Here is a 144,179-nt window from a genome sequence, read left to right on the forward strand (position 1 = left end):
GTTCTTAATGTTTCCTTCTGGGAAAGTTGTCAGGTTGCTGATGTGACAGAAAGAGAGCAGTCCCTGCTAATTCGGTGGCTGCCCATAACCCAAGAGCTGGAAAAGCAAGATAGACAGACAGACAGTCATAGGGTTTCTTCCCAGGCTATTCCAGCTAGTCAAACGCTTCTGGGAGATTGTTGCTTCCCACTGAAGCATCCTTGCTCTTAGCCCACTGTGATATTGAGTAACACTGGTATAATATTTCTTTATACAATGCTTGCTTATTGAAGAAATTTTGAATAAGGTCTGGGGAACAAATTGCTTAATGATGGCCAAAATCTTCCAAGCCCTCAAAAATGTATGTCCAAATTGACAATCTGCAAAGCAGCCACCTTGACTTTACAAGAAGCAAAGTCAAGCTTAAATCTTTCTTATCACCTAATCTTAGAGGCAGGTTATGCAACAGCCAGAGGAAGAGGAGAAATTGAATGCCCATGCATGGGCAACCTAACCTGTAAGCTAATAAATGAGCAGCATATTTTTTTTATCTGTTGACTGAAGTGAGAGATGGAAAGTGAGAGCCAAGTAGCAGCTATTATAGCATTGTGCACATGACATTGAATTTCAGGGTCAGTTATTTCCATTATAAACCCCATTTTTCAGGGCTTATACATTGGCTGCCTTAAATCATATCTAGCTGAAACTGGCATGCAACTTTTGAGGACAGCAATAGGAGATTTTCCCCCTTTCTTTCATTAAAAAAAATGCTTATATCACTTAACCTATTTGCCTTTTAATGCTGTGAAAATCTTTTTAGTCATTACAGACACTCCAGGGGAGCAAAATGGTTCTAAGACATAGGAAAGTACCAGAATTTTTAATGCAGTGTATCCTGGACTCTAGGAAAACTGAGGCTATGAATTCAAAATTTGCAGCTCAAGTCAACTCTGCACTTGTTAAGGTGGTGTCAAGCTGTGTCTTCAGCCTTATAGACAGATGAAAAAAACCATTTTTCGCTACTGTTTGTCTCTGATATGAAATGTAGTTAGTGAGCTACCTGACTGAAGAAGCATAGCGGTGTCTTTAATGCTGAGATCAGTAGAACTCAGATCCCTGCGTTGCTGTGCTACAGGGAAAACAAGAGATGACTATATTCTTTTCTTAGGTCTACGAGAATGTAGATGCAACACCTAGCAAGGGAAGAGCAGGGGGGGAAATAAAGAAAGAAAAAAAAAAAAGGAAAAAGCACCGTTTGCATGAAATGTGGCATATAAAAACTCAGACAATTTATTCCAGGCCTCTGTGGAGGAGGAAGGACAGGGAAAGTGCAATTACAGTCACAACTCCCAAGTGCAGGTACTTTTGAGAGTGAATATCTCTTCCTCTGCTCTTTCCTGATGGTTCTGCTGCAAACACCAGCTCACTGAACTGCATCAGAGGCTTCTTGAAGCTGCCACAGCCTCCTCCACACATGACACCCCTTCCAGGTAACAGGTATATAGTGGACACTGTAAGTGTCCCCCAGTCCAACAGGTGGGGGCTGTCTCCTCATACCCTGATCGTCACATAGCCTCCACTTTTCTAAGTGATGAATGAAGACTCCTTTAGTACATCAGAGACAAATTCAGAAAGTGTTTATAACACCCGGGCTGTCTAGCTGTTTTTTCACCTATTGGAAGAAATTTCTGAACAATACAGTGGCAAGACACATACTATGACCTACAGGAGGCTTAGGTTTTGAGTGAGTGTCACAGTACTGTGTTTACTGGCAGATTAAAAAACATCTTATGAAACTCACAGTTTGAACACCAATTGCCTTAAAGTCATCTGAATCTACAGCTCCCATGAGAATGAGATACTATGAAATGGGGTGGAAAAGGATCTCATTTCTTTATTGTTGCTAATCTTCTGATTTTGCCTTTCCAGGAGGGAAGATTAGACCCTTGCTGGCTAATCTGCACAGCCATTGACTTGAGTCATCCTCAAGCTTCCTCTCTATCTCAGTGCATACTTAACATATTTTCCTGCTCCAACAAGAAGCAATAGGGAACCTTCATCTCAGACTGTGCAACAGAAGCAAGTCTCTTAAAGAGCCCATACAGGGGAAGACAAGTGATATCTTATTCACATCAGGGATTTGACCCAAGATCTCTTGCCCTCAGATTACTATCATAAGAGTCAGACTTCAGACTATTTAGAATTAGGACAGCTGCAACATTTCCTGCTGGAGATGGGTCACAATACACAATATAACTATGCATTAATTGAACCCGTGAGCAAATAGGTTAGCATGACTTCTTAACCTTGTAACTGAGATCCTCACCTGGGAATTTAACTAGTTATGTTGAATTATTGTGTCAGCAGGAAAGGCTGGGAGGAGTTGACCTAGGATATGCTGCAACTAGAGGGTAAGAGGATGCTTTTGGTAAGTCAGAACGATACTCTTGGTTTCGTAGCCTCAAAATTAAAGTCCTTGTGGAGTGAACATTCTGATTGTCCTACTCTGGGTAGTAATATGATGCCACATCAGTTTTTCCCCTTTTTGTAACTCTAGTCCTTTGTTTTATTCACTTTTTAAAAAATTGCTTGAGGATGGAAAGTTTCATTTTCAGTCAAAGGAGATATGTTATCAGTACAGTGGGGTTTTGTTGTTGTTGTTGTTGTTGTTGTTGTTGTTGTTTGGGTGTTTTTTGTTTTTGTTTTTTTTTATTTTTTTTTTTTAGTTTTGGGTTTGTTTGGTTTTTTTTGAGAAAGGGGAAAAAAAAGGAGGAGGAAAATGTATCAGTCCAGTTATTGATTTTAGTCAACAATACATACCTTTATATTCTTAGGAATATTTTCACACTTCCACTTGGAAGATAAAATCTATTCTCCAGCTTCAGGCATTGTGCAATCATTTTGCCTATTTTGATTAGAATAATAATTGCAGTGACTTGGGTTAGGTTTCTGCTGAGCTTTAAGTGATTTCATTGGGGTTTACTGACAATCAGCGTTTTGATTCTTTTACAACAGAAGATTGCAATTTCTGTCAGGATGGATATATTTTATTTTTATGAAAGAAAAAAAACCCAAAACAACCCTGGCAGCTTTTGAGGGAGAGAAAAAAATGGTAGTTGGCGATTCTGTATATGTGTAAAAACTGGCATATAAGTAACTTATATCAGGTAGAAGTATAATACAGAACAGACCTGTAATCTTAGTTTATACAGCTATACACATATTGTATAAGAGACCCCATCTGAGTTCCCTGGGGGAATCTAGACAAACAATTAGAGGTAAACACAAAAAACATCCCCAAGGAAAAACATAATAATAAACAAGTATTTTCTATAATAAAGAACTATATTAAAAAAAAGAAAGTTGAGCATTGTATAATAAAAACACAGAACCCAAGGCAAAAAAGATGCAGTCAATCTTCCAAACCATCTTTATGAGGTTTAAGGGAGAATTGGTGATTTCATGTGAGACCTTACAAAGCGACGTACATATAGTCTCATTATACAGCACTGTCTGGGCAATAATGTCAGAGGTAGGGAGAGAGCAGATACAAAGACTATCATTTGGCTTGTCATACATAACTAATAAAGCAGAACTGGAGACTAGTTGTCACGGCTTGTTCATATGGGGCCAATTTCTGGCAACCGCTGACTATGGGCACCTGCCAATAACCCCAGGCAGAGCAGTGAGAGCAGGCATCTTCTCCTGGCTCTCCAAGCTGGAGCGGCTGTGATGTTAACCCACAGTGACATGCCAAAGAAGAACAGCCCAAGACATTGCTGAGACCTGCCAAGTTGCTTTCCCCATCTCCCTCATATGTGTGTATATCTCTCAGCAAACAGCAGCCTTAATCCACTTTTCAGGTTTGCTCTGAAGACATTTGCTGCCTCCTCTGTACAAAATGATCCAAGTGAATCGTGGTGAGCATGCATCCAAGGGAAATTCCTGAATTAGAAAGCTTAGTAGTGAACTGCATTTTCTTCATGTTAATTTTAATAATTAGAGCAACCATCAATATCACTAGACGAGCCTGAGCAGAACTTAACCAGAAACTTTTTCTTACGCTAGTCTACCAAAAGAAAAGAGCAGCTGCAAAAATGGCTTAACAGTTCCAAGTTCTTGTTTTACAGCTGTGGGTGACACTGTAGTCCTTATAAGCAAAATACCCTCTGAGATTGATGGGTATGTCTGCCCTAGGAGTGCAGAAACAAGCCAGTGAATTTCATATTTAGTAGGCCTCAAGTCTGACACATTTTGTAATTGCAGGGGAAATGGATCCATCAGATAACTCTCTAAATTACATAGCCAACAAACTATAATTTCAGGACTCTAGGATTTTTAATCATAATAAAAAGTATACTGAGTGGCCATGTGTATTATTAATTCACAGATAGAACTAGATGGAAGACACAACATTCAGTTGTAATCTGTTTATGGAGGCAGTCAGGCAATTGTACCAGACAAGGGAACTAATTTTGCAGAGTAAGATTTAGTGGTCAGCCATGGTACCCTCTTTTATCATTAAGCCTATAAAATTCAGTAGTCTGAAATCTATCTAGTGTAACAAACACACTATTCGGATACCTGTGGCATTATTTTGGGTTCCAAACCCTGCAGCCATGAGCTACAGAAGTATTGTGTGATTGAATAACCTCTTAAAGAACTGGTCCCTAAAGTAGGCTGAGAAAAACTATCAATATTTTTAGTTCATCACTTTCCCCTCTAATGACAATTTCCGAAAGTTATTCAGGCTGCTTCTTGCCTAACTGGTTATCTATTCCAACCCATACAGATATTTTTCAGAAATGTTGTTACATACCATCCCCATAAAACATACAGCATGTGTAGCATATACATACTGTAATTAAAAAGAGACACTCATGTTGATAAAAAGACAGTTGTTCCCACATAAGTGTAAAGACTGTCTTCTCTACCAATTAAGCATCAGCAGAATATGGGCTTTAATAGTCCTCTTGGGGAACTTGTCTTTTGTATCTATGATAAATACATGATTATAAGGACAAATTATATGAGCAGCAATAATTTCCTAGTAATGTGATCATTAAAAGCCTTCACAACTGCAATACATCAATATTAATTGGGGACAGATGATCATTTTACTGACATGTTCAAACCATTATCCATATTTTAGTACTTCATGAATACCTGAATAGCCTTAATGATGTGATTTTTTTAGGATTCTTTCTTCAGTGGTCCTAACATTATTGTTTATCTAAAAATTATGAAAAAAAGGAAAAGGTAATTAATTACAAGCACTGCACAAAGCAGTGCAGGTAGTTGTGGGCTAAAGATAGGCAAGATTCAGCAAAATTTTGGTTTCTTTTCAGATATGAGAACAATTTATCACAACTATTGTGGAAAACCAGCAGAACAAACCTTGCCTGCTGGGCCTGGGTCACGTTAAGTCCGTGGTAAACATTTGCCGACATGGAGAACACCGTCACTCACAGTTGAGGGTAAGTAGTCTACTGCAGCAACCTGCTGAATCATATTGCTTAATAACATTCATCACCCTGCCTGTCTGCTTCAGAGACCATTCCTCATGCGGGCAATGAACACCGATTCTCTGTTTGCGTAGGTCTGTCCTTTTACTTCCATCCCCTGTGACAGTGGGCTGGCAAAGAATTTTGTTACTTACCATGGATAGGCTGTTGAAAAAGCCACACTAACTTATAGATAACATGTTTGCAAGAAGAATGATAAACCTTATGTGATAATCTGAAAGCTGAAGTGAAATGACAGAATATAACTGCAGATTACATTTTGTGTCTGAAAGGATATTATAAACCCATAACTACTTCTTATGGAGATGTGAATGTCAAGGTGTTAGCCAGTAAAGTGTCTGATCCATTCCATGATATCATAACTGCTGATTTCTCTTCCACTATAGACTCATGTCATGATTTGATACAAATGAAAGATTATCCTGATTCTGTGCGGTTATCTATAAACATAGAATAAAGATGTAAATACAATAACTAAGGCTTATGAATAAATATATAAATTATGTTTTGCATAAGGGTAACTGGACACATTAATCACATTTACACACTCATTAAAAAGTATTGAAGAGTTCATTTTCACTACAGTTGTGATGACACCAGGTGTCATCATTAGGGCTGCTATCAAGAACATTTGTGTTGCCTAAGCAGAAGTTAGTAGCTATAAAAAAGCAACTTTTGCAATCTAGACTGGACTGTGATCATACTGATTCTTAGTGCTCTCCTTCCGGTAGCCATGACTGTCAAGGTGAGTTACCCTGACATAAAAATAATGACAAGAGCTAACAAAAACATACCTACAAGCTCATGTGCATAATTACATACATACTAACTTGCAATATTAGAAAAGCCCCTACATTAATGTGCTGCTACAGCAATGAATATTCAACTGTGAAACCCGTGTAATGTGGCTGTTTAACTCTGAATTGCAAAATAGTGTATCTTCAGAATGGGACATTTATATACATAAGCCAAGTATTATTTTAGCATTAAGATTTCACAGTTAAATTTTAATTAACATTCTTTACAGTTAAAAATAAGTCTAGAATTCACACACCAAAGTTAAAAATCTTTTTCTTACTGTGCTATATTCATTCTTCGCAGAGGACATCACAGGGTGACACTCTAGGATTATGATTAAATCTGTGGCTCTAGCTATTGGGTGTGGGCAAGAGGAGAATTGTCCAAATAGTATAGAAAAGAAAATCAGTTGAGATTAGCACTAAGTTAAAATGGTGGGTTTCTCTACAGATTAAATGCAAAGATTGGTTTTCATTTTAAGAGTAACTATTTTGGTGTTATTTTCAACTTTGACATAAAATGCAGGCAAAGGGATCTCTGAACTCTATTTAATTTGTTCATCTTGGGCCTGGAATACCTTGGTTCGGTTTCTTCCCCTACTTGAGGATTCTTGAATCCACCGCTCTCATCAAAGTCTTTTAATGGGCAGGCTATTAGGCATTGCAAAATCCCATCCTTTATCTTTCCCTGTGATGCTGTTTCATTTTTTAGAAATATTTTTATAAAAAAAAAAGTTTCCTTTGTTTAGTGACTGGGACATTTCCCTATCATTTAAATAGGTTGGATGAAGTGGAAAAGAACCAGGACAGCCAGAGATACACACCTCCAGAGTCTGTGAGAGATACATGTCTCTGGAGTGTGATAAAGCCATTCATGTGGGAAAGAGGAGTTCTTGGTCCAACAGCAACAGCTGCACTATTTATTTAATCTGCCTCTTTTAACTAATTGTCTCACACCTCTGCTAGGAGTTTGAACATATGATTTATCTGGTTTTGAAAATTATGCTCTTTTTGTATGTGGGAAACATAATAAGTGCTTTTTGTTATCTTTTGTATACAGTGCATTAACTGGATAATAATTTGTGGTCAAAATGTGTAAATGGTATATCAGAGGTCTAAACTGGTGTTTTTTAGAGTAATGGAGCTATTTTATTAAAAAAGAATATGTGATTTCTCCACCATTAGGAGCATTAGTGTATTGGGTATTTACTATGGAAGAATATTTCTACTTTTTTATTCCATTAATTGCGAAGATGTCAAGAGCTACAAAAGTATGAATGTAGCCTGATATTATTCATACAAGATGCACTGATATTAAACCATTTAAGTAATTACATGTGCTGAAGAAAGAACAAAAATGCCAGATGATAGAAAACACTGGCTCCACGAGCTTAATATATCCATAACATAATTGGGTGTGAAACTAGAACCTCAGAATAAGTTCTCATGGTACACATTCAGCAGGATGGCAAAACTTCTTATTACTTAGTTCTCAGTTGTTATCAAGTGGTGTTAGAAAGAGTTGAGTCTTGCACGTGTAATAAAACACAACATTCAGCTTTGCCATCTGATCTTTTCTTTGTGAAAGCAGAGGACATGAATTGTGTGCTTGATTTTTTTACATCTATGGGACGTACAAGTGAGAATATGGAGAAAATAATTTTGCAATTAATGAAAACCTTGCTCGATTTAATCTTCAGACTGGAGAATCTAACTGTGGCATCAGATTTATCTTTTTCTTTATTCTCCAATTTCCATGACATAAATGCAGTTCATTTCTCAGGAAATCAATAATAGACTAACTTTCCTGGGATAAATTGGACATCTCTAGAACATCCTGTCCCCTCCTTCTCTCTCTTATATTCCAATTTGGTGGTAGGAGGTACACTCCAACCATCACAAATACTGCTCAATATGGTGAGCTCACAAGTTGTGGTCTGTTAGTGGACACCAAGACAAACCTGTTAGCTGCTAAACCATGTAGCTCTGTAGGCAGCAGACAGTTATTTTTGTTTTGCCAAAAATAAAATGGAGGGAAAGAGTGAGTGATCAAACTCAACATAATTCTAATAGTTATGATGGCATGGTATCACCTCTGGAGCTGGTGATGACTTGCCATTGTCCAAATTTCTCAGCTTCTATTCCTCCTACCACACTCTCATTGAACTGAAATTTGGAGAGAGTGAGGCTTTTTAGATTTCTCATCACATGGTGACCCAAGACAAAAAAGAACAAACAAAAACGCAACCACCAAACAAAAAAAACACCCCAACAAACTACTAACATTTTTTTAATTGCAAGAAGTAAAGAAAAATAGTTTTGCAGTATTTTGGATATAATGCTTTCCTAATTAAAACTACAATCCAATACCATAAACGTAGTGTCTATCACTTACCTACTTTTTCCAGATTCTAAATCTGTATGAATGCAAACAATTTAAAAATAAAACACCTTTAGGGATCAAAAGGATGTTGCTTCTGTAGAAGTTCTCATAAGGAGCACACGTACTGCATGTTGCTAGGATTATTTGAAAACTGCATGTGTCCTCCTCTCAATCTGAAAGTATGAAATACTTCAGAAAAGAGCTCTTCCACCATGGATGTCTCTATGGGATACAGCCATAGCTACTAGTTCCTGGTAAGACAAATAGCTGCCTCCCGTGTCAATCAGAATGTAATTATATTCAGTACTATTGTAATTTGTTTCTCCCAGGATAGTTGCATGTTTGGCTGCTACTGTGCACACATCACTTGTTAATAATGATAAGTTCATGTGGAGTGTGGTGTCAACAGTTTGATCTTGAATAGCTAGACTAGGAGCTAAAAGCAATGAGCAGTTAACATTGGAGGGGTTTAGATGTCTGCTTTGCTCTGCAATACACGTGCTGCCCAGAGGGACCCAGCTGCAGAGCCATCCCGCTCAGTTATGCTGAAGTCTCTGGAAGGAAGCTGCTGTTACTTCAGGGCAGCCATATCTGCTCCAAATCACACTGTGCTGCTTAGATGCCGTCCCAACTTGCCTTTATGGCTTCATTGCCTTTCTATCCTCTTCTCTACTTTCTGGTCCTGGCTACCTAGGAGTCTTCCGGTTTTCCAGTCTGAAAGAGTGACAGAAAACTTTGTTATAACAGTGTGTTGAGAAGACTGCTAGAGAAGTCCTGTTCTAAATTCCTAAGCAAGCAGTATTCCTCCAGTTGCCAGCCTGGTAGTCTGTTCTGAAAGATGGCATGGCAGTGCCAGGCACAACCAGGCTGTTAAATTTCATATCTCTTACCAAAATTTCAGGTAAGTGTCAGGTTCTTGAAGAGGATTGCAAGGAATTCCAGGCAGCTATATAAACTCAGAGGCAAAAAAAAAGGAACATTATGTAATACATTTCCCTTGCACAAATACACTATACTACACCAAATACTCAAGGATCTTCCCACTGAGGATCTCTGAACTGGAATGACACCCTGGCAAACCAGGCTGCAGCATCACTGGGGGAAGTCTCCTGGCGACCCCTGCAGAGTGTGCAGCAGTGAGTCAGAATGAGAATGGAAGAGTTTTAGAGAGAACAAACCAGCGGCTTTCTTCCACTAAGCATCAAGATATGACATCTCTTACTCTCCATTTCAATATCTCCATGAGTAAAATTGGAATAATGCACAATTCCAAAAAAAATGTGAAGGCTGTGAGAATACCCTTCTTATGGCTTCTACACTTCATGCTGCAATATTTTTTTTTTCCCTGATCAGTGGTCTTACCCTTATTAGTCACACTATGTTTTTCATTATTCAACTGAAGTCTTATGAAGATATGATTCAAAATGAACACTTAGTGATTATTTTTTTTAAACTAATGTGAAAGGTGAAAGGGAGAGGTTCCCATTTTACAGTTAGCATGAAGAAAAATCCCTGTTATTCTCAGAATCGGAAGTATGTCTAACTTCACCACAGCTGCAAATCACTTGCACAGAAATTGGCAAGTGGACAGGCAGGATGCCTGCAGTCTTTCTAAATGGTAACTTGTTAACCAAGTCACTACCTCACCTTTTTGGCATTGTGTTGAATATTTATAAAAATTTTAAATGTATTAGAAAAGTTTAATTTCACAACCTAGGACTGTTGTCACATTACCTTTCTTTTAAAAAATCCATATTGCTAAACATTCATTTCTGCAGTATGACCATGCTTTCATTCTTAGTATTATATTCTGGTGTCTACTGTTCTCCAAAATACTTTCATTTTTCTTTTTACATAGGGTATGCCTCCACTGTTCTGAAACATTGATTATGTACACTTACCTTTCATAGCTCAGAAGTAACAGGTCTACTTGAGGCTGGAAGTATTTGCCTTTAGGCAACCAGTTCTGTAGACTTTTTCACGTGATTTTCAAGAAATATATTCATATATATATACACATGGATTTATACACACAGAGGCACATACGTATAAGTATAAATATAACTTTATACATACCCATACCTGATTAAAAGGGTTGGCCTAGCTGAAAAATAATGCCATTCACAGGACATATATTCCTTCCCATCAAGTAAATAGGGGATACAGAGCTATTGATTTTTTAAATTTTATTTTATTTTATTTATTTTCCACACTACACACTTCCTGAGTGACTGTGTCAGTGAAGACTAGGTTCTTTCAATACTTGTATCTTCTGTCTGTAATGTCGTGTGTAGCTGGAAACTTCTGCACATCACTAATCATTTCTACAAAGCTGAACATGCTCCTGGCCAACTATTGTCCTAGGAATTTTCTTTAGTTTTCACCTACAGAACACTTGACCTCTACTGTGGAAGAGTAAAGTATTTTTATTAACATTGTAGTTAGTCTGGTCAGTAGCTCTGCTCCCTCATTTTGATGCTTTTTCTTCAGTTCTCCAGAGGGGCTTTGATCACTGGCAAAATTGCTCTTTCATGACCTCATTTAATATGCAGACTAAGCTCCACTACCTGGTGCCATGGTTTTCCTTCTCTGAGATTTCCCTAAGGACATCCTCGCCTTTCTGTAAACCTCCTTATGACTCCTTTGTTCTTCAAAATGTAGGCAGTGCTGAAACTCCTAATTCTGCATTTGGAAATGTTCTTTCTGTGATTTTTTTCTTTTTTTTTTTTTCAGTGAGACCCAGGCCAACCCCTTTCCTGTATTTGCGCATATTTGAAATGAGGTTTCACTGGCTGTCTTCCACAGCCACATTCTGAACTCTGGAGCTTCCCAGAACAATTTTCTTCCACTCAGATTTTGCCTCTCTCTTCTTACTCTGGGTCTTTTAATTGTGTATATCTAAATGAAAAACTGTTCCTATACCATATTGTGTGCGGTCTCTTTCTCTCTTGGATGTAATGCATGTTGCTTTATAGTTGCATATATATATTATAGTTTATTCTGTGTGTCTGAACATTTCTGAAATGAATTTCAATCTTCTTCAAAGTTACAACTAGTCTTTTGTCTCTCATGTACTCTGCTGAAGCTGTCTGTCATAACGTGGAGCACAACACTAGCCACACGGAGCATGGCGCAGTTGTGCAAAGCTACTTCCTCATGTCTCCAAAGTCCAAAAGTCATGGTTAGGCTACCAAGCAAGGCTGAACCACTGGGGTTCAGTACACAAGGGCACTGGTATTACCTCAGGCAGCTGTCTTGTGTGTGACCATTGCTCTAGGCAGGCATGCCACATGGCTCAGATTTACTTAACTAATAATTAGTAATGCTATTTTCTCTCATAAAGCAGAAGTTATATGTCCAAAAATATTTACCCTCATATCTGAGGCACTAAGCAAAAGTGTTTTCTTTTCACACACAATGCATAGCCTGTGATACTGAAAATACCCTAGCTGGCAATGTAATCCACAGGTGAGGTATGGATTTTTTACTTGTCTCCCAACAGCACCCCAGCCCCCAAAGACTTAATTATAAAAGATGGAGTAATCTCTAGGAAATGGTAAGTGGATTTTACAAGGTAAAAACTTGACAGTTTTAGGACAAGACAGATAAGAAACTGTAATGTAACAATTTATGGGTCACGTAACATGGAGTGAACTTTCCCAGAGACTCCTACAGGCATTAGCACAATGCAGTTTGCAGGATGCAGCCAGATCCTCAGCAAAGTATGAGCCCACTGATGACTGTCCAGGTCAGGATTTGGTCCATGAAAGACTCCTGCCAGTCAGCCCTACGAAAGAATGCAGAGCTCACAGCGTGAAGATCTTGAGTCTCAGTGAGCCTCAGCATTTTTAAGTGATAGGTAATTTTTCTGAGGGTAGAAAGAAAGCAGCAAGCACCACAGCAGCGCTTTGGTACAGAGTAATATTTAGGCTACATCCCATAAGGTTTTCACGGTGACAGTGAGGCTAGCTGGGGTGCGGGCTGTGGGTCTCCAGAATTAAGATCCTGCAAGACTGCAGTTTGAACTAAAACAGTTCTATGGGCTCTTGCAATCTCTGTACTCTTGGTGGCATGGTCCCAGGGGAGCCATGTAATACCAGCAAGTTACATGTTTGCACCTTTTGGAGGTTACTTCTCGGGACTCTCTGTCAAAAGCAGAATACTAACTCTTTTTATTATACATCCTTCAGGTTCAGCACATGTCAGGGAAAGAACTGCCTTGTACTTGTGAATACATCTGCCTGCAGGTGCAAGACATTTCCAACAACAACAGCAAGTGAAAGAAAAAATGTGTTTCGACCTAGTGCAGTTTCACTAGAAGGGCATAACACTGAAGTGGGAAAATAAGGGTGGGCTGATTCTCCATCACAGAAGTGAGAAGGAGAAAAGCACAGAAAAAAAAAAAAAGAAAACAAACAGGACATTAACCGAGCTGGTTCCTAACAAATATAATGCAATTTATAGTTCACAATCTTTCAAATAGAAAGGATCTTCCTAGATAATAGCTTTGTGGGTTGGTTTTTATTTTTCTTTCTTTGTGATTCTACATCTTCCAGGCTACCCCTTCTTCTAGCTGTCTGTTTTTTCCTTTTGAAACTATTCTACATTATTCCAATAAGGTTCAGAAAACCAAGCAAATAATCACATAGCAAGTCCTGAACTAACCTTAAGGGGTTTAAAAAGAGAGAATGAGTCCATTTCTTTAAAGCAGGCTTTTTTCTTTTTCTTTTTTTTTTGTTCCCCCAAAAGCTACTTCCATTACTATCTTGAAAGCAGTCCCTGAGGATGTGGAATGCCAATCCCACATCAGGAAGAGGCAGGTGAATATATATAGATGTTGGTTTGGTTTCATAAAAAGAATCATGGAAGGCTCTGGCTCTTCAGTAGTTCCAAACCCTTGTCTTCTCACTACATATTTGTCCCCTAAATCTTAATATGCATGAATGTGTAGGGGTAGGAAATCTGATGAATCAGGGAGATCTTCTACATAGACAGTTCTATGCTGTCCACAGTCAACAGATCCACCATAAATTTTCAATGGTCAGGAACATCTGCAGGTGTGGAAGAAAAGGATGGTGAGGGATTCAGGATCAGTGAGCAGCCAAGATTTTTGTAAAGGTAAAAGATTATGTGTGTGTGTATATATATTTTTTTAAATTGTCATTCCTTCACATTTTTAGACAAAGGATAAATTCAAACCTGGAAAAAAAAATTTTTAAAATGTCGTTTTACTTTTTCATGTTCCAGCTAGTGAAAGAAACTGAGTCTAAATCACTCTGAAAAAATAATCAGGTAAAACGTGAAAGGAGGTCATCATCTCTGCAAACCAAAATTAAGCTGTCACAATCAAAGTTAAAACCAATGTGATATCTCTGTAAGATGGCTGATGAATTTTTCAGCCTGTAGTGGCAAATCAAGCTAGCAGAACAATAGTATGTGCCAGGTGTCAACTGAATGAATAGTGCCACATACTTTTATTTCTTTTTTTTTTTTTTTCCCTAAAAGATGCTGGCTAAAAACATTGTTGTCTTCCACAACTCCAGCAACTCTTGCCGAACTGTGCAATATTTTCAGTCTGGCTATCATGCAGAGTTGTTTAATACATTTTACTGGTCTGATTCACGTTGCACTTCCACAAACTGTAATGTCTACATGTCCTGACCTTTGTAACCATGAGGGAGGATTTGATCAGAAGATGGCCAGAGGCTCCTTGCAACCTACATTATTCTGTGATTTGATAGAATTCTGGAGAACAACTACGATAAACTCAATTCTTCTTCCCAGATTCAACAAGTCACACTGGATTCAATGCAGCTAAAGTAATTCTCCTTTGCACCCATGAAATCCTAGTGGGGGAAGGGGGTAAACTATGAAAAGCAAGGTGCTACAAACAGCATGGCTATTTGGAGGTTAGTAACAGTCTAATAATAAATCTAAAAATATAAGCTAGCCTGTATTTTCTCCAAGTTTGTTTAATTTGTCTTCATCTAGACTTCTAATCCATAGTAATAATGCAGTGGGCTATTGCTACCAAAGATGATATGAGGCATATAATGAAGTTTTCATTTTCTGCAAAATCCTTTGTGACATTTTTATGAAGTAAATCTGTGAAAATTCCACTTCAGAAATGATCAGATGCTTGGGATATTATACCAATAGGCATGGAAAAAGCAGCAACAAAATGCTGCAGTAATCCTGTAGAAATATTAGATAATATTTTACTGGTGTACAAATTTTCTTGTAGTCAGCTACCTTTGGCTTTTCCATGTAATATGGGCATATAAATATATTTCAGTTCATCTAAATCCTGTTTCTATTTCTTCCAGTTTTAATTTAGGCAGCTTTAGTGATGCTTTCGTTTATTAACTCTCATGTACGTGGTAGTGGTGTTGTCATATATATGATAAAGTCACTGACAGGAACAATATGCTGTATCAGAAATGCGTTTATATATTTCTTGTCCATTAGCAGTGGGTGATGACAATGAACAAATGCCATTAATTAATAAAGTTAAAGCAGGCCCTGTGTAAATCTCTCTCACCGCATTTGCTTGGAAACAAGTATATTTTTTCACAGTTGCACATAATTTTAATGTAGGATTTTCTGATTTTGTTCAATGGACATGTTTTCAATAACCAGCATTGACAGTAGCAGTGTAACAGGCTATCAGAAACCAGTTGATAATGAGCTCTGACACAGTGAAGATGGAATTTTTGCTTTAAGGTGTGCCATTAAGGTGCGTGAAATTACAAGTGCTGGAATCATGTATGACACTCATAAGATGAAGGAGAAACACTTTTAGCTTTGAGTCACCTGCTGGCCTTTGTAAAATAGTTTTTTAAAGGATAGTGATGTTATAAAAAATAGGAAATGTATTTAAAAAAAATTTAGAGAGCTAGGACAATGCAGTTTATGCTTTAATACCAATGGCATGAATAGTTTAGGGAGGGTTCTACTAGCGTACCACACAGGTGTGCAGAACGTGTGGTGAACTTTAGCCTGAGGAGGTGAGTTTATTATTACTGACACTGCATGCATTTTTCACAGTTTTATGTACATCACATTGAAGAGGTGAGATATATGTAGTACAGATAAGAAACAAGACAAAACATTACTCACTTAAAACAAACCCCACAACTGGTGTCCTATAGTCCTCTGGTGTTGCTTACAGATGTAACTCAGTCCATAAAAGCTACGAACAAAGCGGGTAACCACCAAAAGAAATTATTTAAATACCTGTCTTTTTCAAAAGTAACAGTCCAAAAACATAGGCTACCAACGTGTCAGTGCCTGCAGGATTATGCATGTATACACAGTGATTAAGAATACTGACAAGTCACAACTGCGCTGCATTGAGAAGACAAAAATGTAATTAAAACCAAATATAAAACTACATATAAAATCAATAATAAAAAAAAAGAGACTTCCATTCCAAAAGAAGTTGAAGAGACTACACTAGTACGGAGAGTGATTTTATGAAAGAAGAGCTTTGCGAATGCATGATTTTAGGGAAAAAGGAACTGAGTGACAGACAATTCACAATTAAGAGGCCTGCATTTGTTTTGTGAAAAGAATGAAGGCATGGAGCTGGAATAAAAGACTAGAATTTTGAGGGAAGGGAGGGGAAGGAACACAGAGAGAAAGCTTTCAGGAAAAATTTCAGAGCATTCTGAATGCAAGAATGAACTCAACTAAATCCTTGGAAGTGATACAGGTTAATTTGAGTCTGAAGTGCTAAACAACTGGAACAGAAGAAATGGATAGCTCAGAGCTGTGGTCCTCAGCCTAAAAGTCCCTTTTAAGGCAATAAGGATGCTGAAGAAGGAAGGTGTGACTTCACTGCACACTGTGCAACCCCTCTCCATGGTAAGTTGGAGCCTGTGAGCCCTTAACTATCCGAAGAGACTTAATCCATCTTTCCTCACTCCAAGAGCCTGAACAGCATGGTAGCCATATGCTCTCAACTCCAGTGATGGGAACATGACTTGGAAAGTGCTTTTGACCCTCAGTTTTTGGGATCTTCTAGAAGAGTCCTATGGAGGGTTTTGATTACACTAGCTTTGCAGTGTGACTCAGTAAATGAGCATGGCAGAAACTGGAGAAAGAAGCAACAAAGGAAAAAAATAATAAAACCTGTACTGGGAGACAACAGGTCAAGGATACAGCTACAGGAAATATGTTGATGTCTTAACTCTGATGTGTTGCAGTGTCCCTAGAGAGCGTATTTCTGCCCCACAAGGTAACTGAAATTCAGATTTTTGGTGCAAGATGTGCTGAACATGATAGTGAATTCATATGGCTTTTGCAACAAGGTTAATAGAATTATTGGCACCGTGTCTGAAGAGAAGTAAAAGGATGTGAGGGAGCTTAAAATGGCCTGGAATTGATTCTGATATTGATTCATGGTGAAGGAATTCACATGAGTGATGAGAATTGTTTAGAAATATTTGGCTCGATATATCTGCTGTAAAGTTATGCTATAAATGAAGCAGATGTTAAGAGAAATAAGGTGTAAGGGCACAAGTAGAAAAGAAGTCAGCACACTGCTAAATATAACACACATGCATGCATTCGCTAGAAATGGGAAAACGGGAAAACAGAATACTGTAGAGGCAGGAGATGATAGCTACCTATGTACTAGGACTACAGTGGTAGTACATGCCCCTGTTGAGTGTTGGGATGCATTTGTCTTGGAATTACTGGGTAAAAATACAGCATAGGACCATGCTAATTTCATTTCTGTTTAGTTTCCTTTTCAAAGAACTAGTGGTGATAGATTTTAAGCAGTAATGTTGTATAATATCATACCACAGGTATCAAGTTAAAATTCTCTAGAGAGAGAAATGAGTGTGATGATGGAAAGTCCATGTGAGAGGTTTCCAGTGGGTTTCACTTACCTCTACCAAGGGCTATGTGAATAACAGTTAACTGGTTCATTTGGGACCAGACTGTAGATGCATGTCCTACCCACCAGACAGGGTGTTCTCCCATGTTACTGGGGGAAACTGGTCATTGGCACAAATTACTTGAACAGGCATTGTGAAAGGAAGCACAAGAAGTGTGAGATTGGACCTAGGTCATTCCTTTGAGATACTTAAGACACTCAACTGTTAGTCCTATTCCAGTAGATATTTAAACATTTCATGGAAAATCACCTGGAATTTGTTAGGATGTGTTAGTCAAAGTTCAACCTCATGGAAGCATTGACAAAGAGTTTCAAGGCAGGAGCTGGTTTCCTAAGAACAGCTGAAGAAGGCATACATCTGTTAGTAGTTCTGATATAACTTTTTTTTCTTTTTTTTTTTAAGGGGGAGGTGTGTATTTTTGGCAAAATTACCACTCTCAGAATATGTTTCATCTTTCTTCTTTTCTACTGTATCATACAGAGGGAAGGTGAGGTTGGGTCTGGAGCAGAACTGTTATCACCAGAGGATAGTGGTGTGGTAGAAGGTTTTTTTTATCCACCTAAATATTGGTAGTCTGTGTGGTAGGTGGTGCACAGTTACTCAGGACTCATTTTCCCAGTGCTCCCATGGGATATGAAGAATACCCACAGCAGAAGAGAAGCAACAAAATGTATAAAATGGCTCTATAAAGACAACACAGAACTGGACCATGAAGGCATCCATAACTATCACTGGTTACGTAAGCAGCGTATCTTTGGGAAAATAATTTTGCTGTGGATTTTCACGCAGTGCTGAGAAAAACAAACAAACCAACCAACCAACCAACCAACCAACCAACCAGGCTTTGTTGTTTTGCAGGGAGTTAGTTTTGGGGTAGGTTTTGTTTTTGGTTTTGGTTTTCGTTTTCATTTTGGTTTTGTTTGGTGACTGGTACGTTTAAAAACATCTTGTACACATCAAACTGAAGATGAGAGTATTTTGTTTGTTTAAAAATTTCATTACTGTGTCTTTTTTTAACATGCTCTTTTGAAGAAAGAACATAGAAAGAAAACTAAATATGAGGAGAAAGAAGTGAGGAGAAAAAAGTAGTTGATCTATTTTTTCTCTTTTATTGACCATTTCTTTAATCTTTTGTCAGAATGACTGGCTTACATGAGTTAGGAACTTCATTTAAGGAGAAGCCTTTTTGAGGCAATTTTTACCTTTCCCTTAACTTAGTCTTCATCCTATTTTTATACTGCAAGGACCCTCTTAAAGTACTATCACAAAGTGCAGTTGAGCCAGGGCACTGCAAAAATCATACAATTAACAGTCAAATATGTTCTGTATCTGTAGCAGAGGAATGTTTCCCCTTAATTATTTTTTTTTTCTAGATTAGAGGATTCAATTTCCAGCCTGTGTACTGCTATGATATCCATCCTTTCCCCACTCATAGCTGTTGACTCCAGCACCTGATGTCAGCTTCAGAGGAAAGGCACATCATCAGGCTTTGCTTATAGGAAATGTATTTAAAAAGAACCCCATGGTCTGGACTAGCAATAATATCTCTTCCTTTGTGAAGCTAGGCTAGCAGTGAAATGCTAGTAAGAAATACACAAGAAAAATTGCATCATCTATCGAACTGAAATGTGATGAAATTCCATCAGCTTCCTTTTAGAGTGTGTGTGTGTGTGTGTGTGTGTGTGTGTGTGTGTTACAGCAATGACTGGTATTTCACAGCTAAACCTGACTGTAAAGCATGCAGCTGATTTTAATATTGTAAAATGAGCTTTGTTTGGTGGACAGTGAACAAGCACACACAAACATAATAACATCTCAGAGATGCTTGTAACCCCAAATTTCCTGTCTTACTTAGAGATGATAATAAAAGAAGTATTGTACATTTGGGTTTGATCCTCAGAGAGTATGTCAGGATGACTGAACATGTTAAGAGATCGGAATAATGAAAATATGTATAGTAGCACCATTCCTGACAAATACAGCTATGATTTTGTTTGGCCCATTACTGGAGAGTGGGCAATATGTGTGAGAGAGAAATTGCTAAAATGTGATCTTATTTTGCTCCCATTGCTCTCCTGATCTGTCAAGACTCATGCTCTGATTTGGGGGTTTGCTCAGTTGGCCCTGGTTGCGTATAGCCTCTTGCCGTGGCCTGTGTCTCTCATGCTTCTGACAAGGAGTCTGGGCTGCTTTATATAGGCTCATGGGCCAGTAACAGCACGGCAGCATGGCATAACATTGTAGCCTGCGATGCCCTGTGCCATGTAGTGTGCTCTGGGAGGGACACCCAGCCAGCAGCCAGCTTACACATCAGCATTCAGACAGGTCAGGCAGGTTTCACATAACATCCTGTGTGCCTCATTTCTTCCGAAATGATCCCAATTTTATGTAAAAGAAAATGCCTCTCTGCTGCTTGGAGAGGTCCCCAAGTTGGTTACATGTTCAAAATTTGCACAGCTATTCCTCTCGACTGCACCAGATGTCAAAGTGGCATGAACATAGCCAGCAACCCAAGATGGGCTGGGTAACAGGGGTTTTATGACAGGATGGTAAGTGATAAATTAGTTAGCAACATTACAGTGTAAATGGTAACGGGAATAATTGGGCTTCACAAATGACATCCCATTTAAATGAATGGGTAAAGTTCATGTTTTTCTTACTACTATAGCTGAAATATATGTGACCTCTAAAGGACATGGCACATCATTTATGTGAATAACGAAATAATGACATTAAAATAGCAGGTAAAAATATAGGGGGCATTTTATTATTACAAAAGTTTGGTTTTTCCTTTATATGTATTGGAAAATCTTAACTAAATATAGATCTAGGCCTCATGGTTAATAATGACATAATTTTCCGTAGACTTCAAAGGAGTCAGAAAGATTTTACAAGCTAAGAAGCTAGTGTCCTTAATTTCTGTATTTTCTATTTCTTGTGTTGTTTATTTTCTCCAGTCTGTCTTCTCTTTATGAACAGAAGCCTTAGACAGTTATGTCCATATTTATGCGGATACTCCTTGTTTTATTGTACTTGTTCATTCCCAAGCAGCAGTATAACAGAGGACTCCTACTGAAAGCAAATTTTGTGGCTGTTATGCATGGTTTACAATTGGCAATAATGAGAAAATATGACTCGCTTTAATTAAACAACAATAAATTAGGAGTGATGATTTACTGAGGATAATTCTTCTTTATTAAAAAATGGAGCTTGATATGTGTTGTTCTTTTCATGCATCATCAACTGCTAAGTAGTCAGCCTTACACTTGCATGGTTAGTGTTTGCATAGTGTTGGCTGTAAGGCTGAAAACAACCGGTGATTAAAAACAGTGTCCGCTATGTTTTTGAAGGAGCTAATGGCCCCCTTTGGAGTTGCTAATTGGCAAGTTCTGCAACTCCAGGCTTTTGAGGTATGGTTGCCATGGAAAAATTGCTTTGAAGTTGGCAGTTGTGAATATTTGACCACGATTTTTCCTAGTTTGGAGGCTGGATGAAAAGCACTGTCATCTCTCCCACAGGGTAAAAGATATCTGGAGAAACTGTGCAAAATGATTACCCATCAGAGTGGGCAGAACAGTGGCAGATGATGACAAACAAGGTTTTCCCAATGGATTTCGTTGCCCTGTCTGTTTTGTGTTTGTTTGGAGCTTTTCCTGATTCTGTTTTGGTTGTCTTTGGGTCAGTTTTTTGGTCAGTCTTTGATCCGATTAGAAGATTTGTGGATGAATAAAGGTTAATAACTTCCATTTAACCTAAGCATTTGTAAAGGAAATGCACTGTTCGTCACTGAGAGATAAGTTGACATTCCTGCAGTACAGTGTATAAATATATATATAACAACCTTCTGAAAAGCCTTTTTGAGAATCCACATCATCTACATTGGAAAAGATACAGACCAGCTTGTTCCAGTACCACTAAAATGACTGAGAGGTATTTTTGTAAATTGTTTTTGTTATACCACAACATGAAGGGAAATGATACAGGGCTTAACCCTTCACGCAATCTCGTGTCACAATTTGTGATGTTCTCCAGTGATGCATTAGGTTGCCTACTGTCTGCCTGTCAGATTTTAAAGTAATCTTTTTTTTAAAATCAGTTTTCCAGTTTGCACAAAATTTAAACTGACAGTCATTGACCTTAACCAATGTATGCACTGAATCCGATAAAAACAGAGAAACGGATGTTACATATGAATAGGCAGCTTTTTCTTGTTTTTCTGACTTTTTATTATTTTTTCCTCTATTATTCTCGCAAACCATGAAAGATGTGTTGATATCACTGGGCACTGGTGAATTATCCTCTAACAGCTTTGCTGATATACCTCAGCTATATACTTCAGTTTCCCCTAAACAAAGACTACCCATCATGTTAAATTGTGTGTTGATATGGATACTGGGTATCAATCTGAGTAAAACAAACCTATTTCATATTTTGATTTAAACTTAATTAGGAGAAGCTGTTTCAAGAGGGATGAATAGTTTATTATCTGGAGAGAACTTTATCCATATATCATAAAAATATCTTTTCATGGCACACAGACAATGCGGTTATGATTCTTGTACATGAAGAAGATGAATTTTGAAGAAATCTTTTCCTTACAGTAGTCCCTAAAATACTAACCATGAAAGAAGGATCAAAAAAATAAACATGTTTGGATGACATAAATATAATGTGATGATACACAGGAAGAGCAAGATTTTTTTTCCTTCAGTTATGTAGTCTGACCTGAGACTGGTTAGACTTTCCTAACACCTTTTGTAAAATGAGAGTTTTTGAGGTGAGGACGACTATGCTGAAAATCTGGAGCTAGACGTAATAAGACTGTGTTTGTTCATAAAGAATGAAATTGTTATAAAACTTGAGAGGTGTCTGTTCTTCTCTTGTTTGACGTACACAAGGTTTACTTCTGGGATGAAGACCTAAGTCTTTTTGATATCAGAAGAAAGTACTCAAATGACTACAGTGGGGCATAGATTTTAAGCATATACTGGGATTTTGGTATCTAAAGAAATTAATTTGTCTCTCGCTGATAGATTTTGCTGTCTTCATTGCTCACAGTAAGCTATGCTTTAAGATATTGCAATCCACTTTATATATATTTTAATGTATAATTCTCCCCCCAAAAATGCTGCTTTGTATGCTAAACAGAATCAGGTTTTTTTTCTGTTCTTTTAAGTCACAGGAATAACACTTAGGTGACTTTGTGGCTATTGAAAAACAGTAACTAAAGCCAGGCCTTCCCTACTCTCTAGTCCTGTCCTACTAGCTGAGTGGTTACATTCATCTTACAGGTTCAGAAATGTTAGCATGTTTATATTCTGTCACAGAGCGGATTTATCTAGAGTACTTACAATTCAAATAACTCTATAAACAAGAACAAGTCGACGATTTTTTTAAGGCACTGTTGTAAAATGATCTGAAATTGAATCTGAGATGGTCAGGAATGTTGCAGACCAGTGTGGCATATTGCAGCAAAGAAAAAGAACAGTGTGGGCACATTTACTGTGGAAGATAGTACAGAACAGATGAAAATAACACCGAGGTCATACAGTTTATATACTACTAAGGAAAGAATGAGATAACATATGAAGGAGCTAGAGCCTGATCCTAAAGCTACTAAAGTCAAAGAAAAGTCGTCTTCTCTGTAAGGCAGAAAAGATGACTGAAAAGCAAAAGATCACAGTCCTTGTAGTTACAGGTCCAGAACTCTCTTGGACATGTTTCATATTACATTCGTTGGCATGGGAAAAGCGAAAACTTACTGGTTTTGCAGAGTACCTGTGAAATACCGCTCATTTCTGTGTTTAAGAAAGGGTGAAAATTGCCAGTATTGATGGTAAAAGTAGAATGAGCCAGAGAAAAAATATGTTGCTCCACAGGAAGCAGATTAAGAGGGAAAAATCACCCTATATTTTAGTCTGACAGTAAATATGCTAGATTTAAGCTATAAATAAACTGAAGGTGTCATTCCACTTTACAGCTTCTTCGTTTGTGAAGTCTGCTCAGTATGTCTTTTCTCTACTATAAGGAGGACCATTTCCTCAAATTTCTCACTTAAGCCAATGTAAATATTTGTAATCTGTTTTAAAGGACTTATTTATTTCTTTTTTTTCCTTCTTTTTTTTTTTCCTTCATGTCACTGACTAGATTTGGAGCACAGAGTACCTCTTGCAGCTGCATGACTGATAAAGTGCAATGGCACTGCAGGCATGAACAGACAGGGCACAGCAGGACTCTCCATGTACATCACCCAGTGCTTTATGCTGCAGGTAAGAGACCAATATGGATCAGGAAAATAGGCTTTCCTTTCCTTGTCTTCTCTGAGAATATGCATGTACTCTGACAGGTGGTTTTACTAAAATAGGGCCTCATACATTTGCTTTCATTTAAAACTGAACAGAGGCAAACTGGCCTCTCACCTACTATGTGATGACAGAGCGCTCATCTTGGAGGACCCTTGTATTTATGCCCAGTGAATTTTAAACCTTCCTCCATTCGTACTGGCAAAATATGATCTGAGCACCAAACTGTTTTGGGAAGGACAATTCCTATCTCATGAAGCAGAAAAATAAATATATAAAGAAAATCAATATTAATTAAGAAATTGTATCTCTCCAGTATGATGTACAGGGCTAACTCTGGAAGAGGATGTGGGCTCAGCTTAAAGGTTCATCTCCAAGGGGTGTTCAGTCATTATGGATGATTAAAAACATTCAGAAATGTTGTATGACCAAAACTCGTCCCTTTCCAGGAAATGTCATAATCACTAGACTACAGAATCATACATATGCTTGCAATCTCATTCTGGAATAAAAAAACCCCTTTAATATTTTTATTTTAAGGAAAAAACTTTGACTTGCAGAATGGGAAATTCCCCAACCCTTATTGGTGCATAAGTAGCCTGTACTCACGTAATTGGGTCATTTCCTGTGGTGATGGATATTTGAGAATATTGAAAAAGAGACCACCTTATTTTCTGTTTTAATAAAAACATTACTGTGTTTATAATCCATATAGAAATTCAAAGGATGTGCATGATAACCAAGAATAGGCTCTGAACCATAAATAACAGGTAAACCTACTCACCATCCTGATGTAGGCTTCTCTGCTTTTAATTCCTGTCATGAGGAACATGGTCCAAACTAAATCCCTTTCCAAGTCAAAGTAACTCTCCACAAGCCTAGGAACCATTAGATAACACTTGGGACTAGATGTTTGATGCTTAGCTGTTTCTGCATTCAGTGGTTTTGTTTGCTAAATACCTTTCTTAGTGTAGCTTGGTCATGTAATTTTTTTCTTATTTTTCACTGCCTTTTTTAATCTCTACTTTTTCTTTCCTGCCATAAATCACAGGTGAATCTTGCATGGCTGGTTATTTTTTTTAGTTTTTTTTAGTTTGAAGTATATTTGGGCAAAAATATAGTTTATTATCTTCATGACCATTTATAATTTAAAGTGTTCTTTAAAATATGACTACTTCTATGAGCTTGTTTTATTTCAAATAACATAGTGGATTTGTACACAATAGATATACTTGGCTCTGTGCCTGCAATGCGTTTTGCACAGCTCTTCTTTCTCTTTCTGAACATACCAACAACACAGTTCCACTAAATTCATTAAGGAACGATAGACAACGTTATTCAAGTACAATGCCACATGAGTGCTTTCAAGATGCAATGTTTACTTTCTTTTTCCAACAGTAATTCAAGGCAAGCTGACGAGAATTTAGCGTGCAGGAGAGGGGAGGCCTGCAAGACATCATAAGCGCTATTGATTTTTCTTAAGTGCTAAAGCTTTTAAAGGGATTCCTACAAAGACACACGCTATATGGAACAGGACTCTGTGCTCTGTCAATTTAGCTGGACAGTGAAAGGAAGATACAGACTGGAAAAGCCAAACAAATGGAGAGACCTCTGGGGTTAATAAAAGTGAAGCTAGATTCCTTCCAAATTGCTTTGTAGGCAATTGGAAAGGCATCACAACCATTCAGCTTCCCTTCAGTGGAGTACCTTATGTGGGAGATGTTATCAGTCCCAGGCTTAAAAGGTTGCAGAGAGAGGCAGAGATAGCTTGTAGGTTAAGTTATGCTTCAAAACTCTTCAGACACCAGGGATATGGCAGTTTGCCAGTCACGTTCATAACCTCAGATCAACATCAACCATATGCATGACAAAAATCTCTCTCATAGCGCCAAATTCACAAATAATGTCACAATGCTAAATGATCTGTTTCAACCTTCCATTACATTTGCTGTTCAATTTCTGACAGATTACTGCATGTGGCACTCGGCTTACCATAAAAAGTATACTTTCCCAAGGCCAGTTGCTGAGCAAGAAATCCATCAAGGCTCCTGAAATGCATTTTCAAAGAGGTTAAAGTGATCTGGTGATGTGCTGAATGTGAAGTGTTTTTCTACTTAGAAAACCAAAGTCCAGAAGACAGGAGTTTAAAATTAGGTTAGAAAGTTATTTACAATATATTTATTCTTCCTATACAGGCAAAATCATGTTTTGAGGCTTTTTGTGAATGTTTTGACAATTTGAAATGAAGCATCTATAAATTAAGCTTACTGACCTTTTAACTTCTCATGGGGAAAATACCTATCAGATAGCTAAGCTGAAAATCTGAGGTTTTTGTTCTAAACAATTTACAGGGAGGTTAAAGAGATGCAGCAGCAGCCCAGAAACATAGTGCTTATGTAGCTTACAAACAAATTCTTCATCAGTTGAAAACAAGCCCAGACTTTTGCCTCAAGCATGCTTTAATCTGTATAAGGAAAACAATTTCTTTTTTGGTTTTGCACAGAATTGCAGTACTACGGAAAGAGATATTGGCTGTGTATAAATATACCTTTCTTAACCTCTGAGGGATTAGGGAAGATTTGCATGTAAAGGGAAATCGGGTATTTTCAATAAACCAGTAAACACTAGGAACTCGCACATTACCTGCTTTCATTTTGTTTTCGTGTAACAAGAGCAAAATGAAAAAAAAAAAAAGTTAGCAGTAAAGTTTTCCAGTAAAAGCTAAATGAGAGAAGCAGTGCGTAGGCTAAAGAGACAGTTTGCCACCTGGATTTTTTCCCTTAGCAGTTATGGCATACTGTGGGAGCCATTCCTGAAATCTTCAGACCATAGCCAGGCTATATAAACTCTAAGGGAGAAACAGGTAACTCTCCTAGGCTGACGAAGGGCCATTCACCTAACTTTCAATAGGTAATGGACATAACAATGAGGAACAAGGCCATCAAACCATCAAGGTACTGTGGAACCAACAACATAAATGCGGGGTCCTGGAGCTGGACAGGCTGCACACAGTGAATTGGAAGATGACAACAAGAACAGCACGTATTCAGTAATGAAGGTAAAGGAGAAGGTAAAAGAAAAGTTTATATCCTGGGGTAAATATTGCGATGTGAAATTCCTGCTGATTTTTTGAGAAAATTGACTAAACCTTACAGGGTTAAAAAATATCCTAAGGAAAAAAATTTGAAAGGTACTTCCACATTACAGACAGATCTATTTGTAAATAACCTGAATAACATTGCAAATATTTTGTATTCTCATGTATCGCAGGAAATAGTCTTCAGCTGAGAAAAAAAAATTATGAAGAAAGGCCTCTCTAAGATTCTCCAAACCAAAATAAGCCTGAAATTAACATTCTAATATGACAAATTAGGTTTAACTTGGTCTAGCTTTCTTGTTTCACTAAAAGCTTTGCCAACAAATTTAAACCCTCATTGCTAACATCCTCTGAATTATGGAAGAGTGTATACGCATATCGTTGCACACTTCCCATCTTGGATCTTTCCAATTATCTCAGCTGTACTTTGGCTTTTTGACACACCTACCTTATTTTTCATGGGGAAAAAAATAACGAAATTATTATTAAGAGGGCTCCACTAGAAAGGAGTGCCAATCAAAATGTAACATATTGAAAAGGTCAAATATTTCCCGTTAATACATTCAGGCTCAGAGCTCTCTTTGTTCTTCAGTTTCTTCAATGCTACAATTAATTCAATTAAACTAACTTTAAAGCTAAGAAGCGTTGTCATAGATCATAACCTTTAGAAATCACGGCATTCTTTCTTAGACGTTTACCTTAGTTAGCATATTTTAATGATATCTCAAGGAAGAACTGTTTTAAGTGTTCCTGGCTTCTAAAAAAAAGTGAAATTAATAAATAAGGCAGCCGTCAAAAGCATACAGAAAGATTTAGAGTTATTGTATTTAAAGATCAATACCCATCCATACAGTGAACTGGACAGAGAAAGATAGAGTGATAGGAAAAAATAGAGTAATGGAAAAAACAAAATTACTTCCAGTGAAATTCTTAAATATGTCTCACATCAACACCCCTCTGCACTCTCTCTCGGGAAAGGATGATGGCCATAAGATGGGTTAAGGGAGATAACAGTATTAAAAAAAAGAGATGAAGCATATACTTGAGACTTTGGGTGACTGTTGTATCTGATAAGCTTACCAGCTAACTTCTTAACATTAGGCTGGGTGATCTTCTTTCAAAACAACAGAGGTAAATAAAGTTCGGTCATTCCATCATTTTGAACAATACTGGCGTTGAAATGTGGTACAACAACAGGCACCTAAGAGAGGGTAGAACACACTGTTACATAGGCCACATGCTTATTCTAGTCCTTTTACCCTTACCTAGGTAACTCAGAGAAAGTTAACGTCACTGCGATCTAATCTGCGCAGAGCTACTTACTAAGCTGTGATCTTTAAGACTAGCTTCATACTCTTTTCTCTTTTTGGTCTTATAGAAGGCAGCTACTTCAGGTATAGGTCTCTTGTCTTGTCCACAGATGGACTCTTGTACCTCTTACATGCTTAGACTGTTTGCAGGGCAAATTCCTTTGAATATGCCACTGGTCTTAAAACAAATGTTTTACATTCAGGTGTTTGAAATCAAGAGAAAAACAAACCAGTCTCTAACAACTAACATTCAGAGAAAATCCCACTCCATACTGTATGTGCTAAATTTGAAGGGTCTTCCTTTTTACTTGCTAGACTAGAACCAAAGCAAGTAACATTTTTATAACACACCCACATTTTTCCTGCAACTGTGAGTCTGTAAAACTAGGAATATGTGCCACAACTTTGTATAGAAATGGAGGATAAATTAACTTTCACAGCTAATGTCGTGTTACAGCTATTGATGCTCAGCCTAGCTACTTAGAACTAGTTCAGATGTTTCTGTTCAGGACTGAATTGTATTACACAGGTATAAACTAAAACTGGTTTTCTTTTCCAGTGACTAGTCCTGTTCAAACAGGTCTAGATGTTGACATGCTGAAGATGGAGTGTGGGCTCTAAACCATACTATTGGTTAGGCTTTTGTTTTCAATGTATGAGGAAGGGGCTAAATTTGAGGCTAAACGAAAAAAATAAAAATATAAAAATCTATGCTATGATGCAAGTATAGCATGAATGAGGGAAAGAATATTATGGCCTTCATCTCTGCAGTTTCACAGCATAAATCACAAGACAGAGTCAGTGACACTTCAGAGGAGCAGGAGAAAGGAAACAGCGTGGCAGGGCAGAACTGCTTTTTCAGTAGTCTCCTCCCTAAGTCCACACCTGAAAATTCCCATTTACAAATAATTGCAACATAATGCTGAGTAACCTATGCATAGGGGCATTTGGCTTTGCTAGACGAGGTTTCAAACACAGCCCATAGCTCATACATTATTGTTAGATAATTGCAAATACATAAAAGAAGAAAATTAAATAAACCTTAATTTAAATCCCTGTTGCAGTTCATATTCTAATTAAAAAGTACCTCTACCAGTGAAGTTCTCAATTTTGCTTCCTGGTCAGGACAAACTCTTTGAATATTAAAGCTTCTAAAAAAGTTAAATAACTGCTAGGTGTTTTTATCCTGTACATCCAAGGGGTTATGATCTATCCCACTCCCCCGATGACTTAGTGACCTCCAAATCTGGGAAAAAAAAAAATGCAAACCCTCTCCTTCCCCTGTTATACACAGGTTGGGCTACTGCCAGTACTGCCAGCAACTGAAGGTGGTTACCAGCTCCCCGGCTGGTGCAAGCATTTTTAGCCAGCAAATGCAGTTGCTGCTTTCCTCAGCTCCTGTGAAGGAACTGAGCAATTGGAAACTGACCTGAATTTTTCCAGCATTTTATAATCCCTTTGATCCCTCAAAGGAGATGATAATTTTCAGGCTGAAAAACACTGCTCAAAGAAAAATTCTCTCATATTATTTGCAAAAAGAGCTTGAGAATGACAGTAAAATAACTTTATAAATTGGGGCTCTTCCACATCTCGTTTGACTGTACCCATTACTGACTTGTGCTAAACAAGAAGGGACAATTTAAAACTACGCTTTTCCCACGCCCCTACATTCCACAGAAAGTGTTACCTGAGAGGTTGTGTTCATTTAGGAAGTGCAGGTTTAAAACCACGTGGGTTTTTAGGTTCCCTGTACCAGCCTGGGCCAGTCTTCCCCTGTATGTTGAAATATACAAAAAAAAAAAAAATAAAATCAAAAGTAGTTATTTCTTTCATTAAAGCATTGTTTCATTTTTTAGGTAAAAATTATACCCAGTTGTATATAGTTATATAAATAGCTTTTTCTTTCCATCCTCTATGTCAAAGCCCTTAAAACCCCCGAACAAGAAATCAAATCAAAGCAAAACAAAATCTGGATTATTTGTGTCCATGTTCTCTATTGTTTAGAAGCAAAAGTTTTTCCTGAGCACCTTTTTTTGCTGCAATTACCAGTAAAATTTGTAATTTCCACAAATATACCACTGTTTGTTCAAACACGGCAACTCTGGAAGGCATTAGTTCAAAGATACTGTATTGATTTAAATTGAAATGAATTACCTTTCAGGGAAAATGTATGAACTTCAGTGGAGAGACATGGCAGTGAATATAAATGAAAAAAACATTATTTCACTAGACTACTTTGGCCTCAGTTTGCATTAATTGTTTTCTTTTTTTTTTTTTTTTTGTAAAATAAATTGAATCTCAACCAACACTAGCTTATGACATTGTGTATGTATGAATTTCCACAAGGATGAAATAAAAATGGAGAAATGGAAGATGTATGAAATATGAATCAGATGGCCTTAAGGTCCCTCCTTTCCCCAAGGATTTTACCTACCTACCTTTATTTATTGTCTGAATTAATAGACACTAGAGGAATTTTATTTTATTATTTTGGGGGAGGGAAGAGTAAATCAATTTAAGCACTTAATGGGATTTCTGGTTTAAATAGTCCTCTGAGCAGACTGATTAATGCTTTTTATTTTGTATATCTTCCAAAGCAATACAGCCATGTGATTTTTGTCCCATATTGCTTCTCATACATAATATTTTTATGAGAGTGCCCACTAGAGAATATAGAGTTCATGTCAGAATTTTTCTTTATTTACTAAAATTGTATTTGCATCTTAAACTTGCAAATAAGTCTTGGTGCACCAGAGCTAATAATTTGTATTCTGAAAATCACACAACAACGAGAACAACAAGAACAACTCTCTATATATAAAACCTTTCAGGTAAATATGATTAACCCACAAAGGTGGAATCATTAGAATATATAGACAAACGTGGATTAGTCAAGTAAGATGTTCAATGTTAAAGACTTTCATCAAACTGAAGAAAGGAGCTGACATCTTTTCTATGAGTTAGGTCAGTATTATACAGCCACTGTATTATACTGCCCCTGTATTAAACTGTAAATTAACTTGTAATTTTTGTATCAGTGCATACAAATTCAAACAAACTCCATCTAATATTCCCTCTGTGCTTCTCAGCTACCATTTTGGTAATATTCCAATGCGTCTGAATTCTGCAGTTCCTCTTTAGTCCAGAGAAATCTTATCTTTTATTGATTACATATTGAGATTCCCCAGCTAATCTCTTTTGGAGGCCATCCAAATGAGTGGGCTCAAGCAAGCCTTGAAGCAGGAAAATCTGATGTGACATTGAAGGAAGATGGTGAGTGATCAAAATCATTGCACTGGTTTTGAGGGGCTGGAGGTAGTAGACAGAAGAAAGATCTGACTGTAGGAGAGGTGATGCAGGAGTCATCTCATTAAGTAAATGAGTGAAAAACAAGCTGGTGAAGAAAATGCGCTCACTGGAGACTCTTAAAATGTATACCTTCATACTCATGAACCAGTCATAGTCTGGAAAGGGTTGGAAGCGTACATTTTGACAACAGAGGATTTTAAAGGAAGCCTACTATAGAACAAGTTGAACTTTATTTGAACAAATTGAACTTTATTTGTTACTTTTTATAAGGCTGTGTTGTCATTGAACCAGAACGTGCAATTAAAGTTGTACATATTAACTTCTTACCTCAATCACAAAAATCCTATCCAAAGATAATTATCACACTCTGCGTTTTCCTAATGAGGGCACAGAAGCTGACTGAATAACCCAGATACATTTTAGCACAAGGTAAAAGAGTGTAGTTCAGATGATTTGTTATTGAGCACTGTTTTTCACCTCAGTGTCAGTCCCTTGTATTTGAACTCTACCTCAAGAATGAAATATGATGGTTTGGTTTTTCATTAATGACATTTAATGATACATAGCCTAATGATATATCTGAAATTTAGATTTTAATCCATCGTATGGAACTGGAAGTTCACTAATATATCAAAAAGGTAATATATTCTTAATATTACCTGTTGGTAGTTCCCTATATTGGCTTCTACTCCAACATCTAGAGTATATATCGATATTATTATATTTGCAGGGATCATTTAGCTAGCCACTTGATGTCACCGTACCTCCACAGAAATATTGCTCTTCATGCACTAACGGGGTGCAAATAAGTGGCTAAAATAGAAATGTGCTTGGAATGAATGCTTCTGTCACTAGTCATATGAGCTAGATAGACAATGTACATCATTACATTTATTCTCCTCTGCAGAAAGGCAAAGGGTAGCTATAGAAAAGCTCCTTTTCATGTTTACACTAAAGATTACTTTTACTTAGGCAACTTGCCAAAGAGGATTAGATTGTTTAATAAAGACTGGAAAATATTGCTGAGGAAAGAATACTAGCAAAAACAGTAACACTGCAAGAAAGCGAAAAGCTGAGAGTCTTCTTCAGAAATATTTGTCATTGCTGAGTAACATTTTCCTTTGTTGTTATTAGAGACTGCCAAAGTGTATTTTGGACTTGTCTGGAAAGCTTTGTGTATATGTGAAAGAACCTATGATTTTATGTCCAATGCCATGATTCAGTTCATCAAAAGGATTAAAGCCTTTTAGTATTACAACAAAAGCCAGAACCATAACTTACTTGGAAATTGCACTTGTTAAAAATGTGGCTTTTCAGAAGTGAGATTTTTCTCTGAATAATAGCTGTGCACATTTCTATAGTACTACAGTACTATAGGAGGGTCTGGTTTTATATATACATAAGACCATATATAATTGTAGGGTATGACAATAAACCCGGAATTAGCAAATATCTCAGGAAAAGAATAAACTTACTGAGAAAAAAATATTACAGAATATGGCTTTTTTTTAAACGAAAGCAAAGCTGAGAAATAATTTTCACAGAACAGAATTTAGGTTTAAAAAATGCCATCATTAAAATAAAGATCCAGTAATATTTTTTCTGTGTTGGTCTAAATGAATGAATTGCTGGGGATTGACCTGAGCTGTGTTTTTTGATACTGTCATTTTGCAGAGGGAAAAAATAAGGAACAGATCAGTCCTATTCCACTAGATCTGCTTTTTTTCCTACCTTGTTTTACTGTGGTTATGAACTAGTTCTTCCTTTAAAAATCTCGAAAACAACTCCCTGATAAGAATCCCTCAGACAACATGATTACCTAGATCTTGTAATATCTCACAGGTATAGAATATATCGGGGGTGGGGTAGAATGAAGACCTTAAACTCAACTTAAGAAAAAATGGCACCTTAAGCTTAAGGTATATCTTAAATAGTGAAAATTGTGTACCTAGGCTCCATACAGACAGAGAATGAAAATTTGAGAGGGGAAAGCCAAGATGTATCTGTGATTTATTTTTCCTCAAGTTATCTTCTAAGTCTTGAAAGCTTTCTTAAAAAATTTCCCAGAACACTCATTTGTGTTATTTAAAATACAGAGTTGGGAACAGCTAACCACCGTCTTCATCCTTTTTCCTGAAAAGAGGATCTAACCATCAGGTTATGCAGCTAGGGTTGCTTTAGCCAAAATATCTAATTTAGTAATGAAAGAGGTGCCAGCTTCGAAAGGAGAAGCAGTGAACCTTTTCCAAAGCTGAAACCTCACTTGGTAGCCTGAGCATTTTTCCAGAAATGAGATTTTTAGGTATTTACACACAAAGAATGAAAATGAACCTAGGAGTCCAGGCACTCTAAGTGAGAAATTAAACCACTAAGCCACTGTTTAAATAACTAGCAGAGAGTGAGGAAGGTGGCCTGCCATGTTTCTAATTAAGTAAATTATTGTTGTGAATGATGGGACCTCAAATCTGTCAGATACGTTCAGAAAGTCTATAGGATTGAGGAAGTTGGGAGAAGCAGAAGGAGGGAACCTTGCTTAGGTTTCCCAATAGGACTTTAGCTGCTTGGAAGACTTGGGGTTTAGGAAGTCACACATGGACCCAGAAGCAGAATGTGGGGCAGCTGAAAAGCTTGTGTCTCTAAGGCTTCCAGGCATGCCCCAGGTCAAACGCAAGCTGCTTTAAGGTTTTACATGAAATCCATCTAGTTACACACTACTTAAGCATGTAATCAATTGTTTGATAGAATACGAACATACATATGATAGGATATGAACGCCTGCTTATATGTGGCATAATGCTGCATAGCTCATGACCGCCAGGAAAAAGACTTTTTTTTTTTTGACCGTTATGCATTTTCAGAACTGATTCTTTATCTGGTCTAACTTTGGTTGACCAGAACTGGTCTAATGTTGGTCTAACATTGTTCAATATCATCAGTGTCCTTCATAAGGATTTGTGGAAGAGTGGAATAGTAATTTATGTGGAATACCCAGCTCTTGGGCCTTCATAGACATCTTTGCTGTGTACCTGAGCAGTCCACTTCACTTTGAAAAGTGGTTCTGGTTGGTTGCTCAGCTGCTGAAAGATTATGATAGCTCAGATCTAGATGACTGACTTGGTTGTCGATATGTTATTATCATTCCCTAGTGAGTGAATGAGCAGTCCAAAAGGCAGTCAAACTGATCAAAGTTTAGCATAGAACATGCTAACCTAGATGAAAGTAAATTACTGTAACCATTCACTTGGCATTCTGGTTTCCAGTAGGACCTAACTTCAGCTCCTTCACTTTTTATAAAACTTTAAGGAAGAGCTTGTATCCAAGCTAATGAAAACATGACAGGACAAAAGCTGGCCAAACACAGTTGGACTTACAATAGCAAAATCTAAAAGGACAAAAAGTAATTGATAAAATTGCTTTTCCTGCCCATACCTTCAATTCTGGCTAAAAGCTTTATAGGGTATGCCAGAAATTTTGATGTAGGAAAGAATGGGGTTTGGCACCTTTGACAGTGTAATGGTGCTGACCTCTTTCTTTCTTTCAGTCCTGCATGTTGTTCCATGAACTGTGTGTTAATGACTTGGTGATCTGTGCAGCAAAGACATGGATGCTCTTTCTCAATATTTTCCTTATCATTTCAAAAGCAACTCAGAAAAAAGAAGACATTAATAGCCAGTTAGATTTAAACTGAGAAAAATGGTCTTTCCAAAAGAAATGCATAAGAGAAAATCTAATGGGATGTTTATTATTAGTTTCTATTTAATTATGTTATTTTTTAACTGTCAGAGTCTACCTGAGTCTATTTTACTACTGTGCTTCACCTGTTAATTAAACGTTGCGTTTAATTAACACCAATTAATGAATGGTGTTTAATGAACACCAAACCCAGTTCAGGCTATGCTAAATGCAATGGTTTAATTCTGACTTTCTTATTTTAAAACATGAGACTGATAAAGATGCCTACAAATTAAAAGAGAAGAAAAAGAACGTGTTAAAAACAAACAAAAAAACCCCCAATAATATGTTTTAGATCTTGTTCTTAATAGGCACTATACTTAATAGTCTGTCGGTATTTTCATTTTAAACACTGGTATTGAGGGGCTAATAACTCAATTTAATCAGTGCCTTGTTGAAACTGTAGATCTACTTTCAGTTCAAAGTGTCAAAATGTAATTTTGGGGCAGGTACAAATTAGAAGAAGTTATATGTAAGTTATGAGGTTTTATTTGTTTTATGATTCAAAAGTGCAACTGATGCTCTCCCAGATAAATCATCTTCAGACCCTTTATAAAGGAAAAGTAAATGGCTGTCTTTTACCCTGAAATTGTTATTAAAATAAGGATGAGCAGTGGATACTCTTGCTAACATCCAACTGCCATCTAGCATAAGACAAAGTCAGTTTGAGTCATATCAGTTTCTGCTCAGCTGAGAACTTGCCTTATTTTTTTCTCTTGAGTATTTATGTGATATGGCAGTAACCAATTCTACACATGATATATTTAAGCAATAAAAGCAGAGGAACAGGTTTTTTTCTGAGAATTAACAACCTCCTGGGACCCAATGTTCCACAACCCTGGAAAGGGTCATTAACCCCAATGAAATGTCCAGTGCTGAAGTTGTTTTTATGTTATGTGTGTATTTAGCTGGGGAAAAAAGGGGGGAAGACAGAATGTTTGGAATTTATATTTCTATATGTGACAATATCTTTAGCAAGCCAAGTAAATGATGCTCCTAGAATAAGAAAAATGTCCGCTGCAACTGTTCATCATATTCCAGAAATTTCTGTCAGTGGTATAACGTGATGAAATATATTTGATTATATGGTTCTTGAAATACTTGAGTTAACATGACACTCAGATTAAAAGACTGATAAATAGTTGTGAGGGAAGAGAATAGGCAAGCAAAACTAAATAGGTGATGAAATTACTTGATAACAGAGAAGACAAAGGCAGAAAAAAAACCAACTTCAGGGAGGAGAATAAAATTAGAAGCAGTAAAGATGTTGGAGAACACGAAAAAAATTAAAATCTGACTGCAGCTGTTTTCACATTTTGACGGTTTTCTCTATGGACTTGTATGCAAAAACAGAGGTGCTCTGGACACTGAGATACAGAAGTGACTAATGGACATATTTCAGATTAAGTTTCTTTTTGGATGACTGACTCTATTCCAGCATGATCCATGTTGATAAATTTAATATGTTATTTATTTATTTATTTATTTCCCCCCAAAAGCAGTGTTTTGTCATGGACAAGTAGAAATTCAGCAATTTCTACAAAAAACTGGGACCTACATTAGGCTTCATGGACCATTGAGTTGAAGAGGCTAAGCAGAGTAACAATATGCTTTGTAAAGGGCAGAACACTTATGAGGTATGGTTTTCCTTCTTTCTCTAACTTATACCTCTTCTCCCAGCATCCGATGGGTTTTAGGCATTCAGCCGCTACTTTCTCTCTACATTGGATAACTGTTTTTTAAATTCCAAAAGTACCCAAACTGTTTTTCTAAACAGAAGTTATGCCTTGAATAAAGGATTTAATTTAAATTGTTTTGTTACATTTCTTGACAGAGATCATAGGCAATATTCCAGTACAGAACAACAGGAAGCTACTGTGTTTTTATTAATTAAGTCTCCCTTGGTAGCTATGGGATATTGCTTCACCTATCCAGAACAGATTTAACTTCTTTGACTCTGATATTTGCCTTAGGGCTTTCTTTCAAGTATTACAGAACTTCAAAGCCTAGGAGCTTGGGTCTCCTCTAGTGTTGAAGTGTATCAGATATTGGATGTGAAGTCAAGCTACCCAATCCGAGAGAAAAGCCTGGCCCTAGGTTTTACATTCAGCCTAGGGCTATCTCAAAGTGAAAAAGAAAGCTCTGAGACTAGATTGAGCTGCAACAAAAGCTATTAAAAAAACTGGTAAAATATTATGTTTGATATTCCAAAGTCCAAGTTCTTAACATAAAGCTTGTAAAAGATGCAGTAAGAAAAAAGTTATACAGATGGAAAATGTATTCCTCTCTATATTAGAAACATCATGGGTATTGGAGGTGACTGGTTTTTATGCATTCAATGCAGTACTGTAGCAAACCATATGATAGCATGCATAACATATTTTACAGTCAAATCATTTTATTTCAGCCTCATACAAGGTTATGACCAGCAGTACACATATATACAGCTATAAAAACGTCCTGCAAATAAATTGTAGTTTTAATTTCTATTCATGATAAGAGTAGCATATATTTTACCTAATATATAAAATACTAAGCCTTGGAAACACAATAAAGGATGTTAGAAAAAGATAAGCTGTTCAAAAACCTAGTGGATTTTACGGTTAATCATAAACCACGAATAAGTGCATTCATGTGTATTTCACATTGCTTATTGCTGCCTCGCTAGTGTTATCAGTTAAAGTTTCATATCAGTAAAACCATAAACATAATTCAAAAAGAATTGGCATGAATTTACTGCCACTAATAAAAAAATAAAAAAGCAAAACAGAAAATGCAATTTTCTATGATGTCTCATAGGGCTTATAATTAATTTCAGATAGAAATTGAAATTAAATTACACATTATAGTCAGTAGAGGCTTTTTGGGGAACCCATCAATAGGTCATTTTTCTGAAGGGTATATTTACAATTGCATGTTGATGGAATACATACATTATAATGCAAATGCAAGGAAGAGAGTCTGAGAAAACGTGCCAGAGCCGTGTTCCCCTCACAGTAAAAGTACTCTGACTTTTCTGTATATTCTTGTTCTTTCAGGTATCTCCTTCCTGAAAATATAATGCCAGGTGTGCTAAAGCTCTTGGGAAGATTATAATTACCTTCAATGGTTTTCAGAAGGCCCTGAGATAACAGAGTAGTCTTCTATTAGCAGGTGCAAAAGACTCTTCCCATCTTATTTACACTCATTTTACAGAATAGTTGATAACTTGGGACATAATCAAATATAATTTTTCCTGATTTTACACTTGAACCTAATTCCACTGAGTTGAGTGGAGCAGATCCTGATCTACGCTGCTGTGCAGGAAGTTATCAGAACACGTTTCAAGAAGTTTTTGCAAGGTTTTTTGCTTCTATCTCTACTGCTAATTTTCTTCTAGTTATTCTGACCTTTTTTTTTCACTTTAAAGTTGTGCTATATGTATCTAGCAAAGTATTTAAGTTTATGAGAACACTAAATATGTACTTCTACTTTATTATTTTTAGGAGATGTAAACATGCTTAAAACAATGTTTAAGTTTTCTTTCTAATTAGGAGTGCTTTCTAAGTAAGATTCTTCAGGAAGCCCTTAAATTAGTTCAGCCAAAAGGTTTAGGAAAAGTGTTCAGAACTAAGCTTTTCTGAATTGCAAATTAGGGTCCAAGCATCACAAGCAACTGAGATACTATCGGTCTGCTGCAGTTACTGCTGGGGGAACAGTGTACAGCTTACTCATCCTGGAAATTCTCACTTGGCTACATTTCCACTGGCTTTAGGGAAGGTGACTGCGTGTGCATCAGCCATCTCCAAAATTTGGTCTGTTTTGAGAAATGTTGTATCTACCTGTTTATCTATGTGTGTGTACTTTTATCTTTTGCAGGAGTAGATTTTGAGTCCCACATAATCCCAGAAAAGTTAGTTTTATGGTTCAAAGTCTCCTTGGGCCACGTTCTTCCAGCTCTGCAAATAGGGGCTTGCTTGCTGGCTTGAGGAGGAAGTATAATGCTTTCTAGAAAGGAAGTGGGTTTTTGATGACTAGTTTAATCCCTCAGTTTGGAAGAAGTTGGGCCAAATTCACGGCTCTCCCAAGTTTCTGAGGTTCTGAAGAGTTACAGAACTGCTGGTTACTACAGAGCAAGTATCTTTCCTTAGCAGAGAAACCTGAATGGCCCATTCGGCCCGTCTAATTTCCTCACAGTATTCTTTACCAGCAGTTGTCTTCTGCTCTGCATCTCTTCTTCTAGTGTTTTACTGTTTATTTTAATTTTCTCCTCACAAGAATATCATCTTCACTATTTCTGCATAGTACCATTTCTATTACTAACCTAGTCTCCCAGTTTGGAGGTTAGGCTGATGATTAGATTTTGTAAGCAGACACTTCATACTAAACTCTTGTCCAAATTCTGATAGCATGAATCTCTTAGAATGGAATAGTTTAACAAGCATGCGCTCGTACTCGTTAATACAATGTTATTTGAGCATATTCTCATATTTGACCATTTTCTTAGGCTGTGTTAATTTGTGTAGTTTCAATAAATCTAATTCAGTTTACATCTTATGAGTTTTTGACAGCATCTCTTTTTCTAACTTTTTTATACATGCCACTCATTACTAGAGGTGCCAAAGAGGAACATTTGAAGTTAATGTTTTTTTATGGTTTCCAAGAATGGGCAAGCACTTTTTACGTATCGTGCATACTACATTTTCAACATTGACTTCTTTCAGGAATGTTGTAGTGACAAACGCCACTTTCTGACAAATGTCAGAAGTAGGGCTAACAGCACTGAGACTATTACCAATTCGTACATGTAATATTAACATGTAGATAGGACTACAGAACAGCTTTTTCCTTCCTTCTAACAAACATCTACGTAAGGGAAGACTAACTCCCTCCCTTGGGTTTCCTTTTTCTCTGTAACAACTCCAAAACTTTCAGTATTTCATTTTAAGCCATATTTTCTTGATCACTGATCAGTCTTTTGCTATTCTCGTACCATTTTCTGACAGATCCAACATTTTATTCAAATGCAGTCCCAGAGCTGGGCAGACTACTTTTGACCTGTGTGGTGGAAATGTTATGCCATATGTTTTATTGACAAACTCATATTTCACAACCCAGTAGCATGTCAGTCTTTCCAAAAACAACACGGCCATTGTCATTGCCACACTGAGTTTTCAATACATTCCCTCCTTATAGGTCTTTTCTGTACAGCCAGTAATTTTGAGGTGGTGCCCATTCATTATATGCTTATAAAAGGGGAAACTTTTTAAAATTGAGCCACGTTGTTTGTTTTTTTGACTGATTTCTCCAGTCTGTCGTGATCATTTTACACTTGAACCCATCTCCTAGAGGGCCACTACCTTTCCAAAATTGGTGGCATCTGTAAAATGAATATGCCTATTCTCTTCTATTGGTCAGCTCATCAAAAAATTTTAATCATAGAATCATAGGCTCAGAAAAGACATGTTAAGAATTAGTGATATATTATTCCAGTTTGATAATGCACAATATTAAGTGCCCCTTGAGTATGATTTTCCAGATGTTTTTTTAGTACTTTCAGTTTGGTTGTATTTTTTTCTCTTGCTAATGAATACAATCTGCAACAACATCAAAAGCCTTACTTAAGTCAAGATACATAGCACACACTCCTCCACTCTTACAAGCTATCATAGGAACAAACTAGATAGATTTAACATAATTTGCTCTTGATAAATCCGTATTGGTGCATATTCATGTCCTAGGTACCATCTATGTGATTAATTTACTTGAATATTTGTTCCAAATTTTTACTGGAAATTGAAGATGAGAAAAATATAATTCTGATGATCTTACTTTCTTCCTCTAAAATAAAAAAGCCTAGAATTTCAATTTTCCAATCTTTCAGAATTCCTAAGAGCTTTTACATATTCCTCCTTTAGATAATTTTCCCACTTCTCTTAAGTATGTGACATTAAATAGTATAATTTGAAAATATCCAAAATATTCTACATAGGTAGAATAGGTACATTCTACATATTCTTTTTCCTACCTATTTCCACATCTCATTCTTTTTCCCCTTTCTTGGTGTTGACAGTGTGAACTACTGAGAGCTGACCTCTGAAGAAATGTGATTTGTGTTTGATTGACAGTCTAATTTGTTATTGATATTTGCTAGTCAAAACCAATACTTTTAGCCTTGATTAGAATTTTGATCCATGACTTGTACTGATTAAATAAATAGGATCATTGTGCACATGACACTATTTAATGTCAATTTTTGCTACTTAAAATATCAGAATGTTCTCCTAATTTAAACTTACTGAAAGGGGGGAAACCATAACTTTTGGACAAATGCACTTATGTACCTACTTTGGTATGGATCACTTCCGAAACAAGCTTTTGGATATATTCTTTGGGCGCTTAGCTGTCTGAAAAAAATTCTCATGATCTTTTTGAGTTCCAGTAGACATAGAAAGATATTCTCCACTTATCTGCATTTAACACAGTCTTTGCATATTTTATTAAACCACCAGAAAGAGGAATCTCACTGGTCCTCCTAGCGCCTTGAAATATTCTGCACCTGCTTTGGCTGGTACTGCTAGCCAAGATTCAGTGGAGAGTTTTCCATCATTTTTATTCAAGCAGCACATGAAATCTATAAATAATAAAAACTGAGTTAAACCGGAACTTTTTCACCAGTTCTGCAATTCCATTGGAAAATATTTTATTAATCAATTTGCCCTTTATCTTTGAGCGTCTAGTCAGCTTTCTCTTATCCTCTCATTTCTTCTATGTCAAGGTACTGCACCCATGACAATAACATTTTTGAAAAGTACTGGTAACTTTCAGTGAACTCACTGGTCCCACATGTATTTAAGCAGCAGTCCTTCAAAAGAAACCATACTCTGCTTTTGGTAAAAATAATTTCTGCTCTAATAAAGGCTGTTTGATATCTTTTACTGATTTTTCACTGTAATTTATAGTACATCTTTTGAAAATTTAAGTAGGGTAAATTGTACTCCCTTCCTTCCTACAGCAATCAAATTTTCTCTGCAAGCTATTCTAGGGAAACAGTGAAGCATGGCAACTCATCATGAGTTCTTCTGGAACTATACTGACTATTCATTCAGCTCACTGAATGGGAAGATACACCTAGACAGCACATGCAACAGAGCTGCTACAGAGCAGGGGTGGCCCTCTAGAAGTAACAGTCATGCAAATAAAACTGTTCTGGTTTTGGTTAGGTTTCTACAAACTTTTCTAGGTTCTGATAAAACTCAGCCCTGATCCACCCAGAGCAAACCACGGGAACTCTGCTGCTCCCTCTGTCTGGTGCAGGCCAAATTTAAACTTGATAAAACTCGACTGAAGGTAGCAAAACTAAAGCAGAAATTTGTTCCAGTGCTTCCAGTCTCCTTGGCAGAGTGAAACATTTCTCAAATGGCTAATCTATTTGAATTAAATTAGGTGAACCTAACATTCATTTCAAAATCTTTTGTTCCTCCTCTTGTCAGCCTTGCAACACAGAGAGCATAACTCTTGTCTTCTGGGAGCTGTTGTTATCCATGTAATTTAGATCTGCCTAGGTGACTGGTGTTAAGATGCATAAACAAAGCTCAGCTAGACTCGAGATTAAGGAATCAGAGTGCTTCTTTTATCAGTTTTCCTTTTTTCCTTCCTTATTATCTTGTAAAATCTAATTTTAAAGCACCAAATGCAGTAGCTTTTATAATTTCTTGCTTATTCCACAATCTCCACAACCTTTCACTCTAAATTTTATGTATTTTCATAAATTCTCCTTTCCTCTCCTGTTTATGCTTCCGAGTCGTGCACAAAACAGTCTCTCTTCTTCCACTTTGTGTTAAGTCCCTTCAAACACTGAATGTAAAGGTTTCTTCATAACCCTAGCCCCATTTTTTCACTCGGAAAACTGTATGTACTTTGCAGTTGTGACAAGAGGCTTGCTGTGTGCATCACAATTTACTGTAACTTCTTGATATTGGGTTTCAGAGTATTATTATAGAATAAGTTACAGGAGGTTCACAGACTGCTCACAGAAGCAGGTGAGCTGTGGGCAGAAGGTCTCTCCTACTGGTTCTGCCACCAGCATGGTAATCCCCGGCAGAGCAGATTGCTATGTATTCGCCCTAAGCTGCTTGAGGAAGATGCCCTGGAATTAATTTGTCAAAGTCCATTTCTCGATGATAAACGCAAGATTAATACTTCGGGCTTCTGCATACAACAAGTGGGAGGACAGTTTCTGCAATGCTCTGGAGAAATGGTTAATGATGACAAACAAAAACTTAAATGTCACTAAAGCACTATGCAAAGGGTTTTTCAAATGAAGTGGAAATGGTTCTGAGTGAGGAAACTATCTGGAATTAAAGTCTTTAATTTACCTGAGCAATTAATTTAAGCTGTCATAATTAAAACCTAATGCGTTTGAGAAATTACTTTGCTCAGATGGTCATATTTAAAAGTGCTCATACAGCACCAGTTTAAAAGAGGAAAATTTGCTTGAAAAGCTTTAGAGCTAGCCCTTTAGCTGTGACAGACTGGAACAGTCCCATTACTGCCTGTGGAGTTAGCTGGATTTATGCCTGGTGAGGTTAGGACCGACAGTGTCTAACACATCATTTTCCAACACAAAATTGTGAATTGTGGTCCCTGTCTTTTCCCACATTCCTTTTTTTGTACCTGTGCTTTATGATTTCAAAGTGCTATTTATATTAATTGGGTTATGAATCGCTTTTTTCTAAATCAATGCATTCTTGTTACATGCTTTTTAAAATATTTTTCAGGAAAACTGTCATATGCAATTGTTTATCACATCCATCCAAGAGCTAGAAAGACACATCAACGTGGTGACTTGTATGAGTGGAACCATTGTGAATAATTTCTATAGCTACAAAACTAGCATTTGAAAGAGCTAACGTCTGAAATATATTTATGTCCGTATATATTTTAATTACAAATGTTTTAGAAAGAATATTTGCATGTGTTTGCATGTACCTACAGATACAGTTCTGTGTAACAGACAGGGAGAGGAATTTTATTGGCTTATTGATTTTAGCTCCATAGGACTATGTTTACTAAATGGATAGTTCTAATTAACTTGTTTTAGCTATCGCAAGAAAACATTACTTATGGTTGCTAACAAAAATATTTTTCTCTTTATTCACTGAAGTTTAATGTTTTAATTCACTTTCTTTAACATAAAAAAAACCTGGCCCATGGTCCACAAGACACTAAAATGTTTTTAACATTAAAAACACTAGTATACCTTCAAATCTGGTAAAATGTTTTGCTAGAAAAACAGAGCATTTTAAGGACAGTGTAGAATTAGTATGTGTTGTGCTGCCATATCAAAAACGTTAATTGTCATTGTCTCATCTATAGAAACATTAAATGATTATCAAAATAATTTCCCCTCCACCAGCTGCTAGGTCTACACCTCTACCAGTTCAGATGGAACAGAGCAAATCAGGCTGAAGACATCCCCAGATTTTATTTTAAACACTACTAATGCCTCCTTTCTCTTTCCCACACTTTAAGAAATGCAAACAATAGAGACCAGTAATTGTAAAAACAAAACAATAAAAAACCCAGCCCTCCTCTTGTCTGCTGTTATATGCGTGAAATATAACAAAGCATTTTTTTAATGCAAAACTATTTGAAGTTATTGAAGTTAATTTAGGTTCTTCACCGAAAATCAATATAAACATATTGTTCAATAATTTTAGCTGGTCTGATTCCTGTCATTTTAGAGAAAGAACTCTATAATGATAAAAAGCTGTTCCAGGTATGGCGGCATTTCAGGGTGAGATTAGGCTATTAAATGACTAGTTTATTTATACTTAAAAAAGAAAAAGCCCAGATCTTGCATAAATATTTAAACATATGAAATAGCTTTTTCCTTATAATATAATCAAGTGCATGCACTGCATATATATATAGTTTGAAGCAAGCATAATTTAATTTGTATTTTAAATGTCTGAAGTATTCTGTGGTGGGAAATTTCAATATTGGAAACAATGTTACCTCAAGTAGTTTCTTCCAACATTGAAAAACAAAGAACATCTTAGTGACATGGACTGTACTTTTATAAACAAAACATGACAAGTAAATAAAAGGCAAGCCATTTTGCCAGTACAGAAATGATATTGCCATACTATTTACTTTACAAATATCTGCAATCCAAAACAGCATGTGCATGAGAAAGAATAGAAAAAAAAAAACCAGTTAGATGGAAAGAAATAAATTTACATGCTATTTAAATAAAATAGCTATATAATAAAAAAATGTAGTGTCTGGCATATCTCAGGAATATATCAGGTTTTCTTCTTTTTTCCTACAACTATCAAGAAGAATTTTATTATCTTAAGTAAGTTGATCAAATGCTTTTAATGATGTAGCTGTGTCTGAGAATACTGAAATATATGGATAAAAAGATTCTTCTCTAGTCCCTGAAAACCTGACATAAACTAACTTTAGGAATGAAAGTCATGTTTGTATATAACAGCCAGCAGGAGACAGAAAATTGATTAAGTACATATCAGTGCTTCGGTGATTCTTAATCCCGCTCAGCTGAGTTTTAAATGTGTGTGTCTATAGAGAAGAGTCTTTTAAGTGGCTATTTCTTTTGTTTTCTTTTGTTTTGTTTCTCTTTTAACAGACCATTTATCTGACGGATAACTATGTAATTTACAATCTGTGTGTTGTCTGTTTTTTGCCATAGAAAACTCTGCTTCATTGAATTCTCTTGTTCAAACAGCAATTTAATACTTATTCCACTGATTCATAATCAAACATATTTATTTTCATATTTGAGTCCAGTGAAACATTAGACATTCATCCTTCCTATCTCCAGTTCATCAGTAATAAGTTTTGGTCTTAAAGCTATTTCTGTTAATGGTAATTATTTCTTTAAAGTCTCCAGGTATGCTTTGCTACAAAAAAGCTCCTTATCACTGGCAAGTCTTGGAGTTTCCTATTTTTTGAATACACATGTCAAATTGGATTTCTGACCTTGGGAGGAGTCCTCTCTAGCAGAGGCGATCCATTATCTGCTATGAAAAAGAAAGATGTGACCCTGGTCCTCTCCTCACCTACAGGGTAAATTTCTGAGAAGTGTTTCCAGCAAGTCCCTGGGACCATCTTAGCACATAATCGCCAAGTGGTCCAGCTGGCTGGAGGTAAGAAAGCTGCCTCCGCTTGGGTGCCGGCAAGATACTGGGAGATAAGTGCAGGCCAAATTTCTTCCACATGAAAATTCAGGCAAGTATTGTGGGTCATCCCTGGATATCAAACCAGCAAGTGGAGACTGCACGGCACTGCAGGTCAGTGAGTTATGCCAGATTTTAACTGACTTTAGGGGTGCTTTTGGGATTGAGAATCTGAAACAAACCTCAGAGAGGGACTATTCCGTATGACCAATTTCTGTGGTTTCACATTCCTCAAACTTACAGTTTATATATAATTCGATGTAAATGAAAGAGTTTTAAAAAGTCTTGTTTCTTTACTAATTTGCTTCATTACTGTTCAGCCAATAAATGGAGAACAAGACATACACAGATTTTACCTGCCCCTTCCCTCGTACAGTATGGACTACTGCAGAATCTGATGGAAAAGAACATGTCCTTTAGGTTCAGTATTACAATTTCTGACCCTATTCTCAGGTACATTGCAATATTTATTCAAATAACAACCTTTGAGTGATTAGGGAAAAATCTGCAATATGTAATCTGAAGAAACTGGCGGAAGACCTCCTAAGGTTGTAACCATTCTACTGAAATTTCTGTAGTGCTGCATTGCTTGATTAACTTCAACTGTCTAGTTGGATTTGATAACAGAAACAAAGACACTTTTTATTAAATTTTAACTGTTTAAAATCCCTTAAAGAATACCAAACTTCAGACAATTCAGAGGAACTTTCAAAAAATAATAAGAAGAATAATGAAGATCTGTAACTGATCTACTAAATTCCAGAAAATGCTGCTCCAAAAGGTGCTTGCAATCCTCTTCTCTATATTCCTGACTGTAGAATCATCCAAGAAAACAGATTTGGAAAAAACAAATAAACAACCTTTATATTTCAAGTGTAAAAAAATAATTTAATTGAGTATTCAAAAACTGTAATAATTGCACAGATTCAATACCTAGACTTTTCAAATAATTTTTAGCTTTGATGGGCAATTTGAATGAAGTTGTTGACTCCTTATCCTTTAGTGAGATAGTTCATATTATAAACAGTTCATACAGGTCAGGAAATGCTATTACACCTGAGATCAGGCTGTCACATTTCTACCTGGCATTTTGTTAGCTATACCCTTCCATTATGAATCATCTGTGGTATGGGGATGGATATACCAAGCCAGCTCCTGGCTGATCCTAGACTGCGGTCAAGATTTCCTGTCTTATTCCTCTTTGCTGACTTCTTTCACTACTGCACAAACTTTCCATGTTCCCCAAGATGTAGACTGAAAATATCCTACAGTCTAATGGCCTGTTACAGACCTGAGATATTTGGGCCCATCAGTACTAAATGTTACACATATATGGGACTTAATCAGCATCATACAAAATAAGATCTGAAATCACTGGACAAGTTTCTTAAAAGCATTTAGATAGAAATGCAACAGAATATTAAAAAAAATAGCATGATTCTGTAGACTTGGAGGATGTTAAGTGAGAAAAGGAAAAGGAACCTGAATACTTGGACCTATCCAGAGCCTTGAAAAATTTATGCTAATGAATATAGATACCTATTTTCTAGGGAATTTCTAAGGAATTTCTAAGGTCAGGTTATCCATTAAAAAAAAAATTGAATCCTTTTAGCTTCAACCAAAGAATTTATTAAGAGAATTTGGTCTCTTCATGCATCTTATCAGGAAATAATGAGATGTAATGCCTCATAAATTATAAAACAAGTATGGGTTTTGAAGTGGAGTGACATGACTTTTGAAATGCTTGTAAGCTGTCAAATATCCCCCTCATTCTATTCATTTACAAGCAAAAAAAAAAAAAATCTCATACTTCAGGAATCATTTATGAATAGAGCCTGTGTGGAGGCACAGAATTTTGTAGATCGAAGCAAAGGCTAAGGGTCCTGCAGTTCTTAGCTATTAACATCATTTACTTCACCCCTTTAGTCCAAAATTTCCAGATGTTCAGAAACCCTGTCAGACTGCTCAAACCACTTATGTCCTGAACAGATGGCAGAGTTTAATATCCAGTGTGTGCACAGAAATGTGCCAGAGTGCTCCCATCCTGCCACGCACGCCTCGTGCCGCGGGGAACTAGCTGCGTGTCTGTAACGCCCTGGAGCCCCTTGAGCCCCTTCTGTTTCACAGAAGATTATCTGCAGAGTCAGTCTATGATCGGGACATGTCAGATTCACTCTGTAGGTGCTGGCGATTTGCCCCATACAGGTGCAGCAGTTCTGGTATGTCTCTACATGTCATTACGTGCAGGATTTCCCAGAAGTGCAGGGTGGAAGCTGTCAGCACGCAGCCTCCCATCACAGCACGTGGCACTGGGGTTTTGGGCCACTGTTCAGGGCAGGGGTTGTCTGTGCCTTGGTATTTCCACTTTCACCTCTTCTGCTCTGTCTTTGAAAATACAATGCTGAGGACTTTATCCATCTAGTGACAAGTGGATATTTTACTGCCACTATCTCTTGACAGAGTTGTATTAACTGTGAAGGCGTGCCAAGTTTAGAAAATTGAAAGAAAATTCAAAAGCAACCTGATAAATTAATATGGAAGTGAGGGTCATGGATATTATTTAACTTTTATGGACAGTTAAGAATAAATTGTTCTGAACAGAGGTCTGAGTAGAAAGCTAAACTTTCAGCCAGGGTAACAAAAAGAGCCCAGTCAGCTTAAAGAGGCTGTGCTGCAACCAAAGCTGAAATCTGAGGAATACCCTGAGTAGTTTGAAAACTCTAGCCAGTGGTAATGGCTTAAGAGCCTACTGATACCTGGAAAGATAAATATTGGCTTAGGTCAGTTGTGTTTTGACTGTTCCTGCTAAAATGCTTTCAAATGTAATACTGCATTCGTGTCTTGAATAAATGGCTGTATCACACACTGCTCAGTTACCAGTTCAGTTTCCCTGCCCTGGAAAGCTTTCAGGTTTCGGCTGATGAAAAAAGGTAATTTTTGTGGCTATACTGGAGCACACAGCCATGATGATGGATGAGTTGTCCAGGTGTGGCACACACAGATAGCAAGAATGTGTGGAATAGGCACAGTGTGCCTCCTTCTTTATATAGCAGTGTTTATGAAAAGAACCCCAACAATCAACGTGTGTGCTACTTAAAACAAAGAGGCCTACAATGCTAACTCTGGGAGGTGAAGAAAGGCTAAGACGAAAAGTCCTGGCAGTTCAACAGGAGATTAGATTGTCTAAGGTGGAGCTGCATTTTTAACTGTGGTTTCCAAGTCTACAGAAATAATCTTTGTGTGCCTATTTGGTCCAAGTAAACTAAGAAATTATATTTTCAGGGACTCTTTACCAGGATCTATAAGAGAAGCCTGAAGAAAAGGCCAAAACATGTGGTGTTATGTTTATTATACAGACAGAAACTCTTGGCTACTCATTTCTTGTTGAAAATGCTAAATTTGTTTCCATAGACTTTTTCTCAGTATAGGAATTCTAATCACAGAATAACAGAATCACAGGTTGGAAGGGACCTCAGGGATCATCTAGTCCAACCTTTCTAGGAAGAGCACAGTCTAGACAAGGTGGACCAGCACCCTGCCCAGGCGACTCTTGAAGGTGTCCAACGTGGCCGAGTCAATCACTTCCCTGGGGAGATTATTCCAATGGTTGACTGTCCTCAATGTGAAAAATTTCCCTCTCGTGTCCAGTTGGAATCTCCCCAAGAGCAACTTGTGCCCATCCCCCCTTGTCCTCTCCATGTGACTCCGTGTAAAAAGGGAGTCTCCATCTTCTTTGTCGCTGCCCCTTAAGTGCTGGTACACGGTGATGAGATCCCCTCTGAGCCTCCTTTTCTCAAGGCTGAACAAACCCAGTTCTCCCAGCCTATCCTCATAGGGCAGCTTCCTAGTCCTTTGATCATCTTGGTGGCCCTTCTCTGGACCCCTTCCAGCCTGTCCACATCCTTTTTGTATCGCGGGGACCAGAACTGTACACAGAACTCCAGGTGTCGCCTGACAAGCGCTGAGTGGAGTGGGATAATGTTACCTTGATGTTTAAGTAAGACTATTTTAGAAAGAAACCCTCCATGAAACTGTGTTTCTTTTTCAGGTTAATTTCAAGCTACAGTTCAACAGACTATTCAGAACAAGACAGACCATGCTACTAAAATTTCTTGATTAATTTATCTGTATCAATTATAAGCTTACAGTCAGTTATTTGGTTTAACAAATTTCTCTTTTCTGTGCCAGCTTAAGAAACACTAGGAAAAATACCACTTGTAGGCTGTGTGGATGTCTGTACAAGAGTGGGGTTCAATACAGCAGAAATTAAGTGTATGTGATACTATCATCTACAAGTTCAGAAATAATAGTGCACCCATGTGTAATATAGGGCTATTATATATATATTAAAAATATAGTATATATATAATATATATAATATAGCTGTACAGCCCTATGGAGCTGCAAATATTCATAAACCTGAAGTAGTAAACGGGGTTGAAAATGTTTCTGACAGTGAGATATGCAGTTCCCTTGAATGGCACAATCATGCTACTGTTCTCTTCTTGCTACTGTTTGTTCTGTATGTAAATCTCTCATGGTTTAATCCAGCAAGCAGCTAAACACCACACAGCCGTTTGCTCACCCCGCAGTGGGATGGGGAAGAAAATCAGAAAAAAGGTAAAAATTGTGGGTTGAGATAAAGGCAATTTAATAGGACAGAAAAGGAAGGGAAAACAGTAATGGTAAAAGAAAATACAAAACAAGGGAGACCCAATGAAATTGCTCACCACGCACAGACTGATGCCCAGCCAGTTCCCTAGCAGCAGCCGCACCCCACCCAGCCAGTCCCCCCCAGTTTTTTGTTCAGCATGATATCATATGGTATGGAACATCCCTTTGGCCAGTTTGGGTGAGCTGTCCTGGCTGTGCCCCCTCCCAGCTTCTTGTGCACCCCCAGCCTGCTCGCTAGCAGGACAGTATGAGAAGCTGAAAAGTCCCTGACCTTGTGTAAGCGTTGCTCAGCAACAACTAAAACATCAGTGTGGTATCAACGTTATTCTCATTCTAAACCCAAAACCAGCTACTAGAAGGAAAATTAACTCCATCCCACCTGAAACCAAGACAAAATCATACTTGCTTTTCTGCACTCATTAGATGTTCAGCTGGTGTAGGTTCACTACCTTACTAACATATTTGCATGTTACAAGCCCTCACATTTCTGGGCTGTTTTTACCACAGTGGAACTGCTCCTGATGTATACTATATGAAAGATGGCAAAACAAGCGCATCACATGCAACTTACTGTTTTACTAAATTATTTATAATCACATGGCAGTGGATTTTGTGTATTTTTTATTACCCTTTTTCAGAATGTTCCTTTCCGCCATACCATAAGAAAGAAATAAACGTGCAGTTACAAAAAATATTTGCAGTATTTTTGACTCAACAGAACGTGGCTTGCTCATCTGCTAGCAAGACTGTGCTGAGCCTGCAGACAGTCTTTCAGGTAATTTAACAGGAAGAGGAAAGACCTAAATACATGCCTTTACCCCTTTGCTTTCAGAAGTAGTTCAAGCAATATCTGAACCAAGATTTGCTTTAGCGAGTTCCTGTTTGCTTTCTATTCTCTACCTGAAAATTACTATTTAGCTGTACACGTCCCATTGGGTTCTGTTGTCAATGAAGAATGTCATTATAAAGGAAGAGATTCATGCAAGCCAGTGGAAGGAAACAGTCAGATGGCAAAATGCTTTTGAAAGCAGAGATTCAATATATATAAACACAAATAGAAAATATTCCCCTGAAAACCTCCTGGAGTTGGAGGCCAGTCACCTCCTGGACCTGGACTCTTGCAATATTGTAACATCATGGAAAAAAAAAAACAACAAATGAATCACCCACCCCCCAGATCCTGAAACAAAATACAACTTAACACAAAATTGTGTACACAAAGGACATCATATGATTTTAATGTAGGATTTGGAGGACGGAAGTTAAGTCAGACATTAACACATTTTAAGCATTAGGAGGCATTCTGCATGTATAATGAAATGCCGCACGGTATGTGTAGAACAACCATTAGTATGACAAGTTTCAAATATGCCAGCATGATTAATCAACTCTTCCTCTCAAATGATATCTCCCTTCCTCAAGAAAAGATATGGAACTTTTTTTCTTTAAAAAGAAAACTTTTTTTTTTTTCTTTTAGCCATCTGAATTTGGTGTCTAGTGCTTTCATAAATATATGTGTGTGTATGTATGTGCATGTGTATTTATACATATATATAGTTTTTATATATATTTTTACATAGAACTACATTTAATTTCGGCACTTGTTTGTGTTTCCACTAATCAGCCATGCTAATCTAATAATATATGAATAGAAAATGAACTTCAGACTGAAATAAGCTGTAACGTTCTTCTGTTCATCTCTTTAATGGAAGTACTTGATTCTAGTAAGAAACTGAAATGTTAGAGAGGAAGAACAATGTATCAATGTTGTGATTATAATATCTTCTACCATAATAGTCTTTTTTTACGCAAACTTTGTAACATAGAAAAATGCAGCATAGGAAAGGTATTTAAAGATTTAATATTTCTCAGAAGGACCTGACAGCCAGTGAAACTTTGCAGTCATGTTCTAAATTGTGTATATGGCTTCTGCTTCTTAATCCAAAAAGCCCAACTGTGGGATGCAACACATAACTGAATAAGCACAGAAGAAAATGCTTCATGAAGGAAATTAGGAGTGCTGTGGAATTCAGGATGTTACTATAAATGGCTCACACTGTAATCTCAGATTACCAATTCTGTCATTGTCATACCTGTCATTTCCAGCACTGGGTCTACAGAGGAAGTACTATTTTTTTTAAGAAATATCAGTAAATCTGAGTCAGACAGAGGCTTCCTTTCCTGAAGCAAGGGCTGCTTGAGCACTATGGATTATCTGCTAAGCTGAGGGTGCCACCAAGAGTGCATAGGACCTCCCAGGTACGCTCAGCATGGTGCCTCTAGTTGTACATTCCCATGTCCCTGGACTTTGGGATGCCACCAAAGACTGTTCCCCTTACACTGCCCTGGGTCCCTCCAGTGTCCCCACAGAAAACCTATGACACTTTAACTAAAAAATGCCAAACTACCAAGGGCCTAATGAAAGAAAAAGCTCATATTCCTAGAGGTAAAATAATTTTTTTCCATTGTATCTTTTGGAGCTAGGAATATCCCACAATAAAGATTGTCCTTCGCCACTAACCAAAAGAACAGTCCTCTAATATTGCCTTAATTAGAAAAAGCCATTTTGTCACTGTATGTGCATTAAATAACATACTGTTCTGATCACTCAATTGCCATTAAATGGCTGTAATACAGCATAATAGTTCACAGCCACAGACTGGTACTCTGTGTGGCAGCTTGTGCTGCAGCTACTCAATTTATACTTGGCTCCAGACAATGCTATAATCAGTCATTTGCTCCCACAATCACAGAAGCTGACTTCCCTCTCACTAGTGCAGGCTGGGAAGAATAAATTCTTTCTCTCTGGAGATTCAAAATCTGACGTGTTAGTGGTGGTGTGCAAGTGCCAGGATAAAGCCTGGCATTTGTTTATTCCATCTCATATTACTATTACATATGACTTGTTATTTTTATTGTTGTTCTATTGTATATTAATCCTATATGATTACTATGTACTACATCTATTTTTATTACATAGTTTAGATTCCAGTATCCGTTTAGAGACACAGGTAAGTCCTGCTAAGATGAAATAAGAAACAATGCTTCAATTACTAAAATAGGTACTTTAGTTCCTTACAAAAATAATTTCATGGATACATTTCAAGGCCACAGTGCGCAATAAGCTTTCAGGATCTAACCTGCTGCACTTGAGATTTGGTTCTGAATGGTCTTGAGACTTGGTCCTGTGTAGCATATCTGTGCAAAAAGCAACAAACTTAATAAAAGAACCATCCACCTAGGGCTATAGAATACAAAAGTACCACTGGCCCTGGAAGTTTCTGAACTGCAGTTCAGCGAAGACTCTAAAGAGTACTCATGGAAGGTATGGTAACGTCCTGGTCCTCTTATGCTCTTTGTTGCCTCTGTTGCCTATTGCTGTAGACAGGGCACTCTGGCATACCTGGCTCAACTAACCCAGCGTGGCCACCTTTAGTTCTTCTGGCCTTATGATTATGATGATCAGTGACGGTGACTGTTGAGCCAGGTGGTATTACTAACCGGGGATGAGAGGCTGTGTCCCAAAGAGTCAAACGAGAAAGCCATGAGTGAACAGCTGATTTTGCTTCCTGACATTGACAACAGATGTTGGATTTCCTTCCATTTCTGCTTTGTGTTCGACTGTTTTGTTGAAACAAGCAAAAAGGCATCATAGCCTACTCTTAAAGTAAAAAATGTGTCCCCTTGCTTCACCACCAAGGCTGTCTTCTGTAGTAATGCCAGCATAACTAATTGCTTTCCTTTACCTGATGCTTCTCATTCCTGCCTCCACATCTCAAACTGCCAGCCATTCAGCTATGCTAACACTATGTGGCCAAACTAACAAATCTGAGCAGAATAAAAGGTTGAGGTTGGAATCTGCACACTGATCTGTTTTAATCTGTGATTTTCCAAACAGTTATGTTAACCACTGTAGGGTAGAAAAAAAAACCAATCAGAGGCTGTGATTTTGTGAGTCAGTATTGCTGCTAGAGTCAAGCAGGTCATGAAACTGTCACCCAACCCAAAGAATTATGTTGCGTAGTTGGGAAAAGAGGGTAAGCAAAGGAACAAGCAAAGAAACAAGGAAAGTATTTCTGGATTATAAATAAATCCTCTTACCAGGCTAAATTTATCAATTGGTGAAAAAAATAACAGACTCAAATATTCTTCCAAATGCAAGGTGCACCTGATTTCTGCAAACAGCTCACAGCTTATAAAGTACACGCTTATAAACCTGCTTATAACGTACGTACACAACAAACAAAATTCAGGTCCATATTCACAAGCTACTGCTAATTTACAGCAGTTACTTGATTATAAATTCCACTGAGGTCTTTGAGGTTTCACCCCTGCACAAACAAGAGCTGGAGTCCTCTCATATAAGTGCTGATGCGTTTAATGATACTTGCCTTAGTCTTCCTCTCGCTGTGTGTCCCCCTCCCACCCACATGACTGCCGCTGCCTACTAACAGCCTTCTGGGGCTGACGAGCAAAATCGTAGCTTTCCTGCCGTGCACAAGACCTGACTCCAGCCAGCCTTCCAACGGCTATCCAAATAACTATGTGGAACATGGCAAAAGGATACAGCTTCTAGCAAGGACAAACCTATATACAGAGAGAAAAAGCAAGTTTTTCCTTGTACTGAGGACTTGATAACACTTTTAGTACTACTTAACATACAGAATCACTCATCTGTATGCACAGACGACTTATTAAGTCTGTTTCTTTTACTGATAAGCTACCTCTGCACTTGATAATGGTCTAAAAACCTAAGTTACTTGAAAAACAAAAAATTTGTATTAGATCCTGATGGTGACATAACGCACTGTGGAATAATTTAAAAGACCTCTTACCTGTAATGTGCAGGTAACAATGTTTGCATTATAGATGGAGCCAGTATGGATATACTTGTATGAACAGGACGTTGACCCTGATTCAGCAAATTACTTTAGTACATGCGGAATGTAAACCCTATGAGTAACCCCTCTGTAAAACCTTCAAAATTAGATGTACTTAAACTGCTAGTTGAGTCAATCCTTAGAGAATTAAAATTTTTAAATTTTTTTTTTCATGGATGTTTTTCTTATTTAATTATTCCACTTACAGAATGGGATAGTACCCTTTTGGAATGATAATGTTTTAAAAGAAATCTCTCTCATTGCTTCATGATTGCACTGTATAGGTCCCAGCATATTTAGTAAATCAAGGTTAAAATAAAAACTTTTGTTGTTTGCAGAACTACTGCCTGTATTTACCAGGATTTCTGTGTGCCTTTGCTAATGTTATCGAGTAAGTAAATGGAGAGGCATGTGGAACTAAGTTTTCTCTGAGCTGCAGCTCTGAATACCTACTGAATAATTTGTTTAGGCCAGCTTTACTGGCAAGTACTTCTCATTCTCGTCTTCATCCCTAAGGAAAATGGAACTGCTTCCAGTTCAACAAAACCATGTAAGTTACTCCTGTGTTTGCAATTCTTTTCTGGTTTTGTTACAGGAATCCCAAACTTATTATCAGTTTTTCAAAAGCCAGATGTTCCTGGCAAAGAAGCATGTTCTCTGATCCCACAGAGAGTGTGCTGCAGCTGATCGAAGGCATGCTGGGATGTTATAATTTTGTTTTGGCTTGCTTTCCTAGCCAAAAGAACCCTAGGGTCACTAATTGTCCTGATAAACATCTCTTCTGAACCCTGTATTATGAAAGCAAATAATAAATAAGAAATGACCTACCATCGTAAAGCATAAACCAACATGTAACAATGCTACTGCTCGTTAAAAATATCACTTTGGCTCATATCAAATGATTAATCTTTAAATACAGTTATATGACTGCATATAGATAAACAACAAAGGAAGGTATAGATAATTTAGGGAAAAATAGCATTGTTTTTCACTGTAAATAAGTACTTAAAATCTAAAAATGCAAGATTAAACCATTTCCCAAGTAATCCAGTAACTACACACTTGTTTAACATGCCACTTTTCTGAAGGCTTATATCTACAAAATACTTTATTAGATATACATACATTTACACTGTAAAACAGGAATAACAAATAATAATTATCTGTTTTCAAAAAGAAATATGATTTTTCTAAAAAGTAGAAGCACATCTACTATCTAATCAGGGATATACGGTCAGGTGTGTATGTTATGCACATCTATTTAATTTATAATTATAATCCATGGGACTGCTTTCACATTCGTTTTATATTGCTGCAGCTAGAGGTTCAGTCAGGCTAAATATAAGTAAATAGAATTTATGCACATCCAATCTGGGCAATGCCAGATTTTTTCACCAGTGTGAGTATCAAACAGGTTAAGTGTGCCCACTTTTTTGTTTACCACTGTATCACTGGATATGACTCTATCAATTTAAATATTAATGAAAGGAAGAAATAAAATTTATATAGTTAATCATGATGTCACTCTTTTAACAGTCCTATAGATTTGTGAAACTACTACTGTACCTAGACCACACGTAGGCGCCTTAAAGACATGTAAATATTGCAAAATGAGCTGGCCAGCAGGGAAGTTTGAGATGGTTTGCATATCAAGTTAATAATGTCATATCCTGGGCACTTCAAAATCTCAGGGTAGAACTGCTGTCCTACAAATGCCAACTCAATAAATGTAATACTGACCTTCTTCATAAAACACGGCAGCAGAAGTGTGTCGGTGTCGTGAGCGTACCCTGGTGGTGCTCTCCAGTTGTGATTAATACTAAGTCAGGAGCCATAACTCTGATGAGCCTTTAATACAGTAAACCAACAGAAGCAGTTAAGGGCATTGTCTGAGAGAAATGGAGAGGAATTTAATCAAGTTGTTAATATACTTTGACCAGGACTCTCAGGTACTTTTAACTGAGAACATAGTCTTAAAGGAACTGCAACATTTCAGCTCATGGCTCTTAAGAGGCCAGTTACTGTTACAACCCTACTGAAAACAGACAGCAGTACCTTGGTAAGCATCCATCACTTTTTGGATGGAAAAATAATATTTTGCATTCACTTGGGTATTCAGTTTGGGTTACATGTAAGCTATGGTTGTGGTCTGATGAAGGATGGAGGAAAGAAAGGCTGCATTCATGAAGATTAATTTAGTGTAGCAAGGTTGCTTTCCCTTCCTACAGTCAGTAGTCCATGGAGAATTCTGCATGGGACATAGTCAAGCTACAGCCTCCTCCCTATTGTTAAAAAAGATTGTGCAGCTGAACCAAAATCACTACTAAGGATTGTGTAGACAATGCATTGCTGTTAACACTGAAAGCATTGCAATCCTGAAATGTGACAGCACTGCAAATCCACAGCCCTGGCACTCATCCGGATTGCCAACAGTTTATGGACTAAAGTAATAACTGTACTCATTTGTACTTATTAACTAATTGTGCTTGGATTTAATGCCCAAAGGTGAAATATTCACGTATTACTCCACATTGGCCACTGCAAAAGAGCATAGTAGCAAAGAAAAGAATTCAGATCTGTCAGGAACATTGGCACACATTAAAATAGGTGTATGTTGTACATCCAGTTCTTAATCTCCCTTCACTAATTCCATGAGAAAATATACTCGGACACATGCAAAAATAGCCAGCAGTCATTCACTGGTACAGACAATATACAAAAACAGGGCAGTGTTAGAGACACTTTCTATACCTTTTGTTAGAAGATATTATCAATCTCCCTCAGACTGTAAATCAGAAGGGCATTTTAAAGCTGTTCTATTTCTGTTCTCGGGGACATTGTGCTAATTAAAGTGGTACGTCTTAATCAAATTCTTTCATTCTCTTCTCCATTGAACACACTGTTGGTCTACACAGAGTACAAGTGACTCACTTCTTACTAAATACAGACAAATTGTCTCAAAAATATTTTGGCATATTAAACTACAAAAATGTATTGAAGTTAGCAAGTCTCAAAGTCATTGGTAAAATTTCCAGCTAGGATCTCTAGTAAGTTATCTCTATGCAAGGAGCCTCTATGTGATTTCTACAACATTCCAATAATGTTATAAAAAGAGCTATTCTCAATGGATTTTAGAAAATGAGAGGATTAAGTTTGTATGAGTTTTTGCACAGAAAATCTAGTCTATTTAATAAGTAAATCAATCTACACGTCTCTACTTTCAGCGAACCAGGAAGAGAGTCCTTGCATGCTGAAATTTTGCATGTCAACGATATGCCACGGTCCAGTATCTCTGACCAGCTTCTTTTAGATATTCTGCACATGGAGTTTAAAACTGTTGTCCCTTGTCCTGTCACTGAAGGCCTTGGCAAAAAGTCTCTCTCTATCTTCCTTATAAGCCCCTGTTAAGTATTGAAAGGCTGCAGTAAGGTCTCCCTGGAGCCTTCTCCAGGCTGAACAGCCCCAGCTCTCTCAGCCTGTCTTCACAGGAGAGTTGCTCCATCCCTCTGATCACCTTCATGGCCCTCCTCTAGATCCGCTCCACAGGTCCATGTCTGTCTTGTGCTGGGGACCACAGAACTGGACAGTACTCCGGGTGGAGTTTGACAAGAACGGTGTACAGATGGAGAATCACCTCCATTGACCCACTGGCCACATAATCAGACACTTTTATTACTTAGACGGTTACAGCTCCAGAGTAATTTATTTGCCAGGGATGGAATAACAACATATGCATTTTTTTAACTATGGGCCTAACACAGCTAAATCCACAAGATTTTAAACCTTACACTCTTGAGTAATTTTATCTCAGCCTGGCCAAGTTTAGGATTGTTCAGGTGTCTAACTGCACTGAGGGCAAATATTTTCAGTGTGTTTTTTATTTAGTATTTAAAAGCCTGAATAACTCACTAACCAGGCACAGGTCTCACTCTGCATGAGATGTGCTTCATGTTTCTTTCACTGAAGTGTCAGAGAGCAAATGTGAAGATGTAAAGTCACAGAAAATAAAATGGAAAGGCTCAGATAAGTAGAAAATATCTGTAAAGGATACTGACCTGGTTAGCACTTCACCTTGTTTTGTAGAAGGTAAGTGGACTGAATTACTGTACTATGCAAATTTAGTTTATGGCAAAGTTACTTTAGCTCTTCAAAATGCCTACCAGTATTTGTGGGGCAAGCTGGTCACTCAGCTGCCAGTGTCTTGCATAAATTAGGTGGGACTGCTAAGGAAACTCTGAAATACTTCATATTTACAGTCATTTGTTTCTCCCACATTCATTCTTTCATCTGTCAATTTGGCCAGCAACATGGTATGGTGTTTCCTCCTCTCCACCACACAACCCCATGACTCATTCCCCTAATTTCTGTCATATGCATCAAGTAACCTCTTTTTTCTTGTCACAAAATGTGAGTAAGGCTTGGATTTTACATCCTGGTGAAGGTACTTTAATGCTGAGGAGGGTACTTTGGTTTAACCAGTTTCCACATTTTAGTTCCTGAAGAATTATAATGCTGTTGCTTATAGATCTGGGATAGGAAAACTTAACTTTCTTGTCTTTTGAGGTCTGGGTTTTATTTTGAGAAAAAAATAATTCAATGGGCAATTGGAATTCCAAAAAGTGATGACTACATTATGCATCTAATACTCTGCAGTAAAACAATCTCATCCCAAGTCTGTAAGCACTAAAATTAATCCAGAATTAAGGCACTATTATTTACAGAATCGGACAGTCAAAGGTCAGCAACAGACCTGACCTGAACCCTCTGAAATTAAAGATATTAACAGTTTAGGTTTTTTCTGTTAAATTTATTCATAAGATGCTAAAAGTTTAACCTGGAATAAAATTCTCCTTTTTTATCAAAACGGTGTGCCTCACTCTGTACTTTTAAACTAATGTAATACATATACACCCACACCACCCTTAAGTATCTTATCCCTTCCTTAGAAGCCCTTGCTTGTTGAAGAAAAGGAAGGATTTTATGTTTGGTTTTTTCTCATCCTTCTTTCTGAAAAATAAGACCTGAAAAAAACCAACCAAATAAATACTTTATATTATTTTGTTCTTTATTGGAGGAATCCATTAAAAACAATATTAAGACCCTAGCAAGCTACAAGTGTAGGCTATATATATAGTGCAGTAAAGAAGGCCAATGACATCCACCAGTACAAGAAAGACACAGACATACTGGAGAGAGTGCAGCTAATGGCCGCTAAGAACATTAAGGGACTGAAGCATCTCTCCTCTGAGGAAAGGCTGAGAGAGCTGGAGCTGTTTAGCCTGGAGAAGAGAAGGTTCGGGGGGGATGTCATCAATGTATGGAAGTATCTGAAGGGAGGATGCAAGAGAAAGGAGCCAGGCTTTTTCTGGTGGTGTCCAGTGACCTGACCAGGGGCGAAGAAGTGCAGAAGAGTTCTTTTCCATTATGAAATTTGTACTAGTTGCTGTTTTATTTATTTGTGGACAATCGGACAGTAGCAGCCCATTCTAGTGTAAGTAGAATCTTTGATTACTATAATTTTGACTTTGTAGGTATCATTTATTTTTTTGCTGGTAGGCTGAAAATACTGTCAACTGAAATAAGCCTTATACAATTGAGTGGTCCCATAACAAGGAAAGATATTTTTTACACTGATTCTGTAAATCAAGACCCACTAAGCTAGTCCTGCTGACACTTAGACTTTTCATTGATGTACATCCTGACAGAGACCCTTCTTTAAGCTTCATTCAATGTCTAATACTACCATCAGAAAATATTTGGAAACTATTCATAAAGCTATGAGATTTGCCATCACAAAAAATCTTTCCAGTAAGTGTCTTCTCTCATTAAAACAACACCAAAATTCATTCCAAACTAAATTTCCTTCTGCTTATCATAACTGTATCTACACTTATTTATACTGACCTTTTATGTCTCAAACTGAAGCCTAGGCTTTCTTTTATTCTCTGTAATACTGATGTACTATGAAGTCTGTATTTTATGTGTGGTCAGATTTGAGCTGGTCCAATTTAAAGGCTTCTGGAGAGCTTTCAAAAAAATCCCAAAACCTTCAAAGGCTTTGACAGGAAAAGTGGAAACACTTTCACTCAAGAGCTGAAAAGCTCTTCCATTTAAAGACTGATCAGCAATAAGATTTGTTTAAAATATGGCTGATGTGTCCCTACCTTGCAATGGACCCATCATCCTTCTGACTGAGAGCTGAAGAGCAGATTCACACTCATCAATCTTGTTTTCCTAGAGGAAACTGACTGAGGGCTAAATCCACAGGTGGGACAGCTCTCCATCTTTGCTAAAGCATACCAGAGAAGAAAAGTGCAGAACCAGCCAGAATCTGGGAGTGACTCTAATTCAGAGGTAGAAGTTGTCTCATCCAAGGAAGAAACCTCTTGGATTTGATCTCCTCTGATAAACAGCTCTTATATTTTATATTCAACACTTCTGAATTAAACACAGCAGCAGGTCTAGGAGTTTAGGTATCAGAGTCCAAATCTTAAGCACCATTTTAGGCCTGAAAGTCCTTTCTTGTACTAGCTCACGGTACTTTTCTTTGGACAGGAGTAATGACCTGAGAAACAGTTGCTGCAGCAGCAGCACTTTTCTCTAAGTTGCAATTGTGGCTTTGAATCCAGATTTTCAAGATACAGCTAATGGTGAAGAAACATCATTTGTAGTATTTTCCTAATGAAATATACTGGATTCTGCAGTATCCATTGGGCAACTTTTGGTCTTCCCTGAGAAAGGAGGATTTTCAGTTCACACATTTACAGTTGAAGGGAGATGAAGCTTAGCATGACAGGAAGAAATAGCCTGGGACAGTGATGTATGGCCTGTTGAAGCACTGGAAGATAATGGCTTTGTCAACCATGTAAGTATGTCCAAATTCTGCAAGCACTATACCAGTATACAGCTTCTCTAACACAGGTAGTGTCACTTGCTGTAAAACAGGTGTTCACTGAAGTAAGTCTAGACAGAGACATAAATACTTGAGTGATTACACTCTGATAGACATTCTAAGTTTTGATGAATGTTTTCTATTGATGTGTTAGTGAGATAGATGTCTGTGTTGGCTCTAGTATGTGCTGACTTTTCAGTTTCAAATAGTTTTTAATGATTTTTTTTTGGTATGTCAAGCAATATGACACATAAAATCAAAGTACCTGTGAGTGATTTCCTCTCATTTTGCAGTAGGAAAAAGAGTGAAAGTATAGATGAGGTTGGTAACACCAGCAGTTCGTGTTCTGCAAAAAAATGAAAGTACATATAAATAATTGTGGAAATGAATTTTGGATTAAGTTCAGTGACTCCATCAACCATTAAAATGGCATGCAGCATCAGCAGGAATAATTTCTGCTGACTAGACTTCTAAGAAAATAGTAGAGATTCTAGAAACATTTCTTTTAAGATATACCAGGAGTGAAATGAAATTGGTTACTGCTGCCTGTGTAAAACCCTACAATCCGTGCAGAAACAAGAGTGCTTCTGTTTTCAACTACCTTGAATGAATAACGCCATGCAAATATGTTAGTTATGAATGCTTATCTTGCCACTGTCCACATATTTATTATTTTATAGCATTTCAATATTGATTTTGCTTCTTTAGAAGTAACAAACTAGCAGACTGTATTTAAAGTGTATAATTTCTGCAGGAAGGGTTAGACTCTGGCCAAAACGAATTGTATACACATCATCTCTTGATCATGCCTACCCAGGGGTATACAAATTGTTTGCAGATTGGATCCTTATTCTCAACACTGGAACCTGAGACCAACACTAAACATAATGGTATACGTCAAATCTCTACACGGAATTTAAGTTTCCTGAATTACTTGGCCACTTACAGATTTTGGTCCTGTATCTGACTCTATTACCACTAGAAACAAAGACTCACAGCAATAATAATTGTTACTGAAAGCTGCCTTCAATTAAACAGTCTGGTCCCAATTCAAAAGTTTATCCATTTAAAATCAACTTCCACTTCTGCAGTATATCAAAGTGATTAACATGTATCTTGAATTATTTAGGTTTACTAAAGGTGCTTCAAAAAAATGTTAAGGAAAAAAGGCCCATAAATATGTTAAGGCATGAAGTATTTTAAGCAGGATAGGCAACTGAGCCATTAAAGGTGATGTTTCACTAATTATATTTTTATAAAAGTAGATATATTCCCAAGTTCCAGAGTCTTTTAAAAAATAAAGTTTTTCTCTAAAATTTTCATATGTGGTCCAGACTGTGATCACTTGTGGTGATCACAGATGATTTTCACAGTGTGCTTCTATCTGTAGTTGATGGATGCCATTAAATCCTCCATAATAAATTAATTTCCTTCCACCATAGAAATGCATCAGCATGTCCTATCTGCAGAAGCCCTGTTGGTCAGAGGCAAACGGGTAAGGCTCTGGAAGGATTCTGCTCTGAAAAGCAGGAAAGTTTAAAGACTCAGCAATCACTGGTTTTGAAGTGGAGAAATCCTCAGAGTGTCTGTTGGTGTTACATAGTATTATAAGTCCTAAAGTCTGTGAAGACATGAGCTTAAATGCTGTGGGACTCTCAAGTTGCTGGAGACACATCTGTAATCACTGGCATCATCTGGAATGATTTAATGTGCCGCTTGGCCAGTGACTGTGGACCCTGCTGTGGCAGCAGCTGCTCTTTCTTGTTGAACAGATTCTGCAGTCATGCCTAGGGAAAGGTTGATGACGACAGCTCTGTCCCTGCTGCCTGCCTGACCTCATATCTCTGGACTTCCCCTGCCTGACCAATATCAGCACACCTTTACCTCTCCACATCCCCACAGATCTCTTTCCCATCTGCCACCTGTGGCCCATGAGGTCCTGGGCTAGCACATCTTTAAGTCATTGAGAAGACTGGTTGGAGGAGACTGAATGGGAGACTTCAATCATCTTTGATTATCAAAAGCAACTGATGTCACCCAGTAGTGCTGGCATGGATTATGTTGCTGGTGTGGTCAGGTAGAGGAACACCGAGTTCACCACCATGTCAGTTGGATAACACTGACAAAACTGTCCTTATAGCTCTTTATTTTGTACAGTCTATGCATGCTCTGCAAAAGGGAATCAACAGCCCTGAGACCAGAAGAATAAAAGGAGAAAATATGTTAAAAAACCGGGAAAAAAAGCAAAGCCTCAAAGAATATGGCCCCTCATGAGGGCATAGCTTCTCAACAAGGACCAGCATGCTAGCAATGCTCTTAGCATGCTCTAGAGCACTGACCTACAACTCACCTTTCCTCCAGGATATTTTACCCAGAGATTCAAAAGGATATCAAAGGAAGCAAAAAATCCATGAACTCGTGGAAAACTGTAGTCTCCTGATTAGTACAGCATTCTTTGTGTTGTGTTTAGCAATCAAAATAGAAGAATCTCCTCATCAGTTTTATCATTGCCTTCAGACATGACTTGTGTGAGGAATCTACTAAAAATCAAACGGAGCATTTCCATTTTTTCAGCTGGCTGTGGTTAAGGATTAACTCAAAAAATCACTAAAGACAATTTTGACAACTAATAGGTAGTCCTAATGGGCCACACTGGAATACCAAAGCCATTCAGTCCAAGATCTGTTTTTGGAAATGGACCCTCAGACCAGTCTATGACTTGTAAAGCCTTGTGAGATTGCTGTGGATTCCAGTTCTGGGGTTGCAAGTGGGCTTTGCCAACCCTCACCTCCGCTGGAGCCCTTAGGAAGGTATCTGGAGGGAAAACCTCACCTACAATACACAGCTAAGTAGTGGGGGACATGTTCAGAATTTCCTAAGGTGAGGTACCTCATGGCACATCCAGAATCAGGCTTTTAATATGACAGCTTGCCAAGGAAACTTCATGGCTTGGGAACTTCAGGTCCCTATGGGGAAGGTAATATCCAGGAGAAGCAGAAAAGGCTACCTTGTAAACGCAAGCATGCTGTGCGAGCCTTACTATGCACACCAAGGTGAATCCATGTTCCACTGCAATCGTGATAAATGCCAAATCTCTGCTACTGTTTTCATCAATGTATTATATTACTGTAGTCAAAGGGAGAACTAAGACAGACCAGTGTGAACGTTCAGAAGTCCCTGTATGAATGTTTTATCCCAGTATATTCCTATTTCATCCTATCTCCTGCTTATGATAAGTACCAATATACCTCTGAAAAGTTCTTAATTTATAAATACCATCTGCTTAGTACTTAAAAATAAAACAAAACAAAACCCAAACACAATCCTTGACTCCAATAGTTGGTCTATATCTGAACAAGCTTCCTGTATCTCTTGTGCAGATGATCAGCAACCAGTGCCTGCAGCCAAAAAAAGTAATTTGCTAACTCTGCCACAGCAAACAGTCAGCAACAACAGGCAGCAGTAATGGAGATTAGACTAATGCTATTTGATATGACCAATTCTGGTTATTTCACCTGACAGCCATTAGTTATGACATTTGATTATGGTTATTTAGTTATTACAGCTACAGATGGCCCAGTGACTGCAACCCTTACTTGATAACCAGATCAAAAAACACTTCTTTGCCCATAGCCTTTCATCTGTGCAAGCACCTTTAGGAAGTGCTCACCCCGGTTAAGCACATATGAGATAATTAAGGTTCCCTGTTGTCAGGAGAACCCTCCAGGCCCACGTCTGAACAGGGCACCCTATGTGTACCTTAACACAAACCTTGAAGAGTCTCCTTACCATTGACTACTGAGATAACCTAAGGATGTTTTTCCCTCACAATCAACATTATTTACCATTTCTTAAAACTGAGATTAGGGTTTCCCTATTTCCCTGCTTCTCAAGGGCATTCTAAGGACAAATATTTTAGTAATTTTAACATACTGACATATTAATGTATAGAGTATATAAGTGTAGCTGTGAAAAATGAATACACATCCACCTATATATAAATATATAACCAGAATTATATGTATATGTATGGTAATATATACAGAACCATGTACCTGAAACTAGATTTAAGATAACTATTTTCTCAGGATACTGGAATTTGTAGCAATTAATTAGCTATAAAGTTCTCTCATGTTTCACAAAATGTGAGAAATTAAAAGCCAGTATGATCTAGAATTCTAAGGCAAAAGAGACAGAGAGAAGAAAAATGCCATTGGCAGGAACTACATTTTAATTTACTTGATACTATGAGTGAAATCTCTGCTCTAAAAAAAGAAATTCTTTCACAAGAGCTATTTAAATTAAAACATGGCTTGGTCAAGTGTCAGCAACTAAATGAAAAATTAAATGTGGGAGATCTGAGGACAAGGCATTTTCAAGTGATGACATCTAGCTACCTTATCTCTTCTCTGGAGTGATAAAGTCACTCAGCACCTCAAGCTTTCTCAGGCATTACAGAACTTTTCCTTTTGGTGAAGCTTTTCAGCACGGCTACTGTGACGTGCTATCTCCCTTAACCTCGAAACAAAAAAACAAACAAATAAATAAATAAGGATCCAAATGAATTTCTGTCTTAAGTGCAAGTTTCTGTACAATACTAAGCTCAATTAGATCCTTTTTGACCACGCGCATGTGCCGCAAGGAACACAAGTAGTACAGTGACCAATAACAGTGTAAGCAGTGTGGTGCGTGGTGGGATATCTGCAGTTTGGATTTTTACCTTCCTTAACCTGCCACTCATGCATACAAGTACAAACTTTTCTTCATGAAGCAGCATTTGAATGTCTAAAACGTATAAATACAGATATATACAATTCATAACAATTTACATTTGAAAAATGGCTCCCAGTACTCTTGGTATTTAACTTCCACATGTATGCCTACTCATTTTGTAACTTGGCTGTTTTTCTGACAGTCATGTATTTACTCACATTAACACTTCACAGTTTGTTTGTTTTTTTCCTCTCTGTAAAGGAGTTATGAATTGAATGCAAATGTTACATTCTCTTTAAAAGAAAGCAAGGATATTGTTCTTTTGACGCTTTGATCATAGTATTTCTCAGACTGGAGACACACAGCTTTCCATATGTTTAAAAATAGGTGGACAACTTTTATTTAAATGTTATAACTACATGAGGTTAGCATCAGGATATGTCTGATTTCACTTAGTTAATAGAAAGATATGGCAGCATGACTTAAAACCTTTATCAGGAAGAGGTTTTCTCAACAATACTATACAGTACACCATTTTAATGTGTACAGTTCAGTATGCATACCTATCCAGTATGTACTTGGTACTCTAGGTAGCTTACTACAATTACATCTATTTCTCATTGGAATGATCATTAATTAATTTGTGACTATCAGCTACTCATATTTATTTTTATGTAACTGGTTGCAGTATGAATAAAAAATTAAGTTTAATAAATTTGAAAATTTACATAGAAGAGAGGAGCAAAATTAATCTTTAATTAAGGTGAACTTCTGAAGGAAGGAATGTCAAAATGTCTATCTTAGTTTACTCGGAAATCTTAATCTGTGCTCTAAGGCTGCATTTGAGGTCAGTCCATATACTCCACTATGTGTCTTGATACCTCAATCCCCAGTTGTTCAGACTGGTGATATACAGTGAGCTGTGGCTGTTTCCCTTTCATTAAAAATGGGATGTGCTTAGACAGGCCAGGTTGAACATAGCCTAAACATGCATGTCAGAGACTAGGCTGGCACTGCTCAGTCAGAAGAAAGAAACGTTTTATCCCTGTAGAAAATAAATAAATATATTTTATTTTCAACTTCTTTGGCTGCATTTCCTATTTTTACAGTTAACACATGTAGCTATTCAAGTGATAAGAGTTTGAAATCAGTATTTGTACAGTGCCTGCTCAGCACAATAAAATATTGCCCTCAGTTCTTCTGTCAGCAAAAGAAACATGGTAATTGTTAACAGAAACAGCATAATTAATGGCTTTCTTGAATTGCAATGCAAACCAGACATGCCTGTCCCAAATAAGACAGAGGGACAGAGTTCAGGAAGGACTTCCGGGAATAGTTCAGAAAGAAGTTCAGAAGTAAAAAGGACTCAAGCTCTACACCGTGTCTGCCTGAATAGCGACAGCAATGGAGGAAACTTCTGCAGGGATCCTTCACTAGGGAAGAGCCTGCCCTTTCCCCTTCTCCTCCCTTCCTCATCTTCTCTCTAAGTACGAGATGAACAAAAATCATATTAACACAGAAATTTAAAACTTCACTTTCACTTCAATACAGGTCACTGGAGAAAGTTATGCTAACCAGCAGAGCCGTGACAACGTGCCGTGCACATTGCATCGTCAGAGAAGAAGTGAAAAATTGTGTTTACTGCTGAGATAACTTCACACTTATATGAAAACATACATACATGACTGAACTTTGCTTTTGGTCCCATGGTTGTTCCAGACGGTGATAATGTGTGAAAATAATATGATGAAAATTGAGAACGTGAAGGAAGCGGAAAAAGGATGAAACTCATCTGCTTACCCTCCTCCTCACCATCAAAACCTGATTTTAAGTAAATTGTACGGTGACACTCACCAAAATGTGATTTAAGTACAATCTATACTCTGTCATGAACTAGAAACCCTAGCTATTGCCTCTGATTCATACTGAGAAGGGTTTATCATGACTGGCTTTATTTCTTGTGTTCAAATTGGTCATTTCAGGTCCAGCTGCCTTTTCGCTCTCATTTATGCAAAGCAGAGAAGATTTTTCTATGTTTAGCAGTTTATTTAGTATACAAAATTTGAAAAGGTAGCGCAGGACTTCCCTATTGCCTGCCACTAGATGCCATTGACATGTGTTAGTCATATATATAGTGTTCCTGAAGCCATAAGCTTATCACCTTTGCCATTTTCTTTTTTCATTGATGTCATAGTTCGTCCCCAGTTGGCAACTAAACACATGCAGCCGCTCACTCACTCCCCCCACCCCAGTGGGATGGGGGAGAGAATCGGAAGAGCAAAAGCAAGAAAACTTGTGGGTTGAGATAAGAACAGTTTAATAACTAAAATAAAACAGTAATGATAATAACAATAACAGTAACACTAATAATAACACTAATAATAACACTAATAATAATAATAATAATAATAATATAAAAAGAAAAAAAAAGCCAGAAGCAATACAACCACTCACCACCCACTGAACAATGCTTCCGGTCCCTGAGCTGCGATTGCTGCTTCCCCCCGGCCAACTACTCCCAGTTAATATACTGGGCATGACATCATATGATATGGAATACCCCTTTTTCCAGTTTGGATCCGCTCTCTTAGCTGTGCCCCCTCCCCTCCCGGCTTCTTGTGCACCCGGCACAAGACTAGTACAAGCACTACCTAGCAACAACTGAAAAATCAGTGTGCTGTCAACATTTTTGTACTAAGTCCGAAACACAGCACTATACCAGCTATGGTGAAGAAAATCAACTCTATCCCAGCTAAAACCATGACAACTGAATTGAGGCTTCTCTGCAGCACAGTTTAAAGCTAACTGGTTATCTCTCTTTTACTCCAAAATTTCCAGTTTTTCTTTGTAGGGCAGCATCAGGCTATCCAAGCACTGCTGCATCTCACTTTTGCTCCTCAAGACCACCTAAGGTTGTAATTAGAGGCCAGCAACTGCATTGTACACATTTGTCCTAATCAGGTATACCAGAAAAATACAGACAAGATTAGGCCTGAATATCATCCTTTTGGTATCCTGGCTTTGTCAGCGACTTTTACCAAACTGTACCAGGAAAAATATATGTGGAATACATAAAATACTTAGACCTTCTCCCACCTTCCAGCCACCAAAGAACTTCATTGTCATTATTAACCAGTAGTTAGACTGTCTTCAAACTTTACTTCAAACTGCATGCCTGGACTTGTGTCGTGAGCTCTTTAAAGACTATTTGAAAAAAAAAGAAACAAACAACCTGTAAGAAGTGAAACCAGCCTCCTGGTTTCCAACAGAAAGTTTGAAATGGGGAAGTTTACTTCATTTTTTCCCATTCTGTGGACTTCTAATTTAATTGTAGCAAGGCATTTCCCTCTATCCCCAACCTCCCAACTCTGCTGTAGTATTATGGTCCCAGCCAGTCCTTCACTTCAAATGACAAATAGCTTATTTACTCACATTGGGTTTTAAGTATCTCAGTCATCATTTCTCCTTGCTTGAGGATAATCTTTGCATCCAGGAAAGCGCCCTAAACATTCATTTATGGAAGTTCCATTTTGTGGGGTGCTGTCTACATCCTGCCGAAGCTGTCACACACTGAATGATGAACTTAGTAGCTGTAGAAAAAGACAGGAAGATGATCATTACTCTACAGCCTAGCAGTTACCTTCTCTTTCTCGGATAGGACAATCTTTTCAATGAACATTTTGTTCTTTCGTAGCAAATATTCAGGTCTTTTTAATGGAGGTAATGCTCTCTTTATACAGATGAGGAAATGGAAAGGCAGAAAGATTAAAAGCACACTGTAGATCCAAGGCTTAGATGCAGATGCTTGAACTAGCTTTTCCCACTCTCTGAGCTGGCTGAAGTTGAGCCAGCTTTGATCCAAATGGAATTTACACACATTAGTGTGTGGTGGCACCCTAGCAGTGAGTTGCCTATCAGCTTTGCAGAAGGCGGGGGGGCATCTTTGATGTTCTTAATCTCTCTGTCTCTCTCAAACCATATTAGCTTTTTGTTCTTAGTATTTAAAACCTGAATTTCTAATGCTCTATATACAATATGTAGGCAGCAGAGACTGACACCCAAGGGCTGCATGTGCCTGCTCTGATAGATGAATATTATCAATTAATCTGAAATTTTGCTCCATGTTTAAGTATCATAGGGAAAGTTGCACAGTGAGTACAACAGAGAAAGGAGGTGGAAAACTATCAGCCTGAGGAGAGTGTGTTAAGCTGAAGTGTCCTGTTTCCTGAAATCTCTTTTATTATGTTTTGTATATAGCCACTATGAGTAGGCAACAAGCCAAAAGACAGTTGGAAGTGTTGCACAATAGACTCCATTTCTGATATGTGATTTGTTACAGGCTGCAAAGCCAAAAACATTTTGATAGGGTAACTTTTGACATTTATGAAGGTAGATAGAGTTGAAATCTAGCTATGGTAAAAAAGAAAACAGAGAAGTAACATCCCAGAGAAACTTCAATATCAAAGCAGAGTGATGTGACAGGTTTGGGGAGGTCCTACTAAAATTCTCATATTATTTTAAAAACAGGTGAAAATGCATGGGGACTAGTAAGTTAAAAGTGAAGTTTTGAGTCCTTCTCACACATTTTGTTGCTTTCTTTGTATTCAGAACAAACCACATACATACCTTCTAGGTAAAATTTAAGAGACAGGTTCCCAGAAGATACATCCTAGTCTCATTAGTAACCTCCCCTGTCCAAGCTACTGCTAGATGAATCATTTCTTCTGCATATTCAACCAAGGCTACACCCAGGTTACTGCTTGGAAATACATGAGGAAATCAGAGCCCCTTGGAGATTGAATCCTGTCAACTTTTCAACATTTTCCCAACTTTGTAACCACTTCACCTTCTCCTTTGTTCAAATCATATTTGTAGTTTCTCTTCTAATCCTGGTGCAGAGCTGACAATACACAGTAAACTGTTACTCTAGGAATAACAGAAATATTTAAAGCACAATATCAAACTGATCCTCCTCCCTGTTCTCCTCTTCCAGAGGGGCTTACAGTCTTGACCCAGACATCTCAGGTGCCTGGACAGTCTTCAGCCAACAGGGAACTCCAAAGTTCAAGGTTCAGAAGTCCACAGTTAATAGGCAAGACAAGCCTAGTTTCAGTCTAACAAGAAGACAGTGACTACACTGGCCATAATTTCAGACACCTCTCAAATCATCAACGTGTCTGTATAGTCTTTGCAGGCAGTTCCCCCAGTGGCCTCCCTCTGCCTGTACTCTGAAGAAATGCAGGTGTTTCTATTTTCTGGGTCAGAAAGAAGCTCTGCTCACATAAAACTGAGTCTGAGATAATATCCTATGCACTCTAGTACACCTTGTAATTTTGGATTATAATGCTGTTCTTCTGTCTTCCAGAGCAGAAAAGGCTCAGGTCTGGTCAGCTTGAAGTCTAAACAGGATAAGACTGTATCTACCATAAAAATGAAGGTCTTTCAGAGTCATGATATGCCCTTGACAGGGCCAAAGGAGGTGTAGTTCTGGTAGCCCATGCCAAAAGGAAGCAGACTGGGCTGCACAATTTTGTGGCAGTCAGCAAAGAAACATGTCGCAGCCCTGCTTTTCCAGCATGACATGTTGCATGGCTCATGTCATGCTACTCCTCACCTATACAATGCCCAACTCAGAAAGTCTGTAACAACCGTATTGATCACTGGATGTTAAGAGTGAAAAGCACCATTACAAACTCACAGTCTTGACATCCTATAATGGCATCGGCTGTCAAATGAACTGAGGTGGCTCCCACACTATGCTTGCACTAGAAAATATTTGGGGAAAAAACAATTTTAATGTTAAAATTGAGGGAGACGCTCTTTCCCTGTTGAAGCCCTTAAAAATTAGCCATTAGCTTCAATGAAGCCAGAAATTCTCCATTTCTTTCCCTTGTTTTACTTTTGCCCCTCACAAAACTACATTGCCTCACATTGTAGAATTTTTCTATAGAATATTCTGTCTGTTGTTAAGAATGTTTTTGCATGAGGGCAAGAAAAGCAACGACTGCCCTATTTTTGCACTCCAGGATGCTACAATTTCAAGAACACATTTAAAATGAATGGCAATGCAGTGCTGAGCAAAGCTGAAAGGAGTCAAGAAACACTGAACAGGAACACACCTTTGCTCACAGCGATATCACTGGCGCATTTGCATTGACTTCCAGGAAGAAAAAGTTGGTGTTTTACACAATCACATTCATTATACTTATAAACCGTTAATTTTACTTGAAAAGTCAAAAGTGATGTCTCTGCTTTTTGTTTTCTTTTTCTTATGTTTGCTTGGCAATGTAAGAACTACTCTCGGGAAAATTCTGACTCCAGTTAAAAAGCTAACAATGTCCACCCCAAACAATACCTCTCCAAATCTCTTTTTCTCCACATCAAATTCATTTGGTCTAGTATTTCACACTGAGGGATGGATGGCTTAATAGACTATTGGGATACTGATATTATGCAGTACCAGAATGACCGATTTCTATCCCGATTGTTCCCTGATTTCACACCAATCTAACTGACAAAAGAATTGCTTTCACATACACCGCAGCTGATCTACAGCAGCTCTCCACTGTGAATTCTTTTAGCCCATGGCAAATGCAAAATAAATTGAGTTTGCTTAGCCTTCTTTCATGCTAACTTAAATTAAGTTGCATTTGCCACAGGCTAAGAGCACTCATATTTATTGTGGGTCTGCCAGCACACAGTAACTTCTTACCCCACAATAATGTTTGATGTCTCAGGCAGAGAAATTTTAATGTTGCAAGTTCTTACATTAAGCAATGAAATTAATAAACACTTTACAATTTAGTACCAGACCCCATGAAGCAAGGTGGGGAAGAGGAGGCTGGGTAGATCTGAATGTGAAATTCCAACATACTTTTGTGGAAAGGGGATACAGAAGCTAAGCCAGCAAGCTGAAGTCAAATACAAGTCCATTCAATTCATGAATAAAGGGAAAGCAGAGAAAAAGCAGGTCTTGATTTAGAAGTCTTTTCAAAGATGGAGTTTCTTTATTTGGATGCTCAAAGTAAATTTTGGATGATTAACCAGAACTCTTAATGACATACTTTCTGAAAGTTTGGTTGTATCGTCCTTACAGAGAGTACAAATTCAGTGACTGTTTTCTGACTTTACAAATGTAGTCTGACACCTTACAGCACACCTTCATGTATTACCCTCCCGGAGTTCTCTAAAGCCGTTAGGTAATGCTTGACCTCCATGCATTTTAGAACACAACCACCTTCATTTTAAGTTTTGAAATCCAGTAGTATAATTGAAAGCTGTTACAGCAATTTACTAATACTAAAAATACTTTTTAGGAGAGATTTGCAGTCATGAGATTTGATGAAGACTTGTCAAAATCTACCATACTTTTTATATGGGGTAGTTCATTTGGAAGGGACCTACAATGATTACCTAGTCCAACTGTCTGACCACTTCAGGGCTGACCAAAAGATAAAGCATGTTATTCAGAGCATTGTCCAAATGCCTTTTAAACACTGACAGGCTTCGGGTATTGACCACCTCTCTGGGAAGCCTGTTCCAGTGTTTGATCACCCTCTTGGTATAGAAATGTTTCCTAATGTCCAGTCTGAGCCTCCCCTAGCACAGCTTTGAACCATTCCCACATGTTCCATCACTAAATACCAGAAGACAGCAGCACCTCACTCTGCACTTGCCCCCCTCAAGAAGCTGTAGAGAGCGATGAGGTTGCCCCACAGCCTCCTTTTTTCCAAACTAGACAAGACCAAAGTCCTCAGCTGCTTCTCATGGGACATGCCTTCCAGCCCTTTCACCAGCTTTGTTGCCCTCCTCTGAATGCATTCTAGGACCTTCACACCCTTCTTAATTTGTGGGGCCTGGAACTGCACACAGTACTCAAAGTGAGGCTGGTTATACTGTGTTTAATGCACTCCTAAATTATTATTGCTTCCTAAGCAGCACTGAGCTCTGTTCTCTGACAGCAATTTGGCACATGGCATGCTTACTCAATACATAGAAGAACCAGGAGGATGGTGAAAGACCTTAGCTCCCTTTACTCTCCTGAAAAGAGCTCAAAGAATGGTAGACTTTTTTGTTTGTTTCTTATTACCAGGCAACCTTCATATGCCACTGGACTCCCCAGATCTGTGGGCTTTTAATAGCAGTTGGCTACATGCTGTGGGTACATGAATTTCTATTCCCAGTTCTAAAGCCAAAAGCTCAAGAGAATAACTGAATTACCAATGTAAACCTGTAGGAAAAGCATGCACAGTGAAAACTACTTCTGCTCTAACAGCATTGCAGCTTTTGTGCAGCAACTTTTCCTACAGCAAAATTCTGCATTCCAGGGGGTCCAGTTTAAGCATAGACAAATACTAGAACTGATCACAAAAAGAAACAAAGCTATTTTAAAATAAATATTTTTATTTGAAATTGTGTATTTGCATTTTGCTGGTTTCCCTGTGTATGTGTAGCATGAATACATTTTTCCTTTCTTTGAGGAAAATCTGAATTTTGGAGAATGAAAAAAGTGTTTAACTCTTCGGTATAATTTTCAATAATCATTGGGAGAACAACTGTGAAGAAAGTAGATTTTTCCCCCTTTTGCATTTTAATAACACTACTTTCTTTTTAATTTTAAGCACGCAGTTTTATTATCTTTAAGCATGATACAATACCTAGAGATCTATACTTATGTTCTTGCCTACTTAACCACTGTTTAAAAAATAGTTTACAGAAATTTGAAGAGTTCTAAAGTAAGACAGTCAATCTTTCTCAATACTGCTATTGTGAAATGTTACCTTTTGGCTAATCTCTTTTAAATTAGGTGAGAGCAGCTAAGGAGAAAGAAAAGAAATCTCACAGTCTCCCCCAAATGCCTAGTAAAATTGTGTGGTGATATTCAAGCCAGTTAACAGGTTCTTTGCTGAGTGCTTATACTTGTATGTTCTGAATTATGACAGACCACAGGCTTATGTTCACTTACAGAGAAATGGAGCCTTTTACACAGTACTTCTGGGGCTATTCCTGGATTTAACCAGTAGCATCTGCCTGTTGGTGAAACAAGCAGTGTATCCGTGTATGGTTTTTTTAAGGGTAAAATGATGAGACTTAAAGCCTAATCAGTGTGCCTCTAAGATTTCTTCTTTTAATACTGAAAATTTGGTATTGCCTTAGCTGTATATAATTTTGAGTTCCTATTTTGATAAATCCTAAATCAGGATAACACAGGTAAGATCTTTCCAGTGTTGTTTCATCATGCTTGGATTTGCTTTTTAGCACAGCCTATCTGGAATACACAAGGCTCACTTTGCAGCTAGTTTTACTTTTTCACTCAATATCTGTTTGCCAGTGAAGTTTTGAATGTTGAGTTCAAGAGAAGGACCACTGCTTTTAACTCTCACAGAGTCAGTGGGAACTCAGGGTCAATCAGCTCCTTTGCCTGTCAGACTTATTATCATACAGAGGTGGATTTGTTTTCTGATAAAATACTAAAACTGAAGCTCTTCTGTTCCACCAGTGCAAAGAGACCTTCTTAGCCTTCAGGTTATAGCTCCCTATATTTTCAGTGGTATAAAATGGCTCAAGGACCATTAAAACTGATATCCTTCTTAATCCGTAGGTATTTGCTCTGATATCTAAAAAATTCCAGGGTGTCCTGTACAAGTACAGTCCTGTTCACTTTTAAGGGACAATCCCAAGTTGCAAAATTAAAATCTTCACAATTTAAAACTTGTATGTGAGATGGTCATGGCCATCCATGGGACATTCATAAGCATCTTGTGATATACAGAACTGATTTAGGATTTTGCCTAAAGAAGAACAAAAAATCGTTGTTTACGTGTGGCATAGATCAGCACATATTAAGTAGCATGCGCTGATCCTGCATACGTGCAAAATAAATGCATGTTTCTTTTCCTGAAAATATTCTAGTGCACTGGCTACAACAGCCTCTGTCTACAGGCAGTCAGACAGGAGCTGTCTCTGCAGCTGGTCACTCAGAACCTTATTTCACCAGACACCCAGCAAGAGCCTTTATTACACCAGTGGGCCAGCCAGAGCCTTAATTCCCCTGTGGGCTAGATAGAGCTTTATTTCCCTTGGCCAGACAACCAGAGCCTTACTGCCCCTCACAGGACCGCCAGTTTAATTCTACCTGCTGGCCAGCCAGAGGCTACTTAGAGCCCTCTTGAGCCCCATCTGGCCAACCAGAGCCTATGCAGAGCCCTCTTGAACCTCTGCTGGCAAGGCAGAGCCTACTCAGAGCCCTCTTGGACCATGGATGAACAACCAGAGCCTCCTAGAGCCTTCTTGGACCCTGGTTAGCCAGCCAGCACCTACTTAGAGCCCGCTTTGGCCCCAGATAGCCAGTGCCTACTCAGAGTCCTCTTTGACTTATTCCCATCAGCCACAGCCCAGTCAGAGCAATCTTGGACTGCGGACAGTAAGCCAGAACCTCTTTCACCATGGCCAGCCAACCAGCAAGAGCCTTGCTTTTTGTTAGTGCAAATAATTCTGTTGAAAATGTCACAAGCTTTTCTAAAGTCTCTAGTAAATCCTCTGCTCTTACCTTCTCAAAGAATTAACTAATTTACATCTGCTCTGACCTTCTTGAAGAATTAAGTTATTTATTACCAAAGCCAATCAGATTGGTTAGGATCATTTAACCATAATGAATTCATATTGCGTATTATTGCTCACCTTTTTCATCATTTTTCATTTCACATTTTTCATCATTTATGATTCTTTAATTGTTTTATCATTATTATTATTATTAAGCAAATTATAATTTAGTGACTTATAATTGAATTAATTATAAATCTTGTTCTTTATTATAATAATTATTTTTCATTAGTGTATGTTACTGGAACTTCACAACCAACATACAGTATTTGCACCTGATTTTCATACTCCAGTTAGCACTAAGAATCACAGAATCATAGAGTCATTAAGATTGGAAAAAGCCTCTAGGATCGTCAAGTCCAACCGTCAACCTGACACTACTATGTGGGGTAGAGTACTATAATGGACACAAGTTGCTCTTGGGGAGATTCTGATTAGATATGAGAGGGAAATTTTTCACAGTGAGAACAGTCAACCATTGGAATAATCTCCCCAGGAAAGTAGTTGACTCAGCCACATTGGACAGTTTTAAGACTCAGCTGGACAGGTGCTGGGCTATCTTGTCTAGACTGCGCTCTTACCTAGAAAAGTTGGACTAGATGATCCCTGAGGTCCCTTCCAACCTGGGATTCTGGGATTCTGTGATGCCTCCTAAACCATGCCCTGAAGTGCCATGTCTACATGTTTTCTGAACTCCACCGCCTCTCTGGGCAGCCTGTTCCAATGCCTGACCGCTCATCGAGTAAAGAAATTTTTCCTAATATTCAATCTAAATTTCCCCTGACGTAGCTTGAGGCCATTTCCTCTTGTCCTATCACTTGTTACTTGGGAGAAGATACCAACAACCACCTTGCTACAACCTCCTTTCAGATAGTTGTAGAGAGTGATAAGGTCTCCCCTCAGCCTCCTCTTCTCCAGGCTAAACAACCCCAGTCTCTTCAATCTCTCTTCATCAGACTTGCTCTCCAGGCCCTTCACCAGCTTCACTGCTCTCCTCTGGACACTCTCCAGCAGCTCAGTGTCCTTCTTGTAGTGAGGGTCCCAAACCTGCACACAGTACTCGAGGTACGGCCTCACCAGTGCCAAGTACAGGGGGATGATCATTTCCCTACTTCTGCTGGCCACACTATTCCTGATACAAGCCAGGATGCTGTTGGCCTTCTTGGCCACCTGGGCACACTGCTGGCTGTCAACCAACACCCCCAGGTCCTTCTCCATTGGGCAATCATGAATAACCAAAAGGGAGATTAAATAAGTACTTATAAAAAGGACACAGTACACAAAGGATACAGTACAGCCACATCATCCTGCCAGACCCACTTTGCAGGGGTCTCAGGGTTCCCAAGGTCTGAGGCCTCGCAGAGGGATGGGGATTGGAGTTTGAGGTCAGGTCATAATGCTTCTCCTTTTTCCTCACATTCCTCCCCTGTTCCAGCATGTGGTCCCTCCCATGGGATACAGTCCTCGACAGATTTCTCCAATGTGGGTCCGCCAGTGCCCATCCTTCTGCTCTGGTGTGGGGCTGTCCACGGGATGCAGGTGGATATCTGCTCTACTGTAGTTCTCCATGGGCTGCAGGGAAATGCCTGCTCCACCATCGTCATCTCCTGGAAGACCCCTGCTCTGGCACCTGAATTACCTCCTCCTCCTCCCCCTCTGCCCTCAGGACTTTTTTCACTAAGTGTTTCTCTCAGTTTCCCCCCATTCCTCTCCCTGACTGTCCAGCCCTTTGCCCTTTCCTATCCAGGCTCTCCCCGAGGCGCCGCCATCCACTGTGGCCGCGGGGCTCAGCCGTGCCCTGGGGTGGGTGGGCTGGAGCCGGCTGGAACCGGCTGTGTCCGGCCCGGGGCAGCCCCGGCCTCTCCTCACAGAGGCCGCCCTGCAGCCCCTGCCAGCGCCGGGGCACCCACACCCGGTACACAGCAGCTGAACAATGCTCTGCCTGACAGCTCATCTGATTAAAAATCATGAGAATATTTGTGAAATAGGTTTGGGTCTACATTTCCAAATGTATTTATACTGGAGATTATCAAAAGATGGATTCCTTCCTTTATAGTAACAAGGAAGAGCACTTTGCTGCAAAAGAAGTACCACTTAAGCCAATGTGACTATGTCTTGATTAATAAAAGCAATGAAATGTGGCCTTATATTAATTGAACAATTCTCTTGGATAGATGTCCAAAAATATTCTAGATAGTAATCTAGAAAACTCTCCACATTTTTCATTGCCCCTTGCCACAATGCAGAAACCGGCTGTCTACCTTTGGTGACTCTCAAGTATTTATTGCATCTGACAGCAGTTCTCTAAAATGCATACGATCACCTCTTTGGGACACATGCCAGATTAGCAATACCACAAAACTTTACTACATAAGCCTCATGAAGTGTTGTTGGCACTGGTGGCTAAGGTACTTAATTTAATGAGATGGGCTTGCCATTGCTGAAACTGCTGAATGTAGTATTTTCAACAGAGCCAAGGAAAAATCTAATTCATTAGACCTCTGAAGCTGTGTTCAACTATTGTTATTGTGCTGCAAGATCTTGAATATAAATACAAAAGGCCCACAGAAAGTAATATTTCACTCTTTGAATTTTAAGATATTGCTGAAGACCATTTTTGTTTGTTCTCCTGCTGGTGTGTTGTATTATCTTCCTGGCTGCCACAACATAGAATATGATTATACACCTGATGCCTATAAACCAATGGCAAAACACACAATTATTACAGTATGTAACTGTTGTCCTCTGTACTGACAAATTACATCATGCTTTTGCAGTAAGGTGATTTGTCTCTGCTAATATGGAGACTAACACGTCTCTAAGAAAAGCAAAAATATAGCACCATCGTTAATAATCAAGTCTGAAATGGGAAGAAAATTAGATTAGAGCCTTTATGAAAAGTTAACAATCCCCTGGCACATGCTTTTACTTCATTTATTTAATAAGACAATACAGATGTAAAAGAAAATTATGACTAAGACAATGAGGAATTAAAATCTGAAAATTTCTGCTGTTTAATATTGGCCTATCACACTTCTGGTTTAAGATATGGCATTTCTTCAATAAACTGTATAGTATTTCTCAGACAACAAGAAATAAAAATATGTAGCTAGACTGAATTTCAGTAAAAGCTGAAGTATCTTGTAGAGAATTCTGTATCCAGCCCAGTTGTAACTGTCTCAGTTATGATCATACCATGAGCAGCTTTACAGTAGTGTAACTCTACCAGAATAGAGGATGAATTATGTGAACTGTACCTGCAGCTTTTTCAGTTATCTCACATTCCAGTTGGTTATTACTGCATCTGCATTTTATCTTTAGAAAACTGAAGGCCAGAAGTTCAACATCTTGTGTAAGAGAATGCAAGAAGCGCATACCTAGACTGCAGTGAAGTCCAACCTGGAGGCCAGCCTCCTCCCTCTTTAATGCTGGCAAAACTCCCGTTCCTGACCCTCCAATCTCTCTGATCCTGGTTCTTTGCCTCCCTTGCACAAATGTTCCTTATCCTGCCAGACACTGACAGCTCTCTGGAAATCTCAGGAGTGAGGTGCCTCCCAGAAGGTGCCACTAAACTTCAGATTGCTGTACAGCACCTAAATGCTTTAGTTATTAAGACTGATTTTGTTATTAACTGTGGCTGGAGTTTGTTGTTTCTTTTTTAAAGTCTTCAGAAATTACTCTCATTTTCAAAATTGCTTCTGTGCAACTATTACAAGATTCCTATCTCTAAGCTAGATTCTCACTTCTGGCTCAGACTATATGCAGGCTACAGTGTATGCATAAAGTATACCGTACTCTATTTCTTGTCCAGCTAAGATTTTTAGAACAAGGATACATAAAAATAAAAATAAATAATTAATTTCCATGTTTCTGAAATCTTGTTAATGACAACCAATGTCATTACTTGGGCTTGGATATTTTTTTCAGACCAGAAAGTTTAACTTAACACAGGGTATAAGATTGACTGTGGCTGCTGGAAGTGGGACCCTGTAATAGCTTGTCATGCTAGGGTGAACGGCCTTTTTAAAGACTCCTATCAATAACAACCTCATGAATTTACCACTGCTGAATTTGCAAAAGGGCCTGAAGCAGATCCCCCAAAGGACATGCCATGATCTCAGAGATTTCCTGCCGTGTAAGTGTCTTCACTTACTGCTTAGTTGCTTAGAAGTTGGGTCCTACCTGGAAAGACCATTCTTTTCCCATTGTCACTAAAATCAGACGCCTGCCACAGATGCCACAGAGAGCTGTGAATTCTCTTATGACACCACTAGCGAAAATCTCTACAGACAGCATTGCATGGCAAGTTATATGCTTTTTCTCCCTTTTTAAACATTTACATTATGTTGCCTGCTGTGTTGCCTTGAAAACTTAAAAACTTCATGATAATTTTACTTTTCAAAGCACTCAGGCCAAAACCATGTGTGTATATGTACATGCATATCCAAAAATTTTAATCTGGGAACAATATACAGGAAGACTTTCAAATTTTGTTAGATGATGAAACCCCTGATACTCCAATAATATTTATATGCTAACTTTCTCAATACCATACCATAACATTAACAGCTATTAAGCATCTTCCTTGAAATGAGCCTTTGTGATTCATATTCTCTCTCAATTCCTGATTTAAAATATCATTGAGTTTCACTGTAATTTTTGAGATACGCTAAAATGTTCTGCAGCAATTATGAGGGGCCAGAGTTGAACAAACCTACAGAATTTTAATGAGTTTGCAGTGGTAATTATTTTTAATTGCCTTCCATCTCATTAGAGTAGCAGGTGGCAGCTATGTAACCTCACCATGGATGCTGATTGTCTATACGGCCGCATATTTCTCTGCAGACACTAATGAACAGGCATTCGATGTCCAAAGCCTCTGTACTGCTCTACTAACAGCAACTTGTTAGTTCCTTTGAACAACAGGAGTCTGACTCTGACCTCACTCACACTAAAAGCGTGAGCTGCAAAGATACCACTGTGTCATACCGCTTCCAGCATACCTTTTTAAACAACAACATAAAAAGAACATATACATGGGTGAATATATTACATTCTGTTTTCTAGTATGAACTGTTTAAAAGCTTTTACTTTAGAAACAATAAGAATTGTGTCAGTTCCTGGTTCACACAGAAATATAGCAAAAAAGGAATGCTTCAATACACTTCCTTCCCTTCTGCAATAATTCTGTCTTAAAATAATATTATTCATAAAAAGAGTTAATTTCTCATGTGATTGGAGGAGAAAATTTCAAATGGACAGAAAAAAGCAATAACAGCAGAGGTTTGCCCTGTGTGTCTGTAGACTGTTAGAGGAATTCATAAGCTGTTCTTATATTGAGAAAAACAAAACAAACCAAACCAAACAACCTAGCTTTGGTTTAAGAAAGAAACATAACATTGTGAATTTAGCTCCACAGTTACGCAAAAAGATGCAACTCTGTAGGATCAGTACTTTTTAATATATGCAGATTAGAGACATTCTAATAAAAACACTACAGAAAAAATTCTAATCTATAAAAAACCTTTTTTACTACTGGAATAATATAATTGTTACACTCTGTTATTAGGACTGCTTAAGAGTTCTGGCTTCCAGATGCCTGAAATCAAAATTATATCTATTTAAATTATGCAGCATCAATGACAAAGTTCTAGCTCTATGCTAAGCACAGCACAACCTGTGATGAACTACCTGTAAGGTTTGGACATTTTCTCTGCAGGATGAAGCTCTACAACACAAAACCTGTAATGCAGTGTCATTAGGTTCTCTTCCTTCTGTCCAGATAGATATTGACTTATTTATACTTTCTTTTTTTTAAGAAATAAATTCTACAGAACAATTGATCAACTTATTTCCTGTGTCCTTGTTTTCTCACCTTCATCTTGTATCTTCTTCACCTCAGCTGCAGAGTTAGAAAAGGTATGCATTTTACCTGTTTTATATTAATAATAAATACATATCTGCTATTGGTGATCTGCTCACAACTGAGCCTTATAGCCACTGTTTCTTTTAATTAAAATACTTTCTTCCCTTGGCACAAGGCAGTGGATAGCCTAAGGCAACAACATCTCAGAAAACAAATAGTTCCCACCTCAGATATCATTTAGAAAAAATTGATTTTAACGTGACCTGGAGGATTTTCTTAGGCTGTAAACTGATTAACTAAAGCTGGATTCTTTAGCCAAAAATGCCTCCTGTCTCTGAGTTCCAACACCATGACATGATAAAATAACCAATAGCCTTAAAACCCCCTGTAAACTAAGCTTCTGGAAATCAAAGTGTTGCAAGCTGGGTCTGTCCTTGGTATTTGAAAACCTTGGCTTAGAAAACTTTTCTTTTGTATTGAAATTGTACACTTCATTCTGATACTTAAGAAACCTTTTCATTTCTGTATACACTGTTTTTGTCACATCAGTACTACTAGAAAACTATTCAGAGTAAAATTTCTTGTTATTCGACAGTAGTATACGAGATAGAACAGCTACACATGTTCCTTCTTATCCAAAAGGCTAAATGAAGTACTGCAGGTTAGATTGTCTTTCACAGCAACAATTTTTCCACTAATTTCAGTAGAGTTGGAGTAATTAAGAGAAAAGAAGAGGAATAAGTGTGCGAACAGTTGGAGTCAAAGACGGATTAAAGCAAGAAACAGTAAAAATGGATGTTACCTAAAAAATGCAAACAAATTAAACATAATGGTGTCTGTTCTTGATGGAACATGACAGCAGATGACATTCGGTAGGTGTTCTCATAGTCCAGGAGGACAGCCTGCATACTCTGGTCTATTTTTATGACCTACATGATCATATAAATATAATTTATCAAAATCATTCATTCACAAACACGAATCAGGGGTAACTCCAAACACAAAGAAATGTTGCAATGCAATGCGTCAATCAAAAAAAGTAAATCTAGCTAAAAACTATCACACTTTAAATAATATCAATTTTGATATGCATAAGGAGACTTAAAGTCCGCCCTGGAATAGCCTATGAAAGAAGTGTGGAAAATGCAGTAAAGCTTATATGTAAAAGACTGTAGGTGAGTTTGCATTAATCATGGAAGGTTTCATAGTTCAAGCTGTATTCTCTCCTTTGCAAACGCTTGTACTTTTTCTGTTATTACCTTACAATTGTGTCAGGACTTTCTGTATCAGCATAGCCTGAACTCATCAGTAGCTAAGCTTGTTACGGATAATCTTATTTATTCTACCACCTCTCTGCAAGATAATCACATTATGGTTTTCTCAAGGGCTTATCACCTTGAATCCACCCAGGACCTGAAATGCACAGAGAGGGAGAAAGAGATGTACAGATGTATGAACAACTTCGCTAAAGTTCTTTTTTCTTTATGCTTAGAACGATTGTATCAAGACTCAAAATTATTACTGCATATATTAAATCTTTCAGAAGAATAGAATTAATTGGCATAAAAATTAAATATAAATGTTATGAATAACACTTTTGATAAGGAATGAGCATTTACATTTTCTATTAGGAAGTCTAAAATGGAGTATAGTATATTAAAAAAATATTCTTATCTGTAATGCGTTAACGATAATTCCAAAGAGTACAAATATGATTTCTGTAGAAAGATCAAGACAATAATTGCCTTTCAATAAGGCACAATATAAAAGGGATACTTTCCTCCAGCCTTTTAATAATTTTTTAATGGAAAATTGAATTCATTTGTTGAATTACTGAATACTAGACATTGAAAGGAACTTAACAAAGCCCTGGTAGACATTTTGGACAATGCCCAAATATTTGAAGAGGCAGAATTATCTATTATTTCATCACTTGGACTTCTAATTTAGATCGAATTAAATGCTTTTAAGTACTGCACATAAAACAATCTTCCACTGGCCAAGAAATGTATTGTGTTCCTATTTATAGAATCAAATATTATGCAAAGAAGTATATGGATAATCATTATGAATTTATCAGACTTTTTCAAATGCATACCGTATAAAGGTGTCAGAGCTTGTCCCTTAATATGTTCAGGCAATACTTACTTCACAAACCTAGTCCAAATTAATTTTCTTCCAGGGGATACCTAGTATCCATTAGGGCTTCCCTTTTAAGATGGACTTTGACCCTTTCAGTTACTTGAACCGATATGATGACTAAATCAGTAAAATTAAGCAACTGCTCTCTCTCTTTGTTATGTTTACAGAGTAATTTTCCTCTCACTTTTGTTTATTAAGACAATCTTAAATACCTCAATCTAGCTGCCCACAGTTCAACATGTCCATGTTTTTGTAAGCTGCCAGTCAACGGAAGTTCTGTGAAACAGGGGACCGAGTTCTGTCTTCAGAAATAGTGATGCATTATCAGAAATTTGGTGTCCCTGTAGGCAGAACAGGGACAAATAAATGCTAGAAGCTTTTTAATAAATGCTAGAAGCTTTTTATTTGGCTGTAGTCTTGTGTGACTCACACGGGTATTAGTTTGTATTAATAAGTGCCAAATACTTCTTCATTCCCTTGTATGTAACTCCTCCTTAGATAAGCACAAATGTTAGCACACCCTGTGCAGTATGGAAGGTGATTATGTATGAAGTGCTATTTTGAATTTTAAGTGGATCCCTCTGCATGGAGTACAACATGCTGTGCAAACTAAAAAGATTTGAGTGTTTGATTTTGACTTAATTTCTCTTTTCCACAGAGAAGAGTTTTCACTGTTGGGAAAAGAAGGTACTTGCATGTCTTGAATCAGAAACAAAATCAAGTTACAGAATTTTTCAAAAGATTTTTGTGCTTCAGATATAATTCTTTTAAATGGTTATTTTCATAGTGTTCTCTTATGAAAGAGCTCTGCTATGATATATGGCAGAAAAAAACGTACAATAATGAAATAAGATTGTTAGGATTTACTTTTTTCCCTAAACATTTCCAGACATAAAAAAGTATCTAAAAATTCACCATAAAACACATTTATAAAGGTAGAATACTTATTCAATTAAGCTAACATGAATGGGACCAGTAAAACAGTATGTTAGAGTCAACCAGTCAAAGCTATGAGATACAAGTGTAGCCTTAATTCACCCTCCCCGTGCACATGCATTATTAGGTTTTAATTTCATATTTACATTTGCTCATTGTATTTTCCACAGAACCCCCACCTCATTTACAATTTGTTGGAAGGGGTGTAACCACTGGTTAAAGGGGTGGTCTAGGAACCAGTCCTGTTCGTAAGGCAGTTTAATATATCTCCCTGGAAATCCCTACAATAGAATTACACAACATTTAGTTCTCCAAATAACCTTTCTGGATTAGAAAGCAAAGTAGGGCAGATGATGGCTAACTGGCCAGCCAAGCAAATTAGTTTACGTGTTTGCATTGTGTAATCTGATTGTAAACACCTAGAGAAGTGGGGGATGATGATAAAAGGAAAATTGTGGAGACTGGGGACAATACAGAAAATGGAGGCCAGGGAAAATTGGGTGCTTGGTAGAGATCAGGACGATGTGGAAATTTAGGAAGCCTGAGGGCTGCACAGCAGGGGGAACTACCTGGTGTAAGGAAATGAGTACTACCAGACTGAAAGATGGGAGTTATGAGGAAATTGGTAAAGAATATTTTGAATTCTGCTGCTGTATTTTAGCTATGACTCGATTGCTTGTAGATGTTTTAGCTGGATTATTCACTAACTGTGCCATGGACTCAGAGATAACTGCTCATAACTCAGTCCTGCTCAGCATGTTCAGTCCCAAGGGACCAGCAACAGAACTGAGGTGGTGGCCTCAAGCATGGCATGGAGCAGTATTTCTTAACACTGAAGTGTCCTAATTAATTCTTTATGGTCTCTGTGCATCTCAGCTTACTAAAATTATGAAGGGGTTTTTCTTTATTTGGTGGACTCCTGGCCCTTGTTAGCCCAAGCAGGGGAGAGCTGATCCATCATCAAATCTTTACATTTACAACCAGATGCTGAACAGTTTATTGGAGAAAAATGTCGCTGACCCCCCTGCCCCTCCCCTGTGTACAGAAATCAGTGCTCCCACATCCAGGTTACTGAACTTTTAAAATGAGGCTGATGACTTTCATATAGTACACTCTGTGAGAAGAGGAAAAGTTAGCGTCTTTGAGAAGATGGATGTTGGCTTTTCATCATAAGAGATTTCCTTTCTAGACTTCACTACCGAGAAAAGAAAATGGTGGTAAAAAGAGCTAACCTGCTTCTCCAGCTTCTCTCCCTTTTACAGTATCTCACCAATTTTCCTTTATGAACTAGAAAGTCTGAAGTGACTTCGAGGATTTTAAAAGAATCTTCCATATTCTCTGTTTCACTGTTGAAAGCTCTTTTTCCCAGATCTCAACTTTATGCTTAGCAGTAAGAATCTCTGACATAATTCCAGGAAATAAAGTCTATGTTATTATTTTCACCTAGTAACAGTCATAAATCCTACCATACTCTCCACCATGCATCAGACCTCACTGTGACCTCCTGCTGGTCTGATATGACTTGGTGCTATAAAGGCAAACAACCATTAGCATGGCTCAGAGCTAAACTACAGCAATGGTTTCCTTTACTTGGCTCCATGTCTGCTTACTTTGATTTAAACAGACCGGTTAAAACCAAGCAGTGTTTCAGGCCCCTGGTTCTTCTATTTAAGAATGTTGCTTCTTCTAGTCAGTATATCCAATACTTAAGTAGCTTCTTTTAACAACTGATCTGTTGTCTCTTTCTGTGAGAGGGTAAAATCCGCTGCAAATGTAAAAGTTAGTAATATATTGCAGGCAGTTTGCCCTTGTACCAATGTCTGGACTGTTTATTTTGAGTCCAACATTCTCTCAGCTGCCTTTTATTTAGAGGCTATTTCTAATTTTTTCCATACTGTAATCTAAATTAACACAAATATCAAATACTCTCACTCAGTGTATTTTGCTTACATGCTGGTACGATTCTGAAGATAATATAGAAGGCTCAACATAATTAGAAATAAAATGGTCTACTGTCACTTAAACACTTGAGCTAAAAAGAAATTTATAAAATAAGAAGGGTAACTTTGACACACATTTTAATGTATGGTATTCTAGTATTTCAGATTTTTTACCTGAATATACGCTTTTGTATTACAAAGGCCAGAACTTCTGCCAGTGTGAATAATATTAATTCCCATACTGTGGGCATATGATTTATTGGACCTAAAAGTCTATGCTTAAGAATTCAGATGATTCTTTAGCAAAATTCAGAAGGCTTCATTTTTCTTGCTTCCAGTAATAGATGTAGATTTTTTTTTTAAATTTGGCTACGCATGTGGCTGACATGTCTTCTCTGCAAATATACATACTCATCAGTGTTTACAGGAAATCGCAGGGAAGACCAGTTAAAATAAACATCACTATGTTAAACTCCAACTTCTGGCACCCGCTACCAAAAGTATCCATGGAGTATTTCTTTGGCAATCGCAGGAAACAACTGCAGTGGCTGAGCAAGAATACACCAAAGTAAAATCAGTTAGACGCTTCAAATATTTCTGTCCTCTCATGCAGAAAACAGAGATTCCTGGCTCCTTTATGTAAATATTGTCACATAAAAGCAAACAATATGGATCATAGTTTATTCTAGAAGCTGTGAATTTCTAATGGATTCTGTCTAATAGAAAGAAAAATCCTCCTTTGCTTCTCTCTTTCCTTCAGACACCTTTGCATATCAGCTCTAACGCATGTCACATCCAACCTTGTAAGGTTACATACCCAGGTTTCAACATGATCAATCATCCCGCATACTCTTGCAAACTCTGTGTCACCTGAATACCCACTACCTAAATGAAACAAATGAAATTCCCAGGCTGCTGTTAAGGTGGACCTTCCTCTGGGGCTGCCACGTGTACTGGTGGAGTCTGTGTGACTCTCTCGCTTAAGACTGTGGGCTCTTAAGGAAGGAATCGTGCCTTTCCTTCCCATCTTCATACAGAATTTAATACACTATCAATGCTTGATACATAATTAATAGCAGCATTAATTAATTAAATAGCTTGACTCTTTAATTTTGGTATGCTCAATAGATAGATAGAATGCTTTGATTGGTCACCTTGGACAGACGATGAGTGAGTACTGTTTCTACTCTGCATGTTTCCATGATCTGTCAAGACTGCCAACAGTTTTTCTCATCTTCAGAATTGGAAGTGCTTAGAGAAGTGCATTTAATGCTGATCTAGTTGATTCACTATTAAACAAACAGCAGAAAGTATTCCTGTACTAGCATACAAATGAAAAATATCTCCTTTTCATATTTTTAGTCTTAACTGTGCCACACTCTTTCTCAACAATGGAAATTTTGCTTGGTAAACAATCACATTGTTTCTATGTGCCTGTCTGCAAGGTACTCAGGGCATTATTTACTGATACTGCATGGTTTGACTAAAAAGGCAAAAATCAAACCCTATGAAAAAAATCCAAGACAGGTGACTAAGATTTAATATAAGAGATCTCAATAGCCTTCAGTATTTCTTAAATTTCCACCCAGTAGCAGGCTGAAATTTTCACCTAACAGCTAGGTTTTCATGCACATGACTACACGTGTCAAAGCACACCAGCATGAAATATAAGAACGAATCATCCCTCAAGAGCACTATGGCTCAGTGATGGATGCGGAAGAAACCTGAGTGATTTTTGGCTGTGATCCTTGCTGCCTTGGGATAATATTTCACAATCTCTTCTCCCTGGTTCCACTACTCAATGCCTACTTCAGTTACAAAACACTGGTTTAAGGACTATATGTTACTGATCACATCTATGGCATATGACAACATGGCTCTATATGCTCCCCAGGGGTCAGAGGAAACAGTGCATAAATAAATTATTCAACCCTAATAATAAAATATTATCCATATAGCTTTAAAAATATTACAGTAAATGAAAGATCAGCATCTGACAGAATTTGATAACAGGCTCAAAACTAGCTTACGGTCATATTAGGAAAGTGTTTAGTATGCATTAAAGGGTTTACCATCAAGGATTATGCCTTTTTTCTACTTTGATCCACTAGTGGTTTATTGTATTTGAGCTTTTCATTCTCTATGTTTTAGCTGTCTGTTAATCTGCTGCTAAGGTCTACTGGATGACTGGGCTAACAAGACTCAAGGCATTAGCGTGTGAGTTGCTAGCCCACCCAGTGGTGTTTTCGAAGGTGTGTTACACGAGGTTTTAAATATTTTGTCTGTCTTGCAGTTTCTCTGTTAAATATTTTTCTTACTATAGGCAACCAGATAAAGGGAGGTGAAACCGCATCAAGAAGAAATCTTTCACTAGTATTTTTTTAATGATAACTTCACGTTTCACCAGAAACAAGGTGCTCAGAGACATATTTTACTCTGTGAAATTTTTACTTTTTTGACAATCAAGTGTTCTGAACTACCTGGAGAGTTGCAAAAGCTTTTTAGGCTTCATTTCAAAAAAAGGCCAATACAATAAAACTAGAACATAATTCATGTTGCTTATTAAAGACTGTTTATTGAAGGCTGAGAGTTTATTTCTTTATATTGTCAGAGAGAGAAAACTTGAAGACTGAAGAGATCTGCAAACAAACTAATAACAAATTGCAACTCAGACTAAGCCAGAAACATTTGCCATGTTTCAATATTTTTTTTTCAACAAATTCCAGCAAGTCACAACCACTCACTCAAATCATTCAACATCAGTCACTAGGGTATAAAAATATACTAGTCAAAATTTTCTTGACGTCTATTACAGTGGTTCACAGATTGAAGCGGCATCAATGAAAACTACAACCGAAGTCATAATTTGCACAGCCCCCTAGGATAGGTCCTTAACTAGTATAAGCCTACCTAATACTGCTCACCAAAATGGGCACAGGCCAGTTTACAGCTGTGAGAGATCAGGCCACTGACTTCAAAAGACTAAGGAGTTTATTTGGAATTCTGTGATTTGGGGTATTGTTTACAAGCAAGCCTAGCACTTACGAAAAGTACTCTGGTTTGTTCTGTAACTTACTGTTTATCTTCTGCCAGGATGTAAATTTTATATAAAAAGTCTTTAGTACAAAGCCCTAATAGCAAAAATCCATGTATCATTTAGCATGTCTCATTCACAGAGGTAGTGCATTTACTGTATTAAGATAACCTTTTAAGGAATTACCCAATTACAAAAATTGAATGAAGGAAAAACAAATCTCTGGCACTTCAATCTAATTGTAACAGAAAACGTTATGTTAACTGCTGATCCACAGAGAAATCCAAAACCAGCAAGAGGAAAATATTACCACTCAATAAAAGTCCTGGCAACTTCCCACTGAGACCTGAAACACAATATGTACCCATCAAACAATCACTAACTTATTGGATCGTTAGGTAAAAGCCAGAGTCATTTGTAGAGAGTGCTGCTCTCCTTAAAGCTGAAATATATCCTGGTGCAATAAATAAAGCAGGCACAAATAATTCCACATAATGGCAATTATTGGGAATAACAAATATTAGGAAGGAATCTGCTAAACTTTCTTGTTTTCAGCAGATTCACTGTGAAGTTAACTTTTCTTTTTTATTATGCTTAAGAAATTTTACCCATCCAAACAATGTCACTTTTCTACTTTTACAAGCACAGAAACCACAAGGTTTTCATTCCAAGGACATGACATTCAAATCTCTCTCAGTGGAACTGGAAGAATGGAGATGGAGAGTAAAATGACACCTGATAATGCTCTTGCAAATAACTTCTATTTCATAAATGTACAAATAATTGCAATGGTTTTCTCTTCTTTTTTTCTCTCTGTTTTTTTAAGTTGTTCTTTTCAGTCGTGTGTCCCCCATCCCCCCCACTTAAACTACCACTACTACTATTAATCACCCTTCCAGGAAGCCTTCTGACTTTACTCCACTCATATCTTCTGGAGTCCCTTGCCCTTCCCTCCAGTCTCCTTTATAACAACTTAGTACATCACACAACAATTCTGTTTCTACCTCCTTATGTAGCAAATCTTTTCCCATTATTTGTCATCAAATCTCCCTTCCTGAATAATCCCTCAGCTCAGTTTCATGCCCCTCTTCTCATGCCTTTTCTTGCAAGTCTCCTTTACCCTCTCTTCCACCTCTGTCCTTTTCTCCTTGCTGTTCATGACTGGGAGGCGAAGATAACCTCTGCACTGGCCTAAGGAAGATAATCCCTGAAAATCCTCTCCAAAAGAAAACACATATTCCAACAAACCAAACAGAATCTCAATGGAGAGAAAAGTGCCCTTTCCACTTAGACTTACAAATTTTTTTCCTTAAAATTCTTATGAAGTTCCTGCTGGATATTTGCATTAAAAGAAAACTTCATGGTGGAGAAACTGTAAGAACTAGATTATTCAAGAATTGGTGACTGAGAGTGAATGAGGAGGTGTAAAATTACCCCGGCTTCTATAGTGCACCATCTAAGCCAGCTGCTAAAACAGTCATAGATATATTGACAGCTGGGGACGTATGACAGTTTATGCCAGCTAAAGAACTACCCCTGTATTTGGAATGAAAAAAAAACCTATAATCCCACACAAGCCCTATTTGAAGACAATGTCAAATAATGAACTTATTTCCAACAGCATTCACTCATGCAGAGCCAGGAATATAGAAATTTTAGCTGCAAGCAATTAACATTTTGTATATTTTTTTCTTCTCAGAGAACAACCGAATGTGGTGCTGTTACATAGCTCTCATTTAACCACCGTTTTTAACATGTATTTGCGTAGTTTCTTACTTAACAGAATATATGGAATGAAAATACTGCCTTGCATATATTTACTTTCTTTTGATAGCAAAATCTATTTGTTGTTCAACCCTCTAGCACTCGTAAACTCTTTGAAAGCCATAAGGCACCAGTGACACATAAGCTATAACTTTATAGCATTTGTAATTAATTAGACTTGCAGGACTTGGACACCAAAAGAACACGGAAATGTGCAATATTTTAGTTAACTGTCAACTGGACCATCAGTATGCATTAACTGTGGGTATAATTCTGTGCTACTTTATGTTTTGTCTTTTGCACAATGCCCTATTCAACAAAACCCTGTCACTTTGAAATGATGACATACCCACAGTCTTCTTTCACTTAATGTCGGGGAAAATGTGTTCATCATCTCATTCTGGATGAAGAGGTTGATGGGACATGGGGCAGAATGATAGATTACTTGCATAAGAATCCTTTTGTGGGATAATTCTCTTGATCTAAGTTACAGTGGTTGCATTCATGTGCTTAAGAGGAGGTGGGTTTCAGAGAACGGGAAAAGGGGTTTGAGCAAGGTCTCTTCCGTATTTCTGAATCTGGTGGCATGCACAGCTCAGACTCAGAGGCAGCTGGACAGCAATGTAATTTGGATGCAAATTTTTCTTTTTTGACTTATTTTGTTGTTGTTTGGGTCAAGAAATCAAAGAGACCACCACTTGAAATAATCTGGGGAAATACTGATTTAACATCTTTATCCAGAATATGCTAAAAAAATATTTTTTTGTGAAGTATTTGAGGAGATGTTAAGTACACCTGGAGATGCAGAAAATTCAGGATTTTAAGAAAAAACACTGTTTTAAAAAAAAATCTGCTTTCCCACACACAAAATGAAATCCTGCCACTCAGTATTCCTTACATAAAGTTTAAGGGTTTTAACCTGGAATACGATTGTCGGATAACATTGTAATATTATTATCATCAACGTCACAATTTTACTCACTGTTTCAAACAGCTTTTTTGTTGTTACTTAGACAAAATCAACACTGCCTCCTACATTTCAAAGATTAAGCAAGGATGGAAATGTCGGATCTTAAAGGTACCTATTTTTAATGGGCTAAGTGTAGTTTTCAGTCCCATTTCTGCCTGCTTTCACCTCCTTGTTGGGCAGTACTATCTTTATAACGTACTCAGTTACACTGTAAGGGCATTCTCTAGGTGTTTCAGCCTAAAGCCTAGTGGCTTTTGTTTGAAATGTGATAGAAGGTCTGTGTCCCAGCACTTCCTGTAGTTGTTATGGGGTGGCGAGGATGCTCAGCACCCAGCAGAGCTGCATATAAAAAAATTTCTCTGGCATGCCGTGGTTCTGGGTCTCCAGCAAGGAGATCAATAGACAAGAATATTGCAGGATCTTTGTCTTGGGAAAAAGAAAAAAAATCACATAAGCAGAATCAATGGCAATGTAATATGGATGGCATTTCATGTGACCAGGGACAGGAATAAGAACAGTTATATTTATGAAAGAACATAGCCAACTGGATTTTGTTTATTCCTCACGCAAAGCAACATAATTCCCATTTTTACTGTGCAAAGCTATGGTTTTGATAACATTTTCTTCCGCCCCCCCCCCGACAATCCGAAGAAAATTTATCTTCCTTATTGAACACCAGCATGTCAAAATCCCTATAAAATTATGGAATATAAAATACGGATGTAAATTTGTAGTTTAGAAACATCTCACATTCCCAGTACTCTTTCTAGCTCCCCATCTGCAATATAAAGCCAGACTGATCTCTCTAAATCAAAATTGCATTCTTCTGACACTTCATCTCTTTGTCATGTGGTGTCCTCACAATATCTGTGCTACAAAACTCTGATTCTTTATCCATTTACAGCATCACAGGACACACATCAATTTTATACAGGTAACAAGACTAATATATATAGGAAAAAAACTTATAAATCACATTCGTGGAGAGGAAAACCGTGTTCAACACCACAGTCATTTAAAGAAAACCAATTTGTTTTGCAATTTTTTCAGCTGATGTGTAATATTTTGAAATCAGGCTATGTTGGACATATTTATCGTGATGTTGTATATGATGTACAATGCATGCTAACATAGAGCTATGATAGCGTGTCTTTTTCCCTTGAAAGGAAAACAGCCTGGTTATCCTAAAGTGCTGAAATACCTCTAACAACTGTCTTCTTTCCTCTCATTACAAACTTCCTTACATGTTTTGCACCCACCTCATTTTTTTCCTCTTTGCCAACAGACAAAGGGTAAGTAACCTATAATTTTGACAATCGCTTTCCCCCTCCAGTTACCTTCTATGAATTTGTATCCCAGCATCCTTCCTAACTGGGTATAACACCACGAGTGAACAGGTCTCTCCATCACACATTGATCTCTTCCTGCTTTCTGCTATGCAAAGATGAGACAAAGGGTATCAGTGTGAATTACCTCTAGTTATCTCTGTTTAGTGAATTTTAATAATCCAAAAGACATAATAGTACCGAACAATTTTTTTGAGACCTGCTCATTCAGGAAAGTTTTCACCCCTCAAGTATATTTGCTTTTGCCTTTATCATAAAGAAACATATATACCAGATCAAAATGTGCACTGTATCGCCATTCCTTGTATGTTAATGACTTAACTAAATCTGCAGAGATGACTGCAAATTGAAGTTAGCATGTAAAACAAACCATCTTTATTTTCAGAATATTTCAATTAGCTAAACTGTCTCATGTACCCTACTGGTAGTTCTATCTGGATAATGATTCCACAGAAATCAGCATATTTTTTAGAGAAGTCCCTGGACTAAAAATATGGGAATAATAAAAAAAAAACACACCAAACACACCAAAACCACCTTGAGTCTCAGCAGCCAGTCCCAGATGAGAAAACACAGTTCTGTCCCCTTACGTTTTAACAACACCTGATAGACTCGCACCTTGAAACACTTCATTATTCTTTTCAGAAGAAGCCATATCTTTGACTCCATATTCAGTTTGACACCCAGCCTTTCATCCATTATTCCCCTAGGCTTGCCTGCTGAACCACCACAGAAAGATTAAGAGAATATCTTCCCATTCTGGTAATGGCTAGCATAGTATTAGATATAATTCTCAGCAACTATTAAAGGAATATCAGGCTGGGTTTGGGGGTCTGTAAATTCATCTTTTTCATTTCATTGTTTATATGACCTAAGGTACCTGCTGTTTCTACCCCTCTTTCTTTAACAACATTGCTTTGCATGAAAGGATATACGCTTTTTTAATTCCTCTGATACGGCACCTCTGGAAATCCTAGGCTGATGTCAATCAGTAAAATTTGCATTTAAATTCAGTTACTAAGTCCTTTCAGAAGCTCAGGATCCAGCTTGCTGAAGTGAGGCTTCTGATGGTCCAAAGGCTTAACTAAAGGTTCCACTAACATGCAAAAAGTATGCCAGAACATTAATTTTTAGGAGACAAAAAACCATACAGGCTATTGAAAATGGAAATTTTGTTCACACTCAAAGTCAGTTTGCTTTCTGAGTTAATAATGAAATCCCAGATCTGAAGAGCCTTCTGATGTTTTAATTACCCTTTAAATCTTTTTGTATAGCTGTTACATCCTGTGGAGGGGGAATCTGTTTATTTTAATACAGATGCACAGGAAAATAACACATTTAAATAACACACAGTGCTACAGTGTCATAGGGTCTTCTAAGTAATTCTTTACTCTTTTCATGCTAGTCTAATTCTATTGACTTGCAGGTCATTAAAGTGAAATTCACACCAGCGCTCTTGGCCTGCACAGGGCCTATGCATCACTTAAATCCTACTTAACTCTCTGAGTGGGGCTTTGAAACGGTTTATGAGGTGTGCAGTCTTAGGAGCTTTCTAGGCTGGGAGGTGAATGACACAACTAATTTGCTTCACCTCTGCAAATCCATAAAGCAAAGTTACCGTAACCTCACTTGTTGTCTTCCTAGAAATAGGTTCAGCAAAGCTTGGACTCTTGTGCTCTTTCCTGTAGAACTGTACTTGACCTTACTTCTGGAGTCTGGCATGAAACCATAGTTCAAGCTTTATAAAAATTGCTAAAAATTAATACCTAAAAGAGCTACTGGTAATTTTTAAACTTAGTTAAATAGAATCACAAAAACACAGAACGGCAGGGGTTGGAAGGGACCTCTGGAGATCACCTCATCCAACCCCCCAGCTTGAGCAGGCACACCCAGGGCAGGGGGCACAGGAACGCATCCAGGCGGGTTTTGAATGTCTCCAGGGAAGGAGACTCCACAGCCTCCCTGGGCAGCCTGTGCCCCTGCTCTGGCACCCGCACAGGAAAGATGATTTTCCTCATATTCACGTGAGGAACTGTTACCTGAGGTAATTCCTTTGAGTCCTTAGATCTGTCAATGTAGCATGTTATCAGTAAAATCTATCAGGACTGGGCACTTTCTAAATGTGTGTAGCTTTATATATGGTATTTCATGTGGAATTCTCTACAGAAAACAAACATCCACTGAAAACTGAATTTCCACTATTCTTCAGTATTCACTGTCTTTTAAGACGCCTCTAATCACCAGTTTCTATACACACTTAATGTCAAACCACTCTATTTATTTTCATCATTTTTAATGAAATGGCAGCTACAGCAAGAAAGAGAAATTTTCAGAGCTTTTTTCTCAAAATAGGATATTTATCGAGAGAGAGATTAAAAAAGCTAATTTAATTCCTTCTTTTTTTAATCACTGCTACTGGGGATCTGGACCATATCAGGAGGGATTCTGACAGCTTAGTGTTGTTGGGAGAAGGAAGGAGAAAAACCTATCAACAGTGAATGATTGTATTTAAGGTTGACAATGATGAAATAGTAGAGGCTGTGCTACAATTTCTGCTCCTTCATTTGTCTTTGTTGATAAAATGAGCACTGTCAGAGGCTCGAGCTCACAGCAAATTTAACGTGACTCTGTTTATCCCTGCACTGAAAAAGGTTTGCACATGATCAGATGATAAATGCGTGAAGTTATGGGATATCCCTTCCTTCTCTTTAACAGAAACATGCAATTTTCCTACCTTTTTTTTTTTCCTTGAGGGAATGAAGATGGGAAGTAGCTAAACAGAATTTTTTCAAGAAAATATTTCATATAACATCATGACTTATCCAGAAGTAATACAAATGTACACTATAAACAGTCTTTGATTACCATTTTTCTAAAATAGTCTCTGGCCTTGTTAAAAAACCACATTCCTCATTCATTCTTACTTTTCAATAGACTTCCTACTCCACAAGATCTGCTTCTCACCTTGTATTTCAAAGGTCCCTCTTTAAACTATAGGATGAAAGAAGTTTGTTGAGAAAACTGAAAATGATAATTTGAGATGGAGCTAAAATTAGGCGGCCCTGTTGAAATCACACTTATGACTGAACTCAGGACAGTTTCCTCATCATACAACTAGATTTTGCCTTGTGCAAAACCTACTTAGCAAATACCATTCTACACAAAAATATGTCACAGCTAAAAGATAGACACAGAAAGTGTTGAAACACCAACCTATATTCTATAAAACACATATATAAGAGTACATAGGGAATGCTATCAAATTTCATTAACAAAATATGGATGCAAATCTAAAAATACACTAATGATCAGATTTCTACAATATTCTGAAAACCTTCCCTTTCATTGGTTTATGCTGATCAAAGGGTAGCATAAAGTCTCCATGACCTAATATTCAATAATCCAAAATTCACATTTCATACATGCAATGTCATTTTTTCAGAGCATTTTTCAATACCAGAACATGATAAGAATACTGCAGGTATTCTGCAGAACCTTGCATCTGCCCCGCAGCCTAATCCTGGATATTATTTCAGACGGTAACTAGGTTTCCATGTAGTACCCAGTGAAAAGCCTATTTCAGTCCTCTGAACTCAGTGGTTAATGGCTCTTCTCTGCCTTTTGAGAGGGATGCAATGACACAGGATTTAAACTGGGAAAGCTCTTTCATAAAAATGACTTAATATAGACCATTGCTTTTTATGATCGGAATTCCATTACATAATTTATTCACTTTCACAGTTTCATTCTGGGTGGGATTTCTGTAAGAAGTTCTAACTGAGTATGTACAAAGGTACAGGTACGAAAAGAAGAATGAGAAAATGTGCACTACCTTCTTTCTTTTTTCACATTACATTGATTTTAGGGGCAGGGGGATGGGGAGCTAGGGAGTAAAATTCCTGTTTTCAGAAACTTTATTGTTTCTGTCACACAATAAACTGAATATTAACATTTAGAAAACAAGGGACAACAGCAAGGTTTTAGTTGGTCTTGTCCGCCCAGCCTTTGGTTCCTCAAGCAAACTTTTTCTAGGGGTAATCCTTTTCACTAAAATCCTACTCTTTGGATTCAGTAATAATTTTACATTTAGAGGTGCTGCCATTTTTCTACTTTTAAATGCTGATACATGTCTCCTCCAGTGAAACTGATGGAGTACACTTCTTAGTTTTATCCATAGAACACTGAAGGCTCGTTATCTGTCTCTCCTCTTCTCTTCTCTTAGGAGAACTTCAAGAAACCTCTGACAGCTAGTCAAAAGGACTGAAAGTTCACAGAAAATAATTCTGTGTTTATAAGAAGCTCTCAGCGCTGTAAATTGACATGACTTTTCAAAACCCTCCCACAGCACTGCACGCTGCTCGGGCCAGAGACCCGACCCGGGCGGCGGGGGGCGGCGGGGGGCGGCAGAGGCCCGAGTCCCAGCGCCGGGGCTCCCCCGCCCGTTCGCAGACGGGGATGCCGGTAGCTCACAGCCGCCAAACTGGCTGGCTCCTCGTAGGAGCAAGCAAAGCAGCGCCTTCCTGCGGGGCCGGGAGAGGGCCCGCCGCGCCGCTCGGTCCCTGGGCAAACGAGCAGGTCTTGCCCCATCAGTTCCTGCCAGATCCCTTCCTCCTGGGCTGGGGCTTAAGCGCAGCAGCAGCAGCAGCGGCAGCAGCAGCAGCAGCGCACGCATCCCCCACCCCCACCCGTGTGCAGAGCCCTGCCAGAAACGCCGCCGGGCCCCTGTAGCGCAGGAGGCTGCACCTCACCGGTTCTTCAGCTGCCCTTCATGCGGTAGCCACGGGCTGGACGTCCCCGGTGTCAAGGAACGGGTGACCGCGCCTTTTCCGTTTGCAGCCACGCATGTATAAACACCAGTGACACAATCAGTGCTTTCGAGTAAACAACACCTGAAAAATATTAATGGAAACACGGCGTTCCGTTTGCCAGATATCACGTTACCTGTATGCTAATATTACTTAAAAAGAGCACAGAGAAATATTCAGCATAATTAGAGCTCGCCTGTCAGGTTTAAGCTCTACAAGCTACTGCATTTCATTTCCAGCATAATCAAAGGGATTTTTTTTTTTTCCAGGACGAATTTTTGGTACTGCAGACAACTTTTGACTACAGGAGTAGCGTGGTGTTTGAATTTAAAAAGCAAACACGAGGTACAATCTGTGTTAAGCAACATCCTCTAACGAAAATACAAACCGACCAGAACAAACAGCTTCAGGCAAACTAGCAGAGTAAACAACAGAAAGCAAAGAGAACAAGAAAAGACCGGAGAGAGGCTGTGTTGCACTTTCTTTGGAGCTAGAGGTCTTGGAGGGTCTCAGTGACTCCTAGCTCCATCTGTCTAAAGGAAATCGGTTTTTTGCCACTGGCATGAGAACTAAAATTCTGCTGTGGGAGAGATGACGTTCACGGTGCTTTTTAACTCCCTAATTAATTTCTCTCCTGCCAAAGAACGCAGCATCAAAATATTTTAGTACAATAACTAATCTCAGACAGTTTCTCAGTCACTCCTTCGGATTTGATTCCGCAATTTAATCCACTGATACCAGCTCCCGCGCTGCTGACTTCACTAGAGCTCCATGGGTGCAAGAATCATCTCTCATTGATCACTTTGCACAGCCAGGGCTTTCTTCTGTCTAGACTGTGCTGGTGGGGGCGTAACATTCTGCAAAGCAATTTAACTCTTTCCACAAATATGTTAGGTTTTGTCTTATGTTCATATGTGCTTATCTAGTAGAGTACCTGCTAGTTAGATGCTGTCCTGAGGCTCTGAACCATCAATCAGTAGTTCATTATTGATATTCTTTTTTTTTTGCCCAAATAAAATCTCAGCTGAGATAAACATCTTTTTCAAAAGGTGGATTGCCTTGCAAACTACTTGTAAACACATACTGTTAAAACACAACTGTGAGTCAGACTGGATAATTCATGCTTTTCTGTTTCTGTCTGAACACACAGTATGATATGCTACCTTGATTTCCATGAAATTTTGATGTAGAACCATTAACTTTAAAAAACAGAAATCTTGAAACACTACTGAAAAAATCACAGTTGACTACACAAATAATATTTTAACAGAAGTAATGCTATAGCAACATAATTTTGTGTGTATTTGTATTTGTATGTGTAATACTGCAGATAAGGATTCATTGTTCTTTAGTTTCAAAAGACATTCAGCATCTTTTAGAAATACAAGCAATCCTGTAACAAAAGGTTCCATTATTTTCTCCTTTAGGTGTTTTCCTTTCAGATCTAATGATTTTCAGAAATTGTTAGGGTTACCGGGGTCAACAGACAGTGCAAGGGTCCATTAGGTGTGCAAGAAAGCAGAGCTATGAAAAGCAGTCACGGTGAGGAACATAAAAAGCAATTATCCAACAGATGTTGGAATTATTATTAGGTACAGATGTTGTTTTATAAAGCAAGGCATCTGATATAAGGAGAAGCATCCTCAGGCTCTGCACTGGCCAGTCAGGACATTGTTTGTCCCTTTTAGGCTTGTGAAAGCCTAGCTTGTGAAAGCTAAGAAAGCTCAGTGTATGAATACCAAAGACATCTGTTTACAGTCAAAATTCAGAAGGTTTGTGAGAGCAGAGTAGGCTATACCCACTACTTCATCCTACTATTTTCCCCGGACTCTGTAGCCTGGCTTTAGAGCTTGCCAGAGTGATGGTGGTATGTAGTATTCTTCCTTACATCTGCAAATTGTTCTGGCTCTTTCCTATAGCTAGGCATTATTCTTTGTAACTAGACTTATAAATTACTTACCCAGTTGTGGGGTTAGCCTTGGCCGGCTGCCAGACGCCCACCCAGTCACTCTCTCAGCCCCCTCCTCAACAGGATGGTGGCGGGAGGCAGTGTGGGCAATAAGAGTGACAACCTCCTGGGTTGATGTGAAGACAGGGAGACCACTTACCGATTACTGTCACAGGCAAAGCAGACTTGGCTTGAGGAATATCTGTTTAATCTATTGCCAATTACAATAGAGATGGATGAAACAAAGGCAAAACCTAAAACCCCTTCCCCCCCACCCCACAGCTTTCTCTCAGGCTCATCTTCACTACTTCATCGCTGGCGCCTCTGCCTCTCCCCATACTGAGTGGCGCAGGAGGATGGGGAATGGTGGCTGCGTTAAGTCCACAACAGATCCTCTGCCGCTCCTTCCTTCTCACGCTTTTCCCGTGTTCCATCGTGAGGTCCTCCGTGGGTGCAGTGTGGGCACCTGATCCAGAGTGGTCTCTCCAGGGGTTGCAGGGGAAACCCTGCACCGGCATCACGTCCTCCTCCCCCTCTCCCCTCAGGGCTCCAGGGCAGTTTCTCACACTTTCCCCCCATTCCTCTCCCTGACTGTCCAGCCCTTTGCCCTTTCCTACCCAGGCTCTCCCCGAGGCGCTGCCACCCACTGTGGCCGCGGGGCTCAGCCGTGCCCTGGGGTGGGTGGGTTGGAGCCAGCTGGAACCGGCCGTGACTGGCGTGGGGCAGCCCCGGCCTCCCCTCACAGAGGCCGCCCTGCAGCCCCCTGGGCACCGGGTACGTAAGTTCTTGAAGTTCTTCCATTATGTCTAACTGAAAGTGGTCCCAAGCATTTCAGAGATGGTAAATCAAAGTCAAAAAAAGCCTACTTCTCTAGCAGGCTTTTCAATGCAGTCAACTACATCGGTAGGATCACTTTTTTTAAGGTACCAGCTTTAGACATTTCTCAATGCAGACACTGGCTGTTTTCCACACACCATGCTTATGCCTCTGGTGGCTACTAGAGGCGCCTGCAGCTGAACCAAGGAGTTGGATCACGGGCATTTGTGGAGATGAACTGCTTTTCTCCTTCCTCTGAGAGAGAAGTGGCAGCAGTGGCCCTCTTAGTGTCTGCGGTTTGATCTACAGCACAGCCACACCGGCCGCCAGAGCAGCAGAACTGCATAGGGAGGGGCTGCGAGGTGCCCCTCGCAGGGGGTGATGACTGAGAGAAGTGTGCTGCTGCCTTTGGGAGGTGGCAGGGGTTTCTTGAGATGGTTTTGATGTGAAAACCAGTGACCTTTGGAACTCGCAAAGAATTTCAAAAAGAGTTTCCTGAAACTCTTCTTGGCCTAATGCGATAGGCTACAGGGTGACAGGAAGCCATCTGATGGCTCACTGCTGCTACTGGCCCCTCTACCTCTTGCCTTTTGCTCTCCCTGCTCTGGCCACTGCTCACCCCCTACCACCCATCAGAGTTTCTGTGAGCTAATTTGACTTACTGAAGCTTGCAAGAAATACCTACAAATTAGACGGCTTTATTCCACTGAAGAAACAGATCAGTTCATGTAACAATCAAGGGAACAACAGATTATGGAGAAGTGGGGACAGGCCTGCTGTCAGGAACTGAGAGGCATGAAGAGAAGGGAGAGAGCCTCCTCTTCCAGGGACAAGGAGCCATTAGGCTGCCCATGCTGTCCATTGTCCTTACTGTCCATCCCTTCCTTGAGGTGGCAGCTGGGTTTTAAAACACTTACCCATTGCCGCCTTTGTAAACCTATCACTTCATCATTTTGTATATTAGACAAAAATAACGTCCCTGTGTACAGCCACATAAAGAGACCTAAGACCTATCTTCATTCACGAGTTAGATATGACAAGCTGAAAGACCCGAGTTTTACTTGGTCTATTTTGGGAACGCAGTTTCTCTTTTCCTGCTTCGGGAAGTGATGTTTTGTATTGATTTTGTGAAAGCCGAGGTAGCATTTATTCACAAAAGATGACTTGTCAGATAAATCTGAAACCACTGCAACATACTTCCCAGACTGACCTCTTTGGATCTCTACTCACATGTTTATGAACATCGTTCATCCTGGAAATGCTGCCTGTACATTCAGAGAAGTTGAACCCAAGATGCATTGTTTCTCCTGCTTGTGGACTTCCCATCGTTATCACTTTTGCACACACAGAATGCTACTGTATGTCAGGAGACAAGGGGGCATATAAAGACAACAAAGAAACAACATTTTTAGCTTAACAGATGTCCGGTCTATGTAAAAAAAAAGTTAGAAAAATAAAAATAAAGACCAAATTCCAAATTTCTCTCTTCTTTCTTCCTTTGAACATTTGTTATAATTCAAGTGAGATCTTTTTGTGAACTAATTACTACTTTCCCATACAATCCTCCCATGCCAAAATGACAATCGAGGATGGATGAACCCAAAGCAGTCATATTGTTCATGTGCTTTAACTTCAACAGATTTTTTAACATTAGAAATTAAAAATGAGGAGAAAGAAACAGACTTTTTCATTTTTTAAAAATTATCAAAATGTAAGTCTGAGACAGTCCATCCATTCTGAAAATTCATTATTAAGTACTAGATTAATTCTCAGTTAGAACTGAGAAAGCCAATGCATTCCAATCTCTCACTTGAAATTCAAGCTTAATCTTTATTTTTTTTAAATGTTCATCCATTATTCTTCTTTTCACTCATGCTAGCTTTGCAGTGTACTGTAGCTTAAAGTTCCTGATAGCTCTGGAGCTTGAGCACTGAAATGCCACTCAGTAAAGTTTTTTTCCTCTGTTTCAGGCCAGCTGGATGCAGGATGCACCTGAGAAAATTACTATAAAACACTGTATGTCCCAGGAGATTTACAAAGATTGAATAAACTTCAGGTTAACTTTTGAACCAAATTTTTAATCTTTAGAGGATTACCCGTAAGCTATTATTAATGATTCCAGTGACATTGTCATTAATGCATTTCATTACATTTTTAAATAACTTTTGTACCCCAAAATTTACTTCAGTTTTGGGGAATATTGTGATTATCACAGAAGTATATATAGAAGAAAAGGCAGCATGCATTGTTATTTAAAGCTAGCATTTGTTAATAACTGTCAAACAGTGGTATTTCAGACCACAGAATTAGTATTCCCAAGTTTGGAAAATGTAAAATCTGAAATATTGACATTAAATACTCAGATTCTCTCAAAATTTAAATAGAATTCTCTTTCATTCCACATTACTACATTTCTGCACACCATTGGTATTCCAGGTAACCTCTCTCACATGAAAGGTAATGAGACTTTATGTCTGAACCTTTTTGTACTGAAACTGATTTGAACAAGAGAGATCTTCAGTACTTAAGGGTGACTGTTGCATTTAAAATGCTATGTACCAACAAAAAGTGTCTCAGCCTGTGGAATGAAGGTGTATGTAAGACACTGTAGTAATTCTATATTAACCCCTGTATATTTACTGTGTCATTTTGGTAACTTGAACAAGCACAGTTATTTTGTCTGAAAATCTCTCCAGTTACTCTGTTTTGTGATCTACAAAGGAATGAGCGCTTTCTGACTAGGGGGGTTATGCCCATGTATATCACACAGGATATGTACTGTGTTGGTATGTCCAGAGCAGTGAGAAAAAAAAAAGAATCAGTGACGACCTTATTTTCAGGAGAATCTCTGCCAAGGGTATAGAGTGATTTCAATCATAGCTTTCAATATCTGAAGCACAACAGGAGAAACTATGTAACAGACCAAAATGCCTGCGTATTGATCATGTCAAACACTTGAAAACCGCTGCGTTTGAACAATTCTCACCCATACAGCTAGTTAATTAGATCTACAGTTAACCGTGTTTTCAAGCTAAATGACTTCATAACTAGATAATGAGGTAGCTTTGGCTGTGGTTTATCTTCGCTCCTGTTGCTATTGGGAAGACTGGGATCTGAAAGCTGAGTGCTTATCAGGCAGATGAATACAGGATGCAACATAGCCAGTTCAGCTCAGTTCCCAAAGTAGCAGGACTGCATTTGTTCAGTGATTTTCCTCTGGCAGCTTGCAGCAGCGAAAGACAAGCAGCAAGTTCATGTCGTCCTCCCAGAGCAGCAAATGTTTTCAACAACTTTGCTCTAATTTGGATGACAAACCCTCTTGGAAAGCTCTTTTCCTTCCAACATTAAGTGCACTGAAGTAGGGTGATTTTTATCTCCTCAGAGCCACAGCCAAAACACACACACAAAGTTTGTCAGATCGATTATACATGTTTTTAGTCTGTTACACCTGCACAAAGAATTAAAGGAAGGTGCTATTGTACTGTAAAAGAACTAGAGGGTAGCATTGTATAGTCTAGGGAAGCAATCCTAACTAGAATGCTTCACATCTGCCTATGTAGCTGCTGAACTTCAAAGAAATCCATTACAAGCCAATGATTTCCAAGATTTCCATGGCAACCTAATGAAAACAAACACAAGATACAACAGAAAGTTATGCTTGGATGCATCAAAAGAATAATACTAATTATAGAAGCAGCACATCCTCGGAGGGAAATGTTAAACTGTATAAAGAAGAAGCATCTGTCTAGTATGTCTTGTAAAATGCTACATTGTAAGGGGCAAATTCAACAGTCAAACCTGCAGATGTGTGTCTCTGACAGGTGACTTAAGTAAAGCTCATTGTGGTCTCTGAAACATTAAATGGATTCTCTTTGGGAATCTCTCAGGCTCCCGAATGTACTTACCTCCAGATACAATATTCAGCTGGTGTCTCCTGGGGAGAGTGCAATTTGAGCAAAAAAGGTTGATCTTAACACGATTCTTTCTATTTGTACCATCTGATCTCTTCCTCCCTTCATCTCTCTGAGGCTAGCTGCTCTTGCAGGAACAGGAGAAGGAATTGCAAGAATCCAGGCTACATTCTGGGCCAGCAATCCCATTTTGCTTAGCTTTTTATGCAGTTATACCCTGATATATTACAGGAGAACTAGAAGGGTTTCAGAAGATGGAGGTATGTCATTTTAATGCAGAGTGAACCAAGAAATTACATGAGCTTACAAAAAACTTTGGATCCCAAGGACCGTCTCATTATAGGTAGAAGTATACTTCATTAAACGACTGATATAAAAAACAGTTCCAAAGCGTAAAATATATTTTGGAACATTTGGAAGCAGGTAAAGACCTGCATCAAAAATTTTGAATCATCCTATTATTCATCTCAAAGGAAAGAAAAAGGTACAAAACTAAACAAATGTTTGTCATGAGTGAGTTACATATTGGGTTTTTATGCCTTGTGGAGAGATGAACTAGAAAATTTTGAGGCCCAGCTGTTCTAAGGTTATGGTAACCAAGAGTCACTAACTTTATCTTTATCCCAGAACACATCTCATTACAAAACAGTGGTTTAAATGCCAGTCTAACATGGATGGTTTTCAAAATTAATTCAGTCTCAAATGGATATAACAAATTCTTAATCTGTTCTTCTCCAGTATACTGCATTTTGATAGCATCTGAGAAACAGGCTTGATCACCAAGCTATGTCAGATTACCAGCATGCATTAGAGTTAGAATGAAGTTCAGAATATTAAATCCCTATTCATAGCATTCTCCTTTTCATAAATGAATAAATAATAGATTAAAAAGTCAATGCACTTTTGTTCACAAGTCAGGTTTTAAGGCAACTCATACAGACTCAGATTAATTGTCTCATTTTCTGTGTCAAACCAGAAACGTTATTTATTCTCGTAGCTAACATGCAACACACATTTATGATAAATTTTTGGGAAAATATATGTGCCTACATTTTCTGTGCTTTCTTTATGCCCAGCCCCAGTTCAAACAGGTAAAATGATAAACTGCTCATTGCTATTCCAAAGCTCTTTTGTGAAGTATATACAGGAAATAAGATCTGTGATTCAAGAAGCAAGACACATGTTAATTCTTGTACAATGGAGAAATCAATATTAAAATCAGGAGTGCATTGCTTCTGAGGCTGTACTCCGGTGATAACAAAATATTAACTTACTATTCTCAGCCTGGAGCAAAAAACTGAGAGAACATTTGAACTTTAATTAATACACATATAATGTATTTGCAGTTTACAGTCACCGACTCCCTGAGAATGCATACAGTTATGCCATACATCGACCTTCATTCAAACTTTGAGGAAATATTAAATTGAGTTGCAAGCTTTCCAGGGCCAGGACCCTGTCTTACTGTGTGCTTATAAAATGTCTGGCATGCCTGTGGCACCATATAAATAATCATATCAGTACCACAGTAAATGAGGAGGGTCAAAAAACCAACCAAACACCACCACCCCCTAATTCATCAAATCCAATATTTAATCGGATCAGATTTTTTTAGTAGTTTAGCCACTAGTCTTTCTGAGCCCCCTTGCTTTTATCCAACTGAGTGGTCAAGTTTTACTAATCTATATACAGAAAAGGCATACTGCTGGTGCTTGTAGACATCTTGCTTCCATTATCCATCAAAGGGTATGAACCAAAGACCATCTCATTGGTCTCTTTCATTGACAGGACAAATGCTCTGGGCCATGTTCATGACCAGGAAATTTGCGTGCACAACACCATAGACAAAAATGCTAAATCTGTAGCAGTTCAAGCTTCTGATCACACAACTGGATTACAGTTTATCTGAAGATACTGGTGTTGGTATTGCTTAGTTTCATAAATATATGACACTGCATAATCTTGTATGTTCTACAAAGGCATTAATCAAATTTTTTTTTTCATTATTTTTATTACTATCTGTCCTAAGTCACACCTAGTCAAAGAAAATTACAACTATACGCTTAAGTGATCAGTCACTAACAGCTATCACTACATCTGATTTCTGTCTGCTACAGTAGCAACTACAATCTGTCCATAAAATAAAAATAATAAACCAACTTACTGTGAAGAATAAGACAACTAAGATGAATAACTAACTTGTTCAAATCATGATTTGATTGCAGTTACTTGAATAGAAGAGGGAAAAAGGATGAACATTCTTTGAGTGTATTATTCACCACGTATTATTCACTCAGGTTCACTTAATCACCCAACCTCTGTAGGTGCCCAAGGCAACCCTTGAAACCTTTGATTTATTTTTGGTCTCATTTAGAAGCTGTCATATGGTTGCAATGTATTAGTTCCAAACAGCAACAATTTCAGAAATGCACAGAACAGAACTGATTGATTCAGTTACTCTCTACTGGAAGAAGAAAATACCCTAAAATGTGTGAAATCTTTGAAACATGAAAGATTGAACATACCAGAGATAAATTATATTCAAATTGAATTATTTTAAATATTCCTACTGTTGTAGCTCTCTATTTTTTGTTCTGATCTCTTGAATGAGAATTCTTACAATGGAATAAAGTTTTTATTCAACGAAGAGGTGTTTTTCCTCTTCGTTGCTAAGGCTCTGCCCTAAATACTACTTCCAAACTTTTCCTAAAACGAAATAGCAACCCCCTTTCTACAATATGTAGCATATTATCTGTTTGTCCACTCCTCTGTAATCTCCACAGCCTAGTACCTATCTTTTGCAATGCACTCATCAGATGGAATCGCAGACCTGAGCCAAGTCAGTTAGAAATTCAGGGGGTCAGGGGGTACCAATTGGTCTCTGAGAAGCCAGGCTACTAGGTGCAAATTTGCTCAAGCTACAAGGTCAGCACAGCAGATTTGGGTGGTTTGTTTTTTGTTGTTGTTGGGTTTTGTTTTTGTTGTATTTTTTTTTTTCCTGGGCTTTTTTTTTCTTGGGGATTTTATCTTTGGAAAGTTTTATCTAAGTTCCAACCTTTGTCTTTTCCTGTGGGATTCTATACTGGCTGTAACCCTGACTGGGTTAATTCCAGAAATCTCAGTCAAATATTCGACAGCCATGTAAAGATCATATGGATGTGCAATGCAGATCTGTTCCCTAGGCTTCAGCTCTTGTGCAGTGTCTCTAATACATCTGGGAAGCTATGAACAAATTGCATGTGTGTCACAGATGGCTTGCACACGAGCTATAATCCTGATGTGTTTGGAATGGATCAGATAATGTATTAGCACATTGAAATTCAGCAGAGAAATATGGAAAATATCAATTCCATTCCTTCTTTTCCCTCAGTAGATTAAACTAATATATTCAGTTTCCAGGAAAATACCTTTACCTTACACTCTTGTATTGGAAAGGAGGACAGAGAGCAACCCTTTCATCTAGTATGCTAGCTTTTTTAATTGTCCTTTTCTAATGCATTATGTGCAGGATGTAAAGCTGCAGAGAGGTTAAGCTTGCTTCAGATTAGTATCCTTCCCCAGAAGACACTGGAATGATACCATTAATCTAAGGGGATGAAGTCTATACCTGAGGAAAAGGGTTTTACTTTCAAATGGAAGGCTGAAACTGGCAGCATGGACCATCCCCAGGTGGAACTGTTTCATGCTGTATAATGTACCCCAACATCACTTACTCAAGAGAGTAGGATAATCATTTGAGAAGCAAGTTACAAGTATCAGGGGATTCTAGTTTACGTTCCCTGTGAACATTCATGCTACAGAACAAAACAGTGTCAGCTAGAAAAATTTATGGTGGCTGGAGGAGAGTAGCTGGGATGTCAGTGGCCAGGGGAGCACCCCCAGGTGGGAGTGAAAGAAGAGGCAGGTTTAAAACCCCTTTGTCAGAGGGTGGAAGCTAGTTTCACTTCCAGGGCAATCCCAAAGCAAGGTGGAGAGACCACAGGCCTTTTTGTCTCCTTCTGGAGCTTTAGATTTCAGAGGCAGGAAAGGGAAACAGTGGGGTTTTTTGCCCAAAAAAAGCCTAAAATGAGCCTTTTCTGTGCAGAAGAAATATTTTTTTCAGGCTTTTATTTCAAGCAATTGGTAAGAGGAAGGAGAGGTAAATTCTATTTATATTAAACTACGCTGGAATTATTTTTCCAGTGTCTGATTTCAGCTGCCACCCAATGGCTTATTTGCCTAGTCCAGGGGTTTCCTGACTTAGAGTTGAAGAAACTTTGTGAAAATAGATACATAAAATTTAGTTCAGCAGCATGGAATATTGCTGCTTTGACTTCTTCTATGGCCTGGCCCCAACTGTTTTACAACAATTACTGGTATTTTATAAGAACGGAACATAGAACTAACTAAATAATGGAGAAGGGTGTAACATCTGACAAACTGTAAGCTATAGTTATTAGTACAACAAACAGAGCAATAAAGTAGTGGGACACCAAATGCAATAAACCAAAAAGCTGTTCGTATTGGTGCTGAATGTGACATGCATAAGGTCCCTGAGAAAGTTACGTATGTTTTTAAAAATGTCAAACTAGGGACTGTAAGTACTGCACATTACCTTCTGTGAACCACCCTCATCTGGCTGTGGGAAGAGGGGATTAAAGTGACTTCTATTATTCATGACAGACCAGCATAGCAGGTAAGGTGAAGGCAGAGACCTGGTAGCTCAAGCCCAGTCCCCCTGCCTCAAACCAGAAATCTGATTCACTGGTGAACCTTCTGTCCTTGTTTATGCCAGCTCAAACTTGCATAAGTAATTTTACACTCAGTCCATATCATCACCAATAACTACAAAAATGTTCACCCATGACAAATCTCAGACACATCAGCTCACTATGAGATGCATCAAAAAAAAACCCACAATACAATTAAGTAAAGTATGTTTACATGGGGGTCAGAGGGAGCTTGCTTCAGAGGTGAATTTCATGCCACTTCAGGCAAAGAGAAAGTAAATTGGTTGGAACCCACATGTTGGCCAAACCAAGCCCCTTTTGAAGCTTGACCATCTGCAGCAAATGTGAAGATCTGGAGCAAAGCACATTTTAGAACATGGAAAAAAGCCCATAGATTATCAATTAGACATTCTGGCCTATAACATACTTACTTTAATTTTCAGAAAGTAGCATGTGTGATTTTGACAGTAGAATTTTGCCCATATGGTTTAACATTTGGGTGCCTCTAAAGCAGCTTGGAAAGTTTAAACTATTGGCTAATACTTCAGCAACTTTACCTCTCCCTCTCACTGGACCTTTATTTTTGAAAGGTAAGATTTAAGTTGTTCTCCGTTTCATTACTTTGAGAAGATGCATGACACTTGGTTTCCAGGTATGGAAACATACTTGAATAAAAATATGACTGCTGTGATTTCAAGTGATTTCAGTTGTTTCTTAACAAAGAAAATACATTTTTTGGGGCGGGGAGGTGGGTAGGTGAGTCATCATCTAAAAGGAAGCTCATCTTTCTTACCCCAGTATCTGATTTTTTGCCCTTTTCAGTTTTTGGGTGGTTCAGATGAGAAATATCTCCAACTGGACCTGCCACAGTAAATTTTCTAAAACCGTTACGTTAAAACCAAGCCTGCTACACTCATATTTATTCTGCAATGTTGTGCCTTTAGGGACACTGGCACACAATTTTATCTGCAACATTATTTTTCTGGCATTTGTGACAAACTATAAACTACAGGACTGAATTTTTAAATGGAAGCTTTTCTCATTATGAATCAAGTGAAAGTAGGATTCTGCTATTGTAAACTAGCAGCAAACTTGCTCTTAAACCATATTTCTAGTGGCTCTCATTTTGCTGCAAACGTAAATTCAAAAAGATATATGTTTCTTTCATCCCAATGCTACCACTGAATTAAAATATCAGCAATATCCATGAATTAAATGGGCCTCATCAACACTTTTTACAGCAGTTGAGATAGCATTTTATATATTTTGTTTACAAACAGCAATAAATATACTCATGTGTATTGATCTTTATTATCGTTAAGATTTATCAAGCAGCACTTATGCTTCTGGCCTTGCACAAAAGGGAAAAAAATCCCAACCCACAAAAAACCCCCCATGAATCCTCTACATGCTGTTTCTACAATACCACCAATATATTTAAGATGTTGGAGTCCTGCATTTGAGCAAGGCATATATCCAACTATGCATCCTTACATGGGCATAGGTGTGTCTGAGAACAAAGTCAGCATTAAGGTACCACATTATTTGCTAGTGCCAAAGCTCCTGGAAGATGCTATCTGCCTAGCTACATGTATACATCTTTTAAGATTAGACACCAGACTACTGTGAAATGGCCTATCCTTAGGCAGGAGCAAGAAACTAAAGCTGCCCTTTATTTTTTTGTGGCTAGAAGGAAATAACAGAGTGAGAAATTAAGGACTCAGTTCTAAGCTAGGATGAGCTTAGACCATAGGTCTCTTTTCTGAAAGAAGTCAGGACCAAGCTTCAATGAACACGTCCCAGGAGGAGGATGCTCACTGAATGGTACAACACACAGTGCTGACTTGTTACCTCAGAGCTGCATCAAGTCGATGAGACAGCACACAAGCTGGACCTGACACAGGAGTTGTATCAGAACTGTCCATGCACGTACGAGCTGTTCAGAAGACGTGATAGAAGCAAGCCAGATTCAGGATCGCTGCAGTACTTTTGAGAAACAAAATAGATTGTCTACCTACAGATTTAAAGAAGAGCCAAGAAGCAGCCCAAATTGGAATGTAAACGCATAGCCCATCACTCCCCGCCTCCTATCATGTGGAATTTACTGATACCCACCTAGAAGTCTGGGAGAGTTAAATTGAAGATCTATCTAAATGTAAAAAAACGAAAGCCTTCATCCATCACCTGTCATCTGGATAAAGTTACGCCTCAAAAAAGCAGTGGTTTTCAATAAGGCAAAGCTTTGGCTGAAGTATATTTTCCCAGATGTAGTGTAATCCTACTAATTTTAATGGAGCGTGACATTCAAGTAACTGGAGGCAAAGTCTGATCATTAATTTGGGATTAGAAGCACTTTATTCTTACTTTTAAGTATTTTATACCGTGTTTCCTGTCCAAAACATTATACCAGCCCAAATTAAATTGATTCAAGATTAATTTAGTTAAAGTGGTGCAAAACTCCTGTGTAGACACTCTTAAATTGTTTTAAACCTGGAATATCAGCCTAGGTTAAATTGATTCCTCACAAGATTAAGCAAAATCAATATATCATCCATTTTTAACCTGTTTAAGACTATCCACTGAGTAAATTATTTTAAAAACCTAATAATTTAACAACATGTGCTGAGACTAGCATTTATCATGATGATCACTATTGTCTTCTTGTTTCTGGCTAGTTGCCTGTCGGTTACATTTCTTGCACAAAATCCCAACTCTAGTGGAACTAGTAACTTGGATCTTGTACAGAGTCTGTCGTAGTGGGGGTGCTGTCATGGAGAGGGACTCCCAATCACAGTAATTGTTAACATTAAAACAGTGCAAGTCTGCATGCAAGTGTGGCCTTACTTTAAAGCTACAGTCCTAAACACTGGATTTCCTGCATTTCAGATTTTCTGTACAGAAAAGTAGAACTTTCTTTCTGTGTTGAAAAAAGCCTGTTTAGACCAAACAACATTTTCAATTGGTGGGAACAGTAAAATAACTTGCAGTCTTCCTGTCAGGGTATTTAAATTGCTGTCTCTAAACTACAAATCCATACATGGTGAAATTGGAGAGGAAAAAAAAGTGTGACAAGAATCAATATGAGGACTTAAGCTTCTAACGGATTAAAACAGATCGCAAAAATAGGAGAAGCAAAAGTATCACCATTACCAAGTATGTCCAAAGATAATGGAATTAGAAGTAACTAGCAACTTCAAACAGAACATTTTCCCAATTAGGTGGAAGAGAGCATACTGTTTCTTTTAGTTGATTCTCAAGGTCTCATTTCTTGGCAAGTGCAAAACCACACCAGGCAGCATGAACTGTGAAAAGGGATCATGTGAGTTTGACAGCTCCGCTAAAGAGATATAAAATTGCTTTCTGGTTGCCATGTTGTAGCTAATATATGGCACAAGCTTGAGAGGGGGAAAGATAATTAAATTCTTACGATAAAATCTGAATTTGATTTTACTATGGAATAAGTTGTGATTCAATTGCTCTAATCTTTAAAATACCACTGTAAGAAATATGTTATATCTTATTTATTTCATATTTTTGCAATCAAGAAGCCTTTTGAAGATATGTGCCAGTAATTTTGCATATTGAATTAAGAAGCTCTTGTCTTTGATAGCCACATAATATATGAAGGATACTGAATCCTTTTGCAAGACTTCCTCTAGTAAAACATATCTGTCACCATGAAATTCATACCGTCAAAGATTTCTTTCGTGTTAAGATTTTAAAGTGACCAGCAGCTTAAGGAAAAATGGCAGGACAGAAAAATACTAAAGTAACATTTGAAATAGAAAGGTAGCAGGAAATATTTTAGCAGCTTGGTAAATGATGAGGACAAAAGTAGAATTTTCCAGTTAGCCAAATCTGTACTTCTTGTAAACATTGTATTAAGATGCCTCCTGTCATAGTAAAGAGTGATTGATAAAAATGATTCAGGGTCCAGACAGAGATAGTATAGAGCAAAAAACATGGGGGGCGGGGAACAGGCAGAGGGCAGAAATCCTTTTAGATTGACCTTTAACTGATAAATTGATGATGTCCTCATTAGCAGCAACCCTGCTGCTTGCCCTCAATAAAAGATAATGTCCTGCTGTTAACACTATTCCCGTTTCTGTGATTTAACGCTACTATTACAGTGCAGATTCTATTTAAATGGATTAAGGTTTAAATTAAGATAAAATATTGTTGGGTCTGCAGTGTTTGTCTCCGAACCAAGCAGTGTGCTTTCGTTGCCTGTCACTGGAAATCGGCAAGCTACGGGGGCATTTATCAGATGGCATTAGTGCCAAGGTTTTCACCTTTACAATACCAAATTTGTTTAGTATGTTCTCAGTAATATTTCACAGGTAGTTAGTCTGTTTAAGATAAACTTTTTAATGTGTAGTTATACAAGCTATCATCCTCCCTGAGGCAAAAATCTTTCCTAGAATTCCAGTATTATCTTAGTATGCAAAATTTGTGGGGTTCACAATGTAACGAGAGAATGATTCAGATTAACTGTTACATCTAATGTATACTCCATGCAACTTCACGTTTTGCATGGTTATCAGTGCCATCTATAATGCTAAAAATACAGAAAGAGGTGTCATTACTAATCTATGACTTGATTTAGCATGCTTTTGGCGGCTTCTGAAGAATTGTTTTAAACAAAGAAGCCTAAGCCTTTCAGTTTGGTCCCCAGATGTGCTTACTGTTCAGCACTGTACCCTGGGAGTCAATCTATATTTTCAAGATAAATGACCAAAGTTCTATAGAACAAAGATGTTTAGCAATCTCTGTCATTAAACATAATTATAGAGTTATTTTAATTATTTAAATACATGCTGACCCAGCTTCTAGGATCCTTTATTAACAGTATCTCTTAACATACACAAATTGTCTATATTGGTTTAAATCTTCTGATACTGAAATAATGCAAGAACTATCACTACAGAACAGAAAGCAATATTGTCACAGGAAAGAGCAGCATGGTTTTAGAAATCTGATCTTCTATTAACTCAGTGCTCTTTGCTGTTTCCACTGCTGTAAATGATCTACCACGTAACCTACCACTCAGCTTTGATCAAGTGCACGCTGACTAACCTGGTGGATGTAATCTCTTTCCACAAGGCCTATGGTAAATATGGTTTAGAAGTTGAAACCATCCCAAGGACAACCTTCCATCGCAGTGGGGTTCTTTCATATACAAATCTATTTCCAATTCAAGGAAATAAGTATCAAAATATTTTTGCTTCTAGCTAGGTGAAAGCAAATGTACATTGTCCTGATCTCATGAGACCCGGTAGTATAGTCCCTGTGGGCATTAATTGTCAGTCAGTGTGGTCCTTCAGAGCTGCTGGGACCTGGGGTCATGAGTGGGAACCGCAAGGGGGGAGGAAGGAGGCAGGTTTTCCCCCTTGCCCTGCCCCACTCACTGTGGGGCAGCAGGGAGCTGGAGGTGGGAGACAGGGGAAGAGGCACAGCACCAGCATCTTCCCTCAATAGAGCAGGGCTGAACACAGGCAGCAGCAAACCCCTGCCCATGACCATACAGTGCTGAGAGAGGCCAGAGCAGCCGCCCCCAGGATTGGGTTGAGCATGGGCTCCTCAGGTCCTAGGCCTCTCCAAACGGGGGACTCCCGCTCCCCTCAGCTTTCTGCATGTGCCAGTGGAAAGAGCAAGTGATCTCCACTCTTTCTCTCCAGGCTTACTTTCTACAGCTTTATGAGCCCTCAGTCCCTCTGGTAATCAGCTCTCACATGTGCCCTTTCTCTTTCACTGTGCTAAACAGGGCTTTAATAAAAAAAATTTGGCTGTTTCACCTGGATTCTTTTCAGGAGAAAAATAAAATTCACACACATAATTGCAAGAAGCAGCTGTCGCTTTAGAGACCGGTATGCAAGCAACATAAGGCGTGACTTGAATAACAATGTCCAAAAGACTTGAATAATGTGAAATTATTCAAAGCAAACTTACAAATGGAACTCATTTCATTTGAGAAGTTCAGGGCGTTTGCCTCTTACTGTAAATTAGTTTAAGTAATATCTCTGCTTTCTTCCAGTGGCTCGTATCTGACAGTAGAATAAATTCCATCTCTCTTACCCTGGCAAAAGCAGACAATTTGCTAGAAGCACTGTGACAAGATTTTACAGGATTCATAATCCCATATCCAAAGTTTCTGGAACTTTGTTGAACTCCATTTTACCACTTTCTCAGGAGTGTCATATCCACATTAAATGGTCCAGTACTGCTACTAGATGTGGAATAAATTTGTGAGGAGAAATGCTAGCACCACAGGACAGATTGTTGAAAACCTGAAGCTCGGAATCTGCAAAAACGTAATTATTCAAAGTTATCATTGAACAGTTCTGCTTTAGTTTTGCAGTTGTTTTTATGAACTTTAAGTGTACTTAGATGGTGGCAGAATTATGTGAAATATTTTATCTTTATGTAATGTCATAGACATGAGATTTTTTTTAAAAAAAACATTTATTCATGCTGATCACAGCTCTTAGAACTGCATATTCCACATGCATATTCGCACTTAAAAAGACAAAAGTATTTCTATGCAACATGCTGAACTTTAACTAGTGTATACCTTATTTTCCTTAAACTGCCCATTATTTACATATATATATATATATATATATATAAAATTGGGGGAAATAATTAAAGTTGATTGTTTAATAAGATGCTCCTTGAAAAGATAATTCAGTGGGTTAAAAATGTACTTACAATTATTCAGCTATACACATGTGATTTCTTTCACACTGTATTTAACAGTAGGAGGTTATTTTATAATTTTATGAACTTAGCAGTAGTAAGAAAAAAATCTCTTTAAATTAATAGTGTAATTACTACTTATGTCCTATTTCTGTAGTTATCCTTGTTAATTTTGTTCACAAAAAAATCCTTAAAAAATTCAAATGTTTTGAAGTTATACCTTTATAGAAGGAACACAACTGTACGGACAGAAGAACTGAAATGCAATATAAATGTCAAATACTATTAAAAGTTAGAAATGTAAAAGGTTGTGTAAAACAACTTTTCAGTGTTAAAGTGAAGCCTAAGGGAACATTTTAGGGTTTGGGTTTTTTTTGGTTGGTTTTGTTTTTGTTTTTGTTTTTGTTTTTAAGTTGGCGAATATTGTAATTAGTGATAATTTTAGAGTATTGCACTGAAAAACAACTAGTCAATTAAATTAATATTAATCTGTTTCACTAGTCTTTTTAGGGAGCATTACTGAGTTCAGCATGTGTTAGGGGGAATTAAAAACTATCTAAACTGGTTTTATGATCATCAGAGCATGCCTTACCCTAGATGTACATCCTGGCTCTATAGAAATCACTGGCAAAACTCCCACAGACTCCAGTTGTGTTCATGCTCTACAGTGCATTTTTTCCCTAATTGTTCTGGTGTTGGCAGTCCAGTTATCCTGAAAAAAAGAGGATTCATTTGCCTGTTGTGCAAAACACCAAACTACACACAGAGCAGAGGTATTTTATTTAATTCATTTTTGCGCAAAGATTGGTGCTAGGTGGTAACCCACAAAGCTATCACCCTGCACAGAGGAACTACAAGGCATTTATACAGTTAAATGTGTCAGTCACAGCTAATATTCACACCCCTCAGCTAATAATTGGTTAATTTCTTTCTCATTTCACCTTAAAGGTACAGATCTATCTAAATTTACTAGGCATGCTCAGAAACTAAGGGGCTTATTGGGGGGGCGGTTCCTGGCATATAGGTGTGATTTTTAGTATTATAATGAGGAAAGTTCACCTAAAGGACACTTTGTTTGAGGTCTTATCAACATCTCAGTTAGTTGTTCTCCTTGACTGAACACTTTATCACCCTGTCCTCAGCGTTTTCTGAGGAGGGATGTTTGCTTTTATTGGTGTCTCAGCTCTCCTCAAGGATATAGCCATAAAACAAGTGCTTCCCTATCTCTCAGTTCCCTTCTCTGGCTGTCAAATTCTGTTTTGCCAAGCTCACATGGTTCATTGTTATGCCTTAGCAAAAAATTCCATTTTCTTCGTGATATCAGTCTCTCACTGAAAGTGTTACTCTCGTCCTTTCAAGCGGAGTTGGATGTAAGCTAGATTTTCCTTAATATTTTGTTATTATTTTTTATAACTCCATCAGTACGGGGTGGATTTTCAATCCCTGGTTCACAATGTCATCTACCCACAGTGACATTCTAGAAGAAGTTTGGACTCCACTCTAGAGATGTGGAGGATTTAGTTGCGACAGAAAATTATGGGTTCGGAGCAGAGCATCAGGGCTATTAACGGTTTTCAAATGTTGCGATGTGCTTTTCGTCAGTTCTTTCACCAGCTTATGTTGTGACCCTTTTCATTCTTCTGCAATTGCTTTTGTGTGAAGAGACCATTACAAACAGTTTGGGAAAGCTTTACGAGACAAAAAGGGTAAGATGAAGAGATAAAAACCCAAAAGAGCAACAACATCCCCCCAAAGAACCCCACCAGATCATACCAGAAATCATGTAGCCATACATATATTTTTACCAGATCTGAAAATCCCCACTTTTACCAAGGTGGGGTGATGCTCTATTATCTTAGGGACATCACTCATTCATGAGCCCCCAAGGCAGAGCGACACCGTGGCAGAGGAAATGCAACACTACAAAACCCTCCTTGCTCAGCTGAGGAGCCGATGTGCTGACAGCTGAAAGAGAGGAGCTGACCCAGTCATCATCTGTAGGAAAGGCAAAATTTTATAGGAATTGCTACAGGACAAAGAGGAGGCAGAAGCAACTTATCTACACTTAAAGAGGGCTTTGTGGGGATGGAAGGGTTGGAATGCAGCAACATGCATAAAAGGACATAGAGATTCAAGTTTGTCAATGTTAGTTAAATATGTGAGAGCTAGGGAAGAGGAAAATATATGAATTTAAATGTTATTTTTCTCTTCTTATATGTACATTCTGTGAAGATATAGTTATTGTCCAGGAGCTGTTTGGCTTAAATATTGATCACACAGATAATAATATCTCCCCTTTGAAATATATTAGAGAAGAGCTCAGGAGAAATAAGAAGTTGAAATAACTCCCCAAATGTCACAAAGCAAAGTCTCCTGACAAAGAATGAAATCGGTCAAGTTTATAAGCCAGTCTATTTCTCAACAATAGTGTCAAATAATATGGAGACTGAGCATGCAATGGCTGTTTTTACTGCTATGTGTTACAGAAAACTAGCAAGGCAAACATGTTCCTACTAACATCCAACAGCATGTGCCCAAGTCACTACTGCATGCCCTTTGCACTGCTTGCAGAGAGGATAGAACAGCACACTGCAAAGCCGTCTCAGAGCAAAACTTCACTAAAAAAACCCCTACCACCAAAAAGCAAACACCCACCCCCTCTCCCCCCCAAAAAAGGATAGATCTTTCAGATCTCCTTTTTTACCCTGTTCAGGTTTCTGTCCTCTTACGAGCAGCTGTGCCAATAAAAGGCCATATAACCAACGTCTTACTTTCAACAAACCATGTTGATTACAATAGGTAAAGAGTTAATCCTAGATGTTTTCAGGCAATTTATCTGATTTTAGACCACAGGCTTTTTTTTTTCCTTTTTCCCCCTCTCCAAGTATTTGCTGTTGATATGCCAAGTGAGTTGTGTGGCTTGGTTTTATTTGGGCTTTGACTCTTTTTCTTTTTTTTAAAAGAGCCTTTGGGTATGGAAGTTCGTGTTGGATTCTTTTGATCATCCTCTGTCCCCTGCAAATAAATGTCTTCAACCCTTTCTGGATAGCTCCAGTGGCATTAGTCTGCTAATTCAGCTGCTGCACTTGAATTTCTGTTGTGCTGAATCCTTAAAAAAACCCCAGCTTTGTGTGTATGCATGTACTCTGTATACAATATGTGGAAAAAACAGCAGTATAATAATGCTGAAAAACAGAAATCGGAAGTTTATTCTTTGGACACAGAGTTCTACCTTCTAGTGAAAAAAAATCACCTCATATTTCGTTTTCATTTTTGTTTGTTTAAACAAAAACAGAGTTGTCCTCTACTTGAGCAGGATCATGAAAGAGACAGAGGGTCTTCTGAGACGTGTTGTTACACAGGTACAAGTAGGAGCTGATCAAGAAAGAGCAAGCATTTTTGGAGATGTAAAGGTGTTTGATTCATTCTTTCAAGTGAGTCCTGAAGGCTTAATTCTGATGCTGCATGAAGTGTTTCAAAGGTCACAACACTGAAAGCAAAAGGAACAACCCATATGCAGCTTTTTCCTAACACTAGCAGCACAAGTCTCACCTGTGATTCACACAGGCTTGTGAACGCTTATGGAAAACCCCATGCCTCATATGTGAACACCTCCTGAGGGAAAATTAGTCATTTCACGCAGCACTAATGATAGCTTGCCAGTGTTAAATTAATGGCATCCTTGGGGAAAAAGGTAATAACATTTTTTCTGATTAACCTAACTGGCTGCAGGACTCTGCTGTAGTTCTGTTCAAATTCATCAGCAAAACCATTTTTTGTGCAGTGCCTTGAGTTGGAAATTTTGATTCTCAGAGCTGAGAGGGCAAATGGAAGTTTCTGGTGTTCTGCTGCTTTCTGTAATTACCTGTGATCACAAACTACATTTATTCCCATAAGATTTAGCTAAGATGTAAAATCCAATGATATTCCATAAATCCGCAAAATAACTTTTTCCATCAACAAATCATTCACTTAGCCTTTTGAAGTCAATCATTCATCTCCAGTATGAAAGACATTGTAGAAACCAAAGCTGAATTAGGAAACTGAAACATAAAGCAGTATGCACAGGTTAGAACAATGCAGTTCTCCAGATAAAGACTTTGTATGCGTATCAATTTAATATGCATATAAAGTTTGAGAGTCCTATAAGAAGAAACTGAATTTAAAAAAAAAAAAGAAGAAAAAAAGATCAAAGTATGAATATTTTCTTTGGGAAAACTTTCTTCATTATGTAGTACTATGCTATTTATTGTGCACACTCTTTCAAAGGAGTAAGAAAACATTCTTAAGGAATTCTGTGCAATATGATGGCAAAATGCCATGGAAATGAAAAGAGTATATGCTACGAAAAAAAGCCTAGGTTTTCAGAATACAATAAGGACACATTTTTTCATTTGTCCTCTAAAGCATCTCAGTAGTACAGTTCTTTAACACTATGAATTAATTTTGCATTGACTTATTACTAAAAATAAACTTTCAGCTTCAGTGTTGTAATCTGTTAGCTATAATATTCTGAAATTGTTGCATCGCATGAAGTACGAATGTTACCAAACAGCGATGCTCCCTGCCAAAAAAGAGAAGTGAACATGAATTTTACAGGAAGAGGTATGTCCTGCTCATTTCTCTCCTGAGGACAGATCCTCTGGGCCACATCCTGATTCTTTTAATTTGTGTTTGAGACTTCTTTAAGACTTTGCCTATGCAAAGGAGAAATTAGAAGCCTCAGCAGCCAGCCTCCTATTTCAGTAATTGCTGTAATTGAACTAAGATGAGCAATCCTTAGTCCCCACTTGAAAGCTGAGGGGAAATTTACTTCAGTGAAATACAGCACCACTACCCCGACTGGAACTTAATGATGATAACAGTGTCATGATAGTAAGAGTGTCATCTTTGTAGAGCAACACCATATGTGGGAACAGAAATAAAACTAGAATGCCAATGCAAACCAACTCTGGAGAGGCATATTCAGAAATTTAATTCTCTTATTAAGCTAATTCTCTACTAAAGCACCTTGTATTTTTCTCGATAAGTCAATACAAGTCACTTCACATCTTATTACCCATGAGAACTTCAGAAAAATTCAATTTAAAATTACGGGGGACTATTGTCTAATGATTCGTTTCATTAATAACTCATCTCTCTGATTTCTAGGCCACAAATGTTGCAGACTCTGAAAGCTTATCCCACTTGTTCATAAGAATGTTTTCATTTCCTCATTTTTGGCAAGCATGGAACGCTAGATCAGCCGATGAAATTCATTACAATAGCGTCAGAGAAACTATTGAGCATGTTCAAAGAGAATCCATGTACTGACCATGCAGGATTGCTCCTGCTGCCATCCGCAGGAAAGCAACCTCTATTTTAAACTATCATCTCACTTTTAAAATATATAGTAAGAAAGTTAGCAACAAAAATTTGGCAGCTACAACTATGAGAAAGAACAGATAACTATTTAAAGCACGCCAAAAACCAGAGGTTAGAGTCAAAAGACAACATAAACAGAACATTAACCACAAATTTTCAGAAGAATTTTTGCTTCCTCTTAGGTATGTACTTCTAAAAGCAGAGCTCTTAATTAATGCCCAGTTCCTGATAAAGTTGAGACTGTTCTAACACCTTTCCATATAAGAAGTTGATAGGTTGTGGTCACTGCATGTACTTAAAACCTTTGGCAAGAAAGTTCCAAGTGCTTAACAGTGGGTCCCCCTGCAGACAGTCTCAGGACCCCATAAAACACACTGTGTTCTTCAGACCCCCTCTACAGGGAGCTCTGCATGCAGCAGCAGGAGTGACTCCTACCTGCAGAACTGGTTGGGGTGTGCAAATACTTCCCACCTGGCCCAGGCCAAGGTAAGGACATCCCTTTACTAGTGGATGTTTAAATTAACAAGCTAGACTTAACTGCGTGTTTGAAATCAGAATTAGTGCTAAAGCTGAGCTTAGTGGAACATCTCCTATTCATATAGTTCTTTCTATATTGAAGGTAGTTCTCCTGCTTTCTCTGCCAGGAAGCACAGCATTCAGCTGAAGTTTTATTTAAAAAAATAGAGGCACAGAAAGAAAAGTTCAGCCATACTACTTCTGAGACAATCTCATATTTGAACTTCCACTGAAAGCTGGATACAGAATTGCTTTTCTTCCCCACTTAGTGGAAGCCAAATCTCTTACGAGCTCATCTAGGGACTGCTGCAGCACATGTAATATGTCATAAGCCCAAGTTTGCCAAGCTGTCAGAAGAATGGACAGATCTACCGGTGTCACCCAGTGGAAGTTCAGTACTGGTGAGGGTCTCCTCAGAGGTACTATACCAAACAACCTTTCCATCCCTGTACTCATTTTGAAGAGGTAACAAGATCTGTTGGAGGTTACAGATGGCTTTATATCTTAGAAATTTATTGAATAAGCAATGCTGTAAACTTTTCAAGTGGATGTAATTTAGATTTTCAGTGGTGTTGAACTGAGCTCCAGTACTTTGTATTTGGTCATGAGTAAGATACGCTCTGCAGTCTTCTTGTTCTCTCTCATTTCACAGGAGTTTCTGCAGAAGATTAAGTGAATATGTAGGCTGCTGTTCAAGTAAAAGCCATTTTAACATGATAGAGTTACAATTATGTTGTGAAAATAATATGAATAAAAAGCCTTACACGGTAAATGCATCTGAATAACCTGGAAATAGTGTGGGGAGTACTCAGCCTCATCTTACATATTTAATTGAAGATTCTCCTAATGCTTTGGTCCCCTATAGTAACTCAAAAGTGAGCTAAAACCAAAGGAATGACTATGTTTCTAACATAACATTTTTGAAATAGAGTCTCATAATCAGAGGAAAGTCACTAAGTTGCAGATCCATGCTGAACTGTAAAGTGCATTATATATTCCTTGATGCATTACCAACAAAGTACTTATTAAAGCAAAGTATGGTGAATATTCAATAAACTCTACATCCATAAAATTTACATTTTTCCTCCAGTATTCAGTGTTTAGAGACTTTTTCAAATGTTTAATCTCAAAACAAAGCAAGAAAACACCACCACACCAAAAAACCACCTCAGAAGGTAACTGTATTTTTAAAAGTAATACAAGGTTTATAGAAAGCAGTGGTTTCCAGTACTACTTCATGGGAAGTGTTGCAATAACAACAGGACCTTATTATTTATTGATTTTTCATTTAATTAAGAAACATAGTTAAAGGACAAATTATTTAGGTAAAATAAAGTTAAAAAGAAAATAAATGAAATTAAAAAAAAACCAACTTTATTCTGGTTTCCATTGTTTGCACATCAAATATATTATTCTAATGAACAAATCCAAGGAGTCCCAACATAACGTTACCTCGCCTGGGACTGTTGAAAATATCAACAAAGATCTTTCCATTGTCATCTGCTGGAACGAAGAAAATTTCTTTAATTTTGCCCCCACTATTGAGATGTGTCCACCTACTAACGGGAGAGTAACGCTAAAAGTTACAGGACTCAGGTAAGCATTTCTCCTAAAATAAATAGGAATAACAAAATTACAACACAACTGTAATGCTTTCCTTAAACAAAAGATGTATTGTTAGCTGGTGCTTTTCATGTAGGAAGAAACCAGTGGCTGCTGTAATTCCCTTCCAGTTTCAATGACTGTGACAGACTTCAGAGTTTTTAAATGACGGCTTAGAAACCAAATGCTGTGCAAAGCATAAACCTGTGTTGTTGCTGAGGTTTTTGTTTTAAATTTTAACAACTTGTTTCCAACTTCTTAATCAAAAGCTAATCTTTTATTTTGGTTATGATCAATCTTTTTTTTGTTTAATATTATGCTGTTGAAAGGTTTATCAGATCTGGCCAATAAATCCAAAGCTCACTTATGTGTAGGTTACAAATTCAGTTGCAGCATTGGGTGCTATAACCTTCCATCATGCTAATGTGCACCACGAATCACTGCAAAATCTGATATCCTCAAGAGCTAAATTCTGTGAAGAAGATCTTTAAGAAGAAGGTGGCAAGCAGGAAGGACAAAGAAAAAGTACAATTTATGTACAGTTTTAATTTCTTTGTAACCTGTCAGATCACTACAGGCTGTGATACCAACACACTACTCAAATCTTCAGAATACATACAATACCTGTTAGTGGTGCTTACTGCCTGACGCAGTTCTAGAAATCCTAGGTGAATTTAGCCCTGCACTTTGTGAATACTCCTACATGTAAGAAAGACTATAAAGATAGCCTTTTAAATTATTTTTTTTAAAAAAGAGCTTCTTTCTCTAAGTTGATGTCATAACCTTGTGGTTATAGTCTTAATTTCCTCAATAAGCAAGAAACATGCCTAAAAGTTTCAGCTGACGTAGCATTCATTCTTTGTAAGATTCTAAAAGAATAAGAAAAACCATGTATAAATAGTAAGGTAAATATACATATATTTCCAAATAAACAGTTTAAGATACAATGAATTAAGGAAGTGAAGTGTTAGAAACTCAAAGCTAAGAGTTCAAATCCTGATTTGTCTTTAAATAAAGTCATTACATTTGAGTTCTTTTCCATTTCTGCATTAAAAAAAAAACAAACAACAAAACATAAGACTGCCACCAAAGCTGGAGAGGTAACTACATAAGAGAATTTGTATGGTAGCTTAGAGACTTCCAGTTATATAATGAATTTAACTTCAAAAAACAAAATTATTGTAGCTCATCTGTGCAGAACCTGAAACAGACCTTTTACCTCCCATAGCAGACACAGAAAGCTACCTCTGCACAAACAGCAGCAGTAAACAGGCTGATGAGCCATTCCTCTCTGCCCCATTGTACTCAGGTCAGGAGCAGAGCATCAGTGCAGAAGCTCCTCCCTTTCACAGGTGCTCACTTGCATCTGAAATTAACAGGGCACTTACTTTTCCCTAATTTACACCCTTTTCCCTGACTCATTTTGCACTTTTGCTTGAAGTGGGGTATCTAAATGTGACTATAATTTAGAGTCTTTTGTCTCCCAGTATTTAAGATATATCAAGAAATATTAAAAAATAGAGTAAGTACATAGTACAAATAAAAGTAAGGTGGGGAGGAGGCAAATGGAAAGGAAAGAAGATGAACTTGGCATTTCAGGGATTAGCTTTTATTTAGAGTATGGTGAAAAAAATACCTAAACATGTGCCTTTGTTTTGGAAAGGTGACTGGACTTGTAGAGATGACATTTCTGCAAGCAGTCCTGGTAGACACCTTTTCCATTAATCCTATCTCTAAGCACAGAGGCCTAGGGTACCATGCTAGGGAAGGCTGATGCAAAGAAGGCCTCAAATTCCTCAGCTTTTCCTATGATCCCAGCTTCATCTGCATCCATTGCTACTAAATCACCTCCCACTCCATCTGATTCAGCAAAGACCACACGTTTTTCTTGTTCAGCCTGTTACTATTAAAGTGGCAGCTGGAGCTCTTAAGCTTAGGTAAGCTCTGGTTTTCCTAACATTGTTCCTACACTCCCAGGCAATATTTTTACATTCATCCTGTGTAACCCAACCCTGTAGCCACTTCTGAATCTATGATTTTTTTCTTTTTTTCCTTTTTTTATTACCATTGGAGCTCTGCCACAAGTTTTAAAATGTGGATGTAGGAATGTAGGGTTTTGCCTTCTAAAAAACCTTACCCATGCTATTTGCACAAATTAATGTTTCAGTAAGCTTCTTGAAATGTTATTCAGAAGTAGCAAAATAATGCAAGCTCATGGAGCTCAAAATAATTCTGTCTTTACAGGAGTCTGGCCCTTATTCTTTGACACCTCATTGTGGGAAATGCCAATACTACAAAGGAGAACAACAGTCTCTTGTGCTAGCTTCCTGGCTTTTGTTAGGAGGTCGAATCTATTTTAAGAAGACCTGAATACTCAACAAAATCAAATATACCTTAAAAATAACTAACTAAATAAAATAAGCAGAGGCATTCAAAATTATGAGCTCATCATAATAATTCATGCTGGAATTCTTTTGTTGGCAAAAAATGCTAATTAAATAACAGTGAAATAGCATTTATGAAGCCTAATGTATAATTTCCTTTGTTTTGTACGAGCATCTTCAGACGATTACTACATCATAGCATTTTCAGAATAAATATCCACCTGTCTGCAGCCCCTGTTCAAGTTTCTGTACAAATTCTAAGTATGGTATATCAGTAAGGATTTCTGGAGAGACAGCTCTGAACTATAAAACCTCCATATAAGGTTTCAGTGGTAATATTCACATTGCCATGACTTTCATGCCTGCGGTGATTGTATTCCTCTCACATGGCACTAGTTCAGCAGTTAAGAACCTTTGAGAAAACAAACATCTGAGTAAAAACCCATGTAGCTCAAATCTCTCGAGGACATGGTCAAAGAGTGCCAGATTAATTGCGTAAAATCTTGTTGCAAGCAAAGGCACTCTTTTTCAGTGAGCAGATCATGCATAAACCAGCCTAAAATTCCTTCTAGTATAGACATACATTTCAGACCAAAGGAATTTGTTCAGAAGTTTACTCTGTGCGTTTTACAGTAAGATACTTGAAATACATTAATTTACACATCTGACGATATTTGTTTAGTAGTTTTTAAACATGATGACGGTGAATGATGAAGAAAATTTAATAGTCAGGTACACATTGTGATAAATATTTATTTCTATTAAATTTATGAGGGGAACTACCATTTGTAAAAGTTTTCAGAAATACTTGATCAATACCTGACTAGGTATTGTTATTCATAAACAATAGTCGCAAACAATAAATTATCTGAAACTCAAACCACAGAAATTAGTGAAAATAGTTATAAAAGACGCTAAATTTTTAGTTTTCTGGAGCAGAAGGTGAAGCCTGAATTTATTTTTTGATACAAGGTTATAAGCATGAATGGTAACTGTCTCACACAGAATTCACCAAGCTATTTCAAAAAACGTCTAAGCTCTTCAGAATAAGTTTTACCTGGTGAAATTGTTCCCTGTTTCACAGAATCACAGAATGGCAGGGGTTGGAAGAAACCTCTGGAGATCATCTTGTCCAACCCTCATTTAATAAAGTAAAGTTTAATAAAGTTAAGTTTCCCCCATCAGTTCAGCATGACCTAGTAATATGTTACTGTAGCATTTGTGCTGAGATGCTCTCTGGAGGTTATCTGAGGGAGAAAAATTCAGGGTCCACTTTTCAAGCTTCAGCAGCCAACAGAATTTTAGAAATTGCAAGTTTTGCCTGTATCTCACCTACCCTAGTTCACTTACTGTATCACATTTTTTCAGTGCTCAGCTCTGGAGCTGATAAGGATTAAGCAATAAAGGAAAAAATCTTTGGCCTCAGATAAAAAAGGTTTAGTGATACACTAAGCATACCTCATCTGTTAAGTCTGTATAAGTCACACAACATCTATTTTTTTATCCATGCTCACTTCTGTCTAATTAAAGAAAACCTCACCTTGTTCAAGTGTCGTGAATAAGAACTTAGAGCTGTTTGCTTCTTTGAAATCCCAGGCTACCACAGGTATGCAACAAATCGCAACTAAACTGTGTTAGACTGCGAAAACTAATTAGAAGATTCTGCCTCCTTTTATCGTGAAGGTTAATAAGGGCAGAGGGAGAAGCAAACTACAGAAAAATAGGTAAGAAGAACAGAGAAAACATAAAAGGCTTGTGTACAACTCTTCTTTACCATTTGCAATAAGCATGCAAATAATGGTGCTATCCAGAACTTCAAAAAATGCTGAGAATGAGAAAGATAAAAAAAGCAAAAAACCCCTTAATATAATGAAATTAAATATTGTAATTTTTGTGAATGTGTTTATATGCTGAGAAGAGCTCCTGGCTTGGAGGAAATCTTAGAGAGTCTACAGGAAGACTGTCTTCTACTGAGAAATAACTACTCCTGTTCCCCTTCAAACATAGCACTTAAAAGGTATTCATGTCGTACATAGAATGTGTAGATAGGAGCTTTATGTGGGTGAGACAGAGTAACTGAGAACACCTAAGAGAATTAGCTTTCTGCTCTCTGCAGTGGTTTTATACAAAGCAAAAACTAATTCTGTACAGACAGGTGGTACAGCTTGTGTCCCACAGTTGCACAAAACACATTTGTAGTTTGTTTGGACTGGAGACTCTTCAAATAGCTAGATAATTTAAAAGATGCTGTAACAGCTGCCTATGGTAAAACTTTTATTTTCAGTTTCTCAAGGTACAGAATAAGTAACCAGCAAAAGTTGTGATAAAAGAACAAATAAACATGCTTTCTTTTTTAAATTGTGGAGTGTGAAAATAATATAAACATCATTGTAGGCATGCTGCTATCAGAAAAATAATTAGGAAACCCCTTATGCCAGCCCTGTGCTAGGATTAGCATAAGGGTGGTTGGGGTTGTCAGTACCTGTGGACATGCACATAAGATCCAGGAACAGACCCAGTGGGAGTACATGGGTCTCACTCTAGTGAAAATAAATTCACTGTACATGTAAGAGAGCTTATGTTCAACTTTTCAGGATTTACATTTACAATTACAGTGGCATGGACAACATAGATATTGGATCTCCTCCACAGTAACTTCGGGAATGCTTTCAGACTGGCAGCTCAGATTCCATCACTGAGAATTAGATGCATTAAAAGAAAAAAAGGCTATCAACAAGAGGGCAATAAATTAACCTTTACTCTTTCCATAGCAAATTAATAGTAATGTCATAGACCACCAGAGTTATAGAAAGGATAATAAAATGAAAGAAAACAAATTATTATAGATGTATTAAAATTCTACTAAAGTCATAACTAGGGCTTTCTCTGCCAAGCCTAGAAAAAAATTTGTAATTATTTTCAAATTGTGTAGCTGATGTGGAAAATTTCTTAAGTAACTGTTTATTTATTACTAATTTACAAGACCAAGGAACTGCAACTCCATCTGGTTTAGGAAGAAAATCTGCCTTCATTATCGGATTTTCCTTTTCTGAAATAATTGGTTAATTTTATAACATATTGTACATTAGAATGTATTGTATGTTAAGCAGAAAATTTTCTAACACTGTGCATATTTTTATTCACCATATTTGTATTGATGTGTTTATAAGAGTGAGAGAGAATAATGGAATTATTTTAAATGCATTTTTGTCTCATATATTGAATGCAAAATATTTTATTGTGCTTCAGGAGAATAACTTATTATGCACATTAATTTCAGTAGTCTGCCTTCATGCAAAAACACTTACATTTATTATAAATTGAAAGAATAACAGAACTTATTTAAAGCTAAAAACTTAAACCTATTCTTGAAAAAGCAATGATTATTAGTGTCAATCAAGCATGTGATTTCCATCACAAGATTAGATCTATGCAAAAGATCTGAAAACATGCTTCAGCTGCCAGTAAATGACAAATCAATCAAAAGACAATATAGATGAGTGATCAAGCTGTAAAAAAAAACCCCAAAACCCAACCAACCACAAAACACAAAAAACTCAACCAAAAGCCCAACAGAATGTGGGTGGCACTTTGTCTTACTCATAGTTTCCCCCCCCACCCAGTTAATTTCTTAAATGGAAGAGCTGACCATTCCTTTCATCTACTTTTTCTGTAATTGGAGAGGTTTGACTGTTAGAACCCTTTGTCAAATAACAACATTGAGATGAAACAGAGAGCTTTAATGCTGTCTTAATAGATTTGCTTTAAAGAAACACCATAATGGGATCTGGGGTAATCAGTATAAAAAATAAATAGATATTCTTAGGCAAACACAAATGTAATTGTCCAAGAATGTATTTTAAGAGGCTAAAAGACCATGTCCACACTAAAATCTCCTAAGGAATGTGAAGGTGCATTAGGAAGTGTGAGGAAGAATTGATTTTCTTTTTGTAGTTGTATATCACGGAAGGCGAGTCATTTTATTTGTGCTACCAGAAAGTCAGTAAGTCCTAGATTTGGACCAAGACAAGAGCTGGAGAATACACAAACAGCTGCAGAGGAATGAGAAATCAGGGAAGAACATTTCAAATGAATAAGGTTTACTTTAAATGAAATTGATATCGTCATTTTTTAAATTAAATTTTTTGAGAAATATTCTTGGTGGTGGTGGTAGTAGTACTAGTAGTAGTGTCAGAAGGTTCCATCAAGTCCTTGCCATGCTGTATCATGATTTCGTGCAAGAAGAACAGGAATATTGATGGAAATTTGCTAGGGACTGTGCTAAGTACAGTCTTGATGAAGCACTTGATTATGAATTCCTGTTCCTACTAAAGTAAAGCAATTTTTAGATCAATAGAGAACTGCCGTTGTTAGTGCATGCAATTGCTGAAGTAAAGGACAGAGGAACCAGGAGGAGATTAGTCCCCCATCTTAAGACCATGGTGACAAAAAGGCAGAATTCCTGGGCAAAACTAGTCAAAATGCGAAAAGTAAGCTTCACAAACTTCACATGATTTTATTGTATTAAAATGCAAAAGGCAAAAAAGTAGGTTTTTTTCATTTAGATTTTATAAGACCTCGTTGTCAAAAGCATTAATGTAAAAAAGTAATTTTCAAAAACTACTTTTTGTAGATTACTTGATGAAGTCATTATTTGAATAATTTGTTAAATAATCAGCAACAGTCCACATTCTTAAACAGTCTCTTTGCAAATTTCTTGTAGATACAATATTTAAAATTTCAACTCAGAAATTTGAGTGTCAAGACACAATTTTGCTATTAATGCACGACAGTCTGAAGTTGCCAACATTGACTAAGCTGTCACTATATTCTTGGAACCAATTTTCCTCATGCTGACTTGCATAGATTTTCGAGAGCACCCTTTTTATATGCGAAGTCAAGAAAAGCTATATATTCTTGATGATTTAAAAAAATCAAAGCTGGTGCATCTCATGCTGGACACCCAAACTGGAGGCAAGTAAAATCTGTTGTAAGGTTCAAAAAAAAATTGCAGAATAAAACATGTTTCACTTTACTCCTCTGTGAAAGACATACAATACCTACCTCAAAGTCATTATGAAACTTTGTGTTATAAATGTACATAAATTATATATAATATACTTAATAATATATATTATAAATATATGCTACTATATATTTACATATATATGTATCTATACTGTAAAGGTGTATTTTACATATAGGTGTGCTTGTGTTTGTGCGTGTCTTCCTGTGTAGGCTTTGACATATTCAATCCAAACTTCCCAACTGAATACAAAGTGCAGCTGGGCAACTAAACATTCCCTAACCCTCAAAAAAATTTAAGATTAAGTGGAAAAAGATACATTGTGTGTTTAAGGCTTGAGCCTATAAATTTTATCAGTAAGTTAGAGCAAGGTCATTCATGTTACAGTATAATGTGTCTAGGGGAGGTCAAGCCATATGAAGATACTTTTTCCTTGGAAAGGAATGCCAGCTATAGTTACAAAATCCAGGTTTAAAACCTTCTGTTGATTTCTCTCATCAGGTGTTCCTACTAAAATTAACCAGTCTGATCAGAAAGAACGCTACCAAACACCGGTCAGGGCTCACATGGTCTCAAAATACCTTTTAAAGAAGAACAAAGTAAGCTTTATATTTTCATGCACGAGTTAATAGTCAATGCTATTACATGTTGTTTTGCAATAGCATAATGACAACCTCAGCCACTGGAAAATATGAACAAAAAGGATATAATACAACTCCATTATAGAAAAGACAGAAGATTATACATTAAGAGTAAAATCTAAAAAAAACCTCAAACACTCCTATAAGCATTTGAAAAGCTGCTAAACTGATAAGGAATAACCTTCTCAACAGTCTCCAAGGATGCAGAGATTGCGAAAGAACTGTCCTTTTTTTTTTCAGGGAATGAAAAATCCCCAGACTTGTCCTGATGCCACAAATTATCTAATTAGCAGATCTCTTTTAAAACCCAGGGGAAAAAAATAAAACAAGAGCGCTTTGTATTGTTTATACAATAGCTGTGGAAAGACCAATGAAAAATCCAATATTTAGTCTTGTGGTAAAGAAAATTAATGATTAGCAGCATTTACTATTGATGATCCCCACTGCTTGCCTGGGCAATGGAAGTTGTGATTATATGACTGATTAATTCTATAATACACTCTTCTCTGTCTCTTTCTCCTCATAGACCTCTATCTCCAGAGTCAAAGAGCAGAAAACACTGTATTATAGTGTGTCAGCACAAATGATATCAGTTAAAAAAATAAAAACAGATTATGAGGGGTTTTTCTTTGCCTCTCAGACAACAGAGATTAACTACAAGGTTCATAGGTCACACACAATGCCTTCTAAATGTGTTATGGCTTTAATCCTCTCCCCCAGTGTCCCAAGGAGGAGGGTAAGAGGTGTATAATGATATAGCAAGGGACTAGCTTGTTGCTCAGTTTATGCTTGAAAGTGTGTGATTATGAATTCATTGTGTCACAGACTAGGTCAGCAATAATTAGCAGTATTTTCATGGAGTTCAGTACCGAACGAGAAGAAATGGTCGTTGGAGCACCTCCCTCACGGAGGCACAAAGGGCATATGCTCTGGTTATGCTTTTAGTGACATGGCATATGTGCTGCAGACAGCAGAGACATTTTTTGTTTTAGGCAAAACAAGGTAACAACTTACCAGGCAAGAAGATATTAACTACCATATAACAAGAAAATTATTTTTCCCCTCCTTTATATTTAATTAAGCTAATTTAAAACCGAAGCTGTAAGTGTCATTGAATATGTTGTTTTATATATATATATATATATATATATATATATATATATAAAATAAAAAATCAAAACTGGATTATGCTAGATTTACAGTCCACAGAAACAAATTAAATCTACAGGAATGACAAACAGCAAATCTAAATGATGCTTTGAGGTCTGTAAGAAGTTCCACAGAAATTAAAAGCAATCCTTGTAAACTACTTCAGTGCAGCAGGAAATTAAATTTTACTTTGTTATTGGATTTTTGTATCAAAAATGTCAGAATATTCAAGCCTACTAGAAATATTACATTGGAAGTAGATCCAGCAATGCAAAAGGAGATTCCTGAAGCTTGACTGCACAGCATGGACCCGCTTACCTGCTATATTCAGAGGTCTGCTCTCATCATTCAAGATAAACAAGGGTTCATGTATACGTTTGATTCTCTGCTGATGCAAAGAGGAATAGCTCTGCTAGCTTCTGTGACACTATGATGATGTTTATAATCAAAGGTCACGACTGTTCTTTTGAGAACTTAGTGTTTTTAAATACTCAATGTGCTAGAAACCTCTTTAAAAAAAGAAACCACTTAGATAAACCCACAGCCAATTAAAATACAGGAAAAAAGGTGATGTTCCAATAAAAATTTTTACAGATTTCCATATCAATAAGAGTCATTCTGTAGTTGTTGCTTTTATATTTGTTTTACATGAATACTCAAGCAAATTGATTTATTCACAACAATTCCAAGGAAACTTTATTACATTCATTAAATACAACACAATTTTCACAGGCTCTTCTAAACGTCTGAATGTATTTTTATCAGAAAGCTGAGATATCTGCTTACATGATAAGAGAAAAAGACAGACAGTTCCTTGCACTCAATTCCTCCAGCAGCACATCTCAGGCACTGATTTTCAAACAATGAGCTTGAAGGGCATTGTCATACCAATTACTCACGTAGAAGGTTAAGCGTAAAAACACTGAAAAGTAAGAATTCTGCTTAACTTTCTCAGTTTTATAACTATTTTGATTTTGTCTCTGCCACACCAAAGTAACTCCTGTTACTCTCCTTGCTACTACATACCTCAGTTTTCCACAGGGAGCTCTCTGGGGCAGGAATCATTCCCCCTTGCACAGCCATAGCACAGGGCTCTTTCTACTTCTGGATTTTGCATTAGCACAGCAGGACCCTGAAGCCTTCTGGAAGCTAATGTAGTCAAGAAGAACATCAAAAACAAGCACAGGAAAAGCACAAAAACAAAAAACAAACAGAAGCACAGGGTCTGCTTGGGAAATATTTAGTGTGATATTTTAGATTTATCTTGTCTTTCAAATGTGCACTAGGGAAATAAAATATTTCTTCCTGATTCCATAGGTTTTGTCCAGCTAGCTTGAATTGCGTTGTTTTGTGAATCATTTCAGTGAACTTGAATTTTCAGCAAACCACTTTATGGACACTTTGGATTTTCACATAACTGTGAGTGTAGATTTGGAGATTCTCTCACACCTGGGATGGTGTGTGGTTGGCAAATTGGACCAGGGAGTATAGTCGGTGTTCCTTTCAGACCTCTTCACCTTCTTTCCACCAGAAAATCTCAGGTGGCACTATGTCGCAGTGAGAATCAAATCAAAACAAAACAACAAACAAACAAACAAACAAGCAAACCCCAAAAAGCACAATCCATGTGGGTGGTGGCTCAGTATAGAAACTTTTAGGATATTTGAACAAAACAAAAAGAAAAGATCATGCTTTGGATACTTTCAAAACCTTCAAGTAAGCAAACATCACAGCTTTCCCCTCCGCAAATATCAAAGTGAGCAAAATATTGAATCATACGCACTCCTATTTTCCCAAGACTTTTTAAAAACTATTATTACTATTCCATAATAGGAATAAATGTTTTCCAAGCAAAATTAAGGATTGAACGTCCATGCTGTGAATGACTGAAATGAATGACAGGCATGTTTCTACCACAATGACAGATAATATGTGCTACATTTTAAAATAACAAATATGCCAAGAAAATCATGATCTGCTCAACTGACATTGATAATCAGAAAGAGAAGAGTGGAGAATGCATTATTTTCCATAAATTATTTGTTTAGCTCCAGTGAGAAAAGCAACATAACTATTAGTGACCCTCTTGCATTGTGGTTCGTGGATGACAGTTGCCATTATGCAGTACGCCACAGTAGTAAAGACTTTGCCTAAAGATCATGTCACACTATTAAGAGTAAAACTAATAAACATTTTCTAGAATAAGGACTATCTAGTAATATTACTATAATAAATACAACACAATGAAGTAATGAGCTTGACCATTTTAAAAAGTTCAGTTCACAATGGAAAGTCATCCTTCCACAAAGTAACCAGTTGGCTCTAACAGAGCATTTTGGAGTCCTTCTGCCTTTTTGCATTTCAAGATCTTCTGGTAAAAAGTCTTTGTTCACCAGAGTTACTTACTCAGCACTTTTCAATTGCTTTGAAACAACAAAATTTCTTAACATTTTTCTTCTGATTTTAGCAACATAAAAAACACTGAGATGATCATAAACTTTGAATTAAATATTGATTACTATTGACATAAGGAAGGAAGGCCAAATTTCATTTGCAGTAGCAAAACTTATCAAGAAAAAAACCCAAAACAAAACAAAACAAAAAAGATTATTTCCTCAAAGACAAAAAAACATATAAGCTGCTGTTGATCTTACTGTCAAAGATTAATGAACAATGATGGTCTGAGAAAGCAAAAAAAGCTAACTTAGGAAAAATCAGGTTATTCTATGGACTTCCTTTCGTCCTCAATGGGTGCTAATGGGTGTTGTGGGTGCTGAAGGTCACTCTAACCTTATGTAAAAACATTTAATTAACTTTAGCCTAGTACTATGGTATATTTTCTGCAGTCCTTTTTGTAACTGGATTATGTATTTTTTTATAGTTTTGAAAACAAGGCATGGGACGGGTATCAGAGAACAGCTGTGACAAAGTGGTCAGTTGTTGATAAGGGGAACCACAACAGATTTTAAAAAAAATTACTATTAAGACACGCAAAAGACCATTTAGATCTTTCCATACAGGAATGTTTTATATAACAGCTACGAATAAAGTATTCTCGTGAAAGGACAGAACTCTTTTATACTTGAATCTCTGTGGCATTTACTGCAGGACTTGTATTTTAAAATAACAATAGTAGAATGCCTTCTGTAAAGACAGGGTTTTCTCAATAACATGTCTCTGCTCATCTTCCTCTTTGTATTAATGGTCAGCTACACCTACTTTCTTTAATAGTAACTTTAAAAGGAAGCTGGTGCCCTACTTGCTCCCGGGTTACTGTCTGCCCAAGAATAAAGGGTAAAGTGGCTGCAACTTTGGATACCATATTTTTCTCCAATGACATTTCCATAACTCTTTACAAATTATTATTTGGGATTATCTGGACTGATTTATAATCTCTTCTTTCCTCCTCAGGGCTACCCTTGAATCATCTAAGTCCCAATGATAATTTCACACAGGAGCTTGATGCTGTCATACCTCTAGCATGAAGCAGGGACCTTTACAAAAGCGCTGCTTCTGACAGTGCTAAGTTGCACAGTCGACCCTCACCATACTGACACCATTTTCTATGGCATTTCTTGTTATCCTTTTCTACTGCAACCCATGAGTTACTTCAAAGTAACTTAGAAACTGTCTTCAAGATGTCTTCAAAATGAGATACTGAATGGTATCTTCATGTGCCTCCACCGTGGAATGGGACATTACCATGCCTTTTTTCCCCGCTAAGCTTCTACTCAAAAATTGAACCATCTCCTCTAGCTTCTCCTCAAAGCAGGTCTTAGGAGGCATAAAGACTGCACATACTTTGACAGCACCAGCAATGGGTAAACATACGTTAAAGGGGAGAAACTCAAATGGAGACTGTAAAATTTAGGCTGCACCTCTTTGTACTTCTAGACTTAAGTAAGGTAAAAAAAAATCTTTTTTTTTACATGCAAAATTTTCTGAATCCTACCCCAGGATATGGTACGCAAAACTATTTTTCTATTTTAGTGTACCTGTTTCACAGATTCTATATTCCAGTGTTTGGTCTTCCAGTATAATCCAAGAAAGGTAAAATGGACGTGGCTTACTTTTAATTTTCCTTTCTGTAAAAACACAGTTACCTATGCAAAATTCAACAAAATAAATAATGTGAATTAAAGACAGTGTAATGGAAGTTCTGCTTCGTTATACTTGTAACAAGTTGCTATACTATAAAAATGAAGAAAAGTAAATTACATTTTAAAAAATCAGGAGAATGAAGACACCAGAGATTTTAATCAATTTTACAACTCTTCACGTCACTTGTAGATAATTCAAACTGTCAAGAATATCCCAATAAAGAAAATCTAAAATGGCACATTACCTTTTAAGATTAAAACTTATTACTGAGAAACCATGATCACAAAATATTACTGTTATATTAAAAAATAATTTAAAAAGTACTCATTTGTTGCAAGACCAACACATGGTCAAAATCCACAATCAAATATAGCTTTAATTTATTACAGTTGAAATTAGATATTTCAATTATGTGATGGAATAAATAATGCTGGTGAATTCTTAACTATATGCAATTGTATGTTCAAGTCTACATTGAAAGAGTTATGAGGAATCAAAATCTTCAATATTAATCCAGTTAAAAGCTTTTAATAAAATGATTAGCTGACCACAGATTTTAGCTTCATTTTCTCCATCATTTGAAAAAATATATATACACAGTTTGAGCTTGTGTAAGAGTACATAGACACACGTATATTCATATCTGGTTTCTTCTTCCTCTTTTGAGCTTTCTTTGGTGAAAGGAAGTTAGCATCAGAGTAAGCTGGTTTTGATTACTCTTTAATGTATTTCATACAGTAACGTTGCAGAGTTCAAAACATCATGTGCTCTCCCAATGTTGTCTGTGCTACGTATATCCATGAAAAGTAGAATCTCCCATAACGCTCAATATCACAGCTCCATTTAACTACTCCTCTTCTTTGAGATCTCACCAGCAGAGATTTATTTGACATAGGTCTAAAAACCTATGTTTGTTAATTCCCAACACAACTGGAGGATTAACTTCTATTTGCTGATTTGTACAGCTATATAACAGAAGACTGTAGAGGTAATGTAGATGTTGACCTGATTATATCTTCAGCTTTTACAGCTCTGGCATGAATTGTAACAAAAAAAATCCCAAACAGACAAACAAACCAAAAAGGACTGAAGCATTACTGACACTGAGCTGATGGAATTGTATTTTGTAAGCAAATACCTCAATAAGTATTTAGTAGGAGTTTTCAGTCAATAAGTTGAATTTTTGAAATATTGAGGCCTTGAAATCATCTAGGCTCTCCACAAAAGTTACGTCCTTCTTAATCCACACACAAGGGAAAAGAAAATTAATGGAAAGCATTTATAACTATATAAGCTATTTTGTAGATTAAAGACTTTTACAATAATGAATACCTAAAAATAGGCATGAGGAGGTCAGCAGCTCTGTAATTGATTCAGTAACATGGTTTAGTGAAATAGAAGTATTTTAAAAACATTTGGCTAAATTTAAATATTAAAACAGCCACAGGGTAAACCAAACTATTCAGAACTGATGTACAGATCACAGTGCTGAGAGGTACTTTTTCTTACTAACAGCACTCTATTAAGGCTAGTTTCCTGTACATCATACAAGAGGATTGAAACCAAGAGAAGCAGTCCCTGACACCTGTCAGCTGCTGCCACTTCCTCTTATAACCTTTCTATCCCCCTTCCTCGTTTTGACAGAAGTGTCTTGGTGGCCGTGTGGTAAAGTGAAGTGCATGCAAGTTAAAACTAACTGAGACATAAATAGATAGAAGGAAATAAAAATCCAGGATTGCTCTTTTCACTACTGACTAGTACTAGCTGAAGGTACATGAAAGCATCCTGACTCTTTGATAGACTCTTTTTAAATTCTTTTTATTTGTTTCTTTGTTTTGGTATTTTCTTCTCATTGTTCTGTTAAATGTTTAAATCCAGATTTAGGCGGATAAGCAAACTGCCAATTCATAAAATCACTAGTTCGTAAAAGCTACACTGAAATCATATACTATGTTTCCAAATGTAATAACTACTAAAAACCAAACAAAACTTAACAAGACAGTTTCTCACACCGTTTTGATGCCTGCTCAAAATGACCAATAAATTTTGCTATTACGTAAACAGGAACAGAATATAAATTAAGACTTACTGAAAAGTTACAGCTGATCAGTACTTCTTCAAATCTAACCAACAGTGCAAACTAAACAAACCCCCCACTCCTGTTAATTAGCCCTTTCTTGCCTCTGAATCAGAGAACCAAATCAAAATATTCAACTAAATACAGAGCGGGGCCTGCCTAAAAATCAAAATGCAGGTTTCTGATTACTTTTTTACAGCACTAGTAGTTTTCAGACATACAGGTGAAACGATGTGAGGGCTAAACTGATACCATAAGTTGGCAAATGTAAGAACCCTTTAAAACTCAATTTGTAGTTTTAGAAAGGAGGCGTTCTTTATTGTGGCACTGGGAGCACAGGGGATCACTGCACCTAGTGTGCGCACTGAGTTGCTCTACTACAGGGGTTATATGCAGCTAAAATATACATATTTGTTAGATTTCTGGGAACTGATTATCATATTCATACTATTCTTGAAACTTGTTCATATATGCAAAGGTCCTTAACACATGAGCATTCACGTTCCTTGGTGGTCTTCCAGGGTCCTCTGGTGGTTGTCAATAGTCTTCCTCACCCTGTCGGCTGGTTGAATTCAGTCTTTGGGCATGATTAGTTTGTTTTTGGCTTGGTTACACAATTCTTACTGATACTAAACCAGCTTATTCTAGCACACCTTCCTTATTTATTCTACTTAAGGATACAGTGCCTCCAGACTCCCTTCTATCTAATCACACATAGCAAATTCTAAGACTATCTCTTCACAAAGTATTCCAAGTATTTCAGACTTAGCTATGTTGCTCCAATTAGAAGGGACCATATGCTTTTTTTGAAGTCAGTATCAGGTATCAACACAGGTAAAAATTTCTGGCATGTGGATGTGTATCTAAAGATCTTAAGAAAAACCTAGAAAACAGTTATAAATATAATAGTTGTAGTACCCATTTTGATTACATAATATTAAGCAGAAGAGTTATGTGTATGAAAGGATAATTTTCTTTTTATACATTAGGATGAGATGTCTTCAGTGATCTTTTAAACTAATTGATGGGATAATTCTTTGTCTCTTGGGAAATAAGGTTTCATGTTTTAGTCATTTAATTGTCCCTCCTCTCAGTCTGTCTAGTATAAAATTACCTAAAATTTGAATTCACTGAAGATGCACTGTTGTGAGAACGGTGGAAATGAGAATGCTTTAATTCCTTTTAGCAACTATACAGCCAGGTAAATGTTTATGAGTAAGCATGGATGCAGAAATGTTTAGATTATGCTAACACTAAAGATGTGAATTTTTTAAAACCCAGTGGCACAAATTATAATAAAGGGGCACACCTGCCACTGATAGCATAATACAGGGTCTTTTTCTGTCTGTGCAGCAATTAAATCTCCAACTATTTAACTATCCTCCGGCAATAAGACCCCAAAGACAACAATTGGTATAGCTGTTCTCTGCATGTAATGGCAACTTGGCTTAAGAACCTCTTGTTAATTTTGTAAAGAAGGCAGTGTACTTCACTTTAGTCTTTCTATAAGCTCTTGCTGAAACTGTGGGCTCCCAGGAAGAAAAGCGAGGATTTTGCAGAATAATCTTACCTTAAGAAAATGGTTTCTTTTTAATTTAGGTTAGAAACACCTTCTTTTTTTGAATATGAAGGACATTAAATAAACATGTAACATGTAATGTTTCAAAGCATAACAATGAATAGTATATGGGTTTAATGCTTTCTCAATTATTGTAAATTATCTCAGAAACTTACAATATGATAACACTATTACCATCACTAGCTACTGAAAATTCAGTCAACATCAGGATGTCTTCAAACAGACCAATGTTTTATGCCAAGAAAAAATATTTCTAATTAATGTTTATCTTCTGTGACTAAGTAAAGCACAAAACTGTATTTTTGGTAAACATTATACTATAGTTCCTAGGAATTTAAGTCACAGTAATACACTATATTAACTTAGAAGTTATGTTCTAAAATAAAGTAATTCATATTCAACTTTTTGTATTAACTAAAGTCGTAACTCCAGTGTTTAATGGTGAACACACTCTGTGGAATAGCCATGAGATGAGAGTCTATTGTTCATTTCCAATATTGCATTTATCTTTTTTTTTGACCTTTGCAACTAAAGTCTTCTGTAATGGAGGTGCTGTTAAACTGGTGTAAGAGC

General features: G+C 37.6%; 1 long non-coding RNA gene across 7 annotated transcripts; it reads right to left on the reverse strand.

The window, feature by feature from the left end:
* Positions 1–8,573: 8,573 nt before the first annotated feature.
* LOC142061318 (uncharacterized) lies at positions 8,574–101,121 on the reverse strand. Of its 7 annotated transcripts, XR_012662105.1 has the most exons (13): positions 101,031–101,121; positions 71,115–71,272; positions 70,779–70,886; positions 65,320–65,509; positions 64,854–65,160; positions 63,235–63,315; positions 57,818–57,925; positions 29,987–30,072; positions 28,070–28,190; positions 25,885–25,940; positions 15,795–15,876; positions 10,586–10,657; positions 8,574–9,398 (listed from the first exon to the last, which is right to left on the reverse strand). It is a non-coding gene; the product is annotated as an uncharacterized LOC142061318 (long non-coding RNA). The 7 variants fall into 7 exon arrangements; XR_012662106.1 differs by lacking the exons at positions 64,854–65,160; positions 65,320–65,509 and adding an exon at positions 23,756–23,853; XR_012662109.1 differs by lacking the exons at positions 64,854–65,160; positions 65,320–65,509 and adding an exon at positions 96,274–96,367 and having other exon boundaries at positions 101,031–101,106.
* Between the last annotated feature and the right edge of the window lie 43,058 nt (positions 101,122–144,179).

The sequence above is a fragment of the Phalacrocorax aristotelis genome, chromosome 1 (genome assembly GCF_949628215.1).
Source record: "Phalacrocorax aristotelis chromosome 1, bGulAri2.1, whole genome shotgun sequence".
Taxonomy (NCBI): Eukaryota; Metazoa; Chordata; class Aves; order Suliformes; family Phalacrocoracidae; genus Phalacrocorax; species Phalacrocorax aristotelis.